Source organism: Eleutherodactylus coqui, chromosome 4 (genome assembly GCF_035609145.1).
Source record: "Eleutherodactylus coqui strain aEleCoq1 chromosome 4, aEleCoq1.hap1, whole genome shotgun sequence".
Lineage (NCBI taxonomy): Eukaryota > Metazoa > Chordata > Amphibia > Anura > Eleutherodactylidae > Eleutherodactylus > Eleutherodactylus coqui.
In genome coordinates this window covers 210133962-210278140 of record NC_089840.1, presented here as the reverse complement: position 1 = coordinate 210278140, position 144179 = coordinate 210133962, and the positions used below count along the sequence as shown (strand labels likewise).

General features: G+C 43.6%; 3 protein-coding genes across 5 annotated transcripts; 1 reads left to right on the top strand and 2 right to left on the bottom strand.

Moving 5' to 3' along the window:
• Positions 1-8866: 8866 nt before the first annotated feature.
• On the bottom strand, positions 8867-26658 carry LOC136626585 (olfactory receptor 6C4-like). Its single transcript, XM_066601634.1, has 3 exons — positions 26572-26658; positions 15456-15512; positions 8867-9877 (listed from the first exon to the last, which is right to left on the bottom strand). The coding sequence occupies exons 1-3, from the start codon at positions 26656-26658 to the stop codon at positions 8867-8869; spliced, it is 1155 nt and encodes a 384-aa protein (XP_066457731.1).
• Positions 26659-35369: 8711 nt separating this feature from the next.
• DNAJC12 (DnaJ heat shock protein family (Hsp40) member C12) lies at positions 35370-55260 on the top strand. The gene is made up of 5 exons (XM_066600686.1): positions 35370-35526; positions 43488-43566; positions 45212-45351; positions 48381-48573; positions 52918-55260. The coding sequence occupies exons 1-5, from the start codon at positions 35404-35406 to the stop codon at positions 53010-53012; spliced, it is 630 nt and encodes a 209-aa protein (XP_066456783.1). The 5' UTR covers positions 35370-35403; the 3' UTR covers positions 53013-55260.
• A 17176-nt stretch (positions 55261-72436) lies between these two features.
• Positions 72437-135070, bottom strand: HERC4 (HECT and RLD domain containing E3 ubiquitin protein ligase 4). 3 transcript variants are annotated; one of them, XM_066600683.1, is made up of 25 exons: positions 134929-135054; positions 123271-123575; positions 121864-122023; positions 120813-120889; positions 119255-119476; positions 119015-119106; positions 113602-113732; positions 108637-108797; positions 108478-108554; positions 107628-107752; positions 107089-107148; positions 104636-104747; positions 104053-104242; positions 102224-102396; positions 101346-101465; positions 98317-98340; positions 94949-95047; positions 94667-94834; positions 94435-94578; positions 91666-91832; positions 91046-91112; positions 85124-85206; positions 76999-77182; positions 75559-75661; positions 72437-72972 (listed from the first exon to the last, which is right to left on the bottom strand). In XM_066600683.1, exons 2-25 carry the CDS (start codon positions 123494-123496, stop codon positions 72764-72766), a joined length of 3174 nt encoding a protein of 1057 aa, XP_066456780.1. In that variant the 5' UTR covers positions 123497-123575; positions 134929-135054; the 3' UTR covers positions 72437-72763. The 3 variants fall into 3 exon arrangements, 2 of the variants coding, with proteins under 2 accessions (XP_066456780.1, XP_066456781.1); XM_066600684.1 differs by lacking the exon at positions 98317-98340; XR_010792608.1 differs by lacking the exons at positions 72437-72972; positions 75559-75661; positions 76999-77182; ... (1 more) ...; positions 91046-91112; positions 91666-91832 and having other exon boundaries at positions 94441-94578; positions 94667-94782; positions 134929-135070.
• Between the last annotated feature and the right edge of the window lie 9109 nt (positions 135071-144179).

The following is a 144179-nucleotide window of genomic DNA, read 5'->3' as shown; positions in this document are numbered from 1 at the left end:
CGGGATGTGTTGTCCAAAAGCCTGTCAGAGACCCTGCCTCCTCACAGAGAGTGGGATTGTGGGATAGACCTTATTCCAAACAAGCCCATCCCTAAGGGGAATGTCAAGGCTGATGCCCTCTCGCGGAGTTTTGGGGTGCCAGAATGTGAGTCACTGCCCCCCGAAAATACCCTGGAACCTGGGGTTGTGGTTGCGGCGGTGGACTCTGGTCTCATTCCCCGCCTTCAGAGGGCTCAGCAGGACGCTCCACCAGGGGTTCCCGAGGGCAGATGGTTTGTGCCAGAATCATTAAGCCTCTCAGTTTCTAAACCCTACAAGGTGGGTCAGAAGGTGCATCTGTCCTCCAGGAACCTAAGACTGAAGGTCCCGTCCTTAAAGCTTGCGCCGCGCTTTGTAGGGCCTTTTACTATTACGCGTGTAATTAACCCGCTCGCTTACGAACTTGAGTTGCCAGCCACCTGGAAAGTGCATAGGTTTTTCCACAAGTCCTTGTTGAAACCCTTTGTCCCTTCGGTGAGAAAGAAAGGGAACCTTTCTGAGGCTGGTGCTGCTACTTTATTTTTTTGTTCCTGACAATTACTGGGGTGGGAAACTGGGTTAATTCTCCCGGATACCTAGTGATAGCCTGCATTATTGTTTTAAGCTGAGGCTGAAACGGGTTCTGTACTTGAGTTTATTTACGGAGGAACCCCAACCTTGGATAGGTTCCCTTTCTTCGGTCTAGTTTCCCCTCAATACGATTGGGGACTTGACCTATTCCTATATGTGTGTGTATGTCTGTGTCTCTCCAGGATTTGTTTGACATAATCCTTTTTAGTATTTCTGTTGATTAAAAGTTACGTTTTAGAGTTTAGTTTAACCCTCTCTGTGAATAAGGAATGTGTAAGAAAGTGAGCCAAGGTTGCCAGATCTACATAAAAACATCCATCCTATCATCTCTCATGGCAGGCAATTTCTCATATAATATAATTCTGGAGTCTTGAGCTTCAACAGAATTGATTGAGAGGTTGGCAGACTCTCATAAGTTTCAATGGGAATCCTTACTGTAGTATGAGGATGCGGATTTTGCTCATGGATTGTGATAAATCTGCGTGTGGCTTTGCAGCTCTAACAATCAATACCAGAAATTTGCAGCAACCACGTGGATTTATGATGTGGATTTACCCCATATGAACATACCCCAGAGACCCAATAATGCAGTGGAACGTTTCACATGGAATGTCGCCAGCAGACAGGAAAAAAAGTTGTGCACAGGGGGCCCAAAATTAATTTTTGCACTAGCGTCCTTGAGACTTTAGCTACATCCATGGGCTTAGTATAGGGCAGCATGGTCACAGTGCAGCTGGCAACCATTCTGAGATACTGTTTGGTGCGGTTTTAGATTAATTTTCAAATGTCTGCACGATTTTGTAGGTAAACAGCGGCATTACCTCCAAAACTGCATAACAACAACAATCAGTTTATAAACTGTACCAGCATGCTGCTCCGGAGCCACACTGTGGGGTCTGACCCTCAGATGCCCTGCAATGTGGGAAAAATAAATATAAACGCTACATTACTTTAAATCTTTAATTGTTGGGGGGGGGGGGGGCAACTGAATCTTTGCCCGGGGTGCAGGAACAACTAGCTACTCCTCTGCCCCAGACCAGACTCCTTACATACATACAGACTCCAGAATAAATACATACCTCAGTCTACACCACAGAATACACAGCCACTAAATAAATACCTAAATACAGACTCCAGATCAGACCCCCTAAAAAAATATGTAATCCAGTCCAGATCCAAATAAATATATATACAAAATTAGAACCAAGAAAATAAACCCCATGGATAAATACAGAGCCTAGAGTAGACTCCAAAATTACTAGACCCCTAAAATAACTGCAGAACTCCTACGTACAGACCAGGCCTCCTAAATACCTAACCAAACTAAATAGACCCTCACAGACCTAGACCCCCTAAAGAAATACAGACCAGACAAACACAGAGCTTTGTAGCTCCATACGGTGGCTTGAGGACCTGCACAGATAGGCTCACAAGACCTCTGTATGGGTCCTCATACAGCAACAGGTCCTGCAGGGATATGGTCATATTGTCAGGGTAATAAAATTCTAAGTACAGCACCAATCGGGCCCATCCCACTTGCCCGCTGCCGGCGATAAGAAGAAAACACCAAACACGGAGGTCTGGTATAGTTTCTCACACGGGACATGGCTCTCGGCTGTGTTTTATTACAGATTACATGAGATCTTATACCCTTTGTCCCATCACCATCAGGGGGTGATGGGCTCATAACTATATATGGGCAGTCCGGATTTCCGGCCTGAGACAGTGAGGCGCCTCTGGCTTATGTACAGAAAATCACGTATTTAATTAACTCCAGTGCAAAGAATCACCCACTCAATTCTAAGAAAGCGGCCAAGCATGCATTCTCCATATATGGGAAGTCCGGATTTCCGGCCTAAGACAGTGAAAGTTATGTACACTGTGGAACATCTTGATATCTTGCTTCTGGGAAACCGGCCAAGTACATGCGTCCTTCATGTCTGGTTCGGTATCATCTCTCTCAGCCTTGCAAAGCCTTGGAATATCTGATGTAAGGCGACATATAAGTTTTTTCTCATTTGGAATTGAATAAAACTTGCATATAGGTATAAAAGTATAAAGAACATATGGCAATATATATATATACCCTCACAAACCCCCCTAAAAAACTTAATATGGAGATCAAGCATCAGACTTTGCACTCTTCCTCGGTCGTCTCTCCCTTGCGTCAGGGTTTCTCCACTGCCCATAAGTCCCTACTCCTAAAGGGGAGGGATCCCTACCTCACCTCAGAAGGAGGCCATGGATTCCCTGGGCTTATTTCCGGGCATCCATACCCTCTATCTGTACAAGTTAACACCCCGCAGGGTGTGCCCTCGCCGGAACCTAAGGTCTTCTGCACTTTCCCTAGGCAAATGGGAAGTCCACTGACAGTCCATCTTATGAGACCGTGACAGGCGCAGTACTAGTACATTTCTTCATTCTTCTGGTAACGTATCTGGTTGGCATTATCGGAACTGGCTCTTCATCTTTTTCAAACAAGGGAAATTTTGGTCACATTAAAGGGATAATACACAAACAGGAAATTACATACCCCACCTCTTTCTGCTAAAATCATATCCAGGGCCACTCTAGGGCCATGGATGCAGTGGGCCCTAACTGGTTAGCTAACCCTTGTAAAGCATCTCTGGTGTAGTTTACAAACCTCTGCTGATTGTAATAGATATAATTCATCCAATCTACATTATTATTAACAGTGACAATACCAAATAAGGACTCAAAACCTGCTTTAACCTGATCTCTAGAATTAAATTCATCTGGCACCCCCCTTGGCACTCCTATTGCATCTATGTGTACATGTGGGTCAAAGTTACCACCTTGAGTATCAACTTCTCTCTTAGCACGATGCGGTGTTGTATTCTCACCCTCAGTGTACTCTTTCTGATCCCTGAAACACGGGGCTAGTGTACAGTAGTCAAAGGTGTGTGTTGGAGGAATTGTACCACATTATAGCATGTAAAGGATATACAGGATCATTAGTTTTTTCAGTGCGAAGTGTGGATCCAAGTGGGCTTTCCTTCAAGCTTGACTGCAGTTGGGGTGGTGAACAACATCTGGTAAGGACTTTCAAACAGGGTCTCTCTCTCAAACTTTTTTACATAGACCCTGTCACCTGGTTTCAGATTGTGACACTCATCTGTATGACCTGGGAGAAAAGCAGAGACTACAGAATGCATTATTGACAATTCCTTGGAGAGGCCTATGACAACATTAACAAGAAAATCATTCACCAAGCTCAGCTACTGTGGCATGTATCCTCCTAAGAAAAAGAAAAACTAATGGAAGACACTCAATTCAAAATTTGACCATTTTCTTCATTGCCTTTTGTATCTACTTTCCCCCTACTCCGCGGATGGTAGGGTGTGTGAAAAGCCTGGAATATACCCAAAGCAGACATGATGTGTTGCATTATTTCACCTGTGAAGTGTGTACCTTTGTTTGACTCAATCACCTCCGGTACCCCGTATCTGCGGATTACCTCATTCATGAGCTTCTGTGCGATTACCTGCTTATTTACTTTGGTAACAGGGTAGGTCTCCAACCTGAAAAGACATCAACAACAACAAGCACATTTTCATGCTTCCCAACAAGTGGGAGCTGAGTGTAGCCAATTTGCAATCCCTGAAATGGGTAGAGTGGCCTAGGCAAGCGTTATGTGGCACATTTACTTCTGCCCTGTTGCTTTACGGCAAAGATCATGCAAAATTGGACAAATGATGCAGCAGCTACAGAAAACCCAGGAGCCACCCGTCCTCGTTCAAGCGTCGACATCATTACTGCTTTGAGAGGTGCGTCTTTTCGTGCGTCAGCTGGGCCATCATGGGGCACAGGGACTATGGTAAGCAAGTTCTGTTGACTGTTCACCATACGCCGTCTCTTTTTAGTCCATTTTTCCTTTTTCTTCCTTGCTGGCTTGTAACTGTAAAGTCATTAGCATATCAAAGTCCAAGTTCAAATCAAAGTCCAAGTTTTTATCAAAGTCCAAAGTGTAGTCAAAGTCCAAAGTGTAGTCAAAGTCCAAAGTTATTATCAAATTCTTCTTTTTTTCTTCTCTTCTTCCATGGCTTCAGGGCCGCTGCTTTTGCTGTGTGGCCTGTGATGGCATTGCCTCTCGCTTCTCCGGTGTAGGAATTGGTGTGATCTTTCCACTTTGTCAGGTAGAAGTAGGGTCTCCGTGAGACTCTGCACCGCTGCAACATTCTTAATTGGCTGTCCTGCTGAGGTAAAAAACTGTCTGGCCTTCCATGTTGGGCCGTAATCATGAGCTATGCCAAATGCATACCGGGAGTCAGTGTAAATGTCTGCCGTCTTACCTTCCTCCACTCTACACGCCTCAGCGAGGGCTTTTAATTCCGCTTCTTGTACTGCGACATGCGGAGACATTCTGCTTTTAGGACATCTTGTTGTGTAACCACTGTATATCCAGTGTGGAGTTGTCAATCACCCTGGGTACCATCTATAAAAAACAACTCAAAATATGCATTGTTAGCAAGGGCTTTCAGTAACTTTTTAAAACTTAAATTTTCTTGTTGCATCAATGCTAGACAATCAGGCTGGTATTATATTTGAAAAAGATCAGAATCTTGTTGCAAAAAATTTAAAAATTTAAAAATGGCTTGCAAAAAAGTTTTAAAAATGGCTGAATTTAAAAATGGCTGACTTGCAAAAAATTTAAAAATGGCTGATTTGCAATACCTAGATCACCTATGCCTTCTCCTCCCCCCCCCCTTTAAACCAGGGTACTCAATTGGAACAATAGTACCCGGTTTAAGGTAGTACAACATTGTAAAAAGATTTGATGGAAGCAGATAAGGCCTGTAAAATGTTAGCACCAATAACAGAAACATGAGTTACATCGGGGCAGAATAATCTACAAAACATCTACTAATATTTGAAATGTGATATCCCTTTAAGTGAATTCATTATTAGTCTGATCCTGCCTGCAATATCTTATAAAATCTGAGACAGGAGAAAAAAAAACAACAAAACAACAAAACTTTTACTAGCTGTTCAAGATCCTCACCCCTTCCCTTGTACAAGAGGGATGAAACATTACGTACTATTACATCATCTAGCTCCACCCCTTCGATATTGGCACATTGCGTCCGTCTTCTCAGCTTAATTTCAGCTTAACAGTCTACACGTCCACATCTCAACCAAGCAAAGTCCCATGCATGGGGAGGACTTTTATCTTCAGTCATTATCCACATCACACATTCCACCACAGCTTGAACACGGGTCACTAACTCACATCCATCCATGCTCTCAAGTCTGCTCTGTCACCCCTTATTGAAGGTGTACCAGTACATACAGATGCACGGACAAAAAAAGTTTGACAAACATACATACATCAGCTGAAAAACATTGAGGTGAGTGCTATCATTTTATAAAGTACATAATTCTATTGAGATGAGATTGTGAATGAGCGCTATCTTTGACAAATTATGTGAAAAAGTTTGCTGAGTGACTGAAATATTCTATATTTCTTATCCACTGAAGCTATTATATGCTGTATTAAACGCTGAAGTATTTTAGAATCTGTGGGTAGTTTTCAACCCCCCTTGTGACCCTGAGCTCAGAGTGAATCTGAAAGCCCCCACCTTTTTAAAACAAACTGTTATCTCTCTACGAATATGAAACACAGACTGAATTGTTTTAGCGTAAACTATTGCCTGCATTTTGAAATCATAATTACAGCGCAACATGTTCTTCATTTTCAACCCCTGTATAAGTAAGAATATACCTTAGAATGCTAGGTTTCCTGCCTACTAAGACGGTATAATTAATTAAATTCATTTCAAGCCTTCACTCCTTTACAGCAAGCAGAGATATTATCCAGGGTTATTATTGCATTCTTTCTCTCGCTTCGTTATCTCTTGACCTTGAAGACTAAACACAAGCTCGCAGCTACATGTCAACAAAACTCTTCTCCCCTAAAAGCAAGCTCAGTTAACTATTTGCACATACAGTATATACATATATATACACACACATATATATCTATATCTATATATATCTTTTCAACATTTCACTTACGGATACTTTCTTAAACAAATAATGTGTACATACCTAACTTTCTCTGACTGTCTCTCTCTCTCCTCCTCCTCCAGCATTTTCTAGCAAACCTTGATCTTCCAAGGCACCTCTCGGTCCTAAAGACCTCCTCCCAGACACCATTTTGTAATCTGCCGTGCGGGTTGGTGTCACACATTTTCATAAGTTTTCTTACATTCTACAAATTCATCCGCACGGCGGCAGCCCTTGAGGGGCTCTATCTTCTTTAATAAGGTCTTACGCATATTACAACAACAACAACAATAAAAATAACATGCTCCATAGAGTGCATCCTTCTGACCCGAATTGTCAGCCCCTTATATATGGCAAAACAACCGAAGGCATCTTCTTCCATGGAACCAGTCCCAAAGAGTGCATCCCTCTCAGCTAAACCATCAACAACTAAACTAAACTAAAACGGAGGGTTCCTTCGTCTATGGGACCTATCTCACAGAGTGCTTCCCTCTCAGCTAAACCATTAACGATTAAATAAACTCAAACGGAGGGTTCCTTCGTCTGTGAGACCAAATAAAAAGTAAGAGAAAAAAAAAAAAAAAATTCTGCAGATACAACAAACAACCTTCACTATCATTAAAACATTAAAACTTCAAAGTACAAATAGACTACAGACTAGTTTCTGGGTGACCGATTGGTGCGCATATCACGGTCAGTGGTCCATGACGGCAAACCCGGAGCCCACACGAGTTACCGTGTAGAACTCTTAACCCAACCCGTCCAGTCACAAACCACAGATAGTCAGTCCTGCTGCAAAACTCTCAGTGTAAAACACAACATAAATATATGCCTGCCTTACCTGGAGTTCTAAGTGAGTTGATCAGGCTCGGTTTGCAGCAGGACGGCTTCTCCGTGACGTGGATCCGGGTGAATTGCGCTGTAAGCTCCTGGTTTTGTCGCCCCAGTTGGTTGCGCCATTTGTCAGGGTAATAAAATTCTAAGTACAGCACCAATCGGGCCCACCCCACTTGCCCGCTGCCGGCGATAAGAAGAAAACACCACACGGAGGTCTGGTATAGTTTCTCACACGGGACATGGCTCTCGGCTGTGTTTTATTACAGATTACATGAGATCTTATACACTTTGTCCCATCACCATCAGGGGGTGATGGGCTTATAACTATATATGGGCAGTCCGGATTTCCGGCCTGAGACAGTGAGGCGCCTCTGGCTTATGTACAGAAAATCACGTATTTAATTAACTCCAGTGCAAAGAATCACCCACTCAATTCTAAGAAAGCGGCCAAGCATGCATTCTCCATATATGGGAAGTCCGGATTTCCGGCCTAAGACAGTGAAAGTTATGTACATTGTGGAACATCTTGATATCTTGCTTCTGGGAAACCGGCCAAGTACATGCGTCCTTCATGTCTGGTTCGGTATCATCTCTCTCAGCCTTGCAAAGCCTTGGAATATCTGATGTAAGGCGACATATAAGTTTTTTCTCAGTTGGAATTGAATAAAACTTGCATATAGGTATAAAAGTATAAAGAACATATGGCAATATATATATATACCCTCACAATATGACCATATTTTTGCAGGTCCTTCAAGAGTAAAAGCTCCTGCACACATTTGAAACCATTATACATCTCAGTTATATTGCTTTTTTGATATAATTTTTTGTGAAAATGTGATCTGCAGTAAATTTTTGTTTGTGCCGCCCCCCGAACCTTTTATGCATCGTGGAGCTTTAGGTGAGTGCCTATCTCTCATCCCAGCCCTGGATCTGCAAAGTTGACAAACAATATTACATATGTAACATATGTGTTATCAAGCAATAAATATTATATCATGTTGTAGGCAAACAACAACAAACATTTGTAATGTCCTTTTCTCCCTTTGCAAAAAGAGAAATAATTTGGATATCACTCAGCGGCACGTTGTTACTTCCTGCCGTAGGCCACAAGTTGTGCATATTTAATCTATTTAAATACCCCTACCAATTTTTCAGTTGGGGTAACACACAGTTTAGCAATGATAACTTCAATTGTACAACTTGTAATGCAACTGTTTTTCACTCCCAATTCTTCCTTATTAAATGTTTTATGATTTTTTTGCACCTACAATTCAATGCATTCCTATGGAGAACAACTGTCTCCTATTTTGGATCTATCTTGGTTTCTGCTGGAAAAAAATTTGCATCAAATCTGTATTGGATGATTTAGGCCTTGTGATGTATGTGAGATTTAACGTGGTCTGGGACGTGGCTTCAGTTTGATGGAATATACAACTCCAAAATCTTCCCATGAGTTTCTTTTTCTTTCTAAAGCTTTGACCAAAGCCTTTTTTACCTCATTATTCCTCAAGCTGTAAATAAGAGGATTCAGTGCCGGTGTCACAACAGAGTAAAAGATGGAGATAGCCTTGTCCATCTCATAATTTTCTCCTGAGGATGGTCGGATGTACATAAATATCACAGTGCCAAAAAAAATAGTCACAACCAAAAAATGAGAAGCACACGTTGAAAAAGTTTTGCGTCGTCCAGAAGATGAAGACATTCGGAAAATAGCAGATATGATGAAGACATAGGAGACTGTAACTAGCAGTAAAGATCCAAGGACTACAATAGCAGAGATCATAAAGACAAAAACATCTAAGAAGAACGTGTCGGGAGATGAGAGCTTCACCAGAGGTCCAACATCACAAAAGAAGTGGTTGATGATTTTGGAGCCACAAAAAGGCTTTCGAGAGAGGACAATCGTGGGTACGGTTGGGACCATGCATCCACTTATCCAAGATCCAAAAACTAGCTGATAGCAGAAGCGTTTGTTCATGAGGTTGGTATAATGAAGTGGATTGCAGATGGCCATATAGCGATCAAATCCCATTAAAGCCAGAATAAGGAATTCTGTGGTGCCAAAGAGAAAAAAGAAATACATCTGAGTGAGGCAACTCTTAAAGGATATAGTCTTATTTCCAGATACGAGATCAAAGAGCATTCTAGGTACAGTGACTGTGGTGTAACCTATCTCAATGAAGGAGAAGCTGGTTAGGAAAAAATACATGGGCGTTCCTAGATTGGTGTCCCATCTAGTGAGTGAAATTAAGATTATATTTCCCAAAAGGGTTAACATATAGATCATCAGAAAGAATATAAAGAGTATGATGCTTATGTCCCTTTCATTAGTCAATCCAAGGAGCAGGAACTCATCTGCCCAGCTTCTGTTCTCCAACGCGCATCCCATAAATGGGTCAGACTGTAAAATGACATAAAAATACAGTATATTCTTTGTAAGTGTTGTCTAATATGTGTCAGCACTTTCCTACATTTGTACACTGGACTGCATCAGGATGGAAAGCTGGCATCTCAGCCACATAGGAAACGACATGGTTTTTATAAATATTTTTATGGAATATTTTATATATAAAATCCTTCAAAGAGGGTAAACCATGTGTGTTTTTTTAATAACCAGAGTCATGTAACTAAAGTAAAGGAACCTGATGATCTATATGTTAACATGGGACATTGCAAAACTACAGCAGAAAAAGAAGCATTAACCTGCGGTTCAAAAATGTCAAAACTAAAAAGCTAAACATGATATAACACATACAGCCCTGACATGGAACAAAGAAACAGAAACAGTAATTGTGTTGGTCAATTATCACTAAAGCTGTTAATTGAACGTCTAATTATTTGATGTTTGACCAAGGAAAATTGACGATTTGTAGATTTGTATATTTTTATGGAATATTTTATATATAACATCCTGCAAAGAGGGTAAACCACGTGTGTTTTTTTAATAACCGGAGGTATGTAATTAAAGTAAAGAACCTAATTTTATATATATATATATATATATATATATATATATATGTATATATACACTAGCTGATATACCCGGCTTCGCCCAAGTTAATTTGGTACTGGTGTTTATCTGGTGTTCACACGGAAAATCTTATGAAGTCGTGGTTACTTTAGAGATACTGAGGAAAAACATATGTTCACCATTTTGTATAGTTCTCTGCGTTACCCAGGAAGCACCACGTGAAGGTAACCATGCAACATTTCCTTTATATAAAATGACATCAGGAAGTGAGAGAATTAGATTACGTACATAAAATTTGGACACTAATTCTTCTGCACTTAGAATTGAATAATCGAGTTGGGACCCATTAACTTTTCATATTTATGACACAATCAATGCTCATGCCAAATTTCATGTTTCAATGACATTGGGAAGTGAGAGATTTAGATTCTGCATGTAAAATTTGGACGCTAATTCTTTTGCGCATAGAATTGAATAATGGAGTTGGGATCCATAAGCTTTTCCTATTTATGACATAATCAATGCTCGTGCCAAATTTCACGTTTCTATGACACCGGAAAGTGAGAAAATTACATTCCGCACGTAAAATTTCGACGCCAATTCTTTTGCGCATAGAATTGAATAATCAAGTTGGGACCCATTAGCTTTTCCTATTTATGACATAATCAATGCTCGTGCCAAATTTCACGTTTCTATGACACCGGAAAGTGAGAAAATTACATTCCGCACGTAAAATTTCGACGCCAATTCTTTTGCGCATAGAATTGAATAATCAAGTTGGGACCCATTAGCTTTTCCTATTTATGACATAATCAATGCTCGTGCCAAATTTCCCGTTTCTATGACACCGGAAAGTGAAAAAATTACATTCCGTACGTAAAATTTGGACGCTAATTCTTTTGCCCATAGAATTGAATAATCGTGTTGGGACCCATTAGCTTTTCCTATGTATGACATAATCAATATTCCTGCCAAATTTCATGTTTCTATCACTTTGGGAAGTGAGAGATTTAGATTATGTACTTAAAATTTGGACGCTAATTCTTTTGCGCATAGAATTGAATAATGGAGTTGGGACCCATTAGCTTTTCCTATTTATGACATAATCAATGCTCGTGCCAAATTGTCTGTTTCTATGACACCGGAAAGTGAGAAAATTACATTCCGCACGTAAAATTTGGACGCTAATTCTTTTGCGCATAGAATTGAATAATTGAGTTGGGACCTATTAACTTTTCCTATTTATGACATATTCAATGCGCGTGCCAAATTTTAAGTTTCTATGATATTGGGAAGTGAGAGATTTAGGTTATGTACGTTAAATTTCGACGCCAATTCTTTTGCGCTAGAATTGAATAATCGAGTTGGGACCCAATTACTTTTCCTATTTTGGAGATAATCTATGCTCGTGCCAAATTTCACGTTTCTATGACACCGGAAAGTGAGAAAATTAGATTCCGTACGTAAAATTTGGACGCTAATTCTTTTGCGCATAGAATTGAATAATCGAGTTGGGACCCATTACTTTTTCATATTTATGACACAATCAATGCTCGTGCCAAATTTCATGTTTCTATGACATTGAGATGTGAGAGATTTAGATTATGTACGTAAAATTTGGACGCTAATTCTTTTGCGCATAGAATTGAATAATGGAGTTGGGACCCATTAGCTTTTCCTATTTATGACATAGTCAATGCTTGTGCCAAATTTTTCCGTTTCTATGACACCGGAAAGTGAGAAAATTACATTCCGCACGTAAAATTTGGATGCTAATTCTTTTGCGCATATAATTGAATAATGGAATTGGGACCCATTAGCTTTTCCTATTTATGACATAATGAATACTCGTGCCAAATTTACCGTTTCTATGACACCGGAAAGTGAGAAAATTAGATTCCGCACGTAAAATTTGGACGCTAATTCTTTTGCGCATAGAATTGAATAATGGAGTTGGGACCCATTAGCTTTTCCTATTTATGACATAATCAATGCTCGTGCCAAATTTCCCGTTTCTATGACACCGGAAAGTGAAAAAATTACATTCCGCACGTAAAATTTCGACGCCAATTCTTTTGCGCTAGAATTGAATAATCGAGTTGGGACCTATGAACTTTTCCTATTTATGACATAATCAATGCTCGTGCCAAATTTCACGTTTCTGTGACACCGGAAAGTGAGAAAATTACATTCCGTACGTAAAATTTGGACGCTAATTCTTTTGCGCTAGAATTGAATAATCGAGTTAGGACCCATTCGCTTTTCCTACTTATGACATAATCAATACTCGTGCCAAATTTCACGTTTCTATGACACCGGAAAGTGAGAAAAATACATTCCGCACGTAAAATTTGGACACTAATTCTTTTGCGCATAGAATTGAATAATCGAGTTGGGACCCATTCGCTTTTCCTATTTATGACATAATCAATGCTCGTGCCAAATTTCACGTTTCTATGACACCGGAAAGTGAGAAAATTACATTCCGCACGTAAAATTTGGACGCTAATTCTTTTGTGCATAGAATTGAATAATCGAGTTGGGACCTATTAACTTTTCCTATTTATGACATATTCAATGCGCGTGCCAAATTTTAAGTTTCTATGACATTGGGAAGTGAGAGATTTAGGTTATGTACGTTAAATTTCGACGCCAATTCTTTTGCGCTAGAATTGAATAATCGAGTTGGGACCCAATTACTTTTCCTATTTTGGAGATAATCTATGCTCGTGCCAAATTTCACGTTTCTATGACACCGGAAAGTGAGAAAATTAGATTCCGTACGTAAAATTTGGACGCTAATTCTTTTGCGCATAGAATTGAATAATCGAGTTGGGACCCATTACTTTTTCATATTTATGACACAATCAATGCTCGTGCCAAATTTCATGTTTCTATGACATTGAGATGTGAGAGATTTAGATTATGTACGTAAAATTTGGACGCTAATTCTTTTGCGCATAGAATTGAATAATGGAGTTGGGACCCATTAGCTTTTCCTATTTATGACATAGTCAATGCTTGTGCCAAATTTTTCTGTTTCTATGACACCGGAAAGTGAGAAAATTACATTCCGCACGTAAAATTTGGACGCTAATTCTTTTGCGCATATAATTGAATAATGGAATTGGGACCCATTAGCTTTTCCTATTTATGACATAATGAATACTCGTGCCAAATTTACCGTTTCTATGACACCGGAAAGTGAGAAAATTAGATTCCGCACGTAAAATTTGGACGCTAATTCTTTTGCGCATAGAATTGAATAATGGAGTTGGGACCCATTAGCTTTTCCTATTTATGACATAATCAATGCTCGTGCCAAATTTCCCGTTTCTATGACACCGGAAAGTGAAAAAATTACATTCCGCACGTAAAATTTCGACGCCAATTCTTTTGCGCTAGAATTGAATAATCGAGTTGGGACCTATGAACTTTTCCTATTTATGACATAATCAATGCTCGTGCCAAATTTCACGTTTCTATGACACCGGAAAGTGAGAAAATTACATTCCGTACGTAAAATTTGGACGCTAATTCTTTTGCGCTAGAATTGAATAATCGAGTTAGGACCCATTCGCTTTTCCTACTTATGACATAATCAATACTCGTGCCAAATTTCACGTTTCTATGACACCGGAAAGTGAGAAAAATACATTCCGCACGTAAAATTTGGACGCTAATTCTTTTGCACATAGAATTGAATAATCGAGTTGGGACCTATTAGCGTTTCCTATTTATGACATAATCAATGCTCGTGCCAAATTTCACGTTTCTATGACATTGAGAAGTGAGAGATTTAGATTATGTACGTTAAATTTCGACGCCAATTATTTTGCGCTAGAATTGAATAATCGAGTTGGGACCCAATTACTTTTCCTATTTTGGAGATAATCTATGCTTCTGCCAAATTTCATGTTTCTACGCCATCGGGAAGTTGGAGAACTTTTGGCGAGTCAGTCAGTGAGTGAGTGAGTCAGTCAGTGAGTCAGTGAAGGCTTTCGGCTTTATATATATAGATATATATGAAAAATGGGGAGGAAGGCCCAAGCATGGAGCGCTCTATTTTCCCTCTATGTCTATAATTGTAATTCCCTCTATGTCTATGTCTATGTCTATGTCTATAATTATGACTTGGATAACAATCAACCCACATTTTATTAGTAATCAACACTGAATTCCAGGTAATTGCAAAGGGTTCACTTATTTTTTCTTGCAACTAAATCTCACTATCAGACTGGGCTCACACGACCGGATTTGAATTGCAGATTCCGCGAGCATAGCAAAAATCGCAAGCATGCTCTATTTTACTGTGGAAATTGCGTGGACAGTCTTCATTAATGTTAAAGGAGGTCTACTACCCACAATTGATATTGTGTACGGGCTGCGTTTGCCCGCGTCATCGTTAAGCAACGGCGTGGGTAATACAAACAAAAAAAAGACAAATAACCTGTACTGTGCATGACTACCTGCGAGCCTCCGCAGTCATCCGTAATACAGGTAAGTGCCGTATGCAGGGTTACCAGCCAGGCTCACAGCTGGAAACCGCTGCGGGCCTCCCACATGCAGAATCCGACCCGCTTGTGTGAGCCCGGCCTAATGAAGGGCCCTCACACCTGTCCTTCATATAGTTCCCACACTGTCTATGGACGAGCAGACGATGATAAAGTTCATTCAGTCACTTGTGTAGCCTGTTTATACAGACAGATACATCGTCGGCTCGTTCAAATGAGGAATCGTTACGTATCTCTCATTCACTTGACTGAATGATGGGTATTTAAACCGAATGATTAGTGAATGAACCAACAATGATTTGTATTACTGCATAAAATGAAGGAGGAACAAAAAGTGAACAATGTCGTTCAGTCGTTGGCTGCGTTAACACTGAACGATTATTGTTCACGTTTACTCATTTGAACGACTTTTTGAACAATAACCGTTCCATGTAAAAGGGCCTTAAGTCACAGGGATTTTTGTTTATTGAGACAATGATAATGTAAGTTCTCACCTTAGTGAAGTTCATCCTGAAATACTGATGTGGACATAAAGTCTTATCATAGGGGAACTGCAGATAAAAATGGTAAAACACGTTATTTCAAGCGTTTATATCCTGTTTATATAGTTACAGTATCAAATCCAGTTGTTATATATTGATCCTTATCGTCCCTTTACTCTACAAGTAACATAGTATGTCAAGCTGGAAAATGTTATATGGCCATCCAATTCAGCCTATTACCCCCAATGTTGATCCAGAGGAAGGTAAAAATCATCCGGGGGGTAATGGCAAAATGTGTCTGTTCTATGGTTAACGAGTGGAACTATTATGTATACACAGGTGATTTTTTTTACAGCAGGCAGTAAACTGCTTTGATCTTTGTCTCATGTATTCGTTCCAATTAAATAGAATCTTAATGTAATGTCTGCTCGTACTTTATGAAAAGACGAACAACCGTGGTGAGCTGCGAAGTCAGGAGAAACATGTTTGTTGGTATTTTATTAAAGCTATAAACTTTCTTTTAGAATGATCATAAATGACATATAAAGGTAATAGTGGCATTTAGGTTATACTTTACGTGTGCAGTAAGAGCCACTAGTAGAGAAGAATCTGGGTGTAGTTGGTGTGCATAAAATTAAGGCCCTTTTACACGAAACGAATATTGTTCAAAAAATCGTTCAAACAAGCGAAAAAGAACAGTGAACGATGGAACGACAAACAATATATCGTTCGCTTTTTCTTCGCTGTTTATTTTATACAGGTATAAAAATCATTGTTCGCTCGTTCACTTATCGTTCGATTTAAATATCGATCCTTCAGTCATTCTCACTTACACAGCGAATGTGAACGATACGCAGAACGATAGGGCAGATCCTATCTTTTCTCATACGCTGCAGAAACACGCTCATTATAACGAACCCATTAAAATCAATGGGTTCGCTCGTCACATTTTTCGCGTATGAGCACCATGAGCCCCTAAATAACAGCATTCAGTGCTAATAGCTGTTCCTATGGCCTTTCGGACATTGTAGTGTTTTAAAAGGGACATGGACTCACAAGGCAGGGACATAATCTTACAAAACACTACCAGATTTAAAAAATATATATTTTAGCAATATTACTTTTTATCATCTAACAAAACATGACTAAAATTGCAGTAATTGGAATAAATCAGGGAATTTTAACAAGAAAAATATGAAGATGCTTCTAATGTTTAAGGCAGCAACTAATACATTTAACCCCTTGAGGACCAAGCACCCTAAATATTCGGGACTTGGTCCAGGGCTTTAATCCTGTCTAATAGCAGAAGTATAGCACAGGATTAAAGCCTCTGCTCCTTCAATCAAGCAGGAGCAGGTCGGGTCCTCTGCTGTCAGTGCTTTTGAACCGCTTCTGCCTTCTCCTCTCCAGGCTACATAGCACTTCATTGAGTATTATGTACTAAAGAGAGAAAATGGAAACATTTCATCCACTATGTGACCTGGTAATCACATGAGCACTAGGTGCCCTCTGTCACAGCAGAGTTGGGGGGTCCTTACAAACCCTGATCAGCTCTGCCAGTGACTATTGTCACTACAGGGGGATGTTTTCTCCTGTAACTGGGGCTCCTATGGATGCCCCAGCTGCAGTGGAAAAATATGAAATAGAAAAAAAAGACAATGTGAATGTCCTCCAGAGGTGTTATATGACGTTATGGGGGTCATAGATGGTGAAAAAAATAGTTATAAAAATAAGTAAAAATATTTACAGAATAAAATAAAAATATATACCTAAAAAAGAAAATGACTCCAAGCCGACGCCAACCAAAACCATCGCTGTATGCACCCTGTAATCAAAAACTATACATATTGTATATCAAAACATCGGAAACAAAATGAGGAACACTTTATTTTAGCGTAAATATACTCATTTTAAAAATGAACAACTAAAAATTTACAAAATTATTTTTGGGGTCTTTTACCTCCAATAAAACTAAAAAACTTAAAAAAGGTCAGTGAAAAAAATAGCCCTATATGTCACAGGAAAAAATAATTTCGGTAGCTGAAGAGAAAAAAATAGGGCAGTAAAACCACCACATGGGTAAAATCCCCAAAATGTTGCTGGTCCTGTAGGACCAAAACAACCTGGTCCTTAAGGGGTTAATAGTCAATTTAATCTCTTATCTCTATTACAACTGTTACAATTGCTACAGTGTATGTCTTTGCATAATATAACAAGTAAATGAACTACCCACATCTATGAGATTATTTCTACATTATATCATTATACTGTTACATTCCTATCTGAAAATGTTTGTGTAGTTCGCATGCTTAGTTTTATTATATATTATTTTATTATATATTATATATATAATTATTATTTTTATTATATATTATTTATTATATATTATTATCTTAGTTAAATTACAAATGTAAAGCAAAAACAGAACAGCATTTAAATCTGCAGTTTTTCAATCAATTAAACTGTTATTTTACCTCTGTAATCTGAATCTGTTTTTCAGCACATTCTTCGTTAAGATATATATATACTTCTTCTAGTTCCCTGATGCTCAACTCTCCAGAGCAATACAATGTAAGAAAATAATGTGAATGTTTACAATATAATAAGCTGTGTTCCCCAAAGAGATAATAAAGGATGGCCCCTGGAGACAAGATTAATTCTTTACATATTCCTTATGGATACATTTTTTTCTGAATTAATCCACAGAGCAAGATTCTCCAGAGCTCATTACAGATACCTAAAATTTCATACCGCACTTCACTGATGGATATTGACATTTTGACCCGAAATTACATGAATTTACTATATTCCGAGTAAGCCATACCATTAGAGATGAGCGAGCACCAAAATGCTCGGGTGCTCGTTGCTCGAGTCGAACTTTTCGTAATGGTCGAGAGCTCGTTACTCGAGAGTTCGAGTAACGAACCCCATGGAAGTCAATGGGCGACTTGAGCATTTTTGTATGGGACCGATGCTTGACTTGTCAAACACCAGAAAACATCAGAAGGTCATGGAAACACCACAGAAACGGATAGGGAAGGGCAGGGGCAGCATGCATGGCTGCATCTGAGGCTCCCAGGTCCCACTATTAAGCCAAAATGGGGGCAAGAGTCTGGCGTCACCCCGCCTAGCAAATTTACTTTGGACAAACCCTCATTAGCAAGGCACACGCGCTGGCACATCTTAGCTAAGCACCACAATACCTGCAACCAAGGACAATCACTGCATGCGGGTGACACCGCTGCCTCTTCTCCTGGGTTACATGCTGGCATTGCTGTTCAACCCCCCCGAACGACCCTGTGTCCACAGCGCACACTAAAGTTTCACTGCGCAGCATTCAGCTGTCCTCATGCCACACGCTCGCTTCATAGCCACACCACTCTCATGTCTATTTATAGATGCGTAATGGATGAGGAGGAACCGGAGGCACACACTGCAGAGGGTTTGCAGGACCTGGCAGCGACCCTCTTGGAAAGTGTGGGCGATAGCCCACAATGCTGTTGAGAATTGATGATAAATTGACATACGATCATCATTTCAATCCCTCGCAATCTCCGTCACAAATTTGTCAGGAGCCACAAACGTGGGCATAAAGGGGACTCAGGTGCCAGCACTTCTACACATCTCCACAATGCAGCAATACTCTGTGTGGGAAGCACGTGAACGGGCCCAGGGTCATGCTCGGTCCCAGCATCCACCTTGTGTGACCCAAGGTGCTGTGAGTTACATAGCAAAGGAAAATCCATGTGTCCCCACGCAATTCATTCTGTGTAGGTGTCAGATAGCTCAACACCGCAATGCAAAGAAATCAGAGTGCCAAAACATGACAGAGTTTCACCCCGCCAAGGACCTCGGCCTCGGCCCACATTTCTGCCCTAGTCAGTCAGTGTATTTGTGCCAGACAGGTAAAAGATCGCTATGGGAAGTCTTTGTGCACTCACAGCATAGGCGAGCCCAAGGAATTCAAGCATGGTATTACACATGAGGAAATCAGAGTGCCAAAACATGGTAGAGTTTTACCCTGCTAGGGGCCTCGGCCCACATTTCTGCCCTAGTCAGTCAGTGTGTTTGTGCCAGACAGGTAAAACAACGCAATGGGAAGTCTTTGTGCACCCACAGCATAGGCGAGCCCCTGGAACCCAAGGAAAGTATTACAGATAAGGAAATCAGAGCGCCCAAACAAGGCAGTTTCACCCTGCCAAGGACCTCAACCTCGGCTCACACCCTCAGTAATCGTGGGCATAAAGTGGACTCAGATGCTAGTGCAGCTGTGAACGTCTCATTAATGTAGTAACTCTCCTTTTGTTTGGCCCAAACCAGTGTCTCAGATAACTGTGGTAACACGAGAGAAAATATATGTTGCCCAGCGCTGATCCTCAGACCCCAAGCAGGAGGAGGAGGTGGCATAACAAGGCCAAGAAACCATGACCGAGGTAGGACCCACAATAGTCTGTGTGGGAAGTACGTGAGTGGGCCCTGGGTCAGGCTTGGTCCCAGCCTCCACCTTGTGTGACCCAAGGTGCCTCGAGTTACATAGCAAGGGGAAATCCATGTGTCCACACACTATTCATTCTGTGTAGGTGTCAGATAGCTCAACACTGCAAGGGGAGGTCTTTGAGTTCCTTGGGCTCACCTATGCTGTCAGTGCACAAAGATGGTATTACACAGGAAGAAATCAGAGTGCCCAAACATGGCAGAGATTCACCCCGCCAAGGACCTCGGCCCACATTTCTGCCCTAGTCAGTCAGCGTATTTGTGCCAGATAGGTAAAACACCGTGATGGGTAGTCTTTGTGCATCCACAGCATAGGCAGACCCCAGTAACATTTCTGTAGCAAGAGTATAGGCAGACCCCAGTAACATTTCTGTAGTAAAAGTCTAGGCGGACCCCAGCAACATTTCTGTAGCAGAAGTATAGGCGGACCCCATTAACATTTCTATAGCAAGAGTATAGGTGAACCCCTCAAACCATTCAGTAGAAAAGGTGTAGGCACACCCCAGTAATATTTCTATAGCAAGAGTATAGGCGGACCCCTGTAACATTTCTGTAGCAGAAGTATAGGCGGACCCCAGTAACATTTCGGTAGCAGGAGTATAGGCGAACCCCTCAAACCATTCAGTAGAAAAGGTGTAGGCAGACCCCAGTAACATTTATATAGCAAGAGTATAGGTGGACCCAGTAACATTTCTATAGCAAGAGTATAGGCGGACCCCAGTAACATTTCTATAGCAAGAGTATAGGCAGACCCCAGTAACATTTCTGTAGTAAAAGTTTAGGCGGACCCCAGTAACATTTCTGTGGCAGAAGTATAGGTGGACCCCAGTAAGATTTCTGTAGTAAAAGTATAGGCGGACGCCAGTAACATTTCTGTAGCAGAAGTATAGGCGGACCCTAGTAAGATATCTGTAGTAAAAGTATAGGCGGACGCCAGTAACTTTTCTGTAGCAGTAGTATAGGCTGACCCCAGTAACATTTCTGTAGCAAGAGTATAGGCGAACCCCTCATACTACTCAGTAGAAAAGGTGTAGGCAGACCCCAGTAACATTTCTGTAGCAAAAGTATAGGCAGGCCCATGTAACATTTCTGTAGCAAGAGTATAGGCGGACCCCAGTAACATTGCTGTAGTGAAAGTATAGGCGGACCCCAGTAACATTTCTGTAGCAGAAGTATAGGCAGACCCCAGTAACATTCTGTCGTAAAAGTATCAGCGAACCCCAGTAACATTTCTGTAGCAGAAGTATAGGTGGACCCTAGTAACATTTCTGTAGCAAGAGTACAGGCAAACCCCTCAAACCATTCAGTAGAAAAGGTATAGGCAGACCCCTGTAACATTTCTGTAGCAAGAGTGTAGGCGAACACCTGAAACATTGGTGTACCAAGAGTATAGGCGGACCCTAGTAACATTTCTGTAGCAAAAGTATAGGTGAACCCCTCAAACCATTCAGTAGAAACTGCATAGGCGGACCCCAGTAACATTTCTATAGCAAGAGTATAGGCAGACCCCAGTAACATTTCTGTAGTAAAAGTTTAGGCGGACCCCAGTAACATTTCTATAGCAAGAGTAGAGGCGGACACCAGTAACATTTCTGTAGCAGAAGTATAGGCAGACACCAGTAACATTTCTGTAGCAAGAGTATAGGTGAACCCCTCAAACCATTTAGTAGAAAAGGTGTAGGCAGACCCAGTAACATTTCTATAGCAAGAGTATAGGCAAACCCCAGTAACATTTCTGTAGCAACAGTATAGGCGGACCCCAGTAAGATTTCTGTAGTAAAAGTATAGGCGGACGCCAGTAACATTTCTGTAGCAGAAGTATAGGCAGACCCCAGTAACATTTCTGTAGCAAGAGTATAGGCGAACCCCTCATACCATTCAGAAGAAAAGGTGTAGGAAGACCCCAGTAACATTTCTGTAGCAAAAGTATAGGAAGGCCCATGGAACATTTCTGTAGCAAGAGTATAGGCGGACCCCAGTAACATTGCTGTAGTGAAAGTATAGGCGGACCCCAGTAACATTTCTGTAGCAGAAATATAGGCGGCCCCCAGTAATATTTCTGTAGTAAAAGTATAAGCGGACCCCAGTAACATTTCTGTAGCAGAAGTATAGGCGGACCCTAGTAACATTTCTGTAGCAAGAGTACAGGCAAACCCCTCTAACCATTCAGTAGAAAAGGTATAGGCAGACCCCTTTAACATTTCTGTAGCAAGAGTGTAGGCGAACACCTGAAACATTGGTGTATCAAGAGTATAGGCAGACCCCAGTAACATTTCTGTAGCAAAAGTCTAGGTGAACCCCTCAAACCATTCAGTAAAAACTGCATAGGCGAACCCCAGTAACATTTCTGTAGCAGAAGTATAGGCAGACCCTAGTAACATTTTTGTAGCAAGAGTGTAGGCGAACCCTTGGAACATTGGTGTACCAATAGTGTAGGCGAAGGCCGGGAAAATCCGTTAAATAACAGTATAGACGAGGGCCAGAAAAATTGGTGTACCAAGAGTACAAGTGCACCCCTGAAAAATTGCTCCACCGCGAGGGCAGGTGAAACCCATAAACATTTTTTAAAGATACAGCTCGCTGTTGCTTAATTTGTAACAGAGCCGGGAGGCAGCCCTGTGAAAAAAATGGTTTCTGTATCAATGCTTTTGAAACTTTGAAAAATTGTAAAAAACTTTTAAAGAGAGCCTTTTGGGCCGCAGAAAATTTGGCAGTTCAGCGTGATGACATACTATTTAAGGAGGAGGAGGAGGAGTAATAATATCCAAGAGTGATTGACAAAGCTAATCCCCCCTTTTTTGTGGTGATAAAGGATGCATTTTTCTCCTGTTGCAGCGAAAAGAATCATTAGGTTCCGCTGCTTTCCGCCGGTGGAGAAGAGAAGTCTAGGGAAATCCAGCCTTTGTTTATGAGTGTAAGCATGTCGGCACTGGCAGTTGACAGGCGGGTATGCTTATCCGTGATGATTCCCCCTGCTGCACTAAACACCCTCTCTGACAAGACGCTAGCGGCAGGGCAGGCCAGCACCTCAAGGGCGTACAGCGCAAGTTCGTGCCACGTGTCCAGCTTTGACACCCAATAGTTGTATGGAGCAGAGGCATCACAGAGGACTGTGGTATGATCGGCTACGTACTCCCTCACCATCTTTTTACAGTGCTCCCTCCAACTCAGCCTTGACTGAGGAGTGGTGACACAGTCTTGCTGGGGAGCCTTAAAGGTGGCAAAGGCTTTGGAGAGTGTTCCCCTGCGCTGGACATGCTGCCTGATACCCGCGCCTCCCCTGCTACTTGGCCCTTGGAACTGCGTCTTCTGCCACTAGCGCTGTAAAATGGGAACTTTAGCCTCACTTTTTCCACCAGGGCCCTATGGTATTACATCACTCTCGTACCCCTTTCCTCTTCGGGAATGAGAGTGGAAAGGTTCTCCTTATACCGTGGGTCGAGAAGGGTGTACACCTAGTAATGCATGTTGGCCAGAATGCGTCTAACGCGAGGGTCACGGGAAAGGCAGCCTAACATGAAGTCAGCCATGTGTGCCAGGGTCCGAGTACGCAACACATTGCTGTCCTCACTAGGAAGATGACATTCAGGATCCTCTTTCTCCTTCTCCTCTACAGCCCATACATGCTAAACAGATGAGAGGCAAGCAGCATGGGTACCCTCTGCAGTGTGCCCAGCTGTCTCTTCCCCCTCCTCCCCCTCCTTCTCCTCCTGTGGCTTAATTCACCGCACGCAGAGACTTGTAGATAGTGGACGCTCTATGCTGTGACTTGAAAAATGAACCCGCTGTCTCGCGCTGATACCTAGGGGTAATTTACCGCTCGCAGAGACTTGTAGATAAGAGAGGCTGTATGGAGTGGGAGAAGATTCTAAAGCCAGTGGATAGTGCTGGTAACTGCGGCTATCTCAACCCCACCAAGGAAAGGGTATTGTGAGACGCTCTGCACAGTGGCAGAGCTGAAATACTTTGCAGTGGCCCAGGAAATATTACAGTACTGTTTAGCGGTGAGACCTCTGTTTATTGCACTGCAGAAATAGGACGATATAACTGAAGTCATTTGCAGTAGGCTAGGAAATTTTAGAGAGCAGTTTCATGGTGAGAGCTGGTTATACGGCATTGCAGGCTGAGAACGCAATTACTGAAAGGCTGGGAACAGGCCTAGATGCGTAATACAAAAAATTGATGCACTGCTACTCCCAGCCAGCCACAACTATAATGCACACAGTCAGATGTAGCCCTAAGAAGGACTGTTGGGGTTATTGCTTGGAGGATCAGGACTGTATAACTTTCCCTATAGAACTGGCTGTGCCCCAACACGCTGTGTTATGCACTCCAGACACAGAATGGTATAACTGAAGTAGTTTGCAGTAGCCTAGGAAATATTAGAGAGCAGTTTCACAGTGAGAGCTCGTTGTACGGCACTGCAGGCTGGGAACGCAATTACTGAAAAGCTGGGAACAGGCCTAGATGCGTAATACAAAAATTGATGCACTACTACTCCCAGCCAGCCACAACTATAATGCACACGGTCACATGTAGCCCTAAAAGGGAGCGTTGGGGTTCTTGCACGGAGGATCAGGAGGACTGTATAGTGTATATAACTTTACCTATAGAACTGGCTGTGCCCCAACACTCTGTTATGTACTGCAGAAACAGGACGGTATAACTGAAGTCATTTGCAGTAGGCTAGGAAATGTTAGAGTGCAGTTTCACGGTGAGAGCTGGTTGTACGGCACTGCAGGCTGAGAACGCAATTACTGAAAGGCTGGGAACAGGCCTAGATGCGTAATACAAAAATTGATGCACTACTATTCCCAGCCAGCCACAACTATAATGCACACGGTCAGATGTAGCCCTAAGAAGGACCGTTGGGGTTTTTGAAGACAGGATCCTACTCTAACACTTTCCCTATATAAGCAGCTCTTTCCCTAAACTCTGCATAATACACTGCAGACTGAGAACGATATAGTTGAAATGGCTGGCACAGCCCGAGATGCTTAAAAAAAATAATTGGTGCACTACTGCTCCCAGCCAGCCACAACAGTAATGCACACTATGAAGAGTAGCTCTAAAAAGGACCGTTGGGGTTCTTGAAGACAGGATCCTACTCTAACACTTTCCCTAACCTCTGCCAGCATGTGTCTGAGGCGAGCCGCGGGTGGGACCAGTTTAAGTACTCGGCGGTCACCTGATCTCGCCAGTCACTCACTACTGTGGGGTGGGATAGGGTTGGCACGTCACAGCAGGAAGTGGTAATGCCTTCCCCGCATGTCTATTGGCTAGAAAATGGCACTAAACATGCGGGGAAGGAAATGCAATTGACTCGAGTACCTCGTGGTGTTCGTCTCGAGTAACGAGCATCTCGAGTACCCTAATACTCGAACGAGCATCAAGCTTGGACGAGTGTGCTCGCTCATCTCTACATACCATGCATAATGAATTCTGATGTACAGCAGACCCAGACTGACTATGTGGCATTTTTGGATAATGGTAGATGGGCCAAAAGAAGGTTGACCAGTCATAGAATCATTAGAATCATAGATTGGTAGAGTTGTAAGGGACCTCCAGGGTCACCTGGAACAACCCCTGCTCAGTGCAGGATCACTAAATCATCCCAGGCAGATATTTGTCCAGCCTTTGATTGAAGACTTCCTTTGAAGGAGAGCTCCCCGCCTCCCGTGGTAACCTGTCCACTCATTCATCACCCTCACTGTCGGAAAGTTTTCTCTAATATCTGATTTGTGTCTCCTCCCTTTCCGTTACATCCCATTGCTTCTAGTCTTTCCTTGTGTAAATGACAATAGGGCTGATCACTCTGCACTTTGACAGCCCTCCAGATATTTGTAGACCACTATTAAGTCTCCTCGCAGCCTTCTTTTTTGCAAGCTAAACATTCCCAGATCCTTTAACTGTTCCTCATAGGGCATGGTTTGCAGACCGCTCACCATTCTAGTAGGTCTTTTTGACCCAAATACTATGCATCCTGCACACTCAGCATCCCTCTTTCTTCCGTTCTTTGCTCAGTCTCCTCCCCTGTGACAGAAGTCCTGTCACAGACTGGAAGAGATGACTAAACTGACTGATAATATCACACTTAGGCCGCCTGCAGACGGCCGGGTCGGATACGGCTGCGAGAATTCTTGCAGCGGGACCCGACCTGAGCGCCTGCAGAGAGCAGCGCGGAACTCACCCACTCCCGCAGCTCCGGCTCTTTTATACGCAGAGCGAAGCCGGCAGCCGGGGAGGTGAAATCTCTGCAACTACCCCAAATGTGCTTGCGACACAAGATTCTGGCAATGCACAGCTTATCTGCAAGCTGGACTGAAGTGTCAGCTAACTGATATTAGATATGGAAAGGCTAGGACTCCTGAGAAAACAGGGAGCAGTATGCACAAAAACACTTAAATTCACCTCTCTCCTTCCACTCTTGGCCTCTGTAGTTTGCATTGCACTGGTCCCATACTAAATTCTGGGTAGAGTGTTCATCTGATTGCTTCAGCCAGTCCCGGTCCTAAAGGGGTTGTCCCACCGAGTGAAGTTAATGTAATGACTTCTGTAATTGCCATTACAATGCACTTTGTAATATACATTGTGCACTGTAAATTGGCCATACAGAAGTTATATACTTACCTACAGGGGTGTCCCACCCCCCTGTATTGACGATTTTGTTGCCCTTGGATCCGACTTCTGCGTTCTTCTTTTTTGTCCATTCGTCAGGCATGCTCAGAATGGGTCCCAGGTCCGTGGACGAGCCTTTGGATCTTCGCGCATGCACAGTAGTGCTGCTCAGGCCGTGGGTGTGTGCCTGTTACTTCGCGTATGCGCAGTAGCACCTACGGGCTCGGTAAGGCGCGGCAATCCGGCAGGACGCTAAAGCTGATCCGGTAGAAGGGTGAGTATAATACTTTCGGGGGGAAGGTGTGCTGACAAGTAGTCGCTGCAGGGGGGCGGGTTGCCAACAAGTAGTTGCCGTAGAGGGGAGAGGAGGTTGGGCTGTCACTGGTCCTGTGAGGAGGCGTGCAGTCACATTATACTTGGCGGGGAGTGGGGGTTTGGGGGGTTGATACTGTCACATAACAGTTGGCAGGGTGCTGTCACATAGCCTTGTCGCCAGGGGTGGGGGTGCTGTCACATAGACTTTTCGCCATGGGGTGCTGTCACATAAACTTGTCACTGTGGGTACTGTTGCATAGACTTGCCGCAGGGGATGGGGGTGCTGTCACATAGACTTGTCACTGTGGGGTGCTGTCACAAAGACTTGTCGCTGGGGGGTGCTGTCACATAGACTTGATGCCATGGGGTGCTTGTCACTGTGGGGAGCTGTCACATAGACTTGTTGCTGGGGCGTGCTGTCACATAGACTTGTACTTGTGCGTGGACACTGTGGAGGGGCACTGTGAGGGGGCTCTCTGGGGGTGCACTGTGGGGGGGCACTGTGGGGGAGAACTGTGTGTGGGCATTGTGGAGGAGCACTGTTACGGGGCACTGTGGGAGGGGAATGCGGAGGGGGCACTGTGGGGGGAGCACTGTTGAGGGGCACTGTGGGGAAAGCACTTTGGGGGGGTGGCCCTGTGAAGGGGAGCATTGTGGGGGGGGGGGGCACTGTGGATGGGCATGTGTGTGGGGGCATGTTTGGGGTTACTTTCACTTTTAATTACTTTTAATGGCAGAGGATCGCAATCCTCTGCCATTAAAGGAGATTCCTTCATCCCCATAGCATGTCCCCTCATCACTGGACACTGTGACAATGATGTGACAGTGTTGTCCCAGTGCCCAGTGATGAGGGGACAGGCTGGGGAGATGAAGGAATCTCCTGCTACAGCTGTCACAGCAGCAGCAGTAGAAGATCGCACTGCACTCCCATTGCTTTGAATAAGACCGGGCGGCTGCCGGCTGATCCAGTGAGATCAGGGGACTCGCACGAAGGGAAAGAGCTATATCGGGCTGTCACTCACAGCCCGATATCGTTCTCCCCACCACAGCGTGCATCTGCCATAATGACGTCGGTCTTCCAGTCATGTGACCGGCGTCATCGGGAGCGCGCATGCTAGGGGGAGAGAGAGAGCAGTGCATTATGGGAACTACCAGGGTGGTACCATCTTTGAAAAGTTCTTCAGGTCAGCTTTACAAGGAGAAGATAAGGAATAAAAAGGTTAGCCGAATATTGATTTTTATGTGTAATGCTGTATTATATGATGCTTTTACTCTACAGGGCATTAATGGGAAAAAAAAATCACTTTTGGCAGCGGGACAACCCCTTTAATTGCAAAGAAGAAAAATACAAATAAGGCTGCTTCTCTGAACACAAAAGGTGGAGTCAGTGAAGACCATGATGTCCAAAATGGAAAAGAAGGTGTACAGCTGCGCAGAGTTCAAAAGGAACTTATCCAGATGCATGCTAACATGGATATTCTTTTGAAGGCCAATGTGATTAAAGAAGAATCAGGTTAAGCTGCAAATGAAAAATATGAGGAGCAGATGAAATGAAGCTACCAGCTTGTGTCTAATTGCAGGAGAGACTAAGAGACAAAGGATACTAGCAAAAGAAGAAATGGGAAGGATCCTGAATGAAAAATGGGCTGTTATCAGTGAAAATGCCCAGTTAAAGACAGAAACTGAGGTCATCTTAAAGAAGAATGAGTTCCTCAGAAGATCAGCCAAAGATAAAGCTGATCTTCTGGGATCTTTTGGAATAGCAAAATGCTCATTGCAAGCAAGATATTGAAGAGCTACATGCCGCCCTTGCAAGAGTAGAGGAAGAGTCTGCACAGAAGAATGTGGCTCTGAAGAAAATCCGTGAGCTTGCCTCACAGATAGCTGAACTACAGGAAGACATGAAACTTATAAGCCCTTCCCTGAAAAAGAAAAATTTTTGTGTAAAAAAAAAAAAATATATATAAAATATACTTACCTGTCCGCCCAGCCGGCGCATGCGCAGAGCGGAGCCAGCGACCGAGGAATGACATTTCTGTGTCAGAAACAGAACATGTCACAATGTGTTTATCGCGCAAGATTTCGCGTGGACAAATCGCGGCTGTCTGCATAGGATTGTGTTTTCTAACGCAATCCCATGGCAGCTTCCACGGGTGGAAATTCTGCGGGAAATACCGCCGCGGAATTTCCGCCAGTGTGCAGGGGCCCTAAGCCTCAAAGCAGAAAATGAGCGAAGGACATGGACAGCACCAGAATGTACAAAAGTCAGAAGATAAGCTACCAAAAAAGATTGTAGAATAGGAAATGGAAGTAAAACAGATGGAAGACTCCTTTGCTCTGTAACGTGCTAAATCTGCGAACGATGGAGAAGAACTCCGGAACCTCAGGAAACAGAATAAAGCGCTGAATGTTCAGATACAGAAGTGCATTGCACAAATATGAGCCCAGGCTTCAGCATACGGTGAGACATTGAAGAGAAATATGAGGAGATAAAGCAAGGGGAAGATGCTGCTGCTCTTGAACAAAGCAATTTTGCAAACAGTGGAGAACAGCTAGAGCCACTGCAAAGAGAGAACCTATCACTGAAAGCTGGGCTAAAGAAGGTTCAGGGACTAGAGAAGACTAGTTTTATATTCAGACAGAAAGTGAAAGTACTGAAGGCCCGGTTGAAGAAGCAGAGATGTATGACAGCAGAGATTATCCATATGGATAGAAGTGGGCTTTCTGTGAAGAGGAAGGGGGAGCATGGCCATAGTCCCAAAATGCTGATACACAAAAGGATACCCCAAGCTTAGAGTTTTGACCCTGGAGGGATAGGTCCTGTGAAAAGACCTATGGCCTTTATCAGAAGGGAAAGATATGTCATACTTCAGTGCCAAAAGTGGACACTAGGGGGCTGGAAAGCAAGCTTTACTGAAGAATTATTTGGCAGGGACAGAGTTAGTCTGTGAGTTAATCAGGTAACACTTGTCTGGATGTAGAAGAAAGGAGATATCTCCTGTCTTACTTAATTCTGTGTCCCTGAGGGAGTTGCTGAGTGAGGTTCCCGTGAGTGGTCTCTGATGGGTCCATTGCAGACCAAGCCACTGCCAGCTGTCAGCCATTCTTATGCCTGCAGAAGAATCCTGAGAGGTTGGAAAGCTTGCTATAGCATGATGTATTTTTGTTAGCCATTAAAAGGTATCATATCTACAAGATTACTTGGTTTCTCTTGCTTGGAACAATCACATTTTTCTGAATATGGTCATGCAGTAATTTTATTGTGCAAAACTCTTTAAATATTAAAAAATGATATAAATTTGTTATCACCCAAACTGTACTGACCTGCAGAGTGGTGTAGTGTACAATATCCATCAGCTCTCCTGTGTGGTATGTAGAGGAGCTGTCTCTATTCCCACTGTATATGCTGATGTAGACTTCTGTTGTGATGTGAACAGGGCCTAGTTATGTGGTATATGTATGTGGACTGATGAGGTATGGGTGGCAGGTCTGGTTTTTGGCCCCTTTACAACCCTGGCAGAATGTATGGTGACATTGCAGTAGAGAGAATTTTCATGTGCTGATTGTTGTGATGCAATGTCATTTTGGCTGGTCTAGAAAGAACTAGATAACACTTTTACATGGAACGTTTGTCATTCAAACAAGCGAAAATGAATGCTAATCAATCAATGTAAACGCAGCCAATGATTGAATGACGAATGAATGAGCAGACATTAAATTTGCTGATTCTCTAATCATTCGGTTCAACCTCCAGTCAATATCTGTGTTCAGCAGCCATCTCTTTATGACACAAACAGGACTTGCTGGACTCCATACTCTGCACGGAGCATACTTGACACTCCAATCTCTGACTCTGAGTATAGTGTGTTCCAAACCAGGGGAAGGGGTATGCTTTGTACAGAACACAGCATCCGGGAAGTCTTATGTGTGTCATGAAGAGACTGCAATGGGATGAAGTTACTAGATCTAGGGCCCAGATGTAAGAAAGGGAGAGCCCTATTATTGAGTGGAGACTCAGAGGGGAGCCCTATTGTTGAGTGGGGCCACAGAAGGGAACCCTATTATTGATTGAATCCCACCTTTAATCTCCAGAATTGACCACCTCGCTCCCATGCTAGCCTTATGTCGATCTCAGTCAGTGCTGAAATCTGATGTAATTTTGGGGCCATAGATAACCGAGTCTGATATATTCTTGATATCTCCTATTAGCTATTATTTTTGTCTACTTGGTTCCAATAGGAAAGTGAATCTGTATCTGTAATGTGCTTCCCAATCTGTACACAATGATTGTGCATGTCATGCAACACCTGCGAATTTGTTCTTTGATGAGTTGAAGTCCTAGACATTCAATGTTGGGAGGCCATTCCCACTTTCGATAAAAAGCAGATCTCCCAAATTCGGTGTGAAACCAACCGTATTCCGTCTTTGTATGGCAGAATTATTCTATCATGGTATGGGAATACTATTTAATCAGCATATGGTGGTACTATTTGGTCACCAGAGAATTATAAATCAGGCCAGCTCACCAGCACTGATAAGATGTACAGCGTTCCTTAGATCAGGTTTAACCAGAACAAAAAAGTCCAGCATCCATTAAAATTCGCAGCTTTAGTGAGTCTTGCTTAAAGTCGCAGGTAAAAAAAAAGGAGATATAGCATAACCTGTATTATTTGGTCACGCTATGTTATTATTTAATCACTGTGTGTTGGTGTCAATCAGTTATAGTATGGCAACAATGCTTGGTCAATGAAGTTAGGACAAATTCAAAGTGATTTAGTTAAAAAGTTTCTCTAGGAATGACACTGATTGAAACATTGGGTTAGATTGACCTCGAGTTTGTTTGAGAACAAAGATAAAAGCTGTAATTTTGATGTCACATGATGAGTGATGTCAGAAAAAAGTAAATGTTTTCCTCTTCAAAAGCAATGAAGAAATTCAACTGAAACATTGGTACACCCATAAATCAAATAAATAACATTAAACCTTTATTATTAAAGGGGTATTCTCTTATGAGACTTTTAAGGCATATCCACAAGATATGTCATAAAAGTCTAATAGGTGCAAGTCCTACCTCTGAGTCCAACACTTGATGTAGAGCCCCTGCTGTCCCCAACCACCCTGAATATGGTGACTGGGTGTGGTTGGGAGGTTAGAATTAGCACTGTGAACGCTGTTTCCGTAATTCCAATGGAGGCAGGTGTAGTGGTCCAGAGGGTCCTCCAGAATAGCCACACATTTATTGTACTGTGAACACCTGTCTATGCGCTCAGACAGAGACATAGGAGGTGTTGTACATCAGAAAGCCCTGTCTTTCACCTTTCTTTCAATAAGCTAAACTAAATGCTTGCCAACAGCTGGCTGCTGATTGGCTGCTTGTCACACAGACACTGATTGGTGAAGGGAGAAAGGTGGGAGTCTCAAGAGCGGGAAAAAGCTCAGGGCGAGACAGGATGTTAGGGGGAGGAATAGCTAAAGAGCGGGAGGACAGACAAAAAGAGAAGGGAGTCATAGTTAGGAGGAGAAGAGTGGATGTGTTGTCATAGGAGGATGTGCAGGAGATGTTCCGCAGAGGGAGAACGTTGCCTGGAGTAGGAAGCCAGGATTATACAAGCTTCCGAAACAACCCACAGTGTAGAGAAACAAACTGGGACCTTTTCATCTAACAGGGAGTTACACTGAACCCTGCTCCATTATATTCAGGGAAAGTAAGAGAGGCCCATCTTTAAACCAGCTTCAGTTACTACCGTAAAGTCTTCTAAATAAACACCCCAACAGATAACTAGGACTGTGGAAGCTTTGTTAGGTAACCTCTAGAAATAAATAGAGAGAGCGTTGTAGAGTAAAGTGTTAAATGTACTGAACTTGATTTGTGAAGCATTATTAACTGTATGCTGCCATTGTTTACAAGTCTGCCATAATCTGCAAGTCTGCCATTGTGTTATTGTACAGTTGCTTCCAAAAAAAGCTAGTAAACTGCATACCTGCAGTTTGCAAACTAAAGCTAACAGGACTCATGTCAGTTATTTAGTCTTTAACTCCGAAGTTCCTGAAGAGGTGCTGGTGTCACGTGACAAACCACCATTGAACTGTGTTTTACTATACTTATTCTTTTGCCACTTTCTGCAGCCGAGCCAGGCACTTCCCCACCATTGCTGGGAGAGATTGCAGAGCCATCCCTGACAACCATCCTGATAACCCCCTGATCTCCCCCACATTGATGTGTCCTGCTTGAACGCTGCACAGGGGCATATCTGCCACTCTAGTAGCCATAGTGTCTGCTACAGGGCCTGCATCTCAAAACTGACTGGGGGCATAAAGAGGCCAATAAATACAGAGCAGGGGCTGAAAGGGAACCTGTCACTAGGTTCATGCTGCCCGAACCATGGACAGCATGAACATGGGATAGGTATGCACATTGCTTCCATGTACGTTTCATTATGAAACAGGATGTCACAGAGGTGGGCCACGTCAGACTCTGCCCTTTTTCTGTATAGAAAGAGAGCTATCAGTCTACAGTATATGATGCGGGAGGGGAGACACTCAGTGCCGTCTTAACAGCATCATAAACCCATTCAACAACTACTTACAGGAAAAAAAATGTAAATTGTGGGTAAAATTAAGCATATATTAATTTTATTGGCACTTCCAACAAAATCGGTGGCTAACATTGCACCTGTGTTCAACCATGTTGTTAATTTTGAAAGTTTTCCAATTTTCTCCTCTGCAGCTCTTTTCCACTTCTGTGTTCCACTCAAAATGTTACGTTTCATTTCTGTTGAAAGGGTTATTCACCTGGAAATATATATTATATGGGGATGTGGCAGGCAGGGTACGACATAGAGAAAACTCAGGAGGACGAGCGAGTTAGTAACTGGTGACCTAGACCGGAGAAACGGAAGCCTAAGTCTCTAGGGTCCATTTTCCTCTTGCACTATAGACGTCTCTTTGCTCATAGTGCCAGGCTACTTTACTACACTTCACAAGATGATCCACACATCCATTTGGCGGGAAATCTCTCTATTATAGAAATTATGGATAATGAGAAATATGGGTAATTTACAAAAATAATTATGGGTACTTTGAAAGTGAAACTGAAAGTGACAAAATTAAGGTCTTCACATATGGCATAGACAGATTGGAGCCAAGTTCATATCCCGCCACACAACATTATCATATGTAATACAAGGTGCATGGAAATGTTAACATACACAGGTTAGTTTGGGGCCCCTATGCTAGTGGGGCCCCGGGAAAGTGTCCATCAGGCCCATGTGTTAAGATGGCACTGGAGACGCTAGCGAGGCCTACCTCTGAAACCTGGAGCTCCATTCTGAGCCAAGTTTCAAAGTATGTTTATTCTGAAATGCCACTGTGTTTTAGAATGAAGCATACATGAACGCAATGTATGTACCCTGTGACGGGGTCCCTTTAAAGAGGCATTATTACATTATTACTGAGCAGAGGCATAAGAAGGCATTATTATGAACCAAAGGAACATCTAGGCACTTTTATTTTGTGTAGGGCACTAAATTCAGCACTTACTGTGTGGGTCTTACTGGGAGCTCAAAAAGGGGAATACTATTATGGTTTGGGGCACTATAAGGGGCATTATTACTATCTGGGGCACTATGGATGGGAAGATCTGTACAAGTGTGACAAATGTAGGGAAGGTGCTGGAAAAGTAAGGAGCCAAGAAGTTGAATTCAGAAGAGACAACTTGTAGCCTGGAGAAGTCATCATGGTGGTCTGGGCAAGATTCAAAAGACGGAAAAAGTGAGCAACTCCAATCTGAGGCGACGTTACCTGTGATCACTGGAAATAACGGCGCACCTGCTCGGGTATTTCCATCAGCCCCATTGAAGTGAAAGGAGCGTTGACTGTGCATACTCAGCCAGTGCTCCATTCAAAGGGGCATCACTACAGGGTAAGAATCAACCCCCATAAGGACATGAGAAAGGGACATGGGAGTCCTGCTCTCCAGATCGGTGGGGGTCTCAATGGTAAGACCCCCACGATCACAAAGTTATGCCTTATCCTGTGGATAGAAGATAATGTGTCATTCCGATAAAACCCCTTTAAATAAAGTTTGTTATTTTGAAAAACTTTTCTGCTTCTGTCTCTTCATTAGAATGCTAAACATTGCAACATGTATGGGCGAGATTACAGCATGTGATGATTTCGAGAAACACCTACCACACATTTTACTCAATGTTCCATCTTTTACTATTGCAAAATGTTATTACCGCCCGCAGTGTAATAATAAAAGCACCTTGTATGTTTGCAGATGCCTGTGGCCTGCTGGTTATTACCAGTCAATGACCTCCTCCTGAAGGAGTATAATACAAACCAGCTTCCTCTCATATTGTACATAATAAGCAGATGTGAGCTGTTTTGTTTTTTCCTTTAACTGTAACTCCCAGTCTGCACTGCGACTGAAGCGGCCTCTCCCCCTCCAAGTGCCAATAGCAAGCAACAAGTGTGGAGCTGCCCATCTAACATAAAAGCTGCTGGAGCCCCCTGTAGCATTAGAAAGTGAATGGAAGCAGAGCCGGTGTCAGCAGCTCATCCTGTCATACAGATGGAGGCTTTTCTAAATAGCAATGAGGAGGCTGTAGGGGAGGATTATTACACTCTGCTGGGCTGCGATGAGCTCTCCACGGTCAGTGTCCATCTTATCTATTCTTCTGCATGCATCTCGCCATCCGTTATCTGTTACCCAATTATTTCTTATAGCTTATTTTTATTATGTGCTTGGAAATGTCTATTTAGATAAATTTTTTTACAAAGCAGGCTGTGATGTGGTTGTGTATAATACATAGTATCTGTGATGTTGCATGTACTTTTAGCATATATTGTATCCATGCATAAAGCCAATGTAACCATTTAGCAATTGGAAGGTAAGTAAAAACAAGTCCCTCTGATCAAACACTCTTATAGTTATCCAATATCTTAATATTAATGACATGCTTGAGAATTCTGATAAATTCTAGACATTCAGACCAATTTCTGAACATTGTATGTAATTATTAGAATTATTTCTTTTTCTTTTTTTTGAGTAATGTCATAAAATATACAGTTACAATAGTGCTGTGTTCTCAGGTGATATTTTCTACTTAATGTATACATTGTTTTTCCTAGTCATTTATGAGTCTATAATAAAACCTAAAATTAATACTGTGAGTAAAAATGTCATATATGTCACCTTATTATGTGGTGTTTAGATATTTTATTTTAATAAATATGGAATTTATATGTTATTATTCTAATGTATCCAACCTAGTATAACAGCTTTACCAAAGATATATTTGACAGTAAGGCCCCGTTCACATGGGCGACAAAGTCGCACGATTTTGTTGCGTTGCTACAATGCTACAAATCACATGTATGAGAAGCCCATACTTTCCTATGGGTTCCTTCACACATGCGATGTTTTGTAGCATGCAACAACCCGACACAAAAACCTCGCTGGTCCGGCGATACGCAAGGTTTTGTAGCCGTTGTTTCCCTATGGAGCCTTCCTCTCTGTTGCATCGCACGAAAACGCTCTCCGCTGCAGCTTCTCCCCAGGTCCTGGCACTGCTTCTCTTCTTCATCTTCAGGCCAGGGATTGAAAAATCCTCGCCTCCTGGAAGCGCTGGCTGTGATTGGCTGACACTTAGCCAATCACAGCAAGTGCTCGATGAATAGCAGTGATTGAACCAATTCATCGAGCACTGGCTGTGATTGGCTAAGCGTCAGCCAATCACAGTCAGCGCTTCCAGCAGCCAGAATCCTGGCCAGAAGATGAAGAAGATGATCAGTCCGGGGACCTGGGGAGAAGCTGCTGCGGCGCCTCAGACAGCACAGGAAAGGTGATGTATACTTTTTTTGTCTTTCAGCTAAAGCTTATTTTCAGGGTAGGGCTTATATATCAAGCCCCCCTGACAATCCTCGCATATGAGGTTACAAAGTCGCGTGACTTTGTAGCATCACATGCAACTTTGTAGCGCTACAAAATCACAGTATTGCCACAAGAAGATGCAGCAATATTGCATGGTGATGCCGTGTCGCCCGTGTTAAGGAGGCCTAAGGGTGCAATGTAAAGATAATTCCACTCTTAGGCTGGCTTCACATAGACAAGATTTTCACAAAATTGTGCCTTTTTTGAATGGGGTCATACAAATGAGTGAATCGCAGCATGTCCTATCTTTGGGCGTGTCCAGTCCAACAGGAGTACACCTGCAGCACCACACAATCACCCACTCCAGATTGGGCAGTTAACCATGCAAAGCCGAGCAAAAGGATCCCAAACCAAGTCTTCAGAGTATTCCAGCGGAGATTAAGTAATAGAGACTCGGAAGCATGAATAGGTGCACCTATTCATGCTGCAGAGCCTCAATTACTTAAATGGGTTGTCCCGCGAAAGCAAGTGGGGTTAATTACTTCTCTATGGCCATATTAATGCACTTTGTAATATACATCGTGCATTAAATATTGGCCATACAGAAGTTATACACTTACCCCCTCCGGTGTTGGCGTCCCCGTCTCCATGGCGCCGACCGAAGCCTTCTTCTGCCTGGATTAGACGTGCTTGCGCTGAAGGAGCCGCTCCGGCGTGCTCGCGCCGCACAGGTCTTCTGCGCATGCGCAGAAGACCTCTGCGGCGTGAGCACGCCGGAGCCGGACAGAAGAGGGCAGACTGCGCAAGCGCGTCTAATCCAGGCAGAAGAAGGCTTCGGTCGGCGCCATGGAGACGGGGACGCCAACACCGGAGGGGGTAAGTGTATAACCTCTGTATGGCCAATATTTAATGCACGATGTATATTACAAAGTGCATTAATATGGCCATACAGAAGTGTATAGACCCACTTGCTTTCGCGGGACAACCCCTTTAATCTCCATCTTTGGGCATGTCATGACATTGCCCATTGTTTTCAACGGGGCCCAGTGGCAGCATCACACCACATGCTAGGTGCACGCGACTACGATGCAAGGTTTCACATTGAAGACAATGGGAAACACTCCGCAAACCTCCGCCGTGGCAGTCAGCCACTGCAGCGGTTCACTACTTCCCCGAAGTGATGTGAGGAGGTTTTGATATAAAAAGGCCTCACATACACATGGAAATTGCATGTTGGTGAGCATGGTATTGGGCTGTAATTCACTGCTGATATTGCACTTGCCCATGAGAAGTTAGCCTTATTCATCTTGATGTCAAAATGACCCAACAAAATAATGAATACACCCACCCAAATGCAATAAAGGATTCACACAGTGTATTCAGGACTTCAATGGTTTGCAGGGATATTCTCATCTGAAGTAGCTCTACACAAGCATATTATATGTGGGAACCCTTGTTTTAACAGTAGGTGGTGGTGGTGGTGGGGGGGGGGGGCAATGCTGAATAGAAACTTTCTTGTTTACATCCCCTACAAATCTTATGGGCCTTTTAGACTGGACGAATGTTGGGCCAACGATGCCCAGTATATTGAAGAGTGCACCTGCAGCACTACTGTATCACCCACTCTGGGTCGAGCAGTCAGCTATGTAAAGCCAGGCAAGAGGATCCAAAGCCAAGTCCTCAGAAGTATCCAAATGGAAGTTATGAAAGGAGAGAGCCAGGCAGCATATATTGGTGCAAAGTTTTTTCTTCTCCCATAATGTGCAGAAAGCTACGTTTCGATCTCCGCGGTCTTTTTCAAGCTTGTTATCTCTGCCCTTGTTTTAATAATAGGTGGGGGAGGGGGCAATGCTGAATAGTAACTTTTATTGTTTACATCCCCTAGAAATCTTAAGGCCCATTTAGACTGGACGAATGTTGGGCAAACGATGCCCGACACTCGTCCCCGCAAATACTCACTCTCATACTGCTGCACGGGAGCTAGTATCACTGGCTCACAGTGGGGAGACTGCAGGAGATTTCTCTCCTCGCACTCCCCCGCCCTTGTCCATTAACTTAACATAGCGGTCGTTCAGTACTGAGCGGTTGCTATTTACACTGAACAATTACTGATCTGCTCATTGTCCATCGTTTATGCTGCTTAAACGATGGACGATGAGCTGATCGTTCAATGTAAATAGCAGCCATTCACTACTGAACGGCCACTATATTAAGTCAATGGAGAGGGGCCGGGGAGTGCGAGGAGAGAAATCTCCTCCAGCCTCCCCACCCCCTTGCTGGCCACTCTGTGAGCGAGCCAGCGATACTAGCTCCTGTGCAACAGCACACAGGGACAATGTTGGGGATCGTAAATGGACCTTAATACATTCATCTCATAGCTCAAAGTATTTGTAGCTCCTCTTAGCTTATGAAGTGGTGCCCCCTATAACATTCAAATAAGAATATAGAAAATAATCACACATCCCAACTGCAAAGCAGTGCTTTTGACTCAAAAAAGTGGAGAAAAGCTTTCTTTCCTCCTAATGGTCCCATAATTTTAAAGGCCTTGGAAGCCTTTGTGCATGAAAAATCAATACACATATATCTCAGTAAGTCCCTACAGAAAAAAAAGATGCACTTGTCTGTTTTTTGAATTATATTTTTCTTCTCATGCATTTTAAAAAGCCTCATACTTGGTGTACAAGCTCTGCTACATTCACGTTTATGGCTAGGGGACATTCCCAGCTCTGATGAACTGGTTTCTCTCCTCAGAGCACACAAGCTCAGCTCTCCCTGTCCTCTTCAGAGGCTGTGAAGCATAACCACACCCATTCAATACTACATACATTTCCATTATCTCTCTGAGGAACTGCTGGTGTTGTTCCTACCCGCTGCTGATAAGAGCAGGAAATTCACCAGGTGTGAATCACAGCCCTCTGAAATAGTAGTTTTCTCTGCTCTCCTTCATAGCTCATTGGAAAGGCAGTAAATGTGGGCTCACAAAAGGGGAGCAGGCTAGGGAAGGAATCAGTGTACACTGACTGCCAGAATTTGCTATGATTTCCATCCTTCAGTTTGCAATACCTTGGAAAACAATACAAGCATAGAAACCAAATAAGCAAAAAGTTTCAATTTCCAGAAATACATTGATTAAAAGAAAAAAACAGTACAAAAGTGTGCATAGCCTTTAGGATCAGAAGCATGAGAGCTCAATTTTTAGTTATTATGGTCTTCTACAAGATTTAGATGATTCATTACACTGATAAGGGTGATGAAAGTTTCACCGTTGTCTCACAGCTGCTATCATGCCATCATATTACTTCCCCTTTATATTGACCAAGGATCTAATTTAGAAAGCTGAAATTTATGGTAACTGGAACAGATGATTGTTCATTCAGGTCACATCAGCACACCAACGTGTTTACCTTGCATACTGAATAGACAGAGCAGTAGTTATATTTGGAATCTAATTGATTATTATGGGTTATTTGGTACTTATCGTCATGCCACTGGGTTTGCCAGTTTAGCCTGCCTGGCATTCAGCATGAGGTGAACATGTTTATGCTTTAACCCTCTCCAATCCACTGTCTGACGTCTGAAGACATTATGATTTAAGGCTGTACAGCTATGATGTTGGAAGATGTCTGTCAGGGTTCTCTTATTGTATATTGCCAGCCTCTCTGCTGTCGGAGCCTATCCAACATGTCACCTCATGCAGTACTGGCTTTAGCCAGCAGATAGCACCATTGTATAATGGCAGAAAAAGAGTAAGCCCCCTAGGCAAACCAGGATACAAATTGGATTGGAAAGGGTTAATGGGAATAAGTTGTAGGGAATATGATGGATCCTACTGATTGGCTTTTTATAACATATCTAGGACGCAATACATCTATTACAGAAGTAGGTTACAAGGCCCTCTGTAGGTGGTACACGGTTCCCTTCTACATGGTTTACTTTAAAATTTGATGCAGAAGCGAATCTTCACATTCACCATTTCTGGAGAGAATATCTCCAGGTACAGGTTCCTTCATCTTTTCCGCTACAAAACTTATTTAACAGGAGACGCTCGTGGAGGCTTCACTCAGTAGGACTTCTGAGGTGGTGGCATAATACACAATATTATTAATTTATTTTTGCTGGCTGTTAGATTAATCACTATGAGAGCTTAGAAAACTAGAGCTATACATTTGGATTATGACAAATGAAACACTTTCCAAAATTTGGGATGATTCCAAGTCTAAATTTGGAACACAAATTTGATTTAGAAAAAAAAAGTATCTCACAGTCTGGGACAGTGTTCCCCAACCTTTTTAGCCTTGGGCACCCTTGTGAAAAATCTTTTTACCATGAGGCACTTCTATCAAAGATGTGTGGTCAACAGGTATAGCTAGGTACCGTATGTAGCTTATCATGATGTTTGATTTTACTACCGTTATTCCTGTGATCCCTATAGTAATAGTGCCCCTCTCAATGGTCCCAGTAGTAATTAATGCCCTAATCAGGAATAATGATCCCCCTTATTTCCCAATCATTAAAAATGCTCTGTCATACTGTCCCCTTCATTAAAAATGCTCCATTTGTCCTGTCAGTAATAATGCTGCCTCTTGTTTTCCCCGGTCTCCCTTATTCTGTATAATTAAAAGAAACAATATACTCCCCTCCTCTGCTATCTAAGCTGCTCTGCTCCAATAGTCCGCTCTTCCACATTAGTCCTTCGTGACTTTCAGGTTGCATGGTCACACGTGACCACTGTGTCCCATTGGCCACACCGGTCATATACCACATAGCACATGACCGCACAGCCAGAAGTCAAGCAGGACTGGATCGGAGGAAAAAGGAAGAAGGTGAGTATAATGTTTCTTTTTTTACTTTATAGGGTCACCCAACCACCTCATAAACTGGAGGGGAATGTCTGTAGCAGCCGCAGTTGTGGGCGACCCCAGCACAAGACCGAAGCACCAGGATTTTTCATGGTTGACTGAGCAACCAATCTGCTCCTGGTGTTGCGGCATCCTTGGCAGATTTTCATGGCACACAGATTCTCATGGTTGGGAATCACTGGTCTGGAGGATCTGTCCCACATTACATACACAACCTACTTATTTTAATGGCAACTCTGTGATCCTCAATTTCCCTAATAGTGCCATGCAGGAAAATACAACATTCGCAGACAGGTTTCCCTATAGATTACAGTTGACCACTGAGGGTCCTAGCAAGGTCATACTTTATGATTAGTTTATTGTTAAGGGACACTTCTAACAAGTAGAGATTCTAAAAAGCAGAACCCCTTTAAAACAGAAGGTACCATAGTTACATGTTCAGTTCTACCGCATATACACCCAACAAGGAAATTACTCTGCATTCTGAGAAAATAGATGCAAAAATGAAAATTGTTCCTTTCGACAAGAGAGTGGAAGCAGTGAATTTGATATTACCAGTAAAAAAAGGCAAAGTGATGTGATCTAGATCGTGATCAAGGATACCTCAAACCTTTTACATTTTCTTCTTATCACATCCCCCTTTTTGCACCACTTTTCTCATTTCTTCATCTCCATAGCTGTGTGGTAGGTGGATGTGCAGTAGGGTTTGCCCTAATTCTTTCTTTTACTGAGGGAGAATTTAGGAGATAAGTGAATAGAGAAGAGTTACACAGGTTGGGAGGTAGATAGACATAGGACAGGGCAGCACTAAGGAGAGCCTTATGAATGGGAGTTTAAGGGAATCTTCCAGGCAAAAATACTTTTGATGATCTGTCCTTAATATAGGTCATCGATAGTTAATCCCGAGTAGTGCACCCCAGCCGATCAGCTGAGCGGGCGCCCACTGTCATCCCCACTACATGCAAGGATTGGAGAGAAAGCTGCTGCTTCACCCCTGTGTAGCCGCCAGTTCTTGCAACTGCAGATGCAGCTCTCATTGAAATCAATGGGAGCTGCGAAGGATAGAGGAATGAATCAGTGTAGGGATTGAATAGAAAGACGAGCTGACTGCTACATTCAGGATACGGTATATTTCAGAAGGAAGAGTTTAGTGAGAGAAAGACTGATCAGTAGGGAGTTACAGTAATCAAGATGAGAATGAATTAAGTCAACAAGAAGAGTTTTTGCTATTTCCAGAGTAATAAAAAGGGAGACTTTGGAGATGTTTTTCAGGTGCAGCTGAGATAAGTGTGCAAGAGATTGAATATATCTCAGAGGAGAGCTCCGAGTCCAATATGACCCCAAGACAGTGAATGTGTTACCTAGGAATTATGGTAGCAAAGTACATGGAATTATCGGGTTAGGTAGGTTAGTAATCACATTATTGTTTTATTGACTATGACATCTGCTTCAAAAAGTGTTACTGTATATAACGAGAGCTTTTCAGATGTGTTTTATGTATACCGCTGCTTATTAAAAACTGGTTCTGTATTACTTCGTTTCAATTTGGTAATAAAATGAATGAACACTAAAAGAGGGTTCAGAAAAACAGTGGTGCAAAGCAAATCCTGAAAATGTGTATTCGTCTATCTTCTCCACTGTTGACAGTAGTAATTAATTCTGCAGCTTTAAACTCTACAGCGGTTATCAGGTAGGTAAGGGTGACTAAGGGAAAACATGGCTGTAATAACAAAAGACTGAGAAGCGGAAGATGAATCACGGCAGGCTGCTCTAGGGAATAGCAGATCATTGTCAGATAGTGTAAGGCTCATTCTTATATCAATAGTCAGAACGACAGAGAAAGACGTCACAAGCAAATTACTCTGTATGTTTTTCCATCAGGTTGAACAAATCATTGCAGAATATAAAGTTAAAGCTCTTGATTGCCATCCTGACAAACATCCCGGAAATCGAAAAGCAGGTATTTAATTATTTCATTGTAATAAGAGACAACGACTTTCATGTATAAAAGATGTTCTAGTAAAAAGTGTTAGTATTGCCCATAGTAACCAATCAGATTGCTTTTAAAAGTTGGATTCTTGGTTGTTATGAGCAACAAATGCTTTTTGTTTTTACATATGAGAGCCAATATGTGACTAGCTAGCCAAAAACATTTTGAAAGGGGAATAGAAAAAACAGACTTAATTGAGATGGGCTGCAATATTTGAAGCACCCCATGGAAAAGAGTGCAATTGTTTCTAGAGAAAAAAGAGACCTGAAGAGCCCCTTGATATCTTCTTACCCAGGTGTATAATAAAGATAATCAATCCTATACCACTGCTCCTCAGAAAAGCAAAGAAACCACTTTGTAGCTGTCTGTATTTTGCCCTAGAAAAGGAAATAGGGGGCATGACTGCACCCACTCAATAGCCTTCGGAAGTGCCAGTCGAAAATGACTTGTACCATCTCTATATTCAATGCAGCCAAGAAGCATGACTAGATATTGGCTAGTTGAAGAAGATATTGGCTCCTAATTGAAACTTCAGGGGACTGTTTAGTTAAAGTAACCCTCCAGTCTCGAGACAAAATTATTTCCCGGGATCGAAGATGTAAGGGGCTGTATACCCTATACTTCATTTGCTCACCCCTTCCTCCGTAATGCCAGTTCTGGTTTCCATTATTGAACAGCCAATATGGCTACCTCCATCTTTAGACTACTTAATCACCTATAGTACAAAGGTAGTGTTAGGACTACCAATGCACTATACCTGCTCTGAGATTGGCCAGTGCTGCTGTGATCAGTGGTGGCCAATCACAGACCAGTTTATAGTATAGTTAGAAAATAGTGGTAGCTATCTTGGCCACACAAAAATGGGACCCAGAACTGGCAGAATGGTGGGCCCACCAAGAAGATGTATAAATATATCAAGAGTTACTACAGAGATATCTCCCACAATCTATTTATACCAAGTACTGTGGCTGTAAACAAGGGGGCGCCCTCTACGTCTAGAGGAAAGAAGGTTTCTACACCGACATAGAAGGGGTTCTTTACTGCAAGAGCAGTGAGAGTATGGAACTCTCTGCCCGAGGATGTGGTGAGCGCAAACTCACTAAAAGAGTACAAGAGGGGCCTGGACGCCTTTCTTGAGCAATACAATATTACATGTTATAGTCATTGATTACTTCAGAAGAGTCTGTCATCTGGGGATTATTCTGATTGCCAGATTGGGAGTTGGGAAGGAATTTTTTTTTGCCTTTTTCTGGATCAACATTAGGGGGGTGGGGGTAAAAATAGGCTGAACTGGATGGACGTATGTCTTTTTGCAGCCTAATATCCTATGTTACTATGTTAAGATCAAGTACAAGTAATATACCTCTGCCAACCCTCCTGTCCCAGAACAGGATTCTGCCCTGATACCAGAGGTATTGAAGTTGCTGTAAACTTTGGTTAGATATTATATGGATATTCTAATCTAAAAAGAACCATCTAACATGACAATCTGTTCTCGTGTCCGCGTGTATAAAGGGAAATATTATCTACGATAACATCTCCAATATGTAGTCTGATTATAAAGATATTCTGAATCTTAATTTGATTCTCAACACCTACATCTATTATTTTCTAGTGGAAGAGTTTCAAAAACTTCAGCAAGCCAAAGACACCCTAACCAATGAGGAGACTCGTGCACATTATGACTATTGGAGACGGAGTAAAATCATGATTCCATTTACACAATGGGAAGCCCTGAATGATTCATTAAAAATGGTAGGTTGTCTTATATGGAGGAGGAACATAACATGGAGCATTCTGGAAAATCACAATGAGCCTGAAGTATATGACAGCGGGAAAGGGAATGAGCCTAGTTTAACCACAAACATAATGAGACTCCATGCTGTCTGGCTTTTAGCTTATAAACATGTTTGCAAGAAGTCACGCTTGTCATGTGACAGAGCATACAATAGCGTTCAATGGGGGATGACGGAAAATATAGTCTCAAGTAATTGAAATCAGAAGATAGGAAACCTAATTTTTTTTTCGTACTGAACACAAGCAATAACATTCCATGCGTGGATGGCGTTCTATTACGACATGTTTGTTATGAATGCAACATGTGCCATTTCGCAATGATTTGTTTTGATTAAATGGTTTCAACATCCTGAATCTTGGAAAGTTGTAAGTAAATATTTCCTAATCCGAGCTTTGTAGTATTATACATAGGGGCTGTTATTCTATGATAACCTTTTGCTCTTTGATTTATTCTGTCTCCTTTTATGACTATTCCATGTGGGTTACTGTTAATTGCCAACTATATGTAGAGCTTGGAGCTCAGGCAGGTATAATGGAGCAGGAATTATCGGTAAACCAAGCAATCATAAACTTCCACTTATTATATTGATCAATGTGTTCTCCTGTATAGCATAGGTTACAAGGTAGCTGCGTGGATCTCACTTGCAGCATTGGGGTCCTGGGTTCAAATCTAAGCAAGGCCAACATCTGTAAAAGTCAGTTGTGTTCTTCCTTTGTTGAACATTGGATTTTCCCCACTTCCAAAACATGAAATGGGCCCTACAGTGTGTGTGGCTCAACTGATGTGCATAATGACTACCTACAGTGCTATGGAATACGGTGATGTTATATATCTAACAGGAAACATTGTTTTATGTCAGTGACAGCTCATTACACAGGGCTATTCAAAAAGAAGGAGCAGATTTGGGGATTTCATTACAAACAATCTACAAAAGACAAGTACACAATCCACACATCACTGGAAAGAGGAAGATTCAAAGTTTTTAAAAACTTATCAGTAAGTTCCATTTTCTGCTGCAGGTGTCTGAGGTCATTGAGGTGCATGGGCAACCAGTGCTTTTCTGATTACATATGCAAGCTAGTTCCACAAATTTTCAGTGCCACTGGTGAATTTGCTTCTTACAAGGCAGCTGTTTTTGGAATCAACCCCAGAATTCACATTGAACAATGGATTCACACTTTGCAAACCGAAGCACACAAAATGATTTTTCCCTCATGGTTTTGCCAATTTTCTATAAACAAGAAACAGTGATGCGGTGTGGTAGAAAATGGAACTTACTGGTATTTCATAAACTTTAAACCTTCCTCCTCTCAGTGATGTGTGGATTGTGTACTTGTCTTTTGTTGCTTGTTTGTAATTAAACCCCCAAATGTGCTCCTTTTTGAATAGCCCTGTATAAGGCCTCATGCACACGGGCAGATTTGAATTGTGAAATCCGCGGAAGGCGTCCGCCTCCGGATTTTGCAGCAAATATCACCCATAGCATGCTATGGCAAAGTGATTTTTCATGCACGCAAGCGGAAAATAGCAGCATGCTCCATTTTTCTGTGGACCATCCTCAGTACCAGAAGACAACAACAGGTACGCAGGGTTGCCAGCCATGGTCAGGACTGAATTCCACTGCAGGATTCTACATGCGGAATCCACCTCTGCCATGTGCATGCGGCCTTACTGAAACTATATCATTATTTAGTATCTTCCTATAAAGAAACATGCAGTAATGCTAGGGTCAGTTAGTGTGAAAGAAAACTGAAGAACCCAGAGAACACTCAAGCTAGCCTGGGAAGAACATTGAGGCATATACATCATGCTTTATATGCTGGTTTCAAGCTTACAAATTATGCAATTTTGTTCCATTCACAAAAATGGGGACTTTTTGAGCTTTCATGCCGAGCTCCACCAGTATTTCAAAAAGAGGGCGGGGCATAGCTTTAGGGGACGCGGCCATATGCCCATACTATTTGCTATGATGTATGACAGAAAATGGTATACATTGTAGCAGAACCCTATGTCAGCCTGTAGTTGGTGTAGGTTTCCATCTGGCACAAGGAGGTGTTCTCAGATGTGACAATTTTTTTTAAGAGGCTTTTACTATAGTTTACTTCAACTGGTGTATGAAACGTTGGCCTAAATAAACATGCCCCCATTGAGTCTCCATGTAGATGTCTTTTATGGTTAGAGTCAAACTTATGGCTTCATTGCTTCAAGCAAGCATAGGCGCATTCAAAGCTGCCGATCCCAATTGTTTAAAACAGGAAATGCTTAGAGGCTTTTTCTGTCGAAGGAGCTATAAAAAGTTATTAGGTTCTGTATGATAAAGAATTGGCCCAACATCAGACAGCAAGATTAATTAGTTCGCTATTGCTTAGTGACATCTTGAGGATCCTGTTATGGGAGGAATCAATGTTATTACAACTAGAAGACGAGCATAGTAGAAAGAAATGTACAATATTGGATACGTTCGTCCATAAAATTGTCTAATTGTAGATAAGTGCTGCGGAATAGGTTGGCGCTAAACAAATAGCACATAGACCAATTCAATGGAAATTAAAGGGGTATTTCCATAACAAAAGGATATGCCATAAATATGTGATAGGTATACATCGAGGTCTGTGAGAGAATGGAGGTAGGAGAGAGCTAGATGGATAATATTAACCTTTTCCAATCCAATTTGTATCCTGGTTTTCCTAAGGACCTTACTCTTTTTCTGCCGTTATACAACGGCGCTATATGCTGGCTAAAGCCAGTACTGCATGAGGTGACACGTTGGATAGGCTCAGACAGCAGAGGCTGGCAATATACAGTAAGAGAACCCCGACGAGCATCTTTCAACATCGGGGCTATACAGCCTTAAATCATAATGTCTTAAGACGTCAGACAGTGGATTGGAAAGGGTTAAGGAAATCATGACTACACCATACAGAAGATTGAATATCCAGACCCAAACATTTGACATAATTTTTATTATAAATCATTTGTATTTTAGTCAATGCACTGGGCTGTGAAAAACAAGAAGGAAGCAATGCTGGAAGCACCAGATAAATCTTCAAGTGAAACACATGATGACATTTCATTTAACTCAGAAGAAAAGAAAAAACAGATCAGCGATGAAAACGAGGATCTTGTATTGAAGAAAACACCAGAAGATATTGATTTGCTGTCGCCTAAAAGTCCTGAAGGTAACAGCACAATTAAATTAAGTGTTCAGTCGATGTGGTCTTTAAACTGATGCTTGACTTGTGGAAAGTCCTTCTTAAATGTCACCCTTTGGACGTGAATTACTAGTGCTTTATTACTGATACACTGTATGTCTGTTCTTCCTTGAAGCACGAAGCAAAGTTAAAAGTCAAAATAACATTGTTAAGAAAGTCGATTCTCTTTGGCTGTCTTGCAGTAATTGGGTTACTAGCAAAAGAACAGCAGTAAGGAGGATGAGCCGTAGATGTAGGAACATGGTAAAAAACCAATTGATCCAATGTAGCAAACACAATGCAACTACCCAATCTAATCTGATTAGTTAGGAGTTTGGTACTTCCATTTCTTTTCTATAAGCGGTCTAATCACAGGGCTTCATGGAAACATACTAACAGTGATGTAGGCAGTAAGTGCCTAACATTCACAATGAATCTAGTTCTTCTGATCTGCTTCCTGTCACCCAAGGAGACGAATCGGCAAGTCGGAGAATGTTTGTATCATTATGTACATAGAAAACAGATGGTTGTGACACTTATTGTACTGTAGTGCTGGAGGGTGGTATCTAAGGACAAGAAGATGTCATTGCTCATAGATGTCAGAGTAGCCTTCCATCTTACAGTATATGGCTGTCATTAAATGTCCACTTTTGCAACCAATTTTTATCTATTGCTACAAGAGAAATAATGAAGCTTCACTACAAATTGTCTTGATTAAAAACTTCTTAGCATAATGTATTTCTAGTTTCCATATATACCTATGTAGGGGTGTAACTAAAGGCTCATGGGCCCAAGTGCAAAAGTTTATCTTGGGGCCCCCCAACTTCTCTAAACCCCTTAATGCAAAGGCATAACTTGAAACTCCTGGGCCCCAATGCAAAACCTGTAACAGGGCCCCCAACTATAATGCTTTATTCATAGTACTGGGCTCCCTATATGGAGAAGAGAGGCCTTATGGGCCGCCTAAGGCTCCTGGGCCCGAGTGCAACTGTATCCCCTATAGTTACGCCAGTGGACCTATGTGATTCCAAGGTAAAAGACAGCAAACAAACCCTGTATATTCTGATCCTGCAGTCATACTCACTACTCGTTTCTATCTGTTCCCTATTGCTTGCTAACTTACCAAAGATGGTTGTGAACATGTACATACATTATCCTCCCAAAAATATTTGGACACCCCTGTCAGTAGAATGGATTGTGTCTTATTAGCATCTCACGTGTGGTAAACCATTAAACCATGCTACATAAGATGCAGACCCTTTGAGGTGCCAGCCATAGTTTATGATAGGAAGTGCATACTGTTGAATATATGGATTATTGCACACAAGCTATCCATCATAAAGCACAGTGCGTCGGACAGTCTACAGTGGTGCAAGGAGCATCTTCATTGGACAGTTGAGCAATGGAAGAACATTCTATGCAGTGATGAATCGCACTACTCCACCTTCACACCAGATGGATAAGCCTGGGGAATGCCTTTTGTCTGAGGGTTTTGTACCAATAGTTAAAGGAATTCTGTCACCAGATTCATAAGGTTTGACTCAGAGCTGAGCTCCAAGTCATGGAGGCAAGCTGTGTCTACTTCTCCCTACCTGTATCACACAGATTGACAGCACTCGCCCCTGTTGGGTATAGGGAGAGAGCTGTCACTTGGCATTATGCCTGCCTCCATGACTCAGAGATCAGCTCCAATTCATACTTCATGAACCTGGAGACAGAATCTCTTTAAGTACGACAGAGGTTCCATTATGGTCAGGAGATGTTTTACGTGGCATGCTCTTGGTCCATTGGTTGTAGTGGTAAGAACCATGAACATGGAGGTGTATCTTGGCATTCTTGATAATATTGTACTGCAAATAATATGGCAATACTCTGGGAATGAACAGCAATACTTCCAGCAAGACAACGTGCCTTGTCACAAATTTAATGCTGTTTTATGTTGGTTTGAGGATATGCCTGTTCCTTGACTGGACTGGCTTGCACAAAGTCCAGACCTGAACCCTACTGAACATGCCGGGTCAGGAAATATGAACAGTGTCTGATGTGTATCAGACGTTACATGAAGAGTATCCAATGCCAATGGAGCCCCACTAAGTATTACCATATGTAAATATACACTACTTCTGATTTTGGCTCAGGTGTCTAATTACTTTTGGTAGGATAGTGTACACCTTATAACGATCTGGTAGCATTACACCACACAAGAGCATATCTTCCCTTTTTACTAGTAGTCTAGAAAAATGAACATTTTTCATGTAACTACTCGAGTGGATTCCAGAATACAATTTTATAGGATTCATTGTTTTTTTTTGTTTTTTGATGACCACACTTAGATTGGCTTGTGTCCTCTCTTTGTTCCCAAAATCATAGCCCTGTATAATTCTACTTTGATGATAGTAAATGCATATATAGTACTATTCACCAATAATGTCATAAGGTAAGGATATATACCTTCAGTCTTATAGTATATTCTTATAATGAAGAACCATACATTGATCTGAGCCATTACTGCAGAAAGAAGACGGCCGTACCTGAAGACGGACGTCTCTCTGCAGCGCTGATGAAAGAACACATGTCCGGCAATGAAGCCGGTCACATGTTCTTTCCTCCGGTGCTGCAGAGAGACGTCCATCTTCAGGTACGGCCGTCTGCTACCTGCAGTAACATGGGCACCGATGCGCCCGTGTGACTGAGCCCTTAGACTGCAAATAGGTCTACAACACTACAAACTCTTTAATGTATGACTTCTTGCACATCATAATAATAAATAATAAAAATAATCTTTATTTGTATAGCGCCAACTTATTCCACAGTGCTTTCAGGCATGGAAGAACACAGACAATACAACAATTACATGTGGTATACAATCAGTTTAAAAGAAATGGGCTGGGGGTAATACAGGAGGTACAAGGAAGGGAGATGAGGCATGGGGGAACACAGGCAGGATGGGAATTACTTGCGGAATGCAGTTATTAGGAAGCAAACGAGGTGAGGGCGGTGAGGAGGTGCAGGAGTAGAGGTCGTATGCGATGGGCAGGGTGAAAGGTGTGGGGACCTATAGTGAGGGGCAGGGAGACTAGGTCAGAAGATTTGGTATGCCTCCCTAAAGAGGTGCATTTTTAAGGCACGTCTGAAGTTTCGTGCATCGGGAATTGTCCGGATACCTTGGGGTAGAGCGTTCCAGAGGATGGGTACTGCTCTGGTGAAGTTCTGTAGGCGAGCATGCGAGGTTCGTATTAGAGGGGTATTTAGTCTGAGTGTGTTAGCTGATAGGAGTGTGCGGGCTAGGTGGTGAATAGACCGGAGGGAAGCGATGTACTGTGGCATGGCACCAAGGAGAGCTTTGTGGGTAAGGAGTTTAAATTTAGTTCTGCAGTGAATGGGCAGCCAATGCAGTGACTGGTATAGTGCAGAGGCGTCTGAGAGATGGCTGGATAGAAAAATGAGTCTAGCTGCTGCGTTTAGTATGGATTGGAGAGTGGAGAGTCTGGTGCAGGGAAGGCCAATGAATATCAAGTTGAAGTAGTGGAGTCGGGAGTGGATGAGGGTGATAATGAGTGTCTTTAGCGTGTCCGTGGTTAGGAACACAATCACAACATAATCCTCCTCTACGTCACCTTTCCTTCTATCCTGAAAGAATTTAAAAGGGCCAATCTAGCAAAAACACATTTTTTTCTATCAATACTCCCCTCCCCTGATTGCCTGTCACACTTTGGAGGTCTTCTCTGTGTATTGCAGCTAGCTCCTTGCAATGCAGCCTCCTGTTCGATATGTATCAGGCACCATCTTGATGTTGAGATATTTTGGTTTAAAAAAATCAGTACAGCATTAGCTAGAGGCTGTACCATTCTGCATGCTTGGTGGACAGTTTCAATACCTTCTATATATTTACCCAAATAAGCTACCGCCCATAAGTATACAGTCTGGAGGATAAGCTGTGATCTCTATTATAACTTTGTGACAGGAGCCTCTAATCATTTTCAGTAACTGTGACTCTCTGCACTATTTGCAATGAAAGGAGGTGGGATGGGGGCGGGGCCAAGTTCTGAGAATTAGCCCCACCCCCATCCCGGCTCTCTCCATTGCAAACAGTGCAGAGGGGCGGAGAGGAGGCAGAGAGGGGGCGGGAGCTCAGTTCCTGCTCCTGGCTCTTCCATCCTCCCCCCCCCCTGCACATGAGGACGACGTATATCAGCTCAAAACCGAGCCAATATACGTTCGTGGGAATGCAGCCTAAACACGTGAATAAGCCTTAAAAGTCATTATATTGGATTAATTACTTGCACTGTCAGGATGCACTAAAGTAGCAGTTTGTTCTTTGTCATTTAATAGGAAGTTCTGACATGACTCACTGTCTTCTGCGCTTTCGTTGGTCTGCTGAGGCTCCCTCGGATCTCCTTCGGAAATTCAGAAATTATGAAATCTAGACCTCATCCCTGAAGTATTATATGGTCTTTCCTCTAATATAATATAGAAAAATAATATATTTATGTATTTTTACAGCTACGTATTCGTACTTGCCTATTTAACCTAAATAAGTAGAAGCTTTATATTCTATTGTAAATTGAAATACATCAAGAAACATTTACAAGCGTGTACATGTGCAAGACTTACATCGATTTGTTAAATAAGTGCACTCATAAAGGTAAAGCCCATATCTGGGTGTTTTAGGCCCAGCCTATAGACTTGATTGATTTTAACTATTGCATGATAGCTGTAGTCCTCAAGCTTGCATGCATCTCAACATACTGTACTACTTTGGACTACAGCGTAGTTTGATAGTTAAAAGAAGTCAGTAACACACAGAATGTCTCCATGTAGTCCAATTGTAAAAAGTGCCATACAATGACAATGTATCTATTGTTGTGGAATAGTAGGCATAATTGGAAATGTGCATGCTGAAAACTATACATTTATGAATTAAAAAAAGGGATTTTAAAGGTGTATACTCTGTCATAAGTACATGAGGAATAGAACTATATGTGGTCATTATATATGTATCCTACATTTTTTAAGCAGTTTTCCCCTCCACAGGCTCCATTTCTAATTTTTAGTTTTACCTAAGGTTATGGGTAGGGTAAAGAGTAGCTGCTATGTCATCTCTCGTACACTGCACACAAAGAAGATCAGATCCTACACCACTATCACTATCCCTAGCTACAGAGAAACAGCAGCATGGAGGCAGTTATACAGCAATGCTGAACAGTGTAGATGTGAATTCAGTAGTTATGACACAGTAAAACACTATTAGCTGCTGCACCATTTCTAGGTGCATCTGTCGGCTTCTGTTGCACTCAGCTCCTGCTGCTTTCATATACATCTATGGCAGCATGTAATCTGATAATTGTAGCTGACAGTCCATCTCATCACTCAAGATAGCAAGATAGATTTAGCAGTGCGTGAACAATTCAGGAGTAATGGGGACAGTAGGAAAAGAGACTGAAAAATTGAGAATGAACTCTGATAAGCTCTATTACAGGGTTTCTTATGTTCACTGATTTATGCAAAGTTTGTTGAAAGTAGTGACCGCTTAAGGAATGATCTGCCTAAACCAGCACGTTTCTATGCACCTAATAGCAAGCAGAATCTAATCACACATATGCCCTATATACTATATATTGATTTACAGTACTCAGCATCCCACATCCTGAGTACTGCAGTAAACTGGAGAACTGCTCAACTTTCCACTGACATCTACTGGTGAGGAGAAGAATAGGATCAGGGATATGTTAGATTAACAATCCTTTGTTTCACCATGAGATAAACAGCAATAGAGGTGTCTGGTTGTAGTTTATCCTATGGCAGTAAACAAGCAGGCTCCTAATTTGAATGTGCACATTTATAGGAAAGTGTTTTATATGGAAGTGTTGTGGACAGTTTTAGAAAGGACTAGAGGGCCTATAGGAATAGCTATGATACAAAGTAACTGCTGCTATCAGCACTACATAGATACGCTCCAGTGTGGGTAGATCATCTCTCTCAGTTTGTCTAAAATGGAAGCCCAACTTTGGCTGGGGTCACACCGGATGTAAATCCCACGGAAATCTCGCAGAGATGACCACACCGAAAAAGTGCAAGATTTCCATGGGATAAGCGCAGCTTCAAACCCCGAGGCCTTAAGCCACGGGTTTGGAAGCAGTTTCGCTGCCTGCATTTCTACTGCGGCTGTCTCTCCCCATAAAGAGAGGCCTCTGCGGAAATGAAAAAAGAATTCACATACTGTGTCTTTACTTTCCGCGCCGCATGTCCATTTTCACGCGACTTGGCAGCAACGTGTGGATGAGATTTTTGCAAAATATTGTCCAATTCGCTGTCTTTTCCCAGGATTAGGAGCCGCGGGCGGAATTGCTGTGCGGACATTCTGCATGGATATTCTACCCCGTGTGAACCCAGCCTAAGGGTCCCTTTAGACAAGGAGCCTCATGTGGCACAGTATACAGTCCTAAGCTCTAGCTAGTTATAATCAGCAAACAGGTTTACTGCTCAAACCTCCAATTCAGTTGAGCCCAGGGTGTTATGGTCACACAACAAATTGCTGCTAAGAACTGGAAGCCCATCTGTTCTGACCCAAGTCTAATCATTGTATATGGTGTAATCTAATGATTGATTAATATGTGTATGTATTTATGGTTCATGTGTAATGTGCATTACTTTCTAATAAATTGTCAAGCAACAGTCCTTGTTTATTTGTATATATAAACTCTAGACTAGAGATGAGCGAACACCAAAATGTTCGGGTGTTCGTTATCCGGAACGAACTTCCCGCGATGTCCGGGTGTTCGTTTCGAATAACGAACCCCATTGAAGTCAATGGGCGACCCGAACATTTTTGTATTTCGCCGATGCTCGCTAAGGTTTTCATGTGTGAAAATCTGGGCAATTCAAGAAAGTGATGGGAATGACACAGTGACGGATAGGGCAGGCGAGGGGCTACATGGTGGGCTGCATCTCAAGTTCACAGGTCCCACTATTAAGCCACAATAGCGGCAAGAGTGCCCCCCCCCCCCACTGTCAGCATAAAGATCGTTCTCCTCTGCCACAGCTGTAACAGCTGTAGCAGAGAAGAACGATGTTTGCCCATTGAATTCAATGGAGCGGCAATACAGCAGGTTCCACTGAATGCAATGGGCTGCCCGCGATTGCAGGATGAATGGTCGGAAAGGGGTTAAATATATAACCCCTTTCCTGCAATTCATCCAGAAATGTGTTACACTAAAAATATATACCGGCGTATAAGACGACCCCCCAACTGTCACCTTATATGCCGGTAATACAGTGGAGCAAAGAATAAAAAGCATTACTTACGTTTTTAGATGATCTGCGGCGCTCCTGCAGGCTGTCACTCCCTCCTAATCCACGGCAGACAAGCTTTCTCTATGAAAGCCTTGAAATCCCCGCCTCCAGAAACACAGCCAATCACAGCCATTCAATGACATCATTGTCATTGGCTGTGATTGGCTGAAGGCACGTGTCTTTCTGGAGGCAGGGATTTAAAGCCTTTCATAGAGAAAGCTTGTCTGCCGTGGATTAGGAGGGAGTGACAGCCTGCAGGAGCGCCGCAGATCATCTAAAAACGTAAGTAATGATTTTTATTCTTTGCTCCACTGTATTGCCGGCGTATAAGGTGACAGTTGGGGGGTCGTCTTATACGCCCGGTCGCCTTATACGCCGGCATATATTTTTAGTGTAACACATTTCTGGATGAATTGCAGGAAGGGGGTTATATATTTAACCCCTTTCCGACCATTCATCCTGCGATCGCCGGCAGCCCATTGCATTCAGTGGAACATGCTGTATTGCCGCTCCATTGAATTCAATGGGCAAACATCGTTCTTCTCTGCTACAGCTGTTACAGCTGTGCCAGAGAAGAAGGATTTGTCTTCTACATGTTCTCAATGGGGTCAGCGCTGCTGCCGCTGGCCCCATTGAGCGCATATAGAATGCATCCATAGCGAACCGCGGGAGGGGCAGACTTTTATATCAGGCGGACACCTTATCTCCCCAGCCACTCACAGCAGGGGGGTGGTATAGGGCTTAAACGTTGCAGGGGGAAGTTGTAATGCCTTCCCTGTCTTTATATTGGCCAAAAAAAAGCGCTAACGTCTCAGGGAAGAAAGTTAAAGTAACCCGGACACCGCATGGTGTTCGTTACGGATAACGAACATACCGAACACCCTAATATTCGCACGAATATCAAGCTCGGACGAACACGTTCGCTCATCTCTACTCTAGACAACTGGATAAGTAGTCAGTGCATACGTAATTCACGGTGAAAGCTGTTCTCATATGCATTTCTTAGCTCAATTAATCTTTCTCTTCCTGGCATTTTGGGATCCAGTCACTTGACTGGTAATAAGAGAAGAGAATGCATCTTACATAGAAGATGCTCAAATATGCATAGTTATAGCGCTAACACTTTTTATGGCTGAGATGGGAAAAGCCGGCACTCTGTCCAGACTACCCGTCAGAAAGAGCCGAGCGCACTGTCCATAGCACTCATTGAAGTGAAAGAGTGCTAAGGTAAAAGTAGGGCACAGTGCTAGGCTGTTTCCGTAGCTCCTAGTGCCTTATATGAGAGCTATGGAGACAGCGCTCCGACTGCTTGGCCAGTAATCATAACAATGATTTCCCATCTTGGCTATGAAATTCAAGATGAGAATACCCCTTTAAGGCCCCCCTACACAGTTTAGTAGTCTGAACCTGCAAATAACAGTGGGACCGGACAACTCTTTAATGTGTATGGGGCAGCTAAACTACCTCCAGGTAGATCATGAAGAAGTTGAATTTCAACACCCGATCCTATTACTCCTCAAGAGATAAGCAGCTGTTAGTTGTCTGTCTCCAGCTAAACTCCCTAAACATTTGGCTGGTGGACACAGTTGTCGGACGCAAGATTGTTCATGCAACAGTCATTGAAAGCGTATAGACAGCGCTAGGGCTAATTAAGACAATGCTAATATGGCTACATTCTAGCATGCATATTATGACCTCTATGCCCGGCTGAACTGGGGTCTAATTACCCCAACTTACAGCATCATAGACATATATGATCATTTAAGTTCAATTTATGACACCCGTGATTGGGTTAGAAATCCGTTGCTGTAATGAAGCCACATTTCAGTCATCTAACTTATCCCTTAGACCTGTGCTGCCAGGCAGTTGTGACATTTAATATTCTATTGCAGTCAGGTAAGTTTAGAGCTTTGTCATCTGTGCAGAATAGAAAAGTTTCCAAATGATTTTGCAGCATTTCCTCCTCCAAAAGGGCGTGCCGGACTAAACAGATTTTATCTAAGCACTAAAGTCTTATAGGGCAACTAAATCATCAGTGAATCTACCGCTAGAAGAGTCTGGTACCCGACACAAACATAATCCTGGCAAGATATGAACCAATAAAATACGACTGATTGTAGGATTTAATATCCGCAGTACACATCTCTAGTCTGATGCTGCAAAAGCTGAATGTTCATTAAAAAAAAAAAACCTTATCCAATTGATAAGATCTTTTCAATTTCGCCTGTACATCAATCTGGTGTTTTTTTTTGCTATGACATCATTCATCATAAAGCAGTGGTTAGCGTTTGGGCTGCTCTGTGAATGATTGATTTAAATGTACTCTATGCTTTCCTTTCTTTTTGTCCTTTGAGTTATTCAGCTCGAATCACATCAGTGCATTTCCAAGATAGCATGTCACTAATGTCTCCCATCACCGCTCAGGATGCATGGGACTAGATCAATCAAAATAGGAAAAAAATTGGCTGCGTCGGAAGTTCAGTTTCGTGCCTCCAGCATAAAGTCCCAAATGAAATGTGGGAAGCTGGACACACACAATTATAGTCAGTGGAGTCAGCTCAGCGCCATTTGTTTCAGTGGTTCCGGTATTTTTGCTGTTTGGCTTTGTCCTGGGAAGCAAACAATAGAAATAGACCAGAACCATTGGTGCAGGTGTGAAGGTGTCCTAGCTTGTTAGTGACGTCTGGATCCTACTTACAAACTTACCATACAGAGCAGCTAGGAATGATACCAGCCACTAATGGCTGTACACAGCGCAGACACCGAGGGGAGAGGTCAACAGTCACAGACTCTGCATTGCCGCTACCGGACTGGAACTGCAGGCTGGGTGAGTGGAATGGCTGTAGTGATACTGTTGGGCCGGAGACCAATGGAGTGTGTGTGTGTGTGTGTGTGTGAGTGTTGGGGGGTGGATTACTACTGAGACTACTTATTTCTACTGGGGCAGATACAGGGGACATTACTGCTATTGGGAACACACTGGGTGTCACTATTAGTACTCATGCTCCTATGCTGGGACCCCATTAGTGGTTTCACCACAACATCATCAAATTCTAAAAGCTATTAGATGTTAAGTGCACGCATACAGTACAGTTCTGTTCTATAGCCCCTTCCTGACTACCTCATGTAGATATACGGCAGCCAGCAGTGTGTCAGTTTCAAGAGCTGACGTGTATTTATGGTTATCTTTTTCAGAGCCATAGAAAGTTTCAAGGAAGTTTCAGCTACTGTTGTAACTAACAGCCTCTGATCCAGGTGCCGACTTTGGGACCCCATTGATTCAGGTCCTGATAACAGCACCTGGATCAGAAGCGATTTGTTCAACCCATTCCATACTGCAGGAACACCACAATTGGAAGGTCCCTGCAGCACAGGGGCGATCAGCTGTCACAGTAAGTAACATCGGGACCTGTTCTCGTTACTTTCTGTATTGTTCCATCTTCCTTATTTGCATATATTTCCCAGAGGTGCTCTCCTTAAGGAGTGATGATACAACCCTCCTGAGTCACATCATAGACCTCTCACTAGCCAAGCCAGAATCCTACTGCACGCTGATAATGGGCAAACACCTTGAAGCAGCTGTCTGTGTATGGTTTCTGGCTTGGTTTACAATTCCCAATCATTGTTGCATACACCTGTATAAAGGATCGGACATTGAATTGCAGGAATGCAGTAGTGATCTGAAGCCAGAGACATACAAACTGTGATCTAATGAGCTATTATCAGATCACTGTAATCAGTGGTCTGTATGTGGGGATAGCAGCGAACACGTAAAAACATGTGCTGCCTGCTACCTGTGGCTCAAAGTTTAAAAAAAAAAGTGTACAAAGTGTAAAAAATAAATAATTTCACATTTTAGAGTAAAAATAAAAAGTTATCCTTCCCCTAAAAAAAGCGTACACAGCTCCAATCTCATGTGCAAAAATATTTCTCTACATGGATGACTATCATCCACATGCAGAGGCTGCTGCTAAAGCTAAGGGGAAAGACACATTTATGGCTAGAATAGGGTTTTCGTTCATCACTACTACGACGTCATACATTATACACAGGAAAACTAGAGGATTAATTTTTGGGGTACAAAATAATTGAATTAAAACTACCTTAAAATAAAACCGTGTTGGAGAAAAAAAATGTATAAAAAAAAAATTGCACATTTTTTTCAAAAAAAAACCCCACTACAAAATAAATATCCACCTCAATTTTAAATAAAGAAGCCCCGTGTGTTGTGAAGATTTAAAAAAAACAAAAAAAACAAAAGCATTTGAGTAGACGAAGAAACCAAAAAAAAAAACAAACACAAACACTTCTGGAATCATCCCAAAAGGTGAAAAATTTGCTATGGGCATGAAAGTCCAAAACAGCACTGGTCATGAAGGGGATAGTCAACCACAGAAATGGCCACACCTATGTACAAATCTAAAGGGAAAACCGCATTTGAGAAGAGTAGCAATGGTTTCTAATGTGCGGCTCTCCAGCTGTTATGAAATTACAACTCCTAGCATGCTCTGACAATCTGCAGAAGGTTGGAGAATAGTTCATTAGTAGAGATGAGCGAGCATACTCGTCCGAGCTTGATGCTCATTCGAGTATTAGGGTGCTCGAGATGCTCGTTACTCGAGACGAGCACCACGCGGTACTCGTCTCGATTAAACGAGCACTGACCATTGAATTCAATGGAGCTGGCAATACAGCTCTCAGCTGTCCCTGCGCTGAGCCAATCAGAGGCAGCCCTCACTCACCCATTCATGAATTCATGAATGGGTGTGAGTGAGGGATGCCTCTGATTGGTCAGGCTGTGACCAATCAGAGGCATCTCATTCAGCAGGCGGGGATTTTAAATCCCCGGCTGCTGAATACTACTCACAGCTGTTCAGAGCAGTTCAGGAGAACTGCAGCCTGCCGCGCTGAACTCCGTCTGCCGGGACCAGGTAAGTATATATATTTTTTATTTTTACACATTTCTGGATGAATTGCAGGGAAGGGCTTATATATTTAAACCCTTCCCGACAATTCATCCCGCGATCGCCGGCAGCCCATTGCTTTCAATGGAGTCGGCTGTATTGCCGGCTCCATTGAATTCAATGGGCTAACATCGTTCTGCCGGGACCAGGTGAGTATATATATATTTTTTATTTTTACACATTTCTGGATGAATTGTAGGGAAGGGTTTATATATTTAAGCCCTTCCCGACAATTCATCCAGCGTACGCCGGCAGCCCATTGCTTTCAATGGAGCCGGCTGTATTGCCGGCTCCATTGAATTCAATGGGCTAACATCGTTCTTCTCTGCTACAGCTGTTACAGAGGAGAGGATCTTTAGGCTGACAGTGGGGGGGGGGGGGGGGGGGTCTCACTCTTGCCGCTATTGTGGCTTAATAGTGGGACCTGGGAACTTGAGATGCAGCCCAAAATGTAGCTCCTCGCCTGCCCTATTCGTTTCTGTGTCGTTTCCATCACTTTCTTGTGTTTTGCAGATTTTTACAAATGAAAACCTTAGCGAGCATCGGCGATATACAAAAATGCTCGAGTCACCCATTGACTTCAATGGGGTTCGTTACTCGAAACGAACTCTCGAGCATCACTGAAAGTTCGACTCGAGTAACGAGCACCCGAGCATTTTGGTGCTCGCTCATCTCTATTCATTAGGCATTAGAGATGAGCGAACATACTCGTCCGAGCTTGATACTCGTTCGAGTATTAGCGTGTTTGAGATGCTCGTTACTAGATGCGAGCACCACGCGATGTTCGAGTTACTTTCACTTTCATCTCTGAGACGTTAGCGCGCTTTTCTGGCCAATAGAAAGACAGGGAAGGCATTACAACTTCCCCCTACGACGTTCAAGCCCTATACCACCCCCTGCAGTGAGTGGCTGGCGAGATCAGGTGTCACCCTAGTATATAAATCGGCCCCTCCCGCGGCTCGCCATAGATGCATTCTGACAGAGATCAGGGAAAGTGCTGCTGGTGCCGGAGCTGCTATAGGGAGAGCATTAAGAGTGATTTTAGGCTTCAAGAACCCCAACGGTCCTTCTTAGGGCCACATCTGACCGTGTGCAGTACTGTTGAGGCTGCTTTTAGCAGTGTTGCACAATTTTTTTTTTTGTATATCGGCCGTGCAGAGCATTGCGTCCGCCGTCTGCAGTCATTGTACAGAGTATAGGGCCAGTACTGGTGAGGCAGGGAAAGAGATATTCAGGCTATATAGGCAGTGGGCTTTTTCCAAAAAATTGGGGAAAAATACTATATTTGGGCTGCCTGTGACCGTCTTCAGTTTATTGCGTGTCTGCTGGGGGTAGTAGTCCTAATTAATACGCAGCTAAGCGTTACAGCAGGCTTGCGCAAAATTGTTTCCTGGATCTGCTGTCTCTGTTACATCAGCGCCGTCATCCCGCCAGAGGGAAACAGTATACATAATATGATACGCTGCCTACAGTATCTATCTGCTGGGGGTAATAGTCCTAATTAATACGCAGCTAAGCGTTACAGCAGGCTGGCGCAAAATTGTTTCCTGGATCTGCTGTCTCTGTTACATCAGCGCTGTCATCCCGCCAGAAGGAAACAGTATACATAATATTATACGCTGCCTACAGTATCTATCTGCTGGGGGTAGTAGTCCTAATTAATACGCAGCTAAGCGTTACAGCAGGCTTGCGCAAAATTGTTTCCTGGATCTGCTGTCTCTGTTACATCAGCGCCGTCATCCCGCCAGAGGGAAACAGTATACATAATATTATACGCTGCCTACAGTATCTATCTGCTGGGGGTAGTAGTCCTAATTAATACGCAGCTAAGCGTTACAGCAGGCTTGCGCAAAATTGTTTCCTGGATCTGCTGTCTCTGTTACATCAGCGCCGTCATCCCGCCAGAGGGAAACAGTATACATAATATTCTACGCTACCTACAGTATCTATCTGCTGGGGGTAGTAGTCCTAATTAATACGCAGCTAAGCGTTACAGCAGGCTTGCGCAAAATTGTTTCCTGGATCTGCTGTCTCTGTTACATCAGCGCCGTCATCCCGCCAGAGGGAAACAGTATACATAATATTATACACTGCCTACAGTATCTGTCTGCTGTATCAGCTAAGCATTTAAAAAAAATAGAAGCAAAATACTTAAGGCCTACTACTGGCCTTTGGCCACTTGACTGCTTCTGCGCTGTGAATTCCACTAGCTCAGTCATACGCACCTACGTCTCACTACAGGCGTGCACAAAATTGTTTCCTGGCTCTGCTGTGCGTTCCGTAAGGGAAGTCAGCCTCCAACCACAGGCCAATAAGCGGCACATTTAATTACAGCGTTCTGTTTCTGCACTACTGGTAATACAGCATGCTGAGGGGTAGGGGTAGGCCTAGAGGACGTGGACGCGGGCGAGGACGCGGAGGCCCAAGTCAGGGTGTGGGCACAGGCCGAGCTCCTGATCCAGGTGTATCGCAGCCGACTGCTGCGGGATTAGGAGAGAGGCACTTTCTGGCGTCCCCACATTCATCTCACAATTAATGGGTCCACACAGTAGACCTTTATTAGAAAATGAGCAGTGTGAGCAGGTCCTGTCGTGGATGGCAGAAAGTGCATCCAGCAATCTATCGACCACCCAGAATTCTGCGCCGTCCACTGCTGCAACTCTGAATCCTCTGGCTGCTGCTCCTCCTTCCTCCCAGCCTCCTCACTCCATTACAATGACACATTCTGAGGAGCAGGCAGACTCCCAGGAACTGTTCCCGGGCCCCTGCCCAGAATGGCCAGCAATGGTTCCTCTCCCACCGGAGGAGTTTGACGTGACTGATGCCCAACCTTTGGAAAGTTCCCGGGGTCCGGGGGATGAGGCTGGGGACTTCCGGCAACTGTCTCAAGAGCTTTCAGTGGGTGAGGAGGACGATGACGATGAGACACAGTTGTCTATCACTCAGGTAGTAGTAATTGGAGTAAGTTCGAGGGAGGAGCGCACAGAGGATTCGGAGGAAGAACAGCAGGACGATGACCCCACCTGATGAGGTGACTGACCCCACCTGCTTTGCTACGCCTACTGAGGACAGGTCTTCAGAGGGGGAGGCAAGTGCAGCAGCAGGGCAGGTTGGAAGAGGCAGTGCGGTGGCCAGGGGTAGAGGCAGGGCCAGACCGAATAATCCACCAACTGTTTCCCAAAGCGTCCCCTCGCGCCATGCCACCCTGCAGAGGCCGAGGTGCTCAAAGGTCTGGCAGTTTTTCACTGAGAGTGCAGACGACCGACGAACAGTGGTGTGCAACCTTTGTCGCGCCAAGATCAGCCGGGGAGCCACCACCACCAGCCTCACCACAACCAGCATGCGCAGACATATGATGGCCAAGCACCCCACAAGGTGGGACGAAGGCCATTTACCGCCTCCGGTTTGCACCGCTGCCTCTCCCCCTGTGCCCCAACCTGCCACTGAGATCCAACCCCCCTCTCAGGACACAGGCACTACCGTCTCCTGGCCTGCACCCACACCCTCACCTCCGCTGTTCTCGGCCCCATCCACCAATGTCTCTCAGCGCACCGTCCAGCCGTCGCTAGCGCAAGTGTTGGAGCGCAAGCGCAAGTACGCCGCCACGCACCCGCACGCTCAAGCGTTAAATGTGCACATAGCCAAATTTATCAGCCTGGAGATGCTGCCGTATAGGGTTGTGGAAACAGAGGCTTTCAAAGGTATGATGGCGGCCGCGGCCCCGCGCTACTCAGTTCCCAGTCGCCACTACTTTTCCCGATGTGCCGTCCGAGCCCTGCACGACCACGTCTCCCGCAACATTGTACGCGCCCTCACCAACGCGGTTACTGGCAAGGTCCACTTAACAACGGACACGTGGACAAGCACAGGCGGGCAGGGCCACTATATCTCCCTGACGGCACATTGGGTGAATTTAGTGGAGGCTGGGACAGAGTCAGAGCCTGGGACCGCTCACGTCCTACCCACCCCCAGAATTGCGGGCCCCAGCTCTGTGGTGGTATCTGCGGCGGTGTATGCTTCCTCCACTAAACCACCCTCCTCCTCCTACGCAACCTCTGTCTCGCAATCAAGATGTGTCAGCAGCAGCACATCGCCAGCAGTCGGTGTCGCGTGCTGAAACTACTCAGCTTAGGAGAGAAGAGGCACACGGCCCACGAACTGCTGCAGGGTCTGACAGAGCAGACCGACCGCTGGCTTGCGCCGCTGAGCCTCCAACCGGGCATGGTCGTGTGTGACAACGGCCGTAACCTGGCGGCGGCTCTGCAGCTCGGCAGCCTCACGCACGTGCCATGCCTGGCCCACGTCTTTAATTTGGTGGTTCAGCGCTTTCTGAAAAGCTACCCACGCTTGTCCGACCTGCTCGGAAAGGTGCGCCGGCTCTGCGCACATTTCCGCAAGTCCCACACGGACGCTGCCACCCTGCGCACCCTGCAACATCGGTTTCATCTGCCAGTGCACCGACTGCTGTGCGACGTGCCCACACGGTGGAACTCTACGCTCCACATGTTGGCCAGGCTCTACGAGCAGCGTAGAGCTATAGTGGAATACCAACTCCAACATGGGCGGCGCAGTGGGAGTCAGCCTCCTCAATTCTTTACAGAAGAGTGGGCCTGGTTGGCAGACATCTGCCAGGTCCTTGGAAACTTTGAGGAGTCTACCCAGATGGTGAGCGGCGATGCTGCAATCATTAGCGTCACCATTCCTCTGCTATGCCTCTTGAGAAGTTCCCTGAAAAGCATAAAGGCAGACGCTTTGCGCTCGGAAACAGAGGCGGGGGAAGACAGTATGTCGCTGGATAGTCAGAGCACCCTCCTGTCTATATCTGAGCGCGTTGAGGAGGAGGAGGAGGAGGAGGAGGAGGAGGAGGAGGAGGAGCATGAGGAGGAGGAGGAGGAGCATGAGGAGGAGGAGGAGGAGGGGGAAGAGACAGCTTGGCCCACTGCTGAGGGTACCCATGCTGCTTGCCTGTCATCCTTTCAGCGTGTATGGCCTGAGGAGGAGGATCCTGAAAGTAATCTTCCTAGTGAGGACAACCATGTGTTGCGTACAGGTACCCTGGCACACATGGCTGACTTCATGTTAGGATGCCTTTCTCGTGACCCTCGCGTTACACGCATTCTGGCCACTACGGATTACTGGGTGTACACACTGCTCGACCCACAGTATAAGGAGAACCTTTCCACTCTCATACCCGAAGAGGAAAGGGGTTCGAGAGTGATGCTATACCACAGGACCCTGGCGGACAAACTGATGGTAAAATTCCCATCCGACAGCGCTAGTGGCCTAAGGCGCAGTTCCGAGGGCCAGGTAGCAGGGGAGGCACAGAGATCAGGCAGCATGTACAGCACAGGCAGGGGAACACTCTCTAAGGCCTTTGACAGCTTTCTGGCTCCCCAGTAAAGGCTGAGTCGGCGGGAGCACTGTAAAAGGATGATGAGGGAGTACGTAGCCGATCGCACGACCGTCCTCCGTGACGCCTCTGCCCCCTACAACTACTGGGTGTCGAAGCTGGACACGTGGCCTGAACTCGCGCTGTATGCCCTGGAGGTGCTTGCTTGTCCTGCGGCTAGCGTCTTGTCAGAGAGGGCGTTTAGTGCGGCTGGGGGAATCATCACAGATAAGCGTACCCGCCTGTCATCTGACAGTGCCGACAGGCTTACACTCATCAAGATGAACAAAGCCTGGATTTCCCCAGACTTCTCTTCTCCACCAGCGGACAGCAGCAGTACCTAAACAATACGTAGGCTGCACCCGCGGATGGAAGCATTGTTCTCTATCACCATCAAAAACGGGGACCTTTTTGCTTCATCAATCTATGTATAATATTCCTCCTCCTCCTCCTGCTCCTCCTCCTGAAACCTCACATAATCACGCCGAACGGGCAATTTTTCTTAGGCCCACAAGGCTCAGTCATATAATTTTTGTAAACAATTTTTATACGTTTCAATGCTCATTAAAGCGTTGAAACTTTCACCTCAACCAATTTTTATTTTAACTGGGCTGCCTCCAGGCCTAGTTACAAATTAAAAGGGTTGTCTCGCGGCAGCAAGTGGGGTTAAGCACTTCCGTATGGCCATATTAATGCACTTTGTAATATACATCGTGCATTAAATATGAGCCATACAGAAGTTATTCACTTACCTGCTCCGTTGCTAGCGTCCCCGTCTCCATGGATCCGTCTAATTCTGATGTCTTCTTGCTTTTTTAGACGCGCTTGCGCTGTGCGGTCTTCTCCCCTTCTCGTAGGTCCAGGCACGAGCGGCATTCTGGCTCCGCCCCTTCTACGCGTCATCGCGTAGCTCCGCCCCGTCACGTGTGCCGATTCCAGCCAATCAGGAGGCTGGAATCGGCAATGGACCGCACAGAGCCCACGGTGCACCATGGGAAAGGACCTGCGGTGCATCGTGGGTGAAGATCCCGGCGGCCATCTTGGTGAAGGAAGAAGAAAGAAGAAGGAAGACGTTGCAGAGCGGGGATTCGGGTAAGTAATATGTATTTTTTTTTAACACATCCCTTGGGTTTGTCCTGGGCCTATGGAAAAAAAAAAAAAACCGTTTCGGCGCGAGACAACCCCTTTAAGCCACATTAACCAAAGCGATTAATGGGTTTCACCTGCCCTCTTGGTTGGGCATGGGCAATTTTTCTGACGTACATTAGTACTGTTGGTACACCAATTTTTTGGGGCCCTCGCCTACAGAGTAATCCAATTAATTTTTTGCCCACCTGCATTAAAGCTGACGTTATATCAGCTGTGATGAGCACTGCAATGGGATACATTTATGTACAGCCGGTGGGTTCCAGGGAGCCACCCATGCTGTCGGTCCACACGGAGTTGTAACTGCATGTGTCCACTTCTAAAGAACCCCAGTCTGACTGGGGCATGCAGTGTGGGCCGAAGCCCACCTGCATTAAACATGACATTACCTCAGCTGTGATGGGCAATGCAATGGGATATATTTATGTACAGCCGGTGGGTTCCAGGGAGCCACCCATGCTGTGGGTGCACACGGAATTCCCATTGCGGAGTTGTACCTGCCTGTGACTATTTATAAAAAAACGCGGTCTGACTAGGGCAAGCAGACACCTTGACAGAATGAATAGTGTGTGGCACATAGGTTCCCCATTGCTATGCCCACGTGTGCAGCTCCTGATGTCGGTGGCACAGGATTATATTTCTCATTGCTTCTGTACAGCATTGTGGGCTATCGCCCCGCCCCTTTTAAAGAGGGTCGCTGCCTAGCCGTGCCAACCCTCTGCAGTGTGTGCCTGCTTTTCCTGTGGCAGACGCACTTATAAATAGACATGAGGGTGGCGTGGCATGAGGGCAGCTGAAGGCTGGGCAGGGACAGTTTGGTGTGCGCTGTGGACACTGGGTCGTGGGGGAAGGGGGATTTGGCAGCATGTAACCCAGGAGAAGTGGCAGCGGAGTGTCATGCAGGCAGTGATTGTGCTTTGTTGGAGGTAGTGTGGTGCTTAGCTAAGGTATGCATTGCTAATGAGGGCTTTTCAGAAGTAAAAGTTGTTGGGAGGGGGGGGGGCCCACTCTTGCCGCTATTGTGGCTTAATAGTTGGACTTGGGAACTTGAGATGCAGCCCAACATGTAGCCCCTCGCCTGTCCTATCCGTTGCTGTGTCGTTCCCATCACTTTCTTGAATTGCCCAGATTTTCACAAATGGAAACCTTAACGAGCATCGGCGATATACAAAAATGCTCGGGTCGCCCATTGACTTCAATAAGGGTTCGTTACTCGAAACGAACCCTCGAGCATCGCGAAAATTTCATCCCGAGTAACGAGCACCCGAGCATTTTGGTGCTCGCTCATCTCTATTAGGCATGCTTTACTCAAAACTGCACATTAATTTTAATCCTGTCCTACTGAGGTTTTGAATGGGTTCAGGGTTTTCCATTGGGACTTCTGCAAAAGTATACTAGACAATATTGGTGACAACTAGCTACTGTTAACCGCTTAAGGACCGCATGACATACATGTATGGTGGATGGTCCTCGTCCTCAAAGGAGTTGTCTGCCTTGTTATCACTGATCACCTATCCCTCTGGTTAGGTCATCCCCATTCATCAGCTGGTCATTCAGCCCACTGTCAAGTGCAGCAGACCAGATGCTGCCATGAACAGACAGGGAAATTAATGGGAGAGGTGAGCACAAGGTGACAAAGTTCAAGACACCCTTGACAGACCAGAAGTAGAGAGGATCTTCGAACAAGCATGAGCAGCTCCAACTGTTTTGTTGTCTGCCATCCACAGACAGGTGGCACTATTGTTACACCTGTGTCTGTCAGAACCATTTCCAGGCTGTTGGCTGCAGGACATTTCGTCTCATGGCACACATAACATATACTGCCTCTGACACCCACCCACCCTCACCTCCATTTCCAGTGGTGTCGTGAACGACGATAGTGGACTGCTACAGAGTGGAACTGGTTGGACCTCTTTGACGACTCCAGGTTAAGTTTTAGATGATGTCGATGTTTGTGGTAGGAGACCTCGGGGTGAGCACCTCAATCCTCCATTTGCTGTGGAGCGGCACACTGCTCCCACTGCTGGTGTGATGGTCTTGGAGGCCATCGCATACCACAGTTGGTCACCCCTAGTAGTGGCATGAAGGACAATGACAGCTCAGCGATAGGTTCAGGAGGCATTTTCTAGCAGGATAAAATACTCGGCCGCACACACAAGGGTGTCACAGGAATGCCTCCACAATGTTGGCACACTTCTGTGGCTGCTCGGTCACCAGATTTATCACCAATAGAACATGTATGGGACCATCTGGGGAGCCAACTTTGACAGACGATTTTACACTATCTAGAGTCTCAGTTCCAGAAAATGTGGACTGATATGCCCCAGGATGCCATATGAAACCTGTGTACCTCCATGCCCACCCGTATCACACCTTGTACCCGAGCTAGGGGTGGTACAACAGGGTACCAGAACCTCCCTCAAGATGTCCATTTTAATGCAATAAATTCTCCTTTTGCTCAGATATAGTAATCACTTACTCATATCAATGTTACAATCACAGAAAGATTCATTCGATTCTGACAACTCCTTCTCGATGCTTGAATTTATTTTTTGGACAATGAGCATCAAATCTAGTAGTAGACAATAGCAAAAATGAAAGTACATTCTGGGTAACAGTATAGGATTACTAGAAAAATGGACTAGAATATAAAAGTACAGATTTTCTTCTATTATTTTTTGGAAAATGTACACAAAAAGTTAAGCTAAATCGCAAAAGGCCAATAAAAAATAAAATAAAAAAATAAAATATATATATATATATATATATTATATTCTATAATACTTATGCATACTAGGGGCTTATTCACACGGGCTTATTTTTCATCAGTATTTTGTGAGCAAAAACCAGGAGTGTGAGATATAGAAAGAAAGTATAATAGAAAGATTTGCATTTCCTCCATATTTTGGACCCACTCCTGGTTTTGGCTCCCAAAATACTGATGAAAAATTTGCCCGTGTGAATAAGCCCTAAACAAAACAAAGAAAAGCCTAAGGCTGGGTTCCGTCCGGAATTTCGCGGCAGCAAATCCGCATACGGCCGCTAATCCCGGGATTAGCCAGCCATGTGGACGAGATTTCTCAGAAATCTCATTCACACGGGACAGCAAATTCGCTGCGGCTAAGCCTCTATGGGAGCGCCGGCCGCAGCGGAAGAGCGAGCGGCCGGGCCACTTCAAAACCGCCGCGGGTTTTGAAACAGCGGTTCTCCTGGCAGAAATCTCGCGGTTTTTCGCTTAGGCCAAACCGCGAGATTTCCGTCGGGAATCCACCCTGTGTGAACCCAGCCTAAAGCGTGTCTGGTCATGAAGGCCTAAAATAATTAAAGCAAAGTGATGTTACTCTGCAACAGTGCCTCCCTCCTGTCTGGGCTCCAACATCCAAAATCCTGATTGATGAATCTTGGAGGACAGGAACGCTGATGCAAGTATAGCAGGAACTAAGCTACTTCAGCAGATAAGCAAGTCGTTTAAAGGGGTTGTCCGCCGCCGAAACTGATTTTTTTTTCCCCCATGAATGCCCTGTAGAGGAGAAGCATCACACATTACAGCTTTAACCATAAAAAAACGATATTTTCCTCACCTTTTTATTCCTTTTCTTCCCCTTATAAAGCTGGCCTGAAGGATTTTTCAAAGATGGCGCCGCTGGGTAGTTCCCATGATGCACTGCTGCCTCTCTCTCCTCAGTGCGCGCTCCCGATGACACCACTCACATGACTGGAGGACCGGCGTCATGGAGACGCACGCTTCACTGCTTTGAATGGAGCCGGCAGCCGGCCGGCCACATTCAAAGTGATGAGAGAGCAGGGAGAGCAGTGCGATCTGCTCCTACAGCTGTCACAGCAGTAGAAGCAGATCGTGATCTCTAGCAGCACTTTCAATAGCAGATGGTCTGCTATTGAAAGTGAAAGTAGCACCAAGCATGCCCTACACACATTGCCCCCCCCCCCCCACACTGCCTCCGGCACTACTAGCCTCCCCCCCCCCCCGGTATCTGACAGCTCGGCCGCCGGCACTACTAGCACAACCCCCCCCCCCCCCCCCCCCGCAGCATCTGACAGCCCGGCCGCCGACACTAGCCCCCCCCCGCAGCATCTGACAGCCCAGCTGCCGACACTAGCACCCCCCCCCCCCCCCCGACAGCATCTGACAGCCCGGCCCCCACCAGCACCCCCCATCCCCCCAAATCCCCCCCCCTTCAGGTTCTTACTTTATCAAGAAGATCCAGCAGCACGTCCCCTGCAGGCAGACCAGAGATTCCCAGCCGCTGAAGCTCTACTGCACATGCGCGGTAGAGAGAACAAGCTGGTAGCAAGAAGCGTGTCCCCGACGTCCCGTCAAGACCTGGAGCTGGCCCGACAAGAAGAACAGAAGACTTGTCATAACCATGGACGACGGAGGAGCAACACAGGCCTGGGCACCCCTAAAGGTAAGTCAATAACTTCTGTTTGCATCATTTTCCATGCACAATGTATATTACAAACTGCATGGAAATGGGCAAACAGAAGTAATGAGATCTAATGTTTCTGGCCGGACAACCCCTTTAAGGGCTAGAATTTGGTTTAATCATAAAGGGGTTATCAGATGCTACTTTTTTTTCAATAAAAACACAGCTCCCCCTAACCATAAAGCAAGAAATGGGCATATATTCACCTCTGGACCAAGTGGTGGCGTAGAACACCCTGCTGTGTCCTTCACCACCGCTTGGTCCTTGCTCCCATTATTTGTTTACAGGCTGCGAATCTCGCTTGTTTATGAGCCGTCACATGCTTCTGCAGCCAATGACAGAGCTCAGTGCTCAATCGCTGAACTAGGTCATTGGCTGCTGCACCTTGTGATTTCCCATAAACAGGCTAAGGCAGCCTATACACCCAACATCCCGGGGAAGATCCAGAGTAGCGGTGCAGGACACAGCAGGAAGTATATGCTCATTTCTTGTTTTATGGCAGAGGGAGATGTTTTTATAGAAAAAAAAAATCTCTCAGACAATCCCCCTAATGTACAGGTTTTTCCATGATCTACATACAAGTAAAACAGAAAATAAAAGAAAACAGAAAATACTTGAAATCCTAAAGTAAAAACTTTATTTTCACAGATTTTTTTACAATGTGTTGGTAGTGTAATAAACAATATAGAGGTGATGAACCGAAATATACTAATTAGAGAGAAAATACTAGATTCTGCTCACAGAATTCCCAATTAACTTTAAGATGGAAGAAAGCGACACTCACGGTTATGTACAAGGTGCTTACATAGCCTGTACAGGTCTTTTGTTTTAATTGCAAAAACAGCCCTAAGAAAAAGTAGATTCATATAGAATATCAAATATCATCTTGGCATGGCTCAGGTATTCAAGGCTGCAAAGCAGAAGGAAGGGATGGAAAGTCTTTATGCAAGGCTGAATCCTTCATAATGGTCAATAGCCTGGATCAGTTTTTCTTTCAGTCTCTCTTTGCTGGTGTATTTGGGGAGATCCAAGAGATTGAAACATGTGTGGGAAACAGGTAGGAAATTTTCTCCTCCACCGGTTGGCTGGATTATAAGTTTTAAACTTTTCATTCCCAGAATGGGTATCCGGTCACTGCCAGTCAAAAAAACTGTAAAGAAACCAAATGACACATGATGACATAAGGTATATAGGCCTGACGGTAGGCTCAGACATCATGTATACAGAGCCTTACAAAATCTCACAATACTGTACAGAAAGTAACAACTATACAACACAGAGGAAACATTCACATAAAGATGTGAAGAGGTTTGAATAGTCTTGAAGAAAAAAACAATAGTACACACAAATGGAATAGAAGGGGAGAAAGAAAAAAAATAAAGGGATGGAAAAGGGAATTTCTCCAATCTCTCTGCCACCTTATGTCATAAAGCAACCAACAGACCTTTATACAATCGATACAATTCATTAAAAGGCTGAGTTCACACGGGGCGAAAATGCTGTGAAATTTCCGTGCAGACCATCTGCACGGAAATTCCACATGCGTTTTAAAAATTGAGACTAAGTAGCAAAGTGGACGAGATTTGCAAGCATCTCGGTCACACTCTGCGGACAAGCCACATGGAAACTGACATGCGACGTAAAATTAAAATCTGCCACATGTCAATTTTGGCAACGTTTTCACTGCGGACTCTCTTCTCTTTATGGGGAGAGATTTCTGCAGCTAAATGCAGGCTGAAAGGCCGCTTCAAACCCGCACCAAGTGGCACGGGTTTTGAAGCAGCCTTTCTGCTGCGGACATCTCTTGGAATTTCTGTGTGGTCTATTACTCGGACATCCCGCGAGAGTTCCATCCTGTGTGAACCCAGCCTAAGGCCTTTTTTTAGTCTTCAAATATTACATGCCATTAAGGCATGTCAGAAGACCACTCTGAGAAGCTGTGACCCCTACCTATGTCATGGAGAAAGAAATTCTCAGCTCTATCGACAGTCTTTGGAATGCTGGAATCTCTGTTCTAAATCTACTTGGTGTCAATAGAAATATTTGAGACAGAGTCCACCCTAGTATCCATGTCTACTTATACTGCTTTTGAGTAACTATTTTAACATTTTCAGTTTTTCTCTATGTTGCCTACTATATATTTCTGTGATTTTTTTCCCTTTAACCCTTTCATTTAATAAGCATCCATTTCCCTCCCTTATCTCCTTAAGCACGCAACCCATATCTCTTTTTAGATTTTTGTTTTTTTTCCTCTGAACTTTAAAAAAAATCATAACTTTTATTTTTTTTTATCAACGTAGCTATCTGAGGGCTTGTTTTTTTGGTGGGACTATTTAATGTATTAATGTAGTTATGGCTAACAGTTAAACTGTTCTAAATGAATTGGCAAGGTAGCGCTTCTATACCTGGAATGTATTTTAAATGAAAATTAATAAGACGAAAGTTTTTATTTAACCACAGCTGAGTGCTGGGACTGCCTTCTTGAAGTTGGATTTAACTGCCACAGTCAGTGCTGACAGCGGCATTTAAAGGGTTAACAGCCACGATCAGCAAGAGTGCTGATTGCAGCTGTTGCGGGCAGGTGTCAGCTGTTAAAGGCAGCCGACACCCGTATTGTATGGAACAGGATGGTCTTCCAATCCCGCTCGATACATATTCCTTGCCTTCATGACATAAATATATGTCCTGTGGAGTAAAGGGGTTAATCCCTAGTGGATTCTGGTTGAATCATGGACAGACATCCAGCAGAAGATCACACAATGGCAGGCTACGTGCTTGATTCTAAAGACGAATGGTCGGATGGCACGTCTGGTATCGCAGTAATAAGGTGCCACAATGGACTAACTAACCCAGCACTACAACAGTGAGAAAGCTAGACAAATTTCCACAATGACCATGTGGCGTACTTTGAATGAACTGGGGTTCAAGAGCTGAAGTCTGACAAGCATGCCCCTGATGACCCTGTGTCATCACCAACAATGCCTTGTACGAGTCCCGTTTCCTGTTCACCAGATGAATGGTTTGCATCTGGCATAAACAGCATGAAGCCATATCGCAGGGGTATACTGTTGGGGTTCAACAGGCCGGTGGTGGCGGAGTCATGGTCTGGGGAGTGTTTACCTGGCATAAACTTGGACTGTTGCTCATTATTCCGCAATTCTTGAATGGTGGATGCTACAGGGACCTGTTAGCTGACCATCTACACCCATATCTTCAGGAACTCTTTCCTGATGACAGTGCTATCTTTCAACGGGATAACCCTCTGTGTCATCATGGGCTCAGATAACTAAGGAGTGGTTGGAGGAACACTGCAATGAATTCTCCATACTGCCTATGCCCCCCCATTATACATCTTTGGGATATGCTGGAAAGGGCAGTGAGATCTGCCCCCAGTCATCCACAAAATGTGCCCTGATGGAGCTGCTGCAGCAGGCACGGGTTGAATTGAGTATGGAGGATATTCGCCACCTTGTGGAATTTGTTCCCCAGCATCTGAAAGCCACGATTGCCCAAAAAGGTGGGCCAACCTGTTATTGAGTAGGCGTTCCTTATGCAGGGATCATTCAATGTATATACATTTTTGTTCTAGATTTTTCTTAATGTTTTGGTGAAAAATAGGCCGCTATACCATGACATTACTTGGTTTGTCGTATGGGTGTCCAGACCATAACTACACATCAATATGTCTTCATGACTAAAAACTCATGACAGCAGCATTCAAGCACTACATACTTACACAAAAACTGTTTTTTCTTTTCAAGTGGTAACTCATGGAAAACTTCCCAAAATATTTTTATGGTAGGGTGATCTGCCCAGTACTCTCCTTTATACTCCGTATGCTACATAAAACACAAAGTTGGAATATAGCATTAGTATAACAGTTTGCCTCCGTAGCAAATAAGGAACAGCATTCCAAGAACATATCTGTAACATACACACAGCAAACATTTCACATTGGTCCAGCAGCCGCTCCTCCGTTCTAAGGATCACTTGGCTCAGAGCAGTCAGGCTAGCATCGACAAGCAGGCTATCCCTTATCCCTTTAGCTAGTCTTAAAGGGAACAAATCATGCTGGCATAACCACAGACAGCATGCGATACTAAGGACATAGAGGGGAGTGTATTTAGCGCTGTGTTCCGGGATTCTGGCATAAAAAAGCCAAATATTTTTTGTACAAACTCAAGAATTTGTAATTCTATTTCCTTTTTGTGTTGTCCTTGCCACTTTTTAAAAGAGGGTAGTGCTTTGTGGAAGGAAAAGGGCCATATGTGGACCAGACAATTTACTAGAATTTTACCAAAGACCAGGATAAATCATAGTGAAATTCTACGCCAATTCTGAACTGGCAAAAAAATGTGACTTTCTGTCGCACAGAATGGTCAGATGGGGCAAATTTATTAAGTGCCATGTACCTCCAAATACATTTAGTGCATTTCACTCCCATGGGCATTGTAGTAAGACTATAAATCACCAATCTAAGTGAATTCCCCCCAAAGTCTTTAAAAGGGGAAAGGCACTGGGAGAAGTGTCCACTGGGCCACTTGTCTCCAGTTTTTCCCCACTCTGGTTCAACTTAATTGACAGGTCTCTTCCCATTTACCTTTAGGAAAATACCTGCCAATCTTGTCAAGCAGGAAGAAACCAGAGGGAAGATGCCCAGTGGACACTTCACCCCATGCCTTGTTCCTTTTAAAGCCTTTGGAGATCATTTACTTACACCGGTGTTATATATGCTGGTAACACCGCAGTCTTTCAAAGTAAAACACACCGGTAGTTCTTTGCAATGCGAGAGCATGCCAATATTTCATGCTGCCTGCGACTTGGCCAGCATTGACCTATTGACCCATCTACTGATCCTAATGATTTTATTGATGGAGCATTCATTTTACAGGATTTACATGTACAATTATCTTCTTTAAAAGGAATATTTCTTCTGTTGCACTACAAGCATTATGGTCATTGTACTTGGAGAAAAAATCATTTTATCTCAGGAATTTGCAGGAACAGATGTCTAGAGCATGCACAGACTGATAAACGTCTATGTACAGCAGGTGTTCTTGCACTGTGGGTATCGTATGTCATAATACATAGATCACTTTCCCCTGGAATTCTATTTATTACCTTTGTTATTGGTAAATTTCATAATGAAATACTGTATACAAGTTTATATACCAACCTTTTCCAATTCCTTCCAGTCATAGTTGGTGTTGCCAATAACCATGGCCTGCAGCTCATTTGGATGGAAGAGGTCTAGGACTCGGCCTCCACACACCTTGTGAAAGCCTGCATAAAAGGCATTAAATAAGGAAGCCACAGAATGATTGAAGATGTAGTCCACATAGGCATCTACAAATTCTTGCCTGTGAATCAAAACATGACAGAGCAATGAATATTCTGTAATCGACAACTCACGCTATAGAATTATGTTAGAGTAAGTGAACTGATTGGTAAGTGGTGAAATCCTTTAAAACGACAGTCTTATTAGGAAGTCGGAGCGAACCTTGAAGATTTCAAAATGGGTAATTCCTCTCCCATCAACTGCTACCGCTGAGGCATCCGAATCTTGTGCAAGGCACTTTACCAACAGCCTATTCTTATTGGCTCTACTGAGCTAAAAGTGGATGTGCCACGTGCACAAGCTCTATTCATGTGCCCAATTTGGGCATATAAACGTCCTAGCAGGATCCCTGGTCGGAAGACCCCTTCCATGGCTGTAAGAGTGGTCCCAGTTTGGGCGGACTTTTTGCCATTCTAATATCGTTCTCTAATACCACATTACCCGTGCTGCGCATGCAGCAAGAGTAATGCCTGGCTGGCCACAGCTTTCCCCATGGCAGTGAGGTGCTGGGAACAGGATCCAGAATGATCAGCTCTTGACCTCAGGTTTCACATTCTGGAAGTAGTTGTGTCTGATGGCATAAACCCTTTAAGCTTCAAAAGTTCCTGGAGCATACATCCTAAGCCCGCTAGTTTCTTGCTCGGTGCCAATGCGGGCTTGAGTTGAAGATGTAAGTAACCTGAGACAAACTGCTTACTAAGAACTAACAACACTGAACATCAAATATGGATCCAATATGCAGCCTGCCTCCTCAAGTGCCTATGGGCTTATTTATGAGAAAATGCTTCTTCGTTGTGATCATAAATTAGCTGATAAGAACATTCATGAGAAAAGACATAAGGGTTGAAAGCTAAGCAGTCAGTGGAACTCACTGTCAGATCAGTCCTGTATACAGCAATACACAGAAGCCAAATAGTGCAAAAACTTTTACTTAAACCATAAATTGAAAAAATTATTCTGAGCCCAAAATACATGCCTTTAAGTAAAAAAATTTCCCCTTAAAAGGTTGCCACAGCCTTTAGAGCTACGCTGGCAATTTGCCGCCAGTAGACAAACAGCTTGGCAGCAGTCACACTGTGCAATTCCCTATCCATAGATGTGCATTGTTTTACTGCAATTCTGTTTTTTTTTTTTGTTTTTTTTTTTAAAGGAACACCAAAAGCAGATTTCAACAGAAGCATTCCAAGTACGAATTCATTGTGTTTGTGAATAAATGGCATGAGAAACCATCTCCCAATTCTAGTGACATCAGATACAGTACATATCTGTGATGTTAACTAGAGATGAGTGAGCACCAAAATGCTCGGGTGCTCGTTACTCGAGTTGACCTTTTTGTAATATTCAAGAGCTCAATTCGAGTAACGAACCACATTGAAGTCAATAGGAGAACCAAGCATTTTTGCAATTCCCCCTCGGGAGTCAGTCTCTCTCTCTCTCAGCCAGAAGTGGTAATGTGGGGATGGGTCAAACACGGCGTGGTACTCGCTCGAGTAACGAGCACCATTGAGTATGCTAATACTCGAACGAGCATCAAGCTCGGATGAGCATGTTCGCTCAACTCTAATGTTAAGATTTTCTAGAACTATAAAGACATGATTCCCCTACCCAGAAGGCATCTCCCATGTCCTTGCAGAGTGGCACTACGGTAGACTAGGACGTATGAGATACATCCTTGTTTTAAACAACTATATCTCAAGCTGTATTGAAGATCGAGTTTTGGTTGTGGTCTTGTTTTAAAGCAAAGACCCTTCATTTTAAACACAAGACCAAAATATTTATTTGCAATACAGCCTGAGACACAGCTGTTCGAAGTGGGAGCTTTCAATGCAGCCCTCACTCCCCACTATTTTGCAGATAAAGCTTTCACTGTGGTCTTGTTTTAAAGTTAAGAATCTTAAGTTTCAAAATAATACCAAAGTCAATGCTCTGTCACCAATACAGCCTGAGAGACACCAAGTACAGGTTCATGGGATATTTAGGTGAAAATATTGCTTTCTTTCCCCCCCCCTTTCAGTTTTTTTTTTTAATCAAAGTTGCTTCAAGGCAACCGCAATTGAACAAGTTGTCTGCTTTCAGAAAATACATAGTGTTTACAGGTGCGCTTAGCTTTTCAAGAAAATTCCAGTATTTCATAGTTTGTTACATTTTATAAATTTCCAACTTAAAACCACATTTGTAGTCTCTCTAGGTCTGTTGATTTAATGAAGATAGTGTTTTCCCAAAAATAAATCCCCGTCTTATATTAATTTTGCCCCAAAAGAGGCAAATTGTCTTTTTTTTTTTTGAAAGGGGAGGAGGGTATTATACTCACCTAGCAGGCGTCGTTCATATCACTCCCGCCGGGCTGTGACGCTCCGGCAGGCTTCTGTGTAGTCCTCAACGCCGATGGTGCATCTCTTGCTGATTACAGGACTTGAATACCCCAGCCTCCAGCAAGCGACTGGATGAGGCGGTGCTCCTGAACAAAATCCCAGCCATTCAATGATGTCATTCAATGAATGGCTGTGATTGGTTCAGGAGCGCCGCCTGAGCCTATGGTAGCCGACACTTGATGCACCAATCAGAGCAATCGCTTGCTGGAGGCGGGGTATTCAAGCTCAGCATTGAGGACTGCACAGAAGCCTGCCGGAGTGCCGCAGCCCAGCAGAAGGGACCAGAACAGCACCTGCTACGTGAGTATTGCTTTTTTTCCCCTTTTCATGTAGTGTAGCTAGGGCTTATTTTGGGGGTAGGACTTATATTTCAAACCCTCCCTGAAAATCAGGGTAGGTGTTATTTTCGGGAAAACACGATTTGTACATGTAGACAGGCCTGAATGGTATATGAACTGTGCACATGCTGAACTTTTATTTTAGAAGGTATAATGCAACTAATATTCTATTTGGTTCACACTTTTAGCAACGAATAAGCATTTTTTTAATGAAAAATTAATTTGATGCAAAATTGCATGGAGGCACCTATGTATATAAAGTGTTGAATGGCATTTCTACGATTTTTATTTTTTTTGTTAATTTAGGATTTATCTGTATATGTCAAAGGTGTGAAAATTATCCTTGCTACTGAAGCAGCAACCTTTAGCTGTTAACCTTTTCGCTGCCATAGATTTTTAGACATCAGTCATACTTGTACCAGAAGCCCAGTGGAAATTTGTCAGGCCCCATAATTATAAGTCTATAAGGCTGTATTAGGATTCATTGGAATCAATCTAAAATCAGATCCAGTGTGGCTATCATGGCTTCATTATGAATGGAAGACTTGACCCCAAAGATGAAAAGAGTTACCAAATAAATCGATCAGTTCCTTTCCTACATAACAAATGTATTAACCCCTTGATGAAAAGAACCTTTTGGGCCTTAATGACCAGCTCATTAAAACCTTTCATTGCTCCTATTAGCAAGGCGGCACAATATTTTTGTGCCATTTATGCTAATAGGACAGAAAGCTTGTCCTTGCACTATGCTGCCCTCAGGTACGCCAAATAATCAACATTTCTCTAATGAATTCTATAAAGATAACTTGGAGATACTTTGAAAAAACAGCAGAGGGGTTTTATGTTCTCTCCACTAAGATCTTATTAGCAAACTACGGAATGTCTATACTTCTAGCAGATTCCGTACCAAAGTAAAAGGATTCTACCGTGTCTATGGCGTGGCTGAAATAGTCTAGCATTAAAAGTTTTGTACATATATACGATTTGGCTATTGAAAACTTTATCTGTTTACAACAGATGTCCATATAGCCGCTTTCATTCACACTATGGCCTACATTTTAAGAGTTTACAGGCTAGACATTTATGGCATATACAAGTACAATGCTGTAAATGTTTGCATTGGGAAAAGTCCTTTAATCCCTAACTAGGCTCACTCTGGCTACATTTTTACCACCTTGTGCAATATGTACAGGGAATTAGAACTTTATGAAGACAGGTGTCAAATGACACCCTTTAGAAACCCAAATTGTGACTGACATGTTCATCTCAAAATCTCTAACCTCTGGCAAACCCCTTACTGGAAGAGATCCATCTCTACTGACAGACTTCTATGCATCTTAAAATTAGGGTAGGTATCAGCTTGCCAGGCTTAAACGGGGTGGAACCAGAATAGCAAGTTATCCCGTATTCACTAGACAGAGATAACTTGCTGATTGGTGAGGATCTCACCGCTTAGACCATAGCCGATTTGGAGAATGGGACTCCCATGTCCCACCCTTATGTCACTGCGGAGGGGGGCGCTTCTCCCCCTGCAGTGACACCACTCTGGATGGCAATCAGCACTCCATTCGTTTTAATCAAGCTGTGTGTAATACCCGAGAGGCACCTGCTTGGCTATCTTGGCAGTCCCATGGAAAATGAAAGGAGAGCTTGTGCAACCAGTGCCCATTTACTCTCATCCTCACTGCAGGGGGTGCAATAATCCTACAGTGAGGAGGACGAGGGGCATGGGACCACAATTCTCCTAATCAGTGGGAGTTTCAATGGTGAAACCTCCACTGATCAGCAAGGTACATCCTATCTGCCATTCTGGAACAATCCCTTTAAAATCCTATTTGGACTATGTCTGTGTGGGCTACCAGATCTTGACTTGATAATCAGGTATCAGGTATAGATACACACTGAAACATATCAGTGTGGACATCTGCTATAACAACAACTACAACTAAATGTGAAGATCCTGGCACTCAGACATGCTAATTAATAAACAAAGGTTATTTGTTCACACTGGGATTTATAGGGCTGTCATCAGTTCTTTGCATTATATCACCAGAGGGTTTGCCTGGCTGTACGAATCTATTTCTGTCCTGAAGGCGAGTTGTTGGCATTGCTGGAATATCTGTCAGCTGTGACCTCTGTACACCAGACAAGTACATTCATTTTCAAACGGTGACATCAATAGTTAGTTTGAGCGGTCTTAAAGGGAATAGAAATGACCTATTAAATAAATCATATTTTTGTGTTAAACATGTTTTAAGATTTTTTGGGAATTTCCTTTTTAACTGTCTGCCACAATCTGTATTTTTAACAACCCTAAAATCCTGCATTCTTCACACTGAGGACAGAGCCCAACACTAGTCTAACACTTCCTGATTCGTGGAGAAAGCGTTCCAGCATTCATCTCACTGACATCACAGGCAGGATTACACTGAGAGGTGACACCTATATGGAGAGAACACAGCATCCATCATCCACAACAGGTATAAGCTGTGACTATCTACTCCCCTCCGTGCAATATGACCTCTGTACCGGTCAAGTCAATGGGTCTCCATCAACATCAAAAGGGCTGTCCCACTTTTGTGACTTTATGAAGTAGCCATAGGATAGGTTATAAGTGTCTTGACCACTTGGGGAGGTCCCATCTCTGGGTCCCTAGCAATCATTAGAATAGGTGTTTAAATACCGCCCCCCCCCCCACCCACCCACCCAACCCCGCCCCGCCCAACATAGGATTATAGCCGCAGTCACACGTGAAGACTATTTATCTACTTTATTAATCAGTGGAGACAGCCAAGTGCTGTACTTGGCCCTCTCCAAATTGGTGTACATGTATTATGCCAGGTAAGCCAGGTTTCTGGCATACAAAAGTCGCAATTTCAACGCCTACAACAAAATTGCAGTTTTTGAGGTTTTTACAAGGCCTTGCCGCTTTTACACGAAGTGGGCAGAGTCTAGTCTTAGAGAGCATAGCAGTATATGGCTTATCACATTTGCTATGATGTGTGCCAGCAACTGATATACATAACATCTGCTTTTCCCCCACAAACAGCAGCGCACCACTCTTATCCACACTCTTATCAACAGACATGTGAAACGGACTGACATACACACAGTCCATGAAGACGACAGTGGTGATTTGGGGCATACATACAAACAAAACAAAAAATTGCAAATACACTTTTCTAATCTCCAAAGTCTCCTTTAGGTGTACTGTAAAGAGTAGGTATACACCAAGGATTAGGCAGCTTCACGGAACCAGTTCCTCAGGTAAACATGCCAGGACTCTGCTCCATACATGGTGTAACAATCCAAAAAGAAAAAAGTCCGGTGTGGATGAGGGGCATAAAACTTCAAGCTCTATAAAAATCTTTAAAAGCAAGCCACCCCGACGCATTTTGGGCGTATTGCTGTTAGTCACAGCCATCACTAAATGAGTCAACCAACCAGGCTTCTACCTCATGGAGTTCTTTGCCTTCCTCTGGATCAACATTGGGGGGGTAATAGGCTGAACTAGATGTGTATTTTTTTTTCAGCCTCACATGTATTCTAAACTCAACCGTAATCTACGGAGTTATTTGGGCTAAGCAATCATATACACTGCACAGAATATTTGCATATAAGAAATGAATATGCAGAATATTCTGGACTTTATTATTTGTTTTAGATATTTAGACATTCCAAGTTGCTCTTTGACTTGCATGAACCACATGACTCCCTTGGATTATGTCATCAGTTTTGTAGATTGAGACACACACAACCAAGCCTCGCTTTGAACCTCACATCCACAATACACGTCTTCCAAGACTCGTTTTGAATTACAGCACTTTAGACGTAGATTTCTATATTCTGTTACAATGTCCTTTTATATATGTGAACAGGAGATTTTTTTTGTAATCTTGTTGGACTTTTATTTTTGATATCTTTTGGTATATTTCATATGTTGTAACCTGGTCACATTACTATTTGTTCTTCTAGATTACAGTTTCACTTCCTGTATCGGTGGCCATGATGTTGTTGCGCATGGAATATGACAGAAAATTGCCTTTGTTTTTACATGTGTTTTAATCATTTATGTAGTAGGTTTTTATAAATATTGATTGGTCAGCCAATCAATGCATTGCTGGATGAACCAATGCAATGGCTGTGATTGGTTTATCCAGCGCTGCATTGATTGGCTAAACAGCGGTCAAAGTACTGATCACAGCTATCATTTCCTGGGAGTGGGATTTCTGAATTCTGTAACTAGGAGATGATGTTATATTAGGACTGAGGGAACTGTGCCGAACCTCTAGAGAGCAGCGGGAAGGAACTGGACCAAGCCTTGATGTTTGTTTTTTTTTATGTAGTGTAACTAGGGGCTTATTTTCAGGGTAGGGCTTATAATTCAAGCCTCCCCGAAAATTAGGCTAGGGATTCTTTTCGAGGTTGGTCTTATTTTTGGGGAAACAGGGTAGTTGGCTCATTCAGAGACAGCTATAACTAAGGACGACATGTCTGAAATGAGTCAGTTGCATGATCAGTGTGTTGGCTAGTTTTTAAATACTGTAATGAAGCTTTAAGTTTTATGGCCCTCATAAACACTGGACATTTTTCCTTTTTGTACTGTAATAAAACATCCAAAATGTCATCAGTGATTAAAAGATTTGCCCTAGTAGCCAATAAATCTGTTCTAAGGTGTTATGAATAAAAGGAACCAAGTGATATCACAGTACCCCTATCTCTACGCAAGCTAATTTTCCCACCATATGTACAATTAAAGACATCATCCAGTCTTGGGACAAAATTCAGTCCCAGGACAGAAGGGTCTTGGGGTACATTACCTGTACTTCTTTTTCTCTGCCGTCCCTCCCATCCACCAGTTCCAGGTCCAGTTTTCAGCCACTCTTCGGATTGCCTAATCCCCATAATGCATTAGTTGTGGGTTAGACCAGCAATGCACTATACCTGCTCTCTGATTCGCCAGAGCTACTCATGTGATCAGCACTGGCCAATCATAAAGCAGTGCGCATTGTGCATTGGGTAGTTAGAAAATTGCTGCAGCCATCTTGGAGAGTTGAAAACGGGTGCTTAAACTGGAATATTGGGGAAATGGCAAAGAGCAACTGCAGATAATAACCCTCCACCTCCTCCGGGCCAACACAGAATTTTGTCCTAAAACTGAAGGGTTGCTTTAAAGTATCAACTCTCTTTTACATATGGAAAGCCTAGCAGCCATGCCTGACCTGGTAGTTTAATCAACCACAAAGAACTTACTTGTTTTTCTGATTTACAGATGTCTCTGCACCATTAGGAACTAGTTCCCTGACTTCTGTGGTTCCAAAGTTATCCACTGTAACCTGCGTAAAAAGAGGAAAAGTTGTTTTGGAACAAAGTGTACATTTATATATGTGATATATAAAAAAATTAAATGTCTTTGAAAGAAAAAAAAAAGTAGTACAGAAAAAAAAACAAAACCTATACAAGTTTGGTATCATAGTAATCGTTCCGACCCATAGAATAAAGTTATGACGTCACTTTTGTTGCGGTTTGTGCGCCGTAGAAACAAGACGCATTGAAAGATGGCGAAATGTCTTTTTTTCATTTTACTCCACTTAGAATTTTTTTTAAGTTTTCAGTACACTACATGGTACTTTAAATAGCACCATTGAAAAATACAACTCATCACGCAAAAAACAAGCCCAAATACAGGGACACCGATGGATAAATAAAGGCGTTACGATTTTTCTTGAATAGGGGAGGAAAAAACGAAAATGGAAAAAGAAAAAATGGATTATACCTACCTGATAATCAGGTTTCCAGTAGTCTCCACGACAGCACCAATTGAGATTGCCTCCTCCTGATAGGACAGGAACAAACTGAGAGGTTAAAAGCTCCCCCCCTTCCCCACTTTCCTCAGTGGATTCTAACGAATTGCCGGGGTAGGAGCTCAACTTAAAATTTTATTATTCTTTTTATTTTATTTTATTTTTTTTATTTATTTTTTTTTAATAAAATTATATCATATTATATATATATATATATATATATATATATATATATATATATATATATATATATATATATATATATATATATATATATATATATATATATATATATATATATTTTTTTATATTATATAGTTTCTTTTCTATCAATTTAGGGAGGGAAGGTACGGGTGCTGTCGTGGAGACTACTGGAAACCTGATTATCAGGTAGGTATAATCCATTTTTTCCCCCAGTCGTCTCCACGACAGCACCAATTGAGACGTACCAACTAAAGTTTTCCTAGGGTGGGATTGCTGCCGAGAGGACTTTGCGGCCGAAGGCCATGTCCTCGTCCTGCTGCACTTTTACCCTATAGTGTTTAATAAACATGTGGGGTTTCTTTCAGGCTGCGGCTTTGCATATCTGCTCGACCGAAGCTGAGCTATGTTCGGCCCATGAGGATGCTACTGCCCTTGTAGAATGGGCTTTAAGAGCTAAAGGGATTTCCTTCCCGAGGGCCTTATAGGACTCTATGATGGCCCGGTGGATCCACCTGGCTATGGAGCTTTTTGCTGCTTTGCTCCCTTTATTTGGGCCACTGAACGGGATGAACAAGTTGTCGTCCCGCTTCCAGTGGCTTGTCGCCTCTATGTAGCCTAGGACTGCTCTCCTAACGTCCAGGCAGTTGAGGGTTTTTTCTTCCTCATTTTTAGGTTTACTAAAATTTGAGGGGATTATTATGTCCTGGGACCTATGAAAATGTGATCCTACTTTTGGCATAAACGCCGGGTCCGTTTTAAGTAGTAATTCGGTGGCCGAGATTTTCAGGAACGGGTGGCGAATGGACAAGGCCTACAGCTCGCTAGCCCGTCTTGCGGAGGTGATGGCTACTAAGAAAATGGTCTTAACAGTAAGCATTTTTATGGGTAGTGCTTCGATCGGCTCGAATGGTACCGTTGTCCTGGCCCCTAGGGCCCAGTTAAGGTTCCAGACTGGAAAAAGATTTATGGGCCCAGGCCGTAATCTAGTTGCTGCTGCTAGGAACCTGTTGACCCATCTGTTGTCTGAGAACTTTGTGTCACATATGGCGCTAAGGGCTGTGACCTGGAACTTCAGGGTGCTTGGAGAGAGGCCCGTCTCTAGGCCCCTCTGCAAGAACTCTAAGATTAGAGGGATGTCCGGGACAGAATCCCCGCGATCCCTTCCCTGTCTCCATGAGGAGACCCTTCTCCAACTTTCTGGTAGATAAGGTGGGTAGTCTTTTTTCTGCTGGACATTAACGTTTCTACTCCTCTGTCTGAGAATCCCTTCTCTTTTGGTGAGGATTCCTCAAGAGCCATGCTGTTAAGTGGAGCCTGTCTAGGCTCAGATGGCTCAGTGGGCCCTGCGATAGAAGACCTGTTCAGGTAGGGAAGATGACTGGGTCCTGGACGCTCAGTTGCTACAAGACCGAACCAGCTTCTTTTGGCCCAGAAGGGGGTCACCAGGATTAGTGTGCATACCTGGGTTCTGAAATATTGTAAGACTCTGGGGATCAACGGTATAGGGGGGGGGGGGAGGCGTACACCAGCCCCTCTCCCCAGTCTTGGCCTAGGGCGTCTACTGCTGTCGGACGATCTCCTGGCCGGAGGGAGAAGAAATTGCTTACTTTGGCATTTTTCCCTGGTTGCGAACAGGTCCAATTGTGGGATCCCCCACTGATTGATCAGGATTCTGAATGCTTTCAGGGAGAGAGATCATTCTCCTGGGTCTATTTGCCTCCTGCTGAGAAAGGCCGCTTTTGGTTTAGCGTCCCCTTCAAATGGGTTGCCGTGATCGAGAGGATCCGGCCCTCTGCCCAGTGGAAATTTTTCTGTGCAAGGTTTTGCAGAGCGGGAGATCTTGTGCCCCCTTGGTGTCGTATATGGGCGACCGCGGTGATATTGTCTGACAGTATCTTTATATGCTGGTCCCGTAGCGAGTTCCCTAACTGCTGTAGGATCTGCCATACGGCCTGTAGTTCCCTGTGATTTGAGGACTGTTCTTTTGTTCTTTGAGGTCATGGGCCCTGAAAGAACTGGTTCCCCACGTGCGCTCCCCATCCCCAGGCGCTTGCATCCGTTGTGATGCGAGTGGCTGGGTTTTGTAGCCAATGAACCTCTCTCCGCAGGTTCTCTGGGGATGCCCACCAACGCAGGCATGTTTTCGTCGCGCTTGGAATGTACATTCTTGTCCCTAGAGAGGACTGCTTTTTGTCCCACGTGGATAGGACTGAGGCTTGCAGGGCTCTGGTGTGAGCCTGGGCCCATGCCACTCCTGGAATGCCTGAAGTCAAGCTTCCCAGGAGAGACCTGGCTTCCCGAATTGTGCATAATTGTCTCCGTAAAAAGGTTTTGACTAGCAGTCGGATTTTTTGTATTCTCTCCTCGGTTAGGCAGGAGCCGTTAGGAGTTCTCTGGACTCTGCTATTATTTGGACCGACTTCTTCCTCAGGTAGGCGGCTACCTCCGCCATAATTTTGGTGAAGATTCTGGGTGCTGAGGAGATCCCGAAGGGCAGGTATCTGAATTGATGGTGCTCTATTTCTTTGCCCATATCCACTGCGAGCCTTAGGTATTTCCGGGACCCCTCGTGGATCGGTACGTGGAAATAAGCATCCTTTAAATCGATGGATGCCCTGTAGGCTCCTTTGGGAATCAACTTTATCGTTGAGGAGATGGACTCCATCTTGAATATCCTGTATCTGATGCAGGTGTTCAGAGGTTTCAGGTTCACTATCATCCGCTGTTTCCCACAGGGTTTCCTTACTAGGAAAAGCCTGGAATAATGGCCCTGGGTCTCCTCGTTTTGCGGTACGGGGGATATTGCATTTATAGTTGTTGCATGTCCCCAACGGTTTGCCTTAGTAGGTGTAACTGTTTGGAGCCTCCCGTGATAATGAATTTTCTTCTGGGGAGGGACACCAGTTCTATCCGGTATTCCTGCTGTAAGATCTTTGGGATCCATGGGCCTTCGGAAATCGCGGCCCCTTGATCCACAAAGCCCTCCAGCCTTGCCCCTACGGGGATGGCGTCAGGGTCTCTGATTTGGCTCCCCCTGGTGGGGGTAAAAGAGGATATTCCTTCCTCTGCCCCCCTTGGGGTAACTCCAGCGGCCTGTCTTGCCCCTGCCTCGGTAGGTCTCTGGCTGTTGCTTTGGGGCCCGGAAGAAGGTCTTCCCTCTCTGTGGTTTTTCTTCCGGGGTTTTTTTTTTTTTTTTTGGTCGGCCGCCTTCTCTAGAATTTTGTCAAGGTCCGGTCCGAACAAAAACTGGCCGTAGAACGAGAGGGCGCATAGCTTATTTTTGACCACGATTTCAGCCATAACACTCTTCTGGCTGAGTTAGACCGGGCTGTAGCTGTCGCTGAGAGTTTGACAGTTTCGGCCGCGGCGTCCGCTGGGAAATTTGTTGCCATACGCAGGACCGGAAGGGAATTTAGGATCTGTTCCCTCGGCGTCTTATTGGTTAGGTGTAGCTGTAGCTGTTCTAGCCGTACCCCCAGAGTTCGCGCCACACGAGTGGCTGCGATCCCTGGCCTAAGTCTGTTTGCCGCTGCCTCCCATGATTTTAGAAGGCCCTCAGCTTTGCGATCCATGAGATCTTTTAACTGTGCGGCGTCCTCCACTCTTTTTGGATTATTTTGGTGATATTCTTGTGGACAGGGAAGGTATGCTTGCGCCTCTCCCCTAGTCCCCCAAATATCTCATCTTGTAGGGTACGTGGTTCTCTGGGCTCTTCCATTTTTAGGGTAGCCCTGACTGACTTAATCAATTCCATTAAGTCGTCCTGATGGAATAAGTATTTTTTGTAGTCCTCCTAATCTGAGGACTCCTCGGCCGCCTGTTCCTCTTGCTCCGACCGATGGAACTCTCTGAGTCGGAAGGCTCGTCAGGAACATACGCCCTTTTCTGGCGTTTCACTGGCGGCGCCAGCTGTGACGTTAGGGCTGATCTACCTCTTCTTTCAGCAGCTTCCTAACGTCCTCCTGATTCCTCTTTAACTAGCCTAGCTACGCATGCCTTGCACAGAGGCCTCTGGTACGTAGCTGGCAGTTTTATCCCGCAATCCGCGCATTTTCTGAGTTTTGTTCTGGGGGTGATGTCTTTTTATATCCCCCTGACAAATAAAGCATTTTTTGTGGGTAAATATGCAATTTTCCATACACAATACACTGGATATTTGCATTGTATTTTTGCGGGTACATATGCAATTTTCCATACACAACACACTGGATATTTGCATTGTATTTTTGCGGGTACATATGCAATTTTCCATACACAACACACTGGATATTTGCATTGTATTTTTGCGGGTAAATATGCAATTTTCCATACACAATACACTGGATAATTGCATTGTATTTTTTGCCGCACTGGCTACTTACGGCCGCTGAGGCTGAGGTTTCAGCTGTCTCTGGGGCTGGAGCACTCATTACTATACCGGTGCTGCAGACACCCTGCGACCTGTAGTGCTGGTTTGTTCTGGCTTCTCTCATGTTCCTATTTTTTTAAAATTTTCGCGCTCCTGCGCTAAGCCCCGCCCCCTCCGCTCCTGATGCAGATGTGATGACGTCATCGCGCTGGGCACGTGACGCGGCGCCCCGCCCCCCCGCCGTCGGAGGGCTTCCTGGAGCGCCGCGCTGTAACTTCTGCAGGGAGGACGAGGGGGACTGAGGCTCCCGCTTTGTACCCCCCATGGGCCGCCGCGGGAGGAACCTGGCCCGGGGGTTACCACCCCATGTGGCGTCCCGGGAGTCGTCTGGCTGGGAAGGGAGGACAGGGTGAGCCACTGCCTTCCGATCCGCCTGTAAGTAATCCTGGCTGGCTTCTCCACCAGCTCCTCTCAGAGATCCTGCCTCCTGGCAGGACAGGAAGACACTGAGGAAAGTGGGGAAGGGGGGGAGCTTTTAACCTCTCAGTTTGTTCCTGTCCTATCAGGAGGAGGCAATCTCAATTGGTGCTGTCGTGGAGACGACTGGGGGAAAAAGGGGCTGCGTCATTAAGGGGTTAAGTACCATTTGGAAAATTGGATAGATGAGAAAATCGGTTATCAAACATTAAGCCTAAAACTTCTAATAAAGACCAGATAAATTAGATTCTTCCGTAATGAGGAGTTTTCAGGCTCCAGTAGGACTTGGCTGTAGTTAAACATGGTAGGTCATCAATGACATTTTTAAGAAGGGATACATACTGTAAAATTGAGATAGAACGTCTCTTCGATGTCATCTTCCATGTAGTCCAGCAGCTGCTGCATGCTCCTGAAACACAATAACATTTGTTGTAAAGTCTTAAGGGGACCTATCACATCTTTCAATAATTGCAGACCTCCGAATCCATTTATAGCGCCACCATTTCCATTTTTCTTTTTAGTTTAGCCCCTCGCCATTCCATCCATTCCTGAGCAATCGATGCAGCTAGCTTTGGTGCCATATATGAAAACGAGACCATGAACTATCAAGGTGATGGTCACCAGTACGATATCCACAGGGCCTTTTTAAACAGAACGATTAGCATTCATATTCTCACTGGATCGCAAGATTGTTTAAATGCTGCCAGCGACTGAAAGACCAATGATAATTCGCTCGCTTATCGTTCGTTCAGTAAACATAAAAATGAAACGATTGGCCAGCGTAAACAGGCGATCATCTCTGGTGTGAAAGCACAGGAACTATAGCGCTGGAACAATCTTTGAGTGCTTTAGCACCCAAAATCATCCAAGTGTCAGTCCAGTCTCACTTACAGATCCCAGGCAATTAAACATAAGAAGTCAGAACTTCGTTATGAACAGTTAATATGAATGTTTTCATTCACCTGCCAACATCTGGCATCAGCTCCTTTAAATCATCCAAGGTGGGTTTCCTCTTCAAAAGTTTCTTATATAAGGCCAAAGGAAAGTGAAGCTCAACGATTGTGAAGTTGTAAATTGCTAATCCACAAACCACACCTATGAGATGAAACAAATCGCTGTCCTCAAAGGTCTGAGAGAAACAAAAAGACAATTAATTATATGACAAAACTAGAACATATCTTGAAATACTCCTAAGAGACCAAAGCTCAATGTCCACGGGCGGATTTGATTTGTGGTACCCGTGCGGGAGATCTGTAAATCAAGCCGCCCATAGGGACGCATTAGCGTCCGCAGGACAGTAGAAAGCTTGCGGATATGATTTTTCCCCAGCGTGCGTGTCGCATGTGCAGGAAGAAATCGCAGCATGCTTCACTTTCCTGCGGATCCTGCGCGGACAGCTTCTATTGAAGTCAATGGAAGCTGTCTGATCCACGGACTGCTGGCAGCTGTCACTGTTCCGCGGGAAAACAGGAGACTGGAGGGGGAAAAAAAAGCACTGCGCATGCGCTGGGCGCGTCAGCTGTGCTGAAGAAAGAAGATCCAGCCGTGATGGAGGAGACCCGCGCTGGATCCAGAGAGGTAAGAAAATGGCTTTTCCTCTCCATGTCCGCAGGCAAGCCCAGATTCCACTGCGGGATTTAGCAGTGGAATCCATGCATGCAAGTGGACATGAGGCCTAAAACTTTGCAGCTTGTATTTTTACATACATTAATTAGCCATAACACTGTACAAGTTCCCTTTGTGCTGCCAAAACAGATCTGAGCTGTCGAGGCATGCACCCCACAACACCACTGGAGGCATCCAGACTGCTGGAGCAGACCCTTTAAGTCCTGTAAGCTGTGAGGAGCAGCCTTCAGGGATCATTCTTGTTTTTTCAGATGCCTAAATCGGATTGAGATGCTGGAAATTTGAAGGCCAAGTGATCTCCTCACTGTTCACCCACCGACTTCTGGGAGGAGAGATCATGTGATCGCTGTGCTTGTCACAAGATCATTCTACCCAGAAGTCAGTGGGTGAGCAACACAGGTACGCTGATTACAGAGGATCAGAACGGGAGGAGTTAGACAGGTGAGTACTGTGCGTGGCCTACAGGGAGCACAAAAAGGGGATACTATTATGGTGTGGGCCACACGGGTAACATTACTACTACCTGGGTAACTATGGTTAGGGAGATTACACAGACATTAAGCAGTGCCGTATTTGGTAGTGTTGGTCTTGGTATAATTGGCTTTGTACAGTGACATATGGAGGTAATTATACAGGCCATGATGAGTACAGTGATATTGCATGTGTGGTCACTTTTACAAAATAAAACAATTTAACTGTAATTTTTAATACAATTATTAGAAAACTTGTTATTTATTTAGACCAACTAGGGACACCACAAAGTTATATTATATTCTCGTGTGGTGCAGAGCGTTAAGACAGCAGAATAAAGTGTTACGGTCTCACTCATGACCTGAAGGTTCAATCACCGCATAGTTCAGGTAGCCGACTCAAGGCCGATTCAGCCTTCCATCCTTCCGAGCAGGGGCGTAATTAAAGAAGATGCAGGGGATGCGGTTGCACCTGGGCCCAGGAGCCTTAGGGGGCCCATAAGGCCTCTCTTCTCCATATAGGAAGCCCAGTACTATGAATAAAGCATTATAATTGGGGGCCCCGTTCCAGGTTTTGCATTAGGGCCCAGGAGCTTCAAGTTACGTCTCTGCTTCCGAGGTTGGCAAAATGAGTACCCAGCTTGCTGGGGGGGGGGGGCAATAAGTCCCCATGTGTGTCTCTGCTAGCTACATGTTTTTCCCCCAAAGTTCAACTTTCCTGGATGTGGATGACGTACAAAACATGCATCTAGCAGAGAGGTCCGGCCTGCCTCATTTTTATGCAAAGCGGGAAACTTTTAAAGTGCTAATACAGAGATACACTTTTATCCACAGTCATAGCAAAGCTAGTGTTGGAAAAAGAGATCCTACATAATTGTAGCGCAGTTATTGGCTTCCATTGCTAAAAGTTTACCTTTAAATGTGACTTTTAAAACACCCAACACATTTAGGTAGTTGGCAAAAAGTCTTCACTTGCTCAAATACTGAAACATTATCAAATAAAACTCCACAGCATAAAAATATGCAAAAAAAGCCTTTTTTCTATAACACACAAGTCTTTATTGCACTGCTTTATCCACTTCTATTGCAAATTGAATTTGTAAGTGAAAGCACCCCCACAAACCAAATTTAAAAAAAGGACTTTAAAAGATAAGGTTGTTTCTTGAAGAAAACCCCTTTTAAATAGAAGCTGGCCCCCAACAAGCCACATCTGGCCAGACATAAATGGCCATCTTGAAAAACTCTCCGCTCTGGCTCATAGTAGACCCCTGAATGTGGTGTCCCCCACCATTATATCCATATAACACGTTTTATTCACTGCTAAGCAGTAATGATATTTTTGGCTGAAACATCAAAGGGCATTTTACGTGAATATTTATTTTTCTACCATTTACATTCAGTGATTTAAGCAGATTTACACATTTTTTTTCTGTACAGCTTTGTGTCAATCTCATCCCACTGACTTCAAATAGAGAAATAAAATACAATGTAGTAAAACGCATATATATTGTTTTGGTGCTTTCTTAGTAGAAACATCTAATTCTTTCAGTTCCCAGCAAACTTAACACATCATTTCATTAGATTTGAGCTCTAAAACCTACATAAAATACTAAAAAAAACCCAAACACTCTGTACCTGATCTGAAAACCAAATAAGTCTGGATTCCTCATAGAAACGAAACATTCCATACTTTGGATCTAGAAGTTCTCTCATGATCAGTAAGAAAAACTCTTTACGTACTCCACCAGCATCAACAGCTTCTTCACCCACAAAGATGACCTACAACGGTCCGCACAAAATGTAGTATTACAGAACAGAAAGGACATGACTGAATGATGCAAAGAAAAAGTCTAAACTCATACTTTACCTTTAAGGGTTTCTTGTAATCAATATTTTTGGTTTTCCTTAAAACTTCCATAGCATCCCCTACAATGTTGTCTCTACGTACTATTAAAATTAGGCAAGGATCCACCGATTCAACCACTGGGAGAAACATGGATGAAAAATTTTGTCTGTTGGCTTGATCAATTGCCATCTAATAAAATATAACGCGTGTTGAAATTAACATGTGTCATTATGTATATGAAGACGCATCAGTGGCCGTTATCCAGCAACGCGCCTGTAAATTTAGGCCGATTGTGCAACATACCTGCATCTGTATGACGGCATCTGTCTGTAGCAGAGTCGTCTTTGCTTGAGCATCAAAAACGAACGGGTAGGTACAGATTGTGAGTGAACCATCTGGTCCCTGAATGACAGAGGGGAAGACTTGCTGTATGATTGAAGAAGAAGTCTGTAAATTCTGGCAAAATCCATACATTTAAAATGAACCTTACAAGAATAATGGAGTTGCGTAACTATATATTTTATTCATATATAAATGGGAAATTCATGCAAACATGCAGGAATGTCATGATGGTTAGCAGCCACTGGTCTCAGAGTTTTTGTATCTAGTATGATTTTATGTAGGACTGACTAAATTATGAAATCCTCATATTTTACATCCGTTTTCCATCACATCCAAAATCCTATACATCCTAAGAAGGCATTGCAGCGACAGCCTAGTTTAGAGAGCCCCTTCTCAAGTTGGGCACGCTTCCAGCAATATGACACAGTAAAGCCACAAAGTCTATGTTGGATTTATCCAGTTGGGAACAAGCGTTAAAAAAATTCCCACTGCCATGTGCGAGCCACTCACTGCTGACAACAGGAAAGATTAAACGGAGTTTCCCAGGGAGTGCCACCTGTCAGCACCAGGATACACCGGGGTCGGAGTGGAACCCGCCGCTACACGGTTTGCCACCTGTCAGCACCAGGATACACCGGGGTTGGAGTGGAACCCCCTGCTCCAAACCATGTAGTGGCCAGCACTTGTAATTGCAGGCGCAACTCATACTGAATTCATGAGAGCTGCACCTGCAATTCTAAGCACCAGTCATTATATAGGATTCGGAGCAGTGGCTTCCGCTCTGACCCCCGTGTATCCCAGCAGTATCAGCGGACGCTGTCTGGAAAACACATATATAGTTCTACCAATCCAGAAACTGTGCTGCCCCCGATAAGCCAATAGAAAGAGGGCTATTAGCCAGGAATTGCGCATTATCTAAACATGCTCCAAATGAACCTTTGAAGCAGGAACCATACAGAATCAGAGAATCATTTTAACATACAAGATGATTAATTAATAGGACAGCATCATCAACATGTTTAGCTCAGTAGGGCTGGGTATTACGAGTGCATGCCATTTTCTTTTCATTCCTCAAATTTTATATAGGTTGTGTCATCCCATTTATAGAATAAGCTCTTGACGGATCCCCAAACCTACAAATAGATAAAAGTCAACAGTAAATTAATTTGTCCATAATATTTGTTTCAGGAATAGGCAGAGAATTGTTGACCAAGTCCTGTGGAAATCATACAGAGAACAGATGAGTTAATTCCCTGCTGATCGCTTTAGTTTTTGCTGCTACATACCTGAGGAGCGGGTCTTAATGATCCGTGTGCGTTACCGATTGCAGAAGCACAGGAATGATTAGCTCTGGGCTGACGTATTGGGCATCTGTGCCCGACTGGTCGTACCGTGTAAAAGGACCCTAAGGGGGGAGGCTAGGGCTGCAGTCAATAGTCTCAAAACTAGACCATATTGCGCGGTGGAAAGGGAAGAAATGACCGATTTCCTGAAGCACATGGAAGAGCTTTCTTTACAAATTTCCCAGTTTCAGTAGGAGTATATTAGGATCACAAGAAAAGAAAAACAGGATAAAAAGGGGAATTGCTGTTATTTATTTTATACGAGTTATCTGGATTCTAGTTTAGTGACCTTGATGTTATATTTTACCTAGCACATGATATAGTGTCAGTGTATAATCGTACCACAATACAATTGAAGAGGACCTTGTGGTCACTGTCTGTGGCATACGCCAAGCCCAAAGTCATGGGATAATGGTATGTAAACGGATTATAAAGTGGCGTGACCTCAGGTAGCAGCTTGGGAACACCCACACCTGGATACATTATGTCATGAGATTAAACACTGGCCAGCGTGCTCTTGGGAAGGCAACGAGAATTATCGAAGATCATATGGGACATTCCATTTCCGAAGTTGTGAGGGCATTCCTCGATCCAGTGTCATGTGTGTACCGGGAATGTCATTGAAAGCACTACCGGTCATAGTGGACAGCACCACGGATGCTTAATGACTGTGACCAGCAGTGTCTGGCTAGCATTGTTCATGCAAAACAGACAAGCGACTTCGGCAAAAAACGCATCCATATTCAATGTAGAAACACCATAAAGATACCCCAAAGGTCAGTGCAGCATTCTTTAGCTTCCATGGAATATGGGAGCAGAAAATCCATCAGAGTGCATGTCTTCACACTAGGACACCAAACACAGCACCTCACCTGGGTTCATACAGTAACTAACTGGACCGGCAACAAGTGGTGTGGTCGGATGATTTATGGTACCAATTGTTTTGGGCTAATGGAAGGTTTCATGTGTCGTGCAGACCCTATGAAGCCATAGACCCCAGTGGTCAACAAGGCACTCTGCAGGCTAGTGGTGATTCCATACTGGGGTGGGGTATGTTCTCATGGCATGGGTTGGGTCCACTAGTCTGCCTAAACATGTCATTAACCTGTGCCTGCTTCATTTCACAGCTAACCATTTGCAGTTCTTCAAGGACTCCATATACTTCCACAATGATGGGATATGTAAGCAGGATAATGCACCATGCCATCAGGCCCAAGTTGTCCAAAATTGGTTAAAGGAGCATTCTGGACAGTTCCCATGAATGGCCTGCACATTTGTCCAACATGAGCCCAATCAAGCATTTATGGGATGGGTTGGAGAGGTCTATTCATACTCGAGATCTTGCACCCAACAGACATAGGTAAACCTTAGTGACTAGTTGAGCCTAAAATTTTGAATTGCTCACTAATAAAAATATATGCATTTTAAAGTTAATTCAGGTTGTTTACAACGTAGTCTGTTAAGCTGAAATGAAGTCAAATACGCAATGTGGCAAAATTACTTTAAAAAGGAGTTTCCAGGATTAGAAAACATGGCCGCTTTCTTCCAAATACAGCACCACCCTTGTCCATTGGTTGTGTCTGGTATTGCAGCTCAGCTCACATTCACTTCAATGGAGTTGTGAGTAGCAATACCACACACACAACCCTACTGACAAAGGTGGGGCTATGCTTGGAAGAAGGCAGCCATGTTTTTTTAAGTCTGGATGATCCCTTTAAGTGCAAAGTAGCTAATGGCAAAAAACAAATTAGAAAGTTCCCACCTGGCCCAAAAAGAATGTGTTAATACTTTCAACAGGGTCATTTCTGCTTCTAGCTGACACAGTAAATGACAGCAAATGACAATGCTTATATTATGTAAGTTTATTACAAGAGTCACATTTCTCGAAGCATGTGGACTCGAATCTGCCGCAAAATGATATTAGGCGAGTTTAGGTTGCATGAATATGGCAGGGAAAACAAAATTAAAGCAAAATCCTAGTCTTACCTCAAGTAATCCCTGGTTTACGTCCTAAGAAAATGCAGTAGGAGGAAAGTGCTAATTAGTACCTGAACTCCCAATAACCATTTAAAGAGCACTCAATATTTTCCCGGTTTCTTATTAACATAGAATAGTTGTACCTACTCATTATGTGCAATCCAAGAGACCTAGCCAAATAAAATATACAGTGTATTTTTACATATATACACTAGTATAAAGCATTACAAATGAGATTTCTACACATGAAATTATAATTTTGGCTGTGATTATTTTAATGGAATATTTAACCTGTTTGCAGGTTAACCCTTTACAATCCAATTTTGGATTCAGGGTTTCCTAAAAGGCTTTCTCTTTTTGCTGTTACACAATGCTGCCATCTGCTGGCTAAAGCAAGTGTGTGCACCAGAGAGGCTCTGACAGCAGAGTGGCTGGCAATAGACAGAAGGAATACCCTGTCAGACGTCTTCTGACATTGGAGCTGTACAAGCTTTAATCAGTATTAAGGAAGACGTCAGATAGTGGATTGGAAAGGGTTAAGTTGCAGGTGCAGATTGGGTTTGAACTCACTGTATACTCGATGAGTGCCGGCAGTTTGACACAGCTGACACCCGCCACAAACATATGTGATTGGAGCTAGCTCCACTCATGGCAGTTTAAAGCTTACATGTTTTGTCAATCCTGATCGCAGCATGTAAGACGTTAGCTGGAAGGAAGATGTTCCCCACTCCGACTCACCATCAGTCCCCCTTGATGTGATCACCAGGTGTCAAGGGTTACTATGGTAGCCCTGAGATTAATGAAGGGCCGGCATTTATTTAACCATATTAAGCTTAATAGGTGAACGTTAAAAATACTGCAGTATTGCAGTGTATTGTCGTAGCAAGTGCGAGTTCAAATGCTTTATATTAAAAAAGTAAAAGTCAAATAAAAGGTTATTCAATTAAAAAAAATTAAAATTAAATTTAAAAAAAATCCCCACAGTTGCAGTTTTTTTTGGTTACCTCTAGAGATGAGCAAGCGTACTCGGAAAAGCACTACTCGCTCGAGTAATTGGCTTTATCCGAGTACTGCTGTGCTCGGGTCTGAAGATTCGGGTGCCGGCACAGAGCGGGGAGCTGCAGGGGAGAGCGGGGAGGAACGGAGGGGAGATCTTTCTCTCCCTCTCTCCCGCCCGCTCTCCCCTGCTCCCCGCTGCGACTCACCTGTCAGCTGCAGCGGCACCCGAATCCTCAGACCCGAGCACAGCGATACTCGGATAAAGCAAATTACTCGAGCGAGTAGTGCTTTTCCGAGTACGCTCGCTCATCTCTAGTTACCTCCATATTCTAAGAAAAGGTAATACAAAAAGTGATCAAAAAGTCACATGCAAACAAAAGAAATAAAATAGCAACAAAAACTGCAGCTCACTCAGCTAGAAAGAAATTTCACACAGCCCCATCAACAGAAAAATAGGAGTTACAGAGCTCAAAATATGGCAACAAAAAGTAATATTTTTTTTCTTCAATAAAAGCATACATTTTTTAAAAAGTAGTAAAACAAAATAAAAATCTGTAAACACAGTATCTTTGTAATGCTATAGACCCATAGAATTAAGGTTACATGTCATTTTTACCGCACTATAAACTCTGCAAAAGCAAGCCACTCCCCTTATATATAGTATATTAAATGGTACTATTATAAAAAGACTCATTCCACAAAAAACAGGCCCTTCCACGCTTATCGCCCCCTGCACACGAGTGGAAATTCCGCGGCGGGATTTCCCGCGGAATTTCCGCTGCTGGAAGCCTGCATAGGATTGCATTAACAAACGCAATCCTATGCAGCCGGCCGCGATTTGGCCACGCGGCAAACAAATCGCGGCATGCTCTATTTCTGTGCGGGGCTCGCAGAGCCTCACACAGAAATGCCACTTAGCCGCCGGCGGCGGGCACGGCTGAGTACGCGCTGGTCCCTGCAGGCGCTCGGGTCCCGCGGCGTGAATTCACACCGCCGGATCCGACCCGCCCATCTGCAGGCGGCCTATGTGAGTGAAAAGTTAAAAAATAAACAAACAATAAGTCGTTTTGGCTCATAAAAGGCAAGAATGAAAAAAAAAATGTAACAAAAAAACCAAAAATGGCTGGTAGTTAAAGGGGTAAATCATGAAAACGTACCATTATACAATAATTGGCCTTTGAAAAGGTAGGGCATTTTTTTTAAAGGAAAAAGGGCATAAAATGAAGACACATTTCAATGTTTAAAAAAATATCTTCCTTCAGAAAAGCTATTAAGAATGTACAATTCTGGATAGGAGTAAGCCTAAATGCCTCAATAGGTGAGGGAGATGTCATCCAACTTGCTGATTTGGTATGTGTATGGGAACTTCACAACTCTCTTCCCAGAGAGTTGATGGCAGAGAAAAGAAGGAACAGTCATGTTGATCATCAACACCCGTTCCTTTCATTCTCCCTGGAGGTAAGCCACCGCCAGAGGCGTTAGACAGCGGCTTATTCCCATCAGCACATGGAAAACACAAACACTCGGCTGAAATAAGCATTTGTGTGTATGGGGAAAATAACCGTCAGCCAAAAGAGCATTTGTCCAATAGCTATTGAGGATCAGTGGGCACCTAAAGAAGATTAAGGTATCAAATCTACTTACTAATTACCCATTGTTTCTACAGCAGCAAAGGATTTCTTAACACGGTAAGCAAATAGTATACAGTATACTAACAACATACAACTAACTAAAAAAGAGGGTAGTTGTGGGTTGTCACCACTTTTTAACTATAGAATATAAATGTTTATGTTTTGGAGAAATAAAAAGAGCTTAGGACATAAGTAGTGTTCTTTTTACGAATATGTATTGGTGAAACATTTGTGAAATTAATTGAAAGAAAAAAAAAAGGTGGCGACAGATAACCCTCAAGTACAGAAAAAAGATCTTATTACCACCTAATAGACACCTCCAATTCTGCTCAGATCATTTTGAACACGCCCTGTCAATCATACATTGAGATATGTTGATAAAGTTACAGTCGATAAGACCTGACTTACCATACCAAGTGCCCGCTGCTGGATCCAATTCATATAGTCATTGCGAATTTCTATAAAGTCTTGTATTTCATGAATGTAGAACTTATCATAAGGTATAATCTGTCCTGATCTTTCATTTACCTGAAAAAGGTAAAATCCCTTATTACACTGCTTTAGAGGACTGGTGACCTTCATTGGAAATATTTATCATGTCATGTAAAGCTAGTGATGCTCTACTAGGCGATAGTACAGAGTTGTAATTGGAGCCTGGAACAGTTTGGTTTCGGACGGCACTGCCAATGGCTTGTCTTGTTTGAATAAAGTCCAACAATGGCGAGGGAGGTAGTAATAAGAGAGTTCCACCACTTATATAATATCTATTATCACAAACACATGTGTCATGCAAATATCTATTAACATTAAGCCTGGGTTCACACACAGCGGAATCCCGGCGGAAATCTAGCGATTTGGCCGCAGCGAAAAACCGCAAGATTTCCACCGGGAGAAGCGCTGCTTCAAAACCCGCAGCACTCAACCGCAGGTTTTGAAGCGGCCTGGCCACTTGCTCTTCCGCTGCGGCCCGCGCTCCCATAGAGGAGAGCGCGGCCGCAGCGGAAGAAGAAAAAAAAAAATGAACATGTTGCGGCCGGCGAATCCACGCCGCAGCACCGGCTTCTGCCGCGGCAGATTTCCCGTCCCGTGTGGACGAGATTTCTCAGAAATCTCGTCCACGTGGCTGGCTAAGCCCGGGATTAGCGGCCGCAGGCAGACGTGCCGCGGCGAAATTCCGGACGGAATTTCCGCGGCAAATCTGCCCCGTGTGATCCCAGCCTTAAAGGTAGGTCGAGAACCAATAGCAGCCAATCAGAGTACGCTTCACTATATAAATGCAAACATACCCGATGCAGGCTCTCCAAAACCTTCAGGGTTGTATTAAGACAGGTGTTGAAAGCTCTTGCTTCCGAATGAGGAATTCCAATTTTTCCAAGTTTCAACAGATGTAGCACAACGTTTTTAAACAGCTGCACCAGCCGCATGAACTCGGGTTTCTCAAGAGCGGACCACCAGTTTTCTAACCAAAAGACATATAGAGGGAATAAATATATGGCACAGCCAAAATGTGTTATAGAAGTCGTGCATAAAGAAAAGAATGCGAGACAGAATCAATGCAACAACTTAATTCTAAAGGTTTCATATACTCTATGAAGAATCAAAACTCAATGTAAGTATGTCTGATGCTTTATAGATTTTAGTTCAAAGCTCCTACAATGTACAGTATAAATGTGCTAATACTATGTATCTATGCCATGCGTCTTTCTACAGTCATTACTGTCCCTGTCTTGTTGACTGATGTACATTATACACCAGGCTGCACAACATGGGGCCCACTACAGAATCTTAAAAAACGAAAAAAGGCTTTAGTGTACAAAAATAAATCTTCCAACCTAGAGAATAATGTTATCACATTACTTATTCTGCATGCTGAATTTGCACAAATGAAGTTGAAAAACAATATGGGGATTTTCTTTCTTCCAATCCCCCTCTAAAAACGAAAAATTACAAAACATTATATGTGCCCCAAAATGAGGTCATTAAAAAATATGACTTGTCCCACAAAAAACAAGCCCTCAAATGGCTATGTCAACAGAAAAATTAAAAAAGTTATGGCGCTAGGAACCCGATGTATATTTATATCAGGCGGTTGGGAAGGGATTAAAGAAAATGTGCCTCCCTACACATATCTGGCTATTTCACCATCTGTAATTGTTCACAACCTCTGAATTGAAAACCCACAAAAGATATGAAGTCACTGGAGCCCGACACTGAGGGATCATATTACAGAGTGCAGAGAGACTATGTGTGGAGAGGAAAGAGAGGGAGGCTGCAAACCAAGTCTCAGCCAACCAGAGACATGCCCACAAAGCAGATGTGTGGGACTGGAAAGGCAAGTGCAACTCCTTTATTTATTTAGCCTGTTTAAAAAAAAAAAAAAAAAAAAAAGACGACAACATTGGAAAACTCCTGTAATGTTTAGGGTTCGCTCACATTTGCTTCGAAGGTGCCATTCAGATACTCCGTTCCGGATTTCTGCTGAAATCTAGGATGAAATAGCGCTGTATGCAGTGCCATTTCATCCAGAAAAATATCGGAAAGCATAACAGCAGCCAGATGGACCCCCAACGTGGTCAATGGATTTCATCCAGCACCATGAGGATCCAGCACATGCCAGAACTGATACTTCTGGTTTCACCATTGTTCGGTGACTAGGACACAGCTGATGAACCAAATACAAAAGCAGCAGTATGAACAAGCTGCTTGTTGTCATCCTTTATTCCACTATGCATGACTGTCTAATGCAGGAGTCCCCAACTCCAGTCCTCAGGGACCGCCAACAGGTCATGTTTTCAGGATATCCCATGGTAAAAACACCTGTGGCAATGTCTGAAACACCGACAATAATTACATCACCTGTGCAATACTGAGGAAATCCTGAAAACATCAACTGTTGGGGGTCCCTGAGCACTGGAGTTGGGGGGGGGGGGGGATGCTGGTCTAATGCACGGAGATGAATTACAATTCCTTTTAGCTCAAAAAAAAAAAAAAGTTGCAGCTACATTTTAGCTGCATCCACTTTTTCAGCGTGTTGTGTGTCAATATCTACTAGAGTGGCAGTGCTTGTTTCAGACAAAAAACTACTTGTAAAGAAAAAGAAAAAGGTTAGACTCACCTAGAACTTTTAATGGAGCCTTGTCAAGGTTAATAATCGCAGTCCCAAAGGGAATTGCTAAAGAGGAAAAGTTGTTTGGATCTGTCATAAGAGGGCACTCTGGTAGGGTAAGGTATAGTCTCAAAGCTTCAATGTCAGGTGGGGAACTTGGTAGTTTTGGTATAAAATTCTTTTCCAAACTGGCAGCCACCTAAATGTAAAAAACATTGGAATGATAAAAGCAGTGACAATAGTGACAAAAAGGAAACTCCTTCACTCCAATATGTGGGGATAATTTAATTCAAATTAAGCTACACCCCTTCTATGTCAAAGCCGATGCAGGCTAAGGTACTGAAATGTACCATGCTACCCGGTGTCAGAACTGTAAGTGGAGCACGGCTGGGCCCAGACTGGATCGGGTAACGTTTTCCTTCCCCAGGATAACCTCTTTGAACAGGAACGCACACAAAAAGAAAACGGACATTTAAATTTATAATGCATATAAGTTATACATTCTGTGTAATTAAGAGCTGATGATTATAACGGTGGGGGAGAGAATGTCATTTATTGACCGAGTCATTCGTAAAAATGACTCCAAACTTACCTGTTGTACAGTTTGTGGCTGTGCAGAATCCAAAAGTTTGTGAAACAGGAGTCTAGCAGCATTCATATCTATCCCTGAGAACCTGGCACTTGTTCGGTAATGATCATCATTGCTATAAAGTAATAATAATTATACAGAGCAATACTGAAATGTAATAGTAAGCAACAAAGATTATTTAACTCAAATACCCATAAAACATGACACAAGTGCATACATTTATGCTCACCAAAAGACAAACGCAACATCACAAGAGCAAACTAAAATACTACATTGCCAATATCCAATGTACAGTCACAATCATAATTCAGCTCGTTGCCCAACGATTATGCAGCATAAACGATGGACGATGAGCTGAACGATGATCACTCAGTGTAAATAGCAGCCGTTCAGTACTGAACAACCGCTGTGTTAAGTCAATGGAGAGGGACAGAGGAGAGCGAGAAGTGAAATCTCCTCCAGCCGCCCCGCTGTGAGCCAGCGATACTAGCCCCCGTGCAGCAGCATGAGAGCTAGTATGTGCGGGGACCAGTGTCGGACATAGTTTGCTCGACATTCACCTCGTTCAAATTGGGTCTTTAAAGTGATAATGGGAAGTGCTGTCATAATGGTTTTAGTTTCTTGAATTAGGGTCTCAAACCCCATTTATAAAGGTTGTAAAGTGTTGTACTAGCTGAAATAACTGAACGATCACTTTGCAGTCAGCAGAGGTAAAAAAAAAAAAAAGAAGAAACATACTCCTACTGGTGTCACCATTCCCAATTTCAGTGGGCATCATTATTCGGATTGCTTTACACTGATGGGTAAGTCATGTATTAAGATTGAGTAAAGCATCTCTGTATGGACTGCGTTAAATGATTAAGGCCTCCTTCCCACGAGCGTGACGGGGTCCGCCGCGTAATATTACGCAGTGAAGCCCGTCACGGCGCCCCCCAGAGCCCCTATACTTACCTGCGGGAGATAGCGTGAAATCGCTTCCCCGCCCACCGCCGCCGCGTCACCGCCCACCGCCGCCGCGTCACCGGCCGTGTCACGTGACGCGGCCGGCCGCGTCATATGGCGTCATATGACGCGCGGCGGTGGGCGGGAAAGCGTTTTTTCACGCTATCTCCCGCTGGTTACAGCGGGAGATAGCGTGAACGGACGGCTTCCATTGACTGCAATGGAAGCCGTCAGTGCGTACAGCCCGTCCTCACCCGCAGAAAATATAGCATGCTGCGGGTGACGACGGGAGAAATCGCGGTGCGTAATTCCGCGGTGGAATTACGCATCGTGAGCATTGTGCTATTAGGTTCAATAGAACCTAATAGCTGCGGGCAACGCAGCGGATTTTCGCCGCAAATTACGCGGCGGAAATCCGTTCGTGGGAAGGAGGCCTTACTCACATTCTCAGTCCATCAGATTGTGAATTAAAATTTATGAGCGGACTACCACTGATGACATGGGGATCGTAGGACCCAGCTTTGTGATACACTCGAACTGCTCACAAATATTCATTAAGGCCTCATGTCCACGGGCAAAAGAAGAATTAAAATCTGCAGCGGATTTTAACTCTTCTCCTACCCGCGGATCCGCATCCCATAGGGATACATTGACCACCCGCGGGTAGATAAATACCCGCGGATGGTCAATAAAAGTGATTTAAAAAAAAATGGAGCATGAAAAAATTTGGACCATGCTCCATTTTCATGCGGGTCTCCCGCGGGGACGGTTCCCGCAGGCTTCTATTGAGCCTATGGAAGCCGTCCGGATCCGCGGGAGACCAAAATCAGAATTTATTTACCTGCTCCGGATCTTCCCTTCGCCGCGGCTTCATCTTCTTTCCGTCGCGGCCGGATCTTTTTTCTTCGGGCCGGCGCATGCGCGGGGCACGCAACCGACGTGCCCTGCGCATCCGCCGGCCCGAAGAAAGAAGATCCGGCCGCGACACAGAAAAGATGAAGCCGCGGCGAAGGGAAGATCCGGAGCGGGTGAGAGGTAAGTTTATTCTTCTTTTAAGCGCTCATGTCCGCGGGGCAGGAGGGACCCGCTACGGATTCTCCATGGAGAATCCGTAGCGGGCCTGATTTTCCCTATGGACATGAGGCCTAAGGAATTGTTGTCATGAGGTCTTTTTGACATGCGATTCCCTTGATAGGATTGCATGTTCTTCAGATGCCGTATGTGTCCTTAATCGTTCCATTTGAAACACGCGTGAGTATGTTGAGAATGTCAGTGTAATCCAATTTTGAATGAAAAGGAACTTGTCTCTTTCCCATGGAGTAGGAGTATTCTGAATTCTCCTCTGCTTGTGCGTATGGTCTGCGTGGGATCCGTGCACTGGAACCTTGAGACTGTCAATCTGGGCGGTGAGCCGATACATTCTCCCCTCCTACCTTTTACCACTGCAGCTATCTCAAATCACTCTTCTCAAAATATAGATATGAGTAGCAGGAACATTTACGCATAATACTCACCTGGTAGAGAGAAAGCTTCCATTTATACAAGCAGCCGATGAGAATACTTTGTCAATTTCACTATTAAAGCAAAATGAAAAGAAAAAAAAAGATCAGTCAGGGCTTATAGGTTATACTGTCCTGTGCAAGTGATCCACACTGCAATGCCTAATGTAAGTTTCTTCCTACTTGCTTCCATTGTCTTCAACCAGATGCAGAAATTCCAACGATTCAGTTTTAGTATATTATTTTTAGCATTTTTCCCCTTGAACAGTAGTATCTGCAGTTGTTTGGAACTGAAGTAACAAAATAGACATCCAAACAGGTACAGACACCCAGTTGCATGTACTAAGTTGCAAGTACTGCCATTTCAGCATTTTTACCAGCTTGCTTGACTCAGCACAGACACACGTTACATTTATAAAACCAAAAATGACCAATAGCGATAATTTCTGGGTGTGAATGCGCTAAATGATTGCAGTACTGAATCAAAAATGGCAGTACTCATTATGCATTGTAAGTGTAGGCTGAATCAATGGTTTGTTCTACACTTCACTTACTTTACTATATCTACTGGAAGTCTTCCCGGTGAGACATTCTGCCATCTTTGAATAAGCTCCTCATTTATGGTCCATATATGTCTGGAATGGCTACACTTTCTGAAGTCATCTGGTGGGAGGCAGTTCTAGAAATTAGAAACGTCACTGTTTAGCACATCACAAATGCTTTTAGACATAGAAACATTATAGCACTACACTGGGGTTTGTTCTGTAGCACAACTTTCCATTAACAACAAGTTACAGCTGTAGTTAAGGGAAATACCGCATGCAACGGACTGCAGTCCTGTAAACTACAGCCGTCACTCAACAGTTAAAATTAGAAAGTCGCAATATAAGTCTACATGTAGCCCCAGCCGTAAAGCTCCCCCAAACCACTGCGGGCATTTACTCATGTGTAGATATCTTCCTTGAAGGAAAACTTTCTGGGAAGTGAAAAGAGTATAACTCCACGTGAATAAGTGCTATACCAAATGCTGATGGTGATTGGGAGGGCATTTTGATGATATACTCTTTAAGGCACTAATACTAATCATACTTTGTTTGATTGTACCCATCAGCAGTTGAACGGAATTGGCAACGTGTGCAATGCTGCTCCCATGGTGTCAATGGGACTGAGTTCAAGTGTTTAGCAATCTCCGGCAGTCCCACTGAAACAAGTGAAGCAGCAGCGCACATGTGCAACCGATGTTCCATTCAGTAGGTTACTGTTCAGATGGCCATTCTTGGAATCAAAGGGGGTCCTAACAGTTGGACCCCCACCGAGCAGTACGTCATCCCCTATATTTTAAAGAGGGGATATGTGGAAAGGGTCAAAGAAAGTAGAGCAGTTATACAAGGTGTTTTTGTTTACCTGTACATGAAAATAATGTGCAAAGCTTTGGTCTCCACCAGAGAAAATTTTCTTGACACAGTAGTAGCCATCTATACCTAGAATGAAATAGATTCATGATAATGAATACATTCATGATTTATCAAACTGATAAACACAAGAGGTAAAACAACCACTTACTGTCAGGATGCTGGGAGTAATCACTGTGGGATATCCAGTTTCCTTTCACAGTAAAGGGGCTTTTTCTGTTACATGTTGAACCAGTTCCTAGCTGTCCATTGCCACCAAGTCCAAATGAATAGATCCGACCAGACGACGGAACAAATGCCAGAGTGTGCTGTCTAGATACACATAGAAAGAAATGCAACATGAACCCACCTATGAACAAAAACATGGGACTTTTAAAAGGGTCTACTGTGCAAAATCTGCAGATTACTCCTGTGTTCTGATCCAGAAAACGGAAAGTGTAACATTAAAAAACAAATTTAAAGTGGGCATATTTTGTGCGTCTCTAGCTTCTTATGACTTTGGAGCAGATTTAATAAGGCTGTCTATTACATAGCCAGCGTAAGGCAAGTAAGGCAGTACAAAGATGCACACATCTATCACAGTATCGCACACCGTTTAAAGTACGCCAGATATGTGCCAAATCTGTTAGCCTCCACTTCCTACTTTATACCACCTCCTGGGTAATAGATTTCACACCAGCTTTTTGTGTCTCAAAGTTGGCACACACTAGTCCTAAATCTGTTGCATTTTACAATATAAAATTTGTCCTCTTCTAAACATTTTTCCAAAAAGTCTGTTTTCTTGGGGCACAAAGCCATAAATTTGCCTGCAGTTCTTCGTGTTAAATGTTTTGTGCAACTAACACTGGAATTTTGGTACGGCAGGAATAGTAAATCTCCTTTTCATCAAAAGTTTACATCCAAGGCATCATACATATGAACGTATTCAGAATACATTTTACACAGAACCCAAATACAGTGTTAAAAGGGTTTTCCAAAATTTAAAAGATTTTTTTTTTTAACAGATAATGATCTGAAACAAAGATAAAAAAAACCATACTCCTCTTTCCAATTGCGTCCCAGCCCCACCTCTCTAGTCCAATCCCAGAAATGACTGCAGTGGTCACGTGCTGCTCATCACACAACTGCTTACTGATCACTTGTCTTACTGACTATTGGTGCATGAGTGGTGATGACTGCTGCAATCACTTCCGGGATTGGATTGGTGGTGCTGGACGAGAAAAGCATTGGCAAGTATGCCTTTTTTTCTTTACTCGGACAAGCTCTTTAAAGTCCTACAATGCCTTTAACCCCTTAGTGACGAAGCCTGTTTGCGCCTTAGTGACGGAGCCAAATTTTGGAAATCTGACATGCGTCGTTCAACGTAGCATAACTCCGTAAAGGCTTTACATATCCAAGTGATTCTGACATTGTTTTTTCGCCACATGTTGTACTTCATTTTGGTTCTAAAAAGAGACCGATATAATTTGTGTATATTTATTAAAAGCGCCAAAATTGGGAAAATTTTGAAAAAATTGTCATTTTTTTTTACATTTTCAACTGTAATATCTCAAATATGTCCAAACATACTGTACAAATTTTTGATAAGATATATATTTCCATCTGTTTACTTTATTCTGGGTGCACGTTTGAAAAACTTGTGTTTTTTTTAACCATTTAGATGACGTACAAATTTAACATTACTTTTCAGCATTTTGAGGAGCACTTTGTTTTCCTGCACCAAGCCAAGTTTGCAAAGGCTCATTAGTGTCAGAATAATAAATACCCCCTCAAATGACCCCATTTTAAAAACTACACCCCTTAATGTATTCACTGAGGGGTGTCGTGAGTATTTTGACCCCACTGGTTTTTTTTTCAGGAATTAATTAAATTTAGAGGAGAAAAAATAAAATTTCATATTTTTGCAAATGTGTCATTTTAAAGACATATTTTTTTCCTTTAGTACCCATGAAAATGAGGATTTACACCCCAAAATGGATACCCCTGTTTCTCCCGTGTTCAGAGACATACCCATTGTGGCCCTAATCTTATGTCTGGATGCACAACGGGGCCCAAAACGAAAGGAGTAGTCGGTGTCTTTCAGAACATAAATTTAGCTTGAAGTCGTTTTAGGCCCCATAGCACTTTTGTAGAGCTCTTGAGCGGCCAAAACCAAAGAGAACCCCCACAAGTGACCCCATTTTGAAAACTAGACCCCTTAACAAATTTATCTAGGGGTGTACTGCCCATTTTGACCCCACAGTTTTTGAATGAATTCAAGCAAAGCAAAAGAACAAAATTGTGATTTTCATTTTTTTGTCAATTCGGTCATTTTAAAAACAGCTTTTTTTGTACAGCACACACATGAATAAAGCCTTGCACCCCAAAATGGATACCCCTGTTTCTCCCGTGTTCAGAGACATACCCATTGTGGCCCTAATCTTATGTCTGGATGCACAACGGGGCCCAAAACTAAAGGAGTAGTCGGTGTCTTTCAGAACATAAATTTTGCTTGAAGGCGTTTTAGGCCCCATTGCCCACTTGTAGAGTTCTTGAGTGGCCAAAACGACAGAGAACCCCAACAAGTGACCCCATTTTGAAAACTAGACCCCCTAACGAATTTATCTAGGGGTGTACTGTGTATTTTTACACTACAATTTTTGAATAAATCTAAGCAAAGCAGTAGGAAAAAAATTACAATTTTCATTTTTTTTGGCAGTTGTATCAATTTAAAAACTGTCTTTTTTGTACAGCACACATAGGGATGAAGACTTTTACCCCAAAATGGATATCCCTGTTTGTCCCATGTTCAGAACCATACCCCTTGTGGCCCTAATCTACTTAAAGGACACATGGCTAGGCCTATAATAGAAGGAGCACCTGTTGGATTTCAGGGTACAACGGAATAAATTTCAGTCTCCATTGCCCACTTGTACGGAATAAAAATTGACCCCCCCCCGGTTGAGATGGGTACATGGGGCAATAAAACCGGTACCCCCCCCCCCCTCCTCTCATGCTTTTTGAGGGTATTTCTTGACCTCAGCGGCAGGGATAGGGTGTAAAAAGTGGCGCTCTGTGAGTCTCCGTAAGCTTGATGAGGTGTGGCGGTCACACACAGGAGGCGCTCAACAAGCTGCTCCTGGAACTGCATGAAGGCGAGCTATTCCAGGGCTCCTTATAAAACTACGTATTACAGGTAGCGATCTGAATAACGCCGTGCTCACACAGCCGTAGGCGGAATCCGCTTGCGGAGGCCCGCAGCGGATCCCATCTGTGAGCCCGGCTATGACCCTGCGTACGGCCGCATAATGTACTGCGCATAACTGCCTACTCACACAGGCAGTCATGCGCAGTACTTGTTTTTTGTTTGCATTTCCCGCACCGTCACTTAGCGATGACGCGGGTACCCACAGCCCGTATGCAGTGTAGTTGTGTATGGGCAGCGGGTATATCCGCGACCATGGAGTACAATAGGCTCTATGTTGCGGATATCCGGAGTAAAATAGAACCTGCTGCGTTCTCTTTTCTGCGAGTGGATTACACAATTCCGACCCGCTAATGTGAGCGGAATTGTGTAATCCAATGCGATTGATCTGCGTAATACCGCGGATCAGACGCATGCGGAATCCGTAATTCCTATCCGGTCATGTGAGACCGGCCAAAGGTAGATCGCTACCTTTTTATCACGTGACCGGGGACCGCTCAACGAGGCCACCCGTCACTGCTCCAGGCAGGAACAAGGAGATTTTAAATTTTCCTGGGCTCCCCGACTCCTGCGCATGTGTCCGGTGTTTTGCCGGCGGTCGCATGCGCAGAATCCAGGAAAGTTCACGGAGGAGGATCGCGCCGGTGTGCAAATACGGAGGCCTCCGGTAAAAAGTTTCATCTCCTCTCACCGATCGCATCGGTGAGGGGAGATGAACCTTCACCCTTTTTTTACTTTTACGTGATCGCCATTATCCATGAAATCTCCAGGCTCTCGGCTAAGTTTTGTAGCCAGGAGCAGGGAGATTTTAAATTAACACAGCTTTTGTGCATGCGTCCGCCATTTTGGCGACAGGCGCATGCGCAGAAGCTGGGGTAAGGTCCGCAGATAAATCCACGGGCCTTAGGTACGTCATTTCATCCTCCCTCACGGATATGATCCGTGGGGGGAGATGAAACGCAAGCTTTTTTTAACTTTTTAAAACTTTTTTTACTTTTTACACTTTTTTTTTACTTTACATGATCACTGTCATCCCTGGTGAAATCCCTCTGCTCCTGGCTACACATGGCAGCCAGGAGCAGAGGGATTTAAAATTTCCCGGGGCTCGAGCCCGTCTGTGCACGCGCCCGATGATTGACATCAGGCGTACATGCGCAGACGAGGATTCGGGCACCCGGGACATCGGGGAGGGCAGAGGTGAGTATTTTCACCTCCCCTCATGGAGGTGAAACTTTACTTTTTTTTTTACTTTTTAAACTTTTTCGCGATCGCCCCTATCCAATGGATAGCGGCGATTGCAGGCCCGGGGACCGCTTACAGCGGCCCCCGGTAACACCTCCTGGTTCCCGGCTACCTTCAGGAGCCGGGAGCCAGGAGATTTTAAATTTCCCGGGGGCTCACGAGCTTCTGCACATGCGCCTGACGTCATCGTCTGGCGCGCATGTGCAGAAGGCCAGCGGCGGGTACGGGAGGACCAGATCTCCGGGGGACACCGCCGACAAGCCAGGTGAGAATTTTCAGCTGCCGTGATGAATCCGATCCATCAGGGAAGCTGAATTACTACTTTTTTTCACTGCTTTATTTACTTTTTTGCAATCCGGGGCATCCTGGGATGACAGCTCCATGCTGTCGGCTACCTGCGGGCACCGACAGCATGGAGCTGTCATGTCCTCAGGCAAGTGGGCATTAATCCTAAGAGGATGCATAAAACTACGTCCTCTAGGATTAAAGCCCACTTACTGAGGACGTAGTTTCCCGATGGGGCCGTCGTTAAGGGGTTAAAAGATACTGAATGTAAAAAAGAAAAAGAAAAACGGTGTACAACTACATGCAAAAAAAAAAAGCTAGTTAATCCAGTTATCACATCTGACACAGAATTTTATGTTAGTAGAACAAACTAATTTAAGTAATTTCTTGTCTCAAAATACTTACCTTCCACAAGCGATTTGTGTGACAATGTTTCCCATAAGTTCAAACACTTTCCTGGGGTTGATCTCATGATTTGTAGAATTGTGACCAAGTTGTCCATATCCTCCGGCTCCAAAAGTAAAAACTCCACCTTCCTAATTAAACCAGAGAGCAAAATTATAAGTAAAAGTTGGATCCATCTGATGTTACAGGATTAGATTGTACTTTTAGATTTGCTGTAGCAATTCTAGGAGAATTTCACTTTCACCAATTAGGGTTAAACATAACAGCAGCCATAATCCTGACCCCTGTTCCTCCGTGTGAGAAAACTCCCTTATTCTCATCCTCGCTTGTGATAGTGTTCTGTCTCACATTGCAATGACTCTGTGAGAAATATATTAAAAGTGGTCACTTAACTTATGAACTCCCACCCTAACTTAAGGCCCATTTACACGGGACGAATGTCGGGCAAACGATGCCTGACACTCATCCCTTTTTCTCTGCGCTCCCGTGCTCCTGCACGGGAGCTAGTATCGCTGGCTTGCTCACAGAGCGGCCAGCAGGGGGGCGGGGCGGCTGCAGGAGATTTCACTCCTCACGCTCCCCCGCCCCTCTCCATTGACTTAACACAGCGGCCGTTCAGTACTTAACGGTAAGCAATCAGCTTATCGTCCATCGTTTATGCTGCATAATTGATGGACAATGAGCAGATTGCTGATCACTCAATGTAAATAGCAGCCATTGAGTACTGAACAGCCGCTGTGTTATGTCAATGGAGAGGGGCAGGGTAGAGCGAGGAGTGAAATCTCCTGCAGCCGCCCCGCTGTGAGCTAGTGATACTAGCTTCCGTGCAGCAGCATGAGAGCTAGTATGTGCGGGGACGAGTGTCGGGCATCATTTGTCCGACACTTGTCCCGTCTAAATGGGCCTTTACATGCTGAAAATAAATAATGGCAGGCTGGGAGTAATGCTTACACACAAGGAAATGTGTCTTTGTATCTCTGGAATCCTACTACATGCAGAGCAGAGGGAGGTAATCTAATTTTACTTGCGATCTTGCACTTTATCTTATCCAGGGCATGGAGAAACACCAAAAGCACACTTGGCAGTAAGTATTCATGAAAATGGTTTGATTCCTAAAGGCTAGGACCCCATGTGGCAGATATTTTCTGCTATGGATTTTGTCAAGAATCGGCTGCAAAATCTGCATGCTACAAGAGGATTGTGAAGCAGAACTGACTTTATGCATGGTATGACATGCACCTGCATTGTGCTATAAATTGCTGCAGCAACTTTGCCACATCTGAACGTGTTCAAAAGAGTTTCAAGAATGGTAATAGTTAAAAATAAGAAAAAAAAGCAGCCCGGTCCAATGCGATTAGAGTGACTTTTAGTTTGCAGAGGACACTCACCAGGTGTTTAGGCAACAGCCCTATGGAGGGGGCTCGCCACAACACCAAAAGATCCTTGTATGCCTTGACTCCTGTCACAAAAGGAAACCCAATCAGGAGGGAGTCGGGGAAACCCACATGACCGATTGGCCTTTGTTACATGCAGTAAATAAAACAGAAAAACACAATATATAACTCCTGCGCTCAGGAGCAAATGCTAGCAGTGTTTACGAGAGGGGATGGGCTTCCGAAACGCTTTGCCCAGTTTGTCCTAAAGCTCTGCAATAACCCATTTGAACTGCACACTTTGGTGACACAGATCTATCGGAGTGTAGTGTGAGAAGCCGTAATGTTCTCTCATACACCATCTTGCTTTTGTTCTATCAAAAAGTATGGCTTTTTAGTAGTTTCTCTGCTAATCTGTGTATGCAGGTGGCTTAGCTCAAGTATAAAGCAACTGGAGGAGTACAAGGTCACCTCACTGAAGCCTGAAAAGAGCAATTTTTTATGTATAACTAGATGGGAACTACTTGCAGCTCCCTTGGAAAGAAGCAGGGAGGAAACAAAGTGATAAGAGCTAGAAGTGGATACCTGCCTAATTGGCTAGTATGGCGAAACAGGGGATGTTTTTTCCTATTTATGTAACTTTCTGTGTGTATATAATGATTGCTAAACAACAGTTGGGTAAGCAACTACACTAGCGCTGATGTTACCGCTAAGGTCGTCAGCACTCGTGCAGTGCGCTTACACTGACAGACTTCACTGCTGGATCGCGCGCTTCTCGCTCAGAGCTTCACCTTCTATGCAAAGTGCAGACTGGAGAGCCTTTATACAGAACAACAAGCCTAAAAACCAGCGACAGATTTTAAGCTGACTTTCAGTCAGCTTTAAAAATCTGTGAACAAAAAGTGATTTTTGTGCATTTACACTCCACGATTATCGCTCAAATTAGTTTGAAATTTTGAGCGATAATCATCCCGTGTAAATGACCCATAATCCAAAGAAGATAGATAACAGGACTGGAAATAGAATTAACTTGTACATTAACTAATTAGCAAGCCTAGAAATCGTTAATATAACAAACTGCGCATGACCCAAGAAAAGTTCTGTTTGGATCTGCCTATAGATTGATGTCACTGCTTGTGAGAAGTTTGAATAACCAGCTGTAATAAGCTATGCATATTTATTAGTAAGAAGTCACACTTTTGCCTTGTTTTCAGTGTCTTTGTCTAAAAACCATATAAAATATTTCATTTTTTTTCCTAATAAAGAGAGAATCGGTTGATTACACAAAATGCTGTGTGAACGGCCTAGGATTCTTCGAGCAGCTCAAAAAGTAACCCTTTTTGAATTCGGAGCACAAGAATATACATGTAGAGCTCCACTGCGCTAACAGTAGATAATCTGGATTTAGGAGCAGTGCTGGAAATATCCAGCTCCTCACTAGCGAAGGAAGTGGGGTTTTTAGACTACAAAGTTTTTTTATTCCCACTTCCAGCATTCGGTATAGGCTTCTGAGCGCAGGTGTGTTTTTTCTGTTTTATACACAGAAATAAGAAAGTCATGCACAAGACTCTGGGAAGTTGGCTGGACACAGAGCTTACCCACCAGTGCTCAGTCTGCAACAGGGGACCAGAAACTGTCTAAGACCTTTAGTCATTCATTTCTAGGCTCAGTGCCAATTGCACTGCAAGGCCATACGTATAGCCCAATATCAAAATTTGAGCAAAATTATAAAGATGGTGCTTATAGTTCAGTTAGACTAACTACCAAGTACGTGTTAGCTGCTGTAGCTTGTAGTATCATAGTATTATAAGTATCCCTATAAATGTAACCAATGGCATAAATAAGTCAAGCACACAACTTCATACAGGACGACTCATACATTAACCCCTTGAGTGGCGGGTTTCTTACCAGCCTGTCAGACTCACCAGGGCAGGTTTTTTAAATGGACCAATCATTTAATTTCCAGTCGCGCTCCAACAGCCATAACTTTTTCATTTTTCCATTGACACAGCCATATGAGGGCTTGTTTTTTGCGGGACAACTTGTGTTTTTGATGTCATCATTTTGGGTATATATAGTGTATTGCATAACTTTTGTAAAAAAAATTGTAGGGAGATTGGGGAAAATTTGTTTTCTGGATTTCATTTTTACAGCGTTCAGCATGCAGAATAAATAGTGTGATAACATTATTCTCTGAGTCAACACGATTCCAGCGATACCAAGCTTATACAGTTTTTTTGTTTTGCCATTTTTGTACATTTTAAAACATTTTTTTTCTTAAAGGTTTGCTTTTGTGTCGCCACATTCCAAGAGTCGTATTTTAATGTTATTTTTCCATTGCCAGAGCCCTAGAAAGCCTTGTTTTTTGCAGGATGAACTCTAGTATTCATTTATCAAATTTTCAGGAACACGTAAAATTTTGATTGATTTTTTCTGGTAGCAAGATTAACAAAATCTGTAATTTTCACTGCATTCTCTGAGCAGTATAAATAATGTATTAAAGTAATTCTACAGACCAGTATGATTATACCAATACCCAATTGTAATAGTTTTTTTCTTTTTCGTGACTTTTTCATAGTTAAACAAAAAAAAAAAAGTTAAGTTTAAATCACCCTCCTTTTGCCATATCTATAATAAAAAATTCTAAATCATAAAAGAAAAATATACATTTGGTATCGCCACATCCATAAAAGTTCGATCTATCAAAGTAGTGCATAATTTACTCTGCACGGTGAACGTAGTCTGAAAAAAATAAAAATAAAGAACGCCAGAAATGCACGTTCAGTCACCCTGTCTCCCAGAAAAGAAAAAAAAAAAAATCAATGAAAAGCGATCAAAAAGTCGTATGTATTCCGAATTAGTACTAATGTAAACTACAAGACATCCCGCAAAAAATGAGCCCCCGCACAACTACGTCTACGGAGAAATAAAAAAAGTTATTGCGCGCAGAAGAAAATAATTTTTAAAAATTAAATGTCTTTAAAAAAAAGTACACGTACTAGAGCAAAAAAAAAAAAAAATATACAAGTTTGGTATCGTAGTAATCATACTGACCCATAGAATAAAGTTATCATGCCGTTTTTTTTCCATTTCTCTCCACTTAGAATTTTTTAAAAGGAAAAAAAGAAAAGGGGTAAAAAAAAAAAAGGGGGGGGGGGGTGCATCATTAAGGGGTTAAATAACATACTAACTTCCTTCTCTGGGTCATTACGACACAGGGATACCACGTGTGTAATTTTGTTTTTAATTTTTTACAAAGTAAAAGGAAAAAAGAAGTGTTTTTATTTTTTTACTTTTTTTCATTTTTTTTAAATTTTTTTTTTTACATTTTTTGTCTCCTTAGGGGACTTTCACAGAGACCCATCATGATTACATTGCAGGGGTCCGATAGCCTCAGCCCTTTACATGCTGTGGTCGCATAGACCGTGGCATATACAGGGTTAAACAGCAGAGATCAGAGGTTTTCTCCATTCTCTGCTGTGTAAGAGCTAGTGCCCAGCTATCCTCAGACAGAGGGAACCCCCCCTCCCTCTGTCAGCCCTTCACATGTTGCGGTCTCACAGACCGCAGCATGTAAAGGGTTAACACAGCAGAGATCAGAGGTTTTCTCCATTCTCTGCTGTGTAAGAGTTGGTGCCTGGCTATCCTCTGACAGCCAAGCACCAGCTCTCCCTGCCACGGAGACCATCGGCTGGCTTCTGACAAGCCGACGGTCTCCATGGCAACTTGTAACCAAAGCAATGCAGGAGTTTGAAAATGGAAGCGGGAAGTTGCTGGCAGATCGGCAATATATTCCTGCTTCTTTTTTCAAAGAACTGCACTGTTTTGTGTGGGTCTGTGCAAGCAGAGCACAATGCCACAGCTTATGGCATTGTGCTCTGCAGGTCTTATAGTGAAACATAGCCCACAAATTTTTCGGGCTATATCGCTATGAGCAGTGGAGCTCGTCCTGGAAAATTTTCGGGGTTAAAGGTGTTTTCCAACACTCTGATTCTGATAACCTATCCTTAGCGATTCTTCACTTGTACAAGTTTCTTTACCTTTGTTAGTGCAGCAGTATGATCTTCACCACAGCAGATATGTACAATTTTCTGACTACGCAAAGATTTGAGAAGACACGGACAAAATCTGTCTGTAGGTAGAAAAATTAACGTGTGATTGACCAAAAAACTGACTGTATATTAGAAATAATATACAGTTTTATATAATCCCCAAAATAAACTAAGCTTTTCTACAGTCATTTTTTGATCAGCCCCAAGTATGCATAAAATCATTCTTACCCAATTCATCATTGAGACCAAGCTGTCCGAATTTATTCCTTCCCCATCCGAAAACTGCTCCTGATGGTGTTAGAGCAAAACTATGTGCTCCCCCAGCAGCAATCTGATGAAAGGGGATACCAGATAAAGACTTTAAGTGTCTGGGTGTTGTCTCTTTTTTACTTTCACAGCCCAATCCAAGTTGGCCAAATCTGTTGTCTCCCCAAACAAAAATGTTACTGTCTGTGGAATAAAACAGAAATGATACAAGGAAATACACAGTGTTTCAGATGCTTTTGTTTTCTTTTAACATAACTGCAAAGTTAAAGTAGTTGTCCGGGACTTTTAGTATTGGTTATGTATACTCAGGATAGGTCATCAATAGTAAACCAGCGCCACATGGGATTTCCCATTGATCAGCTGATAGCCAGGCCCACTGTCAGCGCAGACAGCACTGGAAGCAGATAGCGCTGTCAACACTGCAATGGCCTGGTTTGGTACTAGAGGCACAGCTCCCCATGCATTCAATGGAAGCCGTGAGTGCAGTACTTAACCAAGCTGCTGCAATACAGACAGCACTAGCTGATTTCATCAATGTCTATTCTGATAGTGGGCCCAGCCGATCAACTATTGATAGCCTTTCCCAAGGATTCATCATCAACGGTAAAAGTCCCAGGCAACTCCTTTAACAAGTTAATGGCTACATAGTTTTCAATAATAACATTTAAAAGACTACCCTGTTTAGGAACAGCCCTTCACAGTCTATTAGCTTATACTGTGGTAATGGGGATCCAGAGTGTATGGCACATGAAGATCTATAATTTCCAATGTCAGATAGTCTATAGATTTCATTAGGTGCCGTGTAATGCGTCAACCACTGGGCGATTCGCCTTCTAGATCAAGTAGTCACAGTTGGCATTAGAGTCAATAAAAGCAGTATAGTGAGGCTGCTTGTATTGAATAGGACCACTTTGATCACATTTTTAGTTTCTATACAGATCTCAGCACAGGCTGGGATGTCCAGTTACAAAAAGATATATAATCCATGCACGGAACTATGTGTCACTCATACAGGCCCCAGCATTATCTGTGGAGCATTCCATAATGCTCTTTATGGGCTCTTATCGTAGTCACTTCTGATGATTAGACAGCTCTCTGTCATACAGTTATAATAAAGATGACAACCATTCAGAATCTCATCTTATTTAGAATAATATGGAGGGGAGGATTACATGGTCCTCCCAGCAGGCAGACTTGGCACTGGTTCTAGCTCTCCGTGTAATGTTGTGCTAAGGCATCATGGGCTTAATAATATAGCACAGATATAGAGAAAGGTGAAATGTAAGATTCAACATGCTTTTTGTTCAGAAGCAAAGAGGTGGATGAACTGCAGAAAAAGAAGTACAATATACATAAAAGTAGCCCAGAGTAATAGACAATTAGAGGGGTGTGTGGTGGTTTCAACGGAAAGTTGTGTTCCCTCTGGAGGGTAAAATTTAATGTGAGCCACAAGAAACCTTGCTAAGCTGACAAGTTTTAAGTGCACAATAAACTAGTAGTACTACTATTGACTCATTACCTCTGGAGAGCGAGACAGAGTGCATATGACCACAGGCTACCTGCACAATCTGCACAGCAGATAAACTCTTTATATTCCTGGGGAAGCAAAGAAAAAAATATGTTTACAGTAACAAAGAAAACACTATGTATAAGGTCTATAGACTGCCAAGTAATTATGTGTCAGATACATTTCAAAGTACATATATTTGTGTAGAAGCTAAATATCAGACATTCACTAGTGTCTCACCAAGTACTGTGTTTCCCCAAAAATAAGCTCTAACTACACTACATGTTAAAAAAAAGGCTATACTCACCTAGCAGCTGGTGTTCGCGGCCCTCACGCTGGGCTGAGGCGCTGCTGCAGGCTTCCGTGTCCTCCTGCACGCTGACAGAGCAGTACTTCCCGGTAGCAAGGCTTGAATACCCCGCCTCCAGCAAGCTAATGCTCTAATTGGGTATTTGAGAGCCGCATCAGCCAATGAAGGCTGGCGCTCAATTAACCAATTACAGCCATTCAATGAATGGCTGGTTAATTGAAAATAATAATGTATGCAAATAAGGATTTTAAATCACTTTCCATAGACTATAACTGAGGTTTTTTTTATTCAAAAACAGAAGAAAGGGTGGCTTCACATCTGCATTGTGACCTCTGCTCAGCGGTTCCATCGCAGATCAGCACAAAATACCGGAAGAAAATATTTTTTTTCGGCTAAAAGCCGGGCAGCTGAGTGGAAGCCGAACGGACCCCATTATAGTCAATGGAGTCCGTTCGGCGGTCTTCAGTTTCATACTAAGACGTAGCGATTCGGCCATGGGATTTCCCTTTCCTGTTTTTTGAACAGAGCAGGAAAGTGGAACCCCTGACAAACAAACATGACAGTAAAAAGTAAAACTGTGCAAATAGATTCATAAATTTGCATTAGTTCCACATCAAAATCCACCAAACAGGTCAAATCTGGATTTAAAATATGCTTTCCTGAAAGCGACCTTATTGGGTGAATTAGCTACATGTTCGAAGACTATAAAGCTGTCCATAATACGTGTGCAATAATTACGCTGGAGGCCATTACCTTGGTACTCTGACATATTCTTCTATTATTGAAAGACCTAGCTGTCCATTCTTAGCCAGCCCCCAAGAAAACATTTGACCTTTGTCATTTAGTGCAAGTGTGTGCGCTTCCCCGCACGAGACTGCAACGATATTCTGAGCATCAAGGGCTCCAACTTGCTCTGGGAAAAAAGGGACAACATTATTTATACTCAGGGATCTCAATCTGGATTAGGAATACAGTCATAAATCAGATTTTGTGAGCACACTTGGCATATATAAAGGAGTATTCCAATTACCGTGATTAGGATTAAAGGTGCTACTATTTAAAAAAAATATAAAACTTCCTAATGTAATCTTGTTCGAGTCCCCTAATGTACTTCTATAGTAGACGTAAGGAACAGAACAGAACCGCATGGACTGTAAAGTAAGGTACGTCTTACACATGAGGTGGTGACAGACATCGGGAAGGCTTTCCGATACAAATGGGGGAGGGGGGGGGGGGGGATTTAAAAAATTCATCATATAACTGGAATACTCCTATAAAAGTGAACTTTCACTTCTGCACTTCTCATTAGTTGAAACCACGTGCTAAGCCCTTTAGGCTGGGTTCTCACAGGGAGGAATCCGTCCGGAAATCTTGTGGCTTTGCCGCAGCGAAAAAACACAAGATTTCCACCAGGAAAGCGCAGCTTCAAAAACCGCGGCACCTAGCGGCTGCATGCTCTTCCATTGCGGCCGGCGTTCCCATAGAGAGTAGCGCGGCCGTAACAGAAAAAAATAAAAAATAGACATGCTGTGGCCGGGGAATTTGCGCTTAAGCGTCAGCTTTGCCGCGACGGATTGGCCGTCTCATGTAAACGACATTTGCGACAAATCTTGTCTATGTGGCTGGCCAACCCCGAGATTAGCGTCCGCAGGCGGATTTGCTGCAGCGAGATTCCAGATGGAATTTCCGCCCTGTGTGAAGCCAGCCTTACAATTCGCTAGAAAGCAGGAGGTCATTTTACTTTCAGAAAGGAGATCTTTGAATGCATAATGGAGGTTGTCCTACAGAAGTCGTGCGTGTACCTTAAAAGGTGTATTTTCCCATCTGACACTTTCAGGGCCCATTTTCTGGATATGCCATGACAATCTGATAGTTGCAGGTCCCACCTCTATCTCTAGTTCTGGCCCTCACTGCCCCAACCGGCCAAGCAGGCTTCACTACACGGCTTCTGTAACTCCCACAGAAGTCAACGGAAGCCAGGCTAACCACAGCACAGCGAGCTATGCCATTTCTATACCTCAGGAGCTATGCTACACCAAGTACAATGAGATGTAAAGGTAACATGAATTCTGATGCGGATTTTGGCACAGGAGCAGGAAAGCGGAATCCCCAGCGCAGGTATAAAACTCTAAATAAACTGTACAGTCATACAGACCTTACCTGGCTTTTTTCTGCCTTTGTCATGACCTAGTTGTCCTAAGTCATTACACCCACACGTATAGACGGTCCCATCATCCAGTACAAAAACAGTATGCCTGCTTCCACAGCCAACATCCCGAACTACTTTGTTGAAGAAGAAGTGACATCTTCTGGGCTCCACCACTATTTCTTCATCAATTCCACCTAGTCCCAGCTGTCCAAAGGAAGCGTTTCCCCAGCACAACATGTTTGCAGGGGTTCATATATCACAGATATTCCAGGATTGCAGACTGATGAGGCTCTTTCAGCGGTAGGACATTGGAGGGCTGCAAGAATTGAATGAAATATCAAAAATCAATTGAAACAGCAGAATGACGTTCTGATAGACAAAAGCAAAAGGAATATAACTAACAAGACGTCTGGCTAGAATTCCAAGGAAATGGACGGAGCAGCCAGCTGCCAAGTAGTGCCGTCTCTGGGAAGCGTTACTTGCATGACAGCTCTTCTAGTCAGAGCTTAATCCAATAAGTTTTTAGAACGTGACATAAATGTGTGCTGGTACAAAGCATCCAAATACAGATATGCATCACTCCATGCACACAACCATATAAAGGATTAGTAATCTGGTTGCCATAGGGTTCTACGAGCCCATACTGCACCTTTACAGGCCTCCAAGATATATAGAGATATTTTTTAGAGAAAACAATTGGATACATGCATCACCCCAAATCATTGCAGACACTTTTTTAGTAGAAGCACTCCAAGGTAGGATATGGTGCTCCATAAAGGAGTCATATGGACACTTAGGGACACCATGTGCACAATCATCTTAGCAAGTCGTTGCATGAAACTTGTCTTGTCTTAGCTGCAATTAACTAATGAGTCCAGAGCTCTGCACTGGCAATGAGGAAGGACGACGTACGATATGAGGATACAATAGCAATGCACATTATCACTGAAGTCCTAGCTGAGTCTTTCTGAAGAAATCCACCACTTGTTGTCTATCCTAAGCCATTTATGTATTGGTACATACTCTTGAATAAGACAAGGTTCCCTTTAACTACATTATGGGGCTCAAAAAGGTGAAGGAACGGGGACTCCAAGGAGCAGTGTTTCAGTTTTACCAAGTCGCCAATTCCAGTGCTCTGCCCCCGCGATGTTGACGCACGTACACGACTCTTTTCAGATGGCTTTGGGCATGCATTCTCCTATAGAAATGAATGGGGATGCGTACCATCTGAAGAGAGTCATGCCATTTGCACAAACCAACTTCGCAGGGACATAGTGCTAGGATGGAGCACCCGATGAGTGTGAAAAGCTCTTTGGACTTACTGTTCTCTCCCCTTTGAGCACCATAAAACAGTTTAATGGTGATGACAGGTTCTCTTTAAGAGATGTTACATCCAGATATTTGTATTTGGGAGACTAAGCAAGAACTACAATTAAGGATGAATGCATACACACAATAAAGAAGAAGCTGGATACACCCGCGGGAAAGCCGGTCCCTAAAGTAAGACATAGTATGACAGATTTAAGTCTTAAAGGGAACCTGCTGCCAACATGGTGACACCAATGCCAACCAGGGAATAATCAATTACAGAGTAGTCCAAAAGGTGGAGGAGTTATAGCAGCTAATGCCCTCAGAACTTGTAGAACTGATGTGTAATTATTCCTGCAGTGTATATAGATTAAGCCCGGAGAGTCCACTGTAATTTAAATTCAGAGAGTGCGCTCCAATCCCAGGCCATTCTGTCCAATTCACGGTCCTGCCCAAATCAGCATAGAACGGCACAGGCGCAGATCAATTAGTCCCATTGTGGGCAGAATCGACTGGCTCTTCTGCACATGCGCCAGTTCATGGCACGGCAGGTTTGGACAGGACTGTGGATGACATAGGAGACATCATCCACGTCCCTTGGTGGGGGTTGGAGCGCACTGTAGGCAGCAGAGACGGTCCGGGCTTTATTTACATACAACATGGGAATAACTAACATCAATTTTACAGCGTAAATAGGCAATAACCAATATAAAACCACAATCTTCGGACTGCTTTGCAGTTGATCACTCCCTAGTTGCCTCTGGTATCACCAGCTCCAAGGTGGTTACCGGTTCCATAATGCGGGAAGCTAAAGTGGTATTCCATTTGTGAAGCACATTTTTAAACCATTCCAGATATGAAAGTTGTTGGCGCCATGTTTACGCACAGCTGGTTACAGGTATAAATCTGGTAGCCATTACCTTCTTATCCTGTCCTTCACTTTTGATGTTTCTCCTCTTACTATTTTCCAAGAGGGCCACCGAATCCCTGCCGATACGGAGCTTGAAACTACACTTCCCGCAATTTGCCGCTCTATATTTCTTTTCTGTGCATGTGTCCGCTAAGAGCTACCCTGTCGTTGAACAATAATCAAGTCCTGAGAGCCAAAGAGAAAAAAAAGTCGTTCCTACTGAGCATGCCCGACCTGTAGTGCAGGAATGCCTACAGGACGTATCCAGGGCAACCTGGGAATAAACACTTCTAAAGTGCCAGGAGAAGGTGATGGTTTATAGAGCGACAGACAAAAAATCCAAAGCAGAACCATATTGCAAACTTTAATAACATTTGATAGCAACTTTGTGTAACAGGAATACCCCATTAATTTCAAAATCGATTATCCACATCTGAACTAAACAGACGATCCCAGAGGCAATTCTTCTCTATACAACTAAATAGACTGACAGGGACAGAAACCATGTGAAACAGAAAACAAAGAGGTCCCCAACTCACATATTAAACCCGGATTTCTATCTCTATGCAGTTTTCTACATGAAAAATGGAAACCTGAGATGAAAGCAGCGCTACAAGAAAAAACAAAAAGTGTGAAAGCCCCTGACACGGCACGCACGACTCTTTCTGAACACTGCGCCATTTATAATACAGAATTAAACAACCGTGGAATTACAAAAAGCAGAGTCATTGGCAAACACTATTCTACTAGAGCGTTCCATGCCATCTAGAGGGAAAAATATTTAACTTCACGTAGAAACAAATCGCAACAAACAAAGCCGGATGTGGTAGAAAAGTCAAGTAAATGCAGCGGCACATGACAGTCAAAGTACACGACTGTGGCAAGGAGCACAAGCAGATGTTACGTAATAACCAGGAGAGATCATTTTTAAAATAAACTATTCTGTTGCTAACATTTACTGTAACTTCCCAAATCTAACAATCTCCCACATCTCATGGCATAAATGTCTGATAATGGAGGTCCCACCTATCTCCAGAACAAGAATCTCCCGACCTGACACCGAAGCCCCCGATGATCGAGCTGATAGAAACAACCAAACTGGATGTTCTAGCAGTTTCTGTAACTTCCACTGACTTTTAAGCAGAGAACAGCCAGTTCTGACGTTCCCATATTCCAGGCCATCAGTGACCCCCTCAGACACACTGTGACTCCTATCTCAAGCATGTCTGGCTAAGGCCAGGCTCACACGAGCGTATAACGCAGCATTGTACCGATCTGTGAGCAGTCTATTGCTGCATAGGGCAACGATTCTGCACTGCACATGAATGGGTCAATAGAAAGCAATGTATTTTCATTGACTCCATCGAGCAGGTAACAAGCGGTGAGGTTATGATCGCGTGAGCCTGCCCTTAGATGGGAATACACCTTCAAGGAAGGATTCATACACACTGTTTTCCAGCGTTTCTGGAGACAAAAAATGCTGTAGCTAGACGTTATCCAGTTGTACGCCATTGATTGCCTGTCGTTAGGATAGGTCATTAATAGTAGATTTGGGGGATTCTGCTGCCTGGGATCCCTGCTGATCAGCTGTTTGTTAGGTCAGTGATCTTCTGCAGGAAGCAGATAGCTCTGTTCCCACTGCAGTGGCAAAGGTTGGTATTACAAGCAATGTTCTCATTCACTTCAATGCCTATAATACCAAGCCTGGCCACTGCAATGAGAAAGGAGCTGTCTGCTTCCGGCAGAATTCAGCCCAGTGCACCAGTGCCATTGTCCAGCGAACAACTGATCTGTTTGGTAAGTCAGTGCGTCTTATAAAGCAAATAAAGAAGGTGGAACAATACCTCTGCAGCGCCACCTATTGGATGGCAGCATTGCTTTAAATCAAATTCGAACCCGGACAGCAGCTGTGTGATAAGGATTGCACATCTTCATCACGCAGCTGATGGCTGAGTTCACTCCACAGCATGGGAGGAGAGCACTGCCATGTACCACTGACTCATGGCGAGCACTGGTGTGAACTGCTGCTGCTCCCCCGCTTCAACCAATCAGCTTATTCCCCTCTTCCCACCGTACTACGCTGCTGTTACAGAGCTCCGCTGCTCCTGGTGTGGAGGAGAAAGGAAAGGAGTTCCTGTATTATCCCCTGCACTGTCACCTAAAGTGCCTGGGTTAGTTCAAAATAAATGTTTTTCTATTTTCCTCCTCTAAAACCTAGGTGCGTCTTATACAGCGAAAAAAACTATATATAATTACTGCGTACTGGAGAACTATATAGAGCTCTCCCATTGGCCCTTCCCATACCCTGTATTATTGCAAACTATAATACTATTATAAAAAAATAATAATCCCCTTTCTACCTTATAGCACTAGTTGGGACAAGTCGATGACATCAGTATGAAACATTATTTTCCTATTTTCTGTCGTCTAAAGCCTGGGTGCATGATATTGACATTTTTGCTCCAGTTTAACATATTATTACGATGAGAATGACACCCTGTGCATCTTCCTACGCCCAATAGTTTCTGAGATAGGACTTATCAAAAATTATGGTTGTCGGTGACCTTCAGAAATTGCAAACTACTTATCAGTAGCAGTGCACACATTGCAATGGGAGTAAATATTCACAAACTGTGGTCCATCCGCACGCAGCAAGAGGAGGAGGTTAATACCCCTAATAATAATATTCCTTTATAGCACCAACATATCCCTCAGTGTACAACAAATCGGAAGTCACTGATTGCCAACCGTTTCCCTCTTCACCCCCTTTCTAGGAAGGCAGCTGTCAATCAGTAACTGGAGTCTGGGGTAAGCAGGAATCCCCCAGAGCTCATGAATCCCGAGGACTACCTCCCCCCAGTACGACGGGTGCAGTGCTACTGATAGGATGGAATTTCTGGGAAATAACATTACAAGCACAAAACTAATCATAGTGTCTGTCTGTACCTTATGAGCTCAGAGAGGGCAGGATCAAGTAATGACAAATGCCCTATAATAAGAAGATCTGTCATCCTACTGTACTGGCCTGTTTAAAGGGGGTTTTCCTGCAAATACAGAACTACTGATGACCTTATCCTCAGGAGGGATCATTAAGAGTTGATTGGCTTGGCTCCACTGCTTGGAACCCCAAATCGATCAGCTACTGCTCTCAATGTTGCAACACACAGGGGTCCTTCTCCCCCCCTCCCCCCTTTTTTTCCCCCTTTCTCTTGCCCCAAGCCCCTACAATCCCCTATTTCTGGGATGCCTCAGTGGTAGGCTCCCTGTAGTTTGTTTGTTTTAATATTGTTAATTATGATCAGTTAATCTGTTAATTATGAAGATATAAAAGTTTAATAAAAACTGATTGAACTAAAGATCAATTATAAAAAACAAAAACAATAACAGCTGCACCTGCAATTACAAGCGCCCACCACTAGACAGGACGGAGCGAACTGCTTCCGTTCTGACCCCTGTGTATTGCAAGCGCTTTATTAGCTGATCAGCCAGGGTACTGAGAAGCGGACCGTAGCTGATCAACAATTGATCACCTACCCTAAGAGTAGGTCATCAATAGTATGTGTATCTTGACGCCACCAGAAGTAGTGGTCGAGTCAAGATACAAGCAGTTTGACAGGGGGCTGATGCACCCTGTTTCTGATTGGCTCTCATCCGTTCTTGGCCTTACAGGTCCTCCCAGCAGAAGCACAGCGGTTTCCGGCTCTCTTTCCCCATGCTCAGGAGCACAGAACAACCAGTGGCCTTCTCCACCTGTCTCCCCCATCCTGGGCCGCAACGTCGGCCTCCCAGCAGCAGTGGGAACTTTGAGGCCTCTCCGGCTCTATCCCCTGGAGCTGACAGCTAATTTTGGGGCCAATGAGTTGAGAAGCGGGGGTGGGGAGTTGTGGTACTGCACCGCTGAGATGGAATCACTGGCCGGCCAGGACGGGTACGCGGCAGCGTGGCGGGGAAAGTCTCCTAAGCTCAGCAATTTGTGGCCATGCAGAAACAGTCAACACTGCAGAGCGGCGGGTGGCCAGACTGGTAGCCCCAGAGCTCTGTGGCACATGGCTGCGGTGAGCGTGCAGGAGCAGCCAGCGGGGAACAGCGGTAAGGGGGACGCAGTTTAATGAGGCAAGCAATTTGGTAACACCGGGGGCTAAATAGCCTATGCTCCCCAGCTACAGGAATCCCACCCCAGCCAAAATGCAATAAACAGGCTGCTGCTAAGACCTACATCAAGACAGCCAATCGGGAGCCGGGGGTGTAACAGGGGCGGTTTTCCTGTCAAACCCTTAGCTTCTGGTGGCGTCAAGATACACTAATACCGGAGACAAGTCCACTCCGCTAAGTACAAATGTCCAAAAGAATAATTGTGCCGCTTGGTCCATAGCAGTTATCAAACTCCTCCAGTATCCAGAGCAGTCCGTACATACAAGATCCTCCTCTACAGCACATGTGTACACTGCACCCAAAGGGCTTTCTGGCTTGTGCGAGTAGCCATAATGCTCCTCTACACGCCATCTTATTATGAGTTTCGTTTCCTGTACACACACAGATGTGCTGGCTGAAGAAAGCAATTAGAGAAGTCCAAGGTCTCCTAGACAAGAACTGCCCACACAAGGATGAACTGCAGCTGAAAGATCACTCCACCCCCCACCTTGTCCCAGGTCAAGGGACCGTCATAATGCCCTATACTTTTTTATAGGCAGCGAACACAACGCTGTCCATACGCAATACATTGTATATGGGTGTTGATTTCAACCCAGTGAAACCGATCGGGAAATTAAAATTTAAAAAAAAAACACAGTAAGGCCCAATGCACACAGGAGGGCATATTTGCACTGCGGGACCCGGAGCGGGTATTCGAATCTGGATCTTGCTACAAATACTGCCCATAGACATGCTATGCAAAACGTTTTTCCATGCCCACGAGCGGAAATTAACTGCGATTTTCCACTCGCGGGGGAGAAAAGAAATGAAGTCGAAGCATGTCCAATTCTAGTGTGAGCCTCGCACGCACGGCTTCCATTGCAGTCAAAAGAAGCAGCCTGTCTCGCGGCGATTCGCCATGGATCCATGCCGTATGCGTTCGGCCTCACATTGTGCATGACCATGTGGGCATGTGCAGTACACTCGCACACCATACGCGGTCTCTGCCAGCAGACCGGCATTTACAAACACCAGTAAAATGCTGCAGGGACACGCAAAGAAATTCACCAGTACGACCGTTGACATGAGGCCTAAGGCCAGCTTCACACGGCCAGATGTTTATTGCAGAATCCATGGTCGGTGTCTGCATGGAGGATTCGCAGCAAATCTCATATACATTGGAAGGTATGTTAAAAAAAAAAAAATTTGCTTATTCATTTACTCTCACAGAAACAAATTGCGTATTCTGCGAGCAGAGGAAAAAAACCCTAAAAATCGCAAACTGATCTATTTTGCTGCGAATGGGCTCCACTGAAGTCAATGGAAGCCATCCAACCTTTGTCGGATGACGCGGGTACTTGCAGCCATCGCCTAGCAATGGTGCGGGAAAAACAAATATTTTTAAAAAAATTTGTAATGCACTGTAAAGGTCCGCGACCATCCGCAGTACAGGAAAAGCAGGTACACAGGGGTCGCCAGCCGGGGTCACAGCCAAATCCTGCATACGGATCGGGCTCTGCCGTGCGCAGCTGGCCTAAGGCATCTCCTAGGCCTCGTTTTCAGAGTCTTTGGCCGGCTGCACACAAAGCAATTTTTGCTGTGAAATACGCCATCGGCGCCCGCACGGAGGATCCGCAGCACATACCGTTCAAAACATGCTTTGTAAACTCGTTTTTTTACACTCAAAGAAACGAATTGTGGAGGAAAAAAAAAAAAAAAAAATCGCAGCATGCTCTATTTTGGTGTGGACGGCTTTCTTTGAAGTCAATGGAAGCCGTTCGACCTGCAGCCCATCCGCAATTGACATTGTGGTTAGGCCGTGGGTACCTGCGCCACTGCCTAGCCATGGGTGGGAAAAGAAAATATTTTAAATAATTAAAAAGAAAAAAATTAGGACTGCACATTATTGATGGTGAGCGTCTGCAATCATTTGCAGTACAGAAGAAATAGGTATGCGTGGGTCGCCGCCCGAGGTCAGAGCCAGAATCCACTGTGGGAACCCAGATGCAGAATGTGCAGCCGACCTTTGTCTAAAAACTGTATAAGTACTTCTTGTTCTGAAATAAATAGACATTGTCCTGATTCCACTCGTTCTGTGAGCAGCTCATAAACTTCAATTCGGGACACAAGGATATATCTGGAGCGCTCCATCGCGCTAACAACTGTATACTGGACCGAGTGCACGTCAGACTATACAGTCCATCGAAAATAATGCAAACCTGAGGGAAAAGAAGTGGGAATAAACCAAACGTGAAAAAAGATTAAAAAAACCTCAAAATTACAGTGAGAACAAATCACGTTGTGGGTAAAACATACATAAATGTATATAAGGAGCGATTAGGTAAGCACTAATATATAAAAAGACAATAGGCACATTGTACCAAACGCCACAGCCCATATGTGCAATGCTTCCACCAGCAATGTCACGCCGGCGCAGCCTCCACCCAATCGCTACAATCTGCAAGGAATCAACAAGTCCGACTCTCACCGCCACTTTACACACGAAACATTTGCGTGCGCAATACGCAGTAAATACAACCTATTGATTTCAATGGGTTTGTTCACAAGTCCATATTTTGGTTCCAATCAGTTTTTATTAAACATTTTCAATTAAAACAAAATAGTATTTCACAATATTGATCTCCCTGTATTTTTCTGTCGCAACATAGCTACATCGCATCTCTGCGCAATGCTTTTCTAACTGTGGCAGAGTATGTTAAATTTCCATTTCCAATAACAAGGGGAAAACGAACCTAACTGAGGGGAAAAGGGGGGGGGGGGGGGGATCGTGGGAAAGATCTTGCTCTCTCTAATCCGCTGGCTGCTATGGGTCGAGGCGGCCCGTGTTTAGCCAGTTCTTGAAGGCGTCTGAGGATCTCATGGCTACACATGGTCTCCAGAGTTCATATGAGTTGGTCCTCTCGCCCTCCTCCCGTGGGCCTTCTACTTCATATCTCATGAGCATGTTGAGTTTTTCCGTCCACAAAGTTCTTGTGGGAGGAGACGTGGAGCGCCATAGACCAGGGACAGACATCCTGACCGCTAGAATCACCAAGCGAAGTAGATCTGACTTGAACTTTGCCATGGACCCTGGTATCATGAGCAGGAGGGCCATCTTAGCTGTCAAGAACACCGTCGATCTGGTCATGTTGTTGTACAGAAGTTCTACGTTTTCCCACAGCTCTCTGATTGGGGGGCAGTCCCACCATATGTGGGTCATTGTTCTCGGACTGACCAGACATCTCCAGCATACTGGCGAGATCTGGGCGTCCATCTGGTGGAGTCTCGACGGTGTCCTATACCAGCGCGATAGGATTTTGAAGTTCTGCTCCTGAATTCTACCGAACCTGATGCTCTTATGACACATGCTAAAGGCCTTCTTCCAATCAAGACTGGTACACTCCACCCCCAGCTCGCACTCCCACTGTCCTGTGAAGTCGGGGCGGTTGTCCTGTCCCGCGGGTTATCAACAGTTTGTAAATTAATGAAATCCCGTGCTCCACAGGGGGTAGTCCCTAACGCCCGGATGCATAACACGCCACAAGTCCACTAGATGTAGTTTCCCTAGCTCTCTGAGAAGAGAGCGTGTTGCAACCCGCGAGACAGAGGACTTACCCGAAGAAGTGCCATGTTTCGAGTCGAACGCAAGGTTGAAGTCCCCTCCAAGTATGATGACCGTGACAAGTCCATATTTTGCATGCGCAATAAAATATGCATGTTCAATTTTCCCATGCATTTGCGCAGGGAAATAGAACATACGAGACGAATTAGGGATTTCAATGTACGGGACCGTGGCTGCAAGAATTTCTGGGAGGGGGGGGGGGGCGGGAGGAGGCAGAGAGGGGGTGGGAGCTTAGTGCACTGCCCCTGGCTCTTCCAGCCTCCTCCCCCTGCAGAGAGAGACTCCGTATATCAGCTGGGCGTGAAAACCCAGCCGATTTACAGTTGTCTGAATCCACCCTAAGGGCGCCCACCCACTGGCGATTTTTTTCCCTGCGAAATTCGCAGCATTTTTTTCTCTGCAGGGGTCTATGGGACTTGTAATGTTAAAATCGCGATCGCGCAAAATCGCAATTTACCGCGAAATCGCGATTTTGCGCGATCGCGATTTTAACATTACAAGTCCCATAGACCCCTGCAGAGAAAAAAATGCTGCGAATTTCGCAGGGAAAAAAAAAAATCGCCAGTGGGTGGGCGCCCTTAGGGCGCCTTCACACTGGCGAGAAAATAGTGCAAATATGAAACCAATGATTTTCAGTGGTTTCCTTCACATTTACGATGTTCTCACTCATGCGATGTTGCGAGGGAGAAAAAAAACGTGTGTCTTTCTGCATTTTGCTTCCCCATCCCCCATGTTTCCCTATGGTGCCTCCTTTTTATCACATTGAAAAGCATGAAACTGCAATATTCATGCGCTGCGATTACCATTAGTGAGTCCTGTTGACTTTCATGCTAAAAAAAAAAATAAAAAATTCACGGCCAAATTGCCTGAGAAAAACGCAGAAGGCAGAGATGTTTCTGCGCGAAAAGCAGCGTCGGCGCTCAAAAATTGCAGGAAAAAAAAATACACGGTATGACGTATTTCAGTGCGTATTACACCCCGCAAAAAGCCACTGAAGCGAATGGGCGGACGCAAATACGCAGGAAATGTGCGCATTCATGCATCATTTTAATGAGCCTTTCTACATTGTTTTTTGCCCCCTCAGATACGTAGAGGATTGGCCAACAGAAAAAACACGCCGGCGCAGCCAAAAAAGGCGAGCGCAAGCGATTACTGGTCGCGCAAATACGTAGTGTATTTACACAGATGAAATGCACTTACGTCCGAATGAACACGCCCCGGCAGCCACAGCCCGCCCTCGCGGCGGCCCCCCGGCAGCCACAGCCCGCCCTCGCGGCGGCCCCCCGGCAGCCACAGCCCGCCCTCGCGGCGGCACGGCCAGCGGGCCACAACGACCACAGTGGTGGGCCGCATTCAGCCCTTACGTTTTGTCACACGCGCCGCAGGGTGTCCATAGTGTAGGATAGCCGATGCCCACTGCCCTCCCCATGCCTGTACATCCAGGGGTGCAAAAGTTAGACAAAAACCTGCCATATACAGCCTCGGCGGAATAAACAGATCATGTGCGCATCCGCCTGTCTGTGGGGATCCTACAGGCAGCAGCACCTCCATGGCTGAGCGGCCTGTGAGCCGCAGACACGGCCATAAGGGAGCAGCACGCCCCAGGCACTGACAGCACGGGATGACAGGCAGCAAGCAGCGCCTCATGTCCACAGGCCGCAGGAGTGCCCACCGAGCGGCTCCATAGCAACCACTCACCCGCAGCCGCCCGCTCCATCCGCTGCTCCGCGGCTCAGTGACGTGAATAGTCCGCGCGGTGACGGAACATTCCAGGGCGTTCTGGGCTATTACCGGGAGGGGGAGCCGGAGCACCGAGCGCCTGCCGTGACGTCACCCATGGAAGCTGCCCGAAGCTTCCGGCGGAGGCCGCCGTGTGGTGGGGCTGTAGGGGCCGGCGACGTGGGGAGAGCCGGGGGGACAAGTGTTACATTACTGCTTATACATGGTCCCAGTCCGGCGACTGTGTGATGTGTAACCATGTGTGATATGTAACAATATGGAACAACGTGTGATATGTACCAATATGGGACAACGTGTGATATGTACCAATATGGAACAACGTGTGATATGCAACAATGTGTAACAACATGTGATATGTAACAATATGTAACAACGTGTGATATGTAACCATGTGTGATGTGTAACAACGTGTGATATGTAACAATATGGGACAACGTGTGATATGTACCAATATGGGACAACGTGTGATATGTACCAATATGGAACAACGTGTGATATGCAACAATGTGTAACAACGTGTGATATGTAACAACGTGTGATATGCAACAATATGTGATATGTACCAATATGGGACAACGTGTGATATGTACCAATATGGGACAACGTGTGATATGTACCAATATGGAACAACGTGTGATATGCAACAATGTGTAACAACATGTGATATGTAACAATATGTAACAACGTGTGATATGTAACCATGTGTGATGTGTAACAACGTGTGATATGTAACAATATGGGACAACGTGTGATATGTACCAATATGGGACAACGTGTGATATGTACCAATATGGAACAACGTGTGATATGCAACAATGTGTAACAACGTGTGATATGTAACAACGTGTGATATGCAACAATATGTAACAACGTGTGATATGTAACCATGTGTGATGTGTAACAACGTGTGATATGTAACAATATGGAACCATGTGTGATATGCAACAATATGGAACAACGTGTGATATGTAACCATGTGTGATATGCAACAATGTGTAACAACGTGTGATATGTAACAATATGGAACCATGTGTGGTATGCAACAACGTGTGATATGTAACAATATGGAACCATGTGTGATATGCAACAATATGGAACAACGTGTGATATGTAACCATGTGTGATATGCAACAATATGGAACAACGTGTGATATGTAACAATATGGAACCATGTGTGATATGCAACAATATGGAACAACGTGTGATATGTAACCATGTGTGATATGCAACCATGTGTAACAACGTGTGATATGGAACCATGTGTGGTATGCAACAATATGTAACAACGTGTGATATGCAACAATGTGTAACAACGTGTGATATGTAACAAATAGAACCATGTGTGATATGCAACAATATGGAACAACGTGTGATATGTAACAATATGGAACCATGTGTGGTATGTAACAATATACCGCTTCTTGTAACCCCTCTGAGGGAAGGCTAAAATGGCCCGGGGTCTCCTCCAGCAGTCATGGTGGAGTAAGCTGCATTCATGGCGTATTTACGAAGGTGGTTTTATCCGTTCCGGGATGCAAAAACCCTGCACGTGAATAGAGCACATTGTTTATAATGACCGTGTGTTCTATGTTCCTGCAGATATCTCACCTATTATTTCCAATGGGGATTTTTTTTCTCTCCATCGCCTCGCACGGGAAGGCGAGTACGTTTTTTTCTAATAGGACACGCAGTGATTTTTTTAATCTCTCAGCAATCAGTCTTGTTTTCTCACACGGGTTTCATCCATATCACTACCTGACATGAATACACCCTCAGGCCGGCTTCACACGGACATATTTGCACGCGCAAATTTTGTAATATACATGACTATGGTCGCCCCCATAGCCCGGCCACGCGAACACTGCGTAGAAGGGCAAAAACATATGGGTGCATGCGCTAATATGCTCGCTGCTGCAGAGTATTGGCGCATGCTCCGGGTTTTGTTTATTTTTTTTCGGACTATTCAAACATCGCGCTTGTACACGCAAGTTTGAATAATAATGGCCTATCTTTCTCACACATGGGAAAACTACGTCTGAGAAAGACCCGGCGCGTCCTAGCTTTTCTCGCATGTACTATTAACGCGCAAGAACCCCCATAATGAAAATAAAACCATTGAACTCAATGGTTTTGTTTTGTCCCGCTGTGCTGTTGTGATTTTCATAGGACTCCATGAAACAAGATTAAAACACAGCGTTTTACTGGACGGCGTGGAACATCGCATGACATCATATCTCACGCACGCCGCTATATACTGGCTTCCTGGTTTCTTCTGTTTTTTTTGTACTATACTTCTGTTGCCTCTCAGCAACATGCGTAAAAGCGCTGCACGTATTCAATGTAATTGCGTATGTACGGCGTTTTCGTACGGACCCATAAAAAAACAATTGATCTTTATCGCACATAATACACAGTATAATAGAAGACGCTGCGCTCTATTTTTATGCGCGTATTATATGCAATGAGTATTTGTAAGTGTGAGTAGAATGGCAAAAATCAATGTATTTGAATTGCCGCGACTTACTGCATATTATGCGCGTAATATGTAATTCAAATATGCTTGTGTCACAGACAGCAGAATAAAAACATTCTAAAATCAGGGGATAAAAACATTAAAAGAATGCAAAATGTTTTACTATGGCCGCGCAGAGAGATATATATTTAAAAAGAAAATTGGTGCACTACTGCTCCCAGCCAGCCACAACTATAATGCACACAATAAGGAGTAGCCCTAAGAAGGACCCTTGGGGTTCTTGACGACAGGATCCTACTCTAAGGCCTCCGCAGCGGATTTTAACTCTTCTCCCGCACGCGGATCTGCACCCCATAGGGATGCATTGACCACCCGCGGGTAGATAAATACCCGCGGATGGTCAATAATAGTGATTTTAAAAAAAATGGAGCATGAAAATATCTGGACCATGCTCCATTTTCGTGCGGGTCTCCTGCGGGGACGGCTCCTGCGGGCTTCTATTGAAGCCTATGGAAGCCGTCCGGATCCGCGGGAGACCTAAAATAGGAATTTAAAAGAATTAACTCACCCGCAGCGGACCGGGAAGGTCTTCTCTTCCTCACGGCCGGATCTTTCTTGCTTCGGCTCGGCGGATGTGCCCGGCGCATGCGCGCGGCACGCCGGCGACGTGCCGCCGGCGTGACGAGTTCATCCGCCGGCCTAAAAATTAGATCCGGCCGTGAGGAAGAGAAGACCTTACCGGGCCGCTGCGGGTGAGTTAATTCTTTTAAATTCCTATTTTCAGCGCTCATGTCCGCGGGGCAGGAGGGACCCGCTGCAGATTCTCCATGGAGAATCCGTAGCGGGCCTGATTTTCCCCGTGGACATGAGGCCCTACACTTTCCCCATATCAGCTGCAGTACTTTCCCTAACCACTGCCAGCATGCGTCTGAGACGAGCCGTGGGCGGGACCATTTTAAGTACTCGGCGGTCACCTGATCGGCCCAGCCACTCACTGCTGTTGGCGGGCAGAGGGCTGGCACGTCACAGCAGGAAGTGGTGATGCCTTCCCCGCATGTTTATTGGCTAGAAAATGGCGCTAAACATGCAGGGAAGGGAAATGGAATTGACTCGAGTACCGCGTGGTGTTCGTCTCGAGTAACGAGCATCTCGAGCACCCTAATACTCGGACGAGTGTGCTCGCTCATCTCTACTCGTCAGTCTGTTTCCTGTTTTTATACAAAACCTCTTCGTCTTCTGTACTTGGTTACTCTTCCTGTCCCAACCTTCAGCTTTCAGGTAGTATGTTGTGTAGACTGGAGGACACGCAATGTTAGTGACCCTAGAATAGAGACTGAACCCCCATAACACTTGTCATGTAATGTGAGACAGGATTTGGCATTATGGGTGGAGTGATATGTTCTCTGTTCTCTGTATGTGGAGTCCACCAGAGTTTCTGTCCCTCAGCAGCTGCCGCCATGTCTTTAGGAGATGATACACATCTTTATGTATGCAGGATAAGTCTATTTGTACTTCTGGAACACTAATCAGCAGCAATCGCTCTCATTATGGCCAGCACATAAGACGATAAAAAACAAACATCACAATATCTATATTTTTAATGTCTTTATTGAAATAGCAATAAGCAACATTGTAATAAAACATTACCGGCCCTTTAATAAATAATAGAAGGCTCTCAGAGACTCTAATGTCAGCCCGGTGGAGACCACAGAACTTGCTGCGCCCGTTCACACCATTGTTCTGAGATGAGAATCCCTGGACCCCCGAGATCCAGAGGAAGGCGAAGAAAACCCCCGGAAAGTCATCAGGGGAAAAAAAATTCCTTCCTGACCCCAGATGTGGCGATCGGATATCACCCCGGATCTAATCTGTCCTGCTGCCTATTGCTGTATCTGTATATTATTATAAGCTCAGGATCCTGTAAAGAAAGCGACATGTTATACAACCTGCTCCTAAGAGCTTACAATCTAGTGTACAATAGAAACTCTGCTCTTAAGAGCTTACAGACTAATATGCAGTAGAAACTCTAGTCCTAAAAGTTTACAATCTAAGGGCGCGCCCAGATGTCACACATCGTATAGCTGAGAAAGTGTGTACGAGGCCTCAGCACTAAGCAAGGAGTCGCATACTTGGATTCGTCCTCTTCAGGATGTCAGGCTGAAATGACACAAGGTGGTTCAGCATTAGAACTTTAACCAGCTGCACCAATTGTGACATCACATGATGTCTATGATGTCATCTGCTTGTCATGTCGCTGCTGTTGTGTATAAAGTTTGAAACATTAACCCTTAGTGACCCAGACTGTTTGTGCCTTAATGGCCAACTAGTTTTTCTATTTTTTTCATCATCGCATTCCAAGAGCCATAACTTTTAAATTTTTCAGTCGACACCGCAGTATGAGGACTTGTTTTTTGCAGGACAAGTTTCATTTTTAATGACATCATTTTTACATATGTATAATGTACTGTGGAACCTTTATTAATTATTTAGGGGGATTGGGGGTAAAACAGAGAATTCTGTCATTTAGTTTTTTGGATTTCATTTTTATAATATTTTACAAAATACATACCATGATAACATTATTCTCGGGGTCAGCACGATCCGGAGACACAAAGTTTAGACGGAGCTCTATAAAGGCTTGTTTTTTTGTGAGATGAACTCTAGTCTTCATTTATCCAATTTTTGGGAACATATAAGGTTTTGATTGCTTTTTATTTCAGACTATATTAGACAGTATATCTGCTGAATGTAGTCAGGGAGCAAAAAATTCCCTCTTACTTAAACAGAATAGTCAGCTTTTAATTTGGTATTCTAATAATGCTCTGCATGTTCGCAGAGAAACTGTTTCTTGTTTTTCTTTCCCACATGCTTCCCGGTTTTTGATCCCGATAAGCGGATTTCCTTCTTTTCTTTCAGTATCCACCCCAAAATTTATAAATAAAGAATTTATACAAAAAAAATCTGCAATTTTGATATGTTTTTAATGTTATTTTTAACCCCTTAGTGACGAAGCCTGTTTGCGCCTTAGTGACGGAGCCAAATTCTGGAAATCTGACATGCGTCGTTCAACATAGCATAACTCCGTAAAGGCTTTACATATCCAAGTGATTCTGACATTGTTTTTTCGCCACATGTTGTACTTCATATAGTTGGAAAAAATAGACGGATACTATTTATGAATATTTATTAAAAGTGCCAATATTGGGAAAATTTTGAAAAAATTGTCATTTTTTCACATTTTCAACTGTAATTACGCAAATATGTGCAAACATACTGTACAAATTTTTGCTAAGGTATATATTTCCATCTGTTTACTTTATTCTGAATGCACATTTGAAAAACTTTTGTGTTTTTTTTAACCATTTAGGAGACATACAAATTTAACATTACTTTTCAGCATTTTGAGAAACACTTTGTTTTCCTGCACCACCGCAAGATTGCAAAGGCTCATAGGTGTCAGAATGATAGCTACCCCCACAAATGACCCCATTTTAAAAACTACACCCCTTAATGTATCTACTGAGGGGTGTCATGAGTATTTTGACCCCATAGTTTTTATTCAGGAGTTAATGCAATTTAGAAGAGAAAAAATAAAAAGTCACAGTTTTGCAAATATGTCATTTTAAAGACATATTTTTTTTCTATATTGCACATGAGAATAAGGAGTGACACCCCAAAATGGATACCCCTGTTTGTCCTGTTTTCAGAAACATTCCCATTGTGGCCCTAATCTTATGTCTCGATGCACAACGGGGCCCAAAATGAAAGGAGTAGTCGGTGGCTTTCAGAGCAGAAAATTTCCTTGAAGGCTTTTTGGCCCCATATCACACTTGTAGAGCTCTTGAGTGGCCAAAACCATTGAGGACCCCCACAAATGACCCCATTTTGAAAACTAGACCCCATAACAAATTTATCTAGGGGTGTACTGACTATTTTGACCCCACAGTTTTTGAATGAATTCAAGCAAAGCAGAAAGAAAAAATTGGGATTTTCTTTTTTTGGCAATTCTGTCATTTTAAAAACAGATTTTTTTCTTCAGCACACATATAAATGAAGACTTGCACCCCAAAATAGATACCCCCGTTTGTCCCATGTTCAGAAACATACCCATTGTGGCCCTAATTTTATGTCTCGATGCACAACGGGGCCCTAAATGAAAGGAGTAGTCGGTGGCTTTCAGAACAGAAATTTAGCTTGAAGGCTCTTTAGGCCCCATATCACACTTGTAGAGCTCTTGAGCGACCAAAACCATTGAGGACCCGCACAAATGACCCCATTTTGAAAACTAGACCCCTTAACGGATTTATCTAGGGGTGTACTGACCATTTTGACCCCACAATTTTTGAATGAATTCAAGCAAAGCAGAAAGAAAAAATTGGGATTTTCATTTTTTGGGCAATTCTTTCATTTTAAAAGCAGAATTTTTTTCTTCAGCACACATATAAAAGAAGACTTGAACCCCAAAATAGATACCCCTGTTTGTCCCGTGTTCAGAAACATACCCATTGTGGCCCTAATTTTATGTCTCGATGCACAACGGGGCCCTAAATGGAAGGAGTAGTCGGTGGCTTTCAGAACAGAAATTTAGCTTGAAGGCTCTTTAGGCCCCATATCACACTCGGAGAGCTCTTGAGCGACCAAAACCATTGAGGACCCGCACAAATGAACCCATTTTGGAAACTAGACCCCTTAACGGATTTATCTAGGGGTGTGCTGACCATTTTGACCCCACAATTTTTGAATGAATTCAAGCAAAGCAGAAAGAAAAAATTGGTATTTTCATTTTTTGGGCAATTCTTTCATTTTAAAAGCAGATTTTTTTCTTCAGCACACATATAAAAGAAGACTTGAACCCCAAAATAGATACACCCGCTTGTCCCGTGTTCAGAAACATACCCATTGTGGCCCTAATTTTATGTCTTGAAGCACAACGGGGCCCTCAATGAAAGGAGTAGTCGGTGGCTTTCAGAACAGAAATTTAGCTTGAAGGCTCTTTAGGCCCCATATCACACTCGGAGAGCTCTTGAGCGACCAAAACCATTGAGGACCCGCACAAATGACCCCATTTTGAAAACTAGACCCCTTAACGGATTTATCTAGGGGTGTACTGACCATTTTGACCCCACAATTTTTGAATGAATTCAAGCAAAGCAGAAAGAAAAAATTGGGATTTTCATTTTTTGGGCAATTCTTTCATTTTAAAAGCAGAATTTTTTTCTTCAGCACACATATAAAAGAAGACTTGAACCCCAAAATAGATACCCCTGTTTGTCCCGTGTTCAGAAACATACCCATTGTGGCCCTAATTTTATGTCTCGATGCACAACGGGGCCCTAAATGAAAGGAGTAGTCGGTGGCTTTCAGAACAGAAATTTAGCTTGAAGGCTCTTTAGGCCCCATATCACACTCGTAGAGCTCTTGAGCGACCAAAACCATTGAGGACCCGCACAAATGAACCCATTTTGGAAACTAGACCCCTTAACGGATTTATCTAGGGGTGTGCTGACCATTTTGACCCCACAATTTTTGAATGAATTCAAGCAAAGCAGAAAGAAAAAATTGGGATTTTCATTTTTTTGGCAATTCTTTCATTTTAAAAGCAGATTTTTTTCTTCAGCACACATATAAAAGAAGACTTGAACCCCAAAATAGATACCCCCGCTTGTCCCGTGTTCAGAAACATACCCATTGTGGCCCTAATTTTATGTCTTGAAGCACAACGGGGCCCTAAATGAAAGGAGTAGTCGGTGGCTTTCAGAACAGAAATTTAGCTTGAAGGCTCTTTAGGCCCCATATCACACTCGGAGAGCTCTTGAGCGACCAAAACCATTTAGGACCCCCACAAATAACCCTATTTTGAAAACTAGACCCCTTAACGGATTTATCTAGGGGTGTACTGACCATTTTGACCCCACAATTTTTGAATGAATTCAAGCAAAGCAGAAAGAAAAAATTGGGATTTTCATTTTTTTGGCAATTCTGTCATTTAAAAAGCAGATTTTTTTCTTCAGCACACATATAAAAGAAGACTTGCACCCCAAAATAGATATCCCTGTTTGTCCCATGTTCAGGAACATACCCATTGTGGCCCTAATTTTATGTCTCGATGCACAACGGGGCCCTAAATGAAAGGAGTAGTCGGTGGCTTTCAGAACAGAAATTTAGCTTGAAGGCTCTTTAGGCCCCATATCACACTTGTAGAGCTCTTGAGCGACCAAAACCATTGAGCACCCGCACAAATGACCCCATTTTGAAAACTAGACCCCTTAACGGATTTATCTAGGGGTGTACTGACCATTTTGACCCCACAATTTTTGAATGAATTCAAGCAAAGCAGAAAGAAAAAATTGGGATTTTCATTTTTTGGGCAATTCTTTCATTTTAAAAGCAGATTTTTTTCTTCAGCACACATATAAAAGAAGACTTGAACCCTAAAATAGATACCCCCGCTTGTCCCGTGTTCAGAAACATACCCATTGTGGCCCTAATTTTATGTCTTGAAGCACAACGGGGCCCTAAATGAAAGGAGTAGTCGGTGGCTTTCAGAACAGAAATTTAGCTTGAAGGCTCTTTAGGCCCCATATCACACTTGTAGAGCTCTTAAGCGACCAAAACTATTTAGGACCCCGACAAATGACCCCATTTTGAAATTAGACCCCTTAACGAATTCATCTAGGGGTGTACTGCGTATTTTGACTCCGCAATTTTTAAATGAATTTGAGTAAAGCAGAAGGAA

Coding starts and splice junctions, on each gene's coding strand:
- LOC136626585 (XM_066601634.1), bottom strand. CDS start 26,658: ATGCCTGACGAATGGACAAAAAAGAAGAACGCAGAAGTCGGATCCAAG. Junction 15,513..26,571: donor CAGGGGGGTGGGACACCCCT/GTAGGTAAGTAT, acceptor TTTTATCTGCAG/TTCCCCTATGATAAGACTTT. Junction 9,878..15,455: donor TCAGGATGAACTTCACTAAG/GTGAGAACTTAC, acceptor GTCATTTTACAG/TCTGACCCATTTATGGGATG.
- HERC4 (XM_066600683.1), bottom strand. CDS start 123,496: ATGTTGTGCTGGGGAAACGCTTCCTTTGGACAGCTGGGACTAGGTGGA. Junction 107,753..108,477: donor CACATTATTTTCATGTACAG/GTAAACAAAAAC, acceptor TCTAATTTCTAG/AACTGCCTCCCACCAGATGA. Junction 72,973..75,558: donor AAAGAAAAAACAGTTTTTGT/GTAAGTATGTAG, acceptor GTTTCTTTACAG/TTTTTTTGACTGGCAGTGAC.
- DNAJC12 (XM_066600686.1), top strand. CDS start 35,404: ATGGAAGCAGAGCCGGTGTCAGCAGCTCATCCTGTCATACAGATGGAG. Junction 35,527..43,487: donor GCTGCGATGAGCTCTCCACG/GTCAGTGTCCAT, acceptor TTTTTCCATCAG/GTTGAACAAATCATTGCAGA. Junction 45,352..48,380: donor TGAATGATTCATTAAAAATG/GTAGGTTGTCTT, acceptor TTTGTATTTTAG/TCAATGCACTGGGCTGTGAA.